At 40.6% G+C, this 104,650-nt stretch overlaps 3 protein-coding genes across 4 annotated transcripts; 2 read left to right on the top strand and 1 right to left on the bottom strand.

Annotated features, from left to right (window-relative positions):
* The first annotated feature begins 10,596 nt into the window (after nt 1-10,596).
* On the top strand, nt 10,597-70,505 carry itga1 (integrin, alpha 1). Its single transcript, XM_030743187.1, has 30 exons — nt 10,597-11,031; nt 35,559-35,679; nt 40,856-40,965; nt 46,648-46,736; nt 49,102-49,213; nt 50,935-51,062; nt 52,324-52,472; nt 52,862-53,012; nt 53,100-53,274; nt 54,418-54,491; nt 55,980-56,127; nt 57,551-57,696; nt 58,360-58,503; nt 58,643-58,894; nt 59,137-59,267; nt 59,987-60,162; nt 60,266-60,417; nt 62,441-62,551; nt 63,464-63,540; nt 64,386-64,509; nt 64,596-64,673; nt 64,788-64,864; nt 64,990-65,088; nt 65,808-65,910; nt 66,036-66,152; nt 66,232-66,333; nt 66,417-66,524; nt 66,716-66,814; nt 66,939-67,052; nt 68,584-70,505. Exons 1-30 carry the CDS (start codon nt 10,992-10,994, stop codon nt 68,638-68,640), a joined length of 3,564 nt encoding a protein of 1,187 aa, XP_030599047.1. The 5' UTR covers nt 10,597-10,991; the 3' UTR covers nt 68,641-70,505.
* A 3,579-nt stretch (nt 70,506-74,084) lies between these two features.
* Nucleotides 74,085-81,731, top strand: kcmf1 (potassium channel modulatory factor 1). 2 transcript variants are annotated; one of them, XM_030743426.1, is made up of 7 exons: nt 74,086-74,296; nt 75,856-76,023; nt 76,221-76,360; nt 76,713-76,814; nt 76,955-77,138; nt 78,986-79,280; nt 80,106-81,729. In XM_030743426.1, exons 1-7 carry the CDS (start codon nt 74,281-74,283, stop codon nt 80,368-80,370), a joined length of 1,170 nt encoding a protein of 389 aa, XP_030599286.1. In that variant the 5' UTR covers nt 74,086-74,280; the 3' UTR covers nt 80,371-81,729. The 2 variants fall into 2 exon arrangements, with proteins under 2 accessions (XP_030599287.1, XP_030599286.1); XM_030743427.1 differs by lacking the exon at nt 75,856-76,023 and having other exon boundaries at nt 74,085-74,296; nt 80,106-81,731.
* Nucleotides 81,732-83,687: 1,956 nt separating this feature from the next.
* Nucleotides 83,688-101,750, bottom strand: ntrk2b (neurotrophic tyrosine kinase, receptor, type 2b). The gene is made up of 17 exons (XM_030743073.1): nt 101,128-101,750; nt 98,633-98,707; nt 98,312-98,380; nt 98,065-98,216; nt 97,762-97,898; nt 96,587-96,719; nt 95,885-96,190; nt 95,759-95,773; nt 95,620-95,622; nt 95,449-95,483; nt 95,167-95,266; nt 92,735-92,923; nt 92,091-92,221; nt 91,787-91,959; nt 90,669-90,909; nt 88,080-88,238; nt 83,688-86,670 (listed from the first exon to the last, which is right to left on the bottom strand). Exons 1-17 carry the CDS (start codon nt 101,322-101,324, stop codon nt 86,485-86,487), a joined length of 2,301 nt encoding a protein of 766 aa, XP_030598933.1. The 5' UTR covers nt 101,325-101,750; the 3' UTR covers nt 83,688-86,484.
* Nucleotides 101,751-104,650: the final 2,900 nt, after the last annotated feature.

Raw genomic sequence — 104,650 nt, 5'->3', positions numbered from 1 at the left:
CTCATCCTGTATGCTCGCAGATGAAATGACTTTCATGTTTGTATACGAAAATATTTACACGGGGAAATTGAGAAAGATCATCGTGGTTCAGTTACAGAAGGAACTGATAGAAGTGTAAAAGCGTGCACACTCAGGTCTCATAATTGTTTGGAAATTGACACCGTTTCTGTCTCTCTGTACAACACCAGGGTGGATTTTCAAACAATCAACGTGTGACTGAAGAGCAGATGTTCAGCTTTAAGTCAAAGATTTTAGGTCTCAGCAGACACTTTCTTGAATGGAAATACAGAGAGTTTACCACAAGCTGCAAACCACTGGTTACACTCAAGAACAAGAAGGCCAGACTGGACTTGGCTGCACAGTTCTGAAAACAATCTTTGGACACATGGAACCAAGATGAACCTGTATGAGAATGATGGCAGAGACAAACATGGAGAACGACAGAAATACCTCGATCTGAAGCATGCCACATCATCTGTCAAACATGGTGGAGGCAGTTTTGTGGGGGCTGAAGGTTCATAATCAGCAAGATGCTGCAGAACTGATGAGACAGCACTTCACAGTTCAAATCTATAATGGCACAGAGCATACTGCAAAAACAGTCCAAGACTTTCTCAAGACAAAGAATTCTTCAAGTTAGTCATCTGATCTCAACCCCCCAAAAAAACACGCAACATGAAACTGAATGTAGAAACAAGCAAGCAGTAGCTGAAGGTGGCTGCAGTAAAAGCCTGGCAGAGCATCTCAGGGGAGGAAACACAGCATCAGGTGATGTCCATGCAGTGGCGGATCTAGGATTTTTCTGGAATTTTTCAGGAATCAAGGGGCCGCAGTATTCATAGAGGGGCCAAGTATTTGTGGTAGATGTGGTGATATACAGACCAATAAAAATTAAAGCCATTACATTAAGGTTGTGGTAAATCTTATCACCATTTCATAAATAACAATATCAGACATTTCATACATTACAGCATTAACTGTTGTTGCTCTCCCTAAATGATTTCTGACCTGATGAAAAGGGACTGGAGGTGCCCTGCTCTTGACCAGCCTCTGCTCTACTGTGTTCTGCTGCTCTCTCCCTCCTCTCACCCTGCTCATTTTCAGCTGGCAGACTCACTCTTTTGCTCAAAAACTATTGAATTCCCACCTGAGACTGACCCTTTCTTTTCATATTCTTCTCTATCACTGTCAAACATTATAGTTAATGTTAACACACAAATGCAAATTACACAGAAGTACATGAATTAGTATTACATGAATTAGTGAAACGCTCACATTCATGTCCAAACACAAGTAGGGCCTCAGTTAACATTACTCTTAACTAACTTTGCTTCTTAATTTAATGTTTGTCAGCCTGCACACCAACATCATTTACTGGAGCTCACAATAGAAAGTTGTGATTCTTCTCCCCATGCAGAGCCATTACAGCTGATCTTAGGGTTCCTCCACCTTCTGAATCCCACTGTAACCCCTGAGTATCTTCATGTTTGTGTTTAGGTGGAGTCACCCTCTACTATGGAGGACACAGAGAATAGAGCTGTGTTTAAATTACCTTCCACAGTTTGTGTCCTACATAACAGATTCAAGCTGAGAGCATTCATTAGAATTAAAATTTAGATTGGAATAACGTTTGTATATTCTCAGTCATCCAGGTCATAGTAGTCTCTGGAGCTTGAAAAAGGGTCCTGATCACCCCATGTTTGTGTTCCAGAGGGTGGTGGGAGTCAAAGAGGAGATACTGGTCCGTGTGTGCCGGCTTCCGGTAAACTTCAGTGTTGAGGCTTCCATCTTCCTCGATAAGCACTGCACAGTCCGGGAATGTAACGTGTTATTTCTGGTGTCCTCCCTGGTAAAACGTATGTATTTGTCCACTGAGTTGATGTGACGAGTGAAGGCTTCTACTTCTTGGGTTTTGATTTTGACCCACATATCTGTACCAGTGGCTACGTGCCACCCCTTTGAAAGAACCAAAAGCTTTACTTTCCTCTTCCTCCATGTAAAGGTTGGCTACAATGGGAGACACTGGGGAGCCCGTGGCACATCCATGTTTCTGTCTGTAGAATCCATCATTGTATTTGAAATATGTTGTGGTAAGGCAGAGGTCTAAAAGTGCATAAATCTGATCTGGGGTGAAGCTGGTTCTGTTCTGTAAGGAGTCGTCTTCCTGTAGTCATCTTCTGATGGTCTCCACTGCCTCAGTTGTGGGTATGCAAGTGAAAAGTGAAACCACATCAAAGGACACCATGGTTTCATCTGGATTCAGTACAAGATTATGGACCTTGTTTGTAAAATCTGTGGAGTTTTCAGTGTGGTGGGGTGTGTTGCCAACAAGCTGTGATAAGCTGGTGGCTAGGTGTATGGAAATGTTGTAGTTGACCGAGTTTATACTGCTGATAATGGGTCGGAGTGGGACTCCTTCTTTGTGGAGTCCATAAATGCATGGAGTAGTTTCTCCAGGGTACAGGCGGTAGTAAGCGGGGCGGTCAACGGCGTTTTCCTTTTCAAGTTGTTGCAGGCAGCAAATGACTTTTTTCTTGTAGTTAAGTATTCTCATGTAGTTTGTATTCTCATGTATTATTTTATATTATTACAATAATATATAATGAGGTTCAGTTAGCTTTACACAAAAATAGCTGATAGAAACGTCCTCCAAAGAGCTACTTTTACTTTCTTACTTTGAGTAAATTTCAGAGCCTGTACTTTTTAAATTTTACTTAAGTAAAGAAGTTGAACCAGTACTTCGACTTTTACCAAAGTATTTTTTAACACAAGTACTTGTACTTCTACTTAAGTACAGAATGTCAGTACTTTTGCCACCTCTGCAGGGGAGTGACAACAGATGGGATCACAAGTGGACATAATGACGCTGACGAGACAAGGGGAAGCAAAATTAAACACAAGCACACAGGACAAAATAAAAACAGGAAATAACCAAACCTAGTATACGCAGACTTGACACACAGAGGGAACTGGCACACAGACAGAACCTACACATGACCAGAACAGAAACCTAAACACATAGGGACAACACCAGGATGCCAAACTAAACACAAGACATGTGACAAGGGACTAAAACATGAGAACAAAATATACACAAACGCAACGACAGAACGGGACAACATGGAAAGCAAAAACACAAAGCAGACGTGACACCAGAGGGATACAGAAACCAAACACAAATGACTAAACAGAAAACCATGATAACCCAAATCCTAACACAGAAAAGATAAGTCCAATACAGGATGTGGCAGTATTGACGACTCTTAATGAGCCTGCCATTCTTAGCCACTCAGTGCTGAGTGACTGTATATAAATAGCGCCTCTACCTGTCTCCTCCTCACTCCCAGCTGATTGTCATTTCCAGGCTTCCGGTCCCAGTCTCCAGCAGAATAGCTGAGCGGTATCCTCTTGGTACCTGTATAGGCTGCGTTAAGCAGATGCCCTGCTCCGGTGAGTGCTTTCTCTCTTTCCGCGTAACGAATGTGTTTCTGAGGCTATAACGCTATTATGGTCACAGGTGAACGTCAGCTAGCTGTTTAAGTCGCGTTTCTCTCAGTGGATGCGTGAGCCTGTTTGGAAGTAGGCAGGTGGGTTGTCAAATTGTCATCTCAAGCATATTATAGTTGGCTGCCATGTAATTTCTATTAAATGCAGCATCCTCCGGCTGCCTTACCTGGGGCGATGATGTTCTCAGCTCCCAGCTGACTGGAGCCGCTGCTGTCCTGTCCTGTCCTGTCCTGTCCTGTCCTATCCTGTCCTGTCCTATCCTGTCCTATCCTGTCCTATCCTGTCCTGTCCTGTCCTGTCCTGTACGGCCTTGTTTCATTCTGTGCGATCCTGTTTTCGCTGTTGCCCCGTCAGTGAGAGTTTGGCTTTTGCTGCTGTGTCTCATCATCGCCGCGTTCTGGTCCTGGGTCCCGCTGCTGCGTGGTTTGTGGCCGCGGCTCGTTTGCCGGCAGACAGTATCAGCTGCGGCGCTCCGCTTTGTGCCTGCAGCTTATGCCATCTTTCTCAGGCTTAGTTTTAATGTGGGTTCATACCCATTGTTTGTGCGTGTGTGTGTGTGTGTGTGTGTGTGTGTGTGTGTGTGTGTGTGTGTGTGTGTGTGGCGTTCACTGCCTCTAGTTTTGTTCATTTGTTTATTTTCTGTTAATTGTTTTTATCTTTCATTGATTGTGTTTGATTTCATTTCAGTTGCTGGAGGCCGTAGTGGTGGCTTGGGTGGCAGTTTCCCCCTACCCCTTGTCTTGTTTGCTGTGTTTTCCTGGGATTGAATTTTTCACTCAAGAGTGTGGTCCTCACGTGTCTGGGTGATTTAGTTTGCTTTAGGGGTTTTTGTTTGTTTGTTTGTTTTTAGGATTCCATCCCCTGTCGCACTGGTCCCTGTCCCCCATAGGGCCCCAGCTACTGGTAATATTTTTGTTTTTTTGTTTCATGGCTTTTTGCATTTTAATAAGTTAAAATAAAATTGTATTGTTTTTAATATTGAACCTTGTCTCTTGCCTCCTTAATGGGCGAACTTGTGTGCTTTCAGTTAAATTCTGAAATTCCCAGGGTGTTGTCTGGCAATCCATTTACCAAATTATTCTGGTTCTTTTATTTACTTACCTCCACACTACACCAACAATTATACCATCCAATCCCACCCTCATCGGCCACAAAAACAAAACATAAACCAAAAACGCTGGGTCAAAAGGACCCAGGACATGACAGCCACACTGTAAAAAAAAGAAAAGTTGAGTAAACTTAAAAAAGTAAAGCAACCAGCTGCAAAGCTTTTTTGAGTTTACTCAACTAAGGGCTAATGAGTTGTGTCAACTTAAGTTGAGAAGTTCACTCAACTTGACTGAACTTCTCAACTCAAGTTGACTGAACTTCTCAACTCAAGTTGACTGAACCTCTCAACTTAAGTTGACACAACTCAAAAAAGCTTTGCAGCTGGTTGCTTTACTTTTTTAAGTTGACTGAACTTAAAAACTGGAGTTCAGTCATTGTGTTATCTTGCGTTTTTCAAACTTAAGATTGCTATTCAGAGCTACTCATGTACTTAAATCAAATATATTTAAATTTCTACATTTGACCAAACTGCAAACTTCATTTAAATTGAAAACATATAGTGACAGCAGTGCATATTTTTAGTTGAGAGTTATTTCCTTTTAACTTAAAATGTTTAGTTAGTTCAACTTAACTGTTCATTAGTTGAGTATACTCAAAAATACTTAGCCATCCAATCCAGCATCATTCACTAAGGTTCTGCTATATAAAGTGAATAGGAAAAAAAAGTAACTTCTTTCATAGCATATGAAAAGGTAAGACACTATGTAGTAGTAATAAAAGGTAGAATAAAAAAAAATTATAATACATCACAAGTGCAGGATCAGCACTAGATAATTCAGCTGTATTTTAATCAAGCAATGAGGTTAAAAAAAATTATAATAACTGAAACTTTTCAAATTACTTCGTAAGTACATCAATGACTTAATGCAAAATTTGGTCACTAAAGAAAATCAGGTTAATTGGCGATTCTCAGCTTCCCACAGGTGTGAATGTGAATGGTTGTCGTTCTCTCTGTCAGCCCTGTGACATATTGGTGTCCTGTACCCTGCCTCTTGCCCTATAACAGCTGGGATAAGCCCCCCCCCCCCCTTTAATTACTTTAAAAGTGTACCTTAAGTCCTTTGGATAGTCCAGTTTAAGTGCACAAAATGAGTCCAAACAGGAGGGCAAGTGAAGACATCATCCAGGACAACTTGCTCTTCAATAACCAGGGCAATGCTTCTTATAGCTGGACTTGAACAGATGGGCTCAACATCATCAACTGGGCATCCTGAGGTCAATGCCCTTGATGCATATTTCTTCAGGTTCCATATCCTAGAGAAAACATACAGAGACTATAATAAATATTTACTCTGTATTTGAGGTTCTTTTTTTCTTCCCATTATGTAATAAAATACAATTTCAAAGTTAAATAACACAATTTTTTTTGGTCAGCAGTTTTTGTCCAGAAAGCCAAAAGATAAAATGTGTAACTTGCATACCAGATTGATCACTCTGCTTCATATTAGTATTACAACATGTGAGCATTTTTAATCTTCAGGCTTTGGGTATGTTGTAAACTAATACTGTGAGAGCTTTTAAAATGTTGTTTTCTTGAAAAGATCTCTTTACCAAAAATCAACCATTTTGAATAGATTTTCACAATTTAAAACTAACTTCAAAAAGAAAAAAATGTATATGCATGATTTGTATGGGGGTCTAATTATTTGTGAATACACTGTGTATGAAGTCTCAACACTATCACTGAATAATGACCAATACAGTCCAATTCAACTTTTTATGTTCAGTCATTCTGAAGAATTCATGTAGAAAAATCCATAATATCCATGGTATGTATGTGTGTGTGTGTGTGTGTGTGTGTGTGTGTGTGTGTGTGTGTGTGTGTATATACACACACACACATATAGTCGAAATATTTGAGTTACTCGAGGAATCATTGAAGAAGAAGAAGAAGAAGAAAGAGCTTTATTTGTCACATACATTTACATGCAGTGAAATTCATTCTCTGCATTTAACCCATCACACACATGGAGTATGTAGTACACACAGCACAGCATGGAGCAGGGGGCAGCCAAAGGGCGCCCGGGGAGCAACCTGGGGGGGTGGGCTTGCTCAGGGACCCACAGTGATGCCAGCCCGAGGATTTGAACCAGGGTCCTCTCAGTGATGAACAGCCCTAATGCAAAGTATAAATAAGTAGCAGGTTTTGTAATGAAACTAACTTGCCAAAAATAGAATTTGAAAGCAGATTTCAGTGATTATCACACACACCTCAAGGTTTTTACCTTAACTAAGGTAAGGCATGAACGTGTTTTTAATGGTAAGACACAAAATTGAAGAATTACCTCAATGCAACCCACTCCACCTATGCAAAAAAACCAAATAAAACCAAACACTGCGCATTACTTTTGGGTTAAATCATTATGGAATTAAAAACATAGGTGCATGATGTACAAAACAGACTGTTGCTTTATGTTTTTTCATTACCTGCAAAGTAACCTATTACATCACTGAATCCAAGGTTCCCCACCACTATGGTGGAGAAAAGTGTAGCAACATGCTAACTAGCTGGCTAACCAAAACAGACCAACCCTGGTAGACTAAAGTTGTACCCTTGTACGGAAAGTATTAGCTTTAAAGCAGACATTATATATGTGCAAATTACTTTCACCACACAAAACATTTTACATAAATGCAAACTTGAAAAAGGCGGGATTTGTGGTCGATCATTTTACCGAACTGCCATTCCTGTAAATAAAGCGATCATTTTCGATAGCTATCAGCTGAAATTCTCAGCCGAAATGCAGCGCCAGGCGATCAACCACTGACTAAAACCCTTAGCTTAACATAACATAAAAAACTAGAAGGAAAAATAACATAAAGTCTTACCTGGTTTGTTTGTCGTTGAAGTAACGTACAGGTCATACTGCTTCCCTAAGGTGGTGTCAAATGCACATGCGCAGTAGTGCACAGCATGACGCATGCCCATGTTTGTTACTACAGCAGATCCCCAAATCACTATCTGAAGTTTGTTCAAACTAAAACTTTAAGTAGGTTGCACTACTTAGAGGTAAACTTGAAATTTTCAGTTGGCCCAACTTTTTAAACAGTGTATTTGTTCTCTCAGCTTTTAAAAATAAGTTAGAGTAACAAATATGAAGTTGGGCTTTTCAGAGTGCAGTTTTTGAAGCAATTCTGATGTTTGCTAAATTACCCTTCGATGATTGGCTGCTGATGAACAGCTACTCGGGTGTTAGTAGCAGTTGAAAGGTCAACAATGGTGGTTTATAAGGTGTAACAAATCGTAGAATGGCATGAAATTGTAGAACAAAATTGTTAGGATTTGGTCTGAAGATTGTCCGTGGATGGGGAATGGGTATTATTTCAGAATTATGGAAAAATAAAACTGAAAATACTGCTGAAGGTGTCTAAAAGTGGTCTGCCTGCTCTGAAAGATACTGCATTGAACAGAAGTTTTTTGCATTATATGGTAACAGTACACCTGCATAGTTGGTTGTGCTATAATCTCCGTGTTATAATAATCCTTCTATGACTCTGTCCTCTGTCCAGCTGTTGACTGCTGGAATTGAAACCACTTTTAGACTGTGTGACGCCATTGTTGTAACAAAATCAGTAACAATCAGCAGGCCTGATTGGTGATTAGATTTGGTTCCTGTAATGAACAATCCAAAAAGAGGGGTGTGTGTGTGGGTTATTTTTTTTTTTTTTCTTTATCAGCTCAAGTATGAACTCACAATCTGAGCAAACAGTGTGCAGTGTTTTTGTTTGTCATCTTAGCTGTTCCCAGGACTGCGCTCTTCTGGACAGATCTCAGATGTCGTTCCTGGAATCTGCTGGATCCTCTCTCCCAGTCTGGGGGTCACTGCCCCGAGTGTTCCAGTTACCACAGGGACCACTGTTACGTTACCTTCACCTTCCACATCCTCTCGAGCTCCTCTCTCAGTCCGTGGTATTTATCGAGCTTCTCGTGTTCCTCCTTCCCGATTTTGCCATCACTTGGTATCGAGTTGTGTTAATTTTTTTTTTTTTTTTTTTCATAACTTGTTTCGTGTAACACACCCTAACGCATCACCGCATTTATAGTCTAAGCTAATTTGCAATGCATGTCCCTATTTGGGCCTTTGCACAATATTTAACATAATACCTACACAAAAACAATACAACAATTTCACAAAATATATGAATATATGACAGAAAATGCTGTTTGGCCCAATTGGGGCATATTTTTATATTAGTTTTTATATTTTTATGCCTTTAGTGTATGTTTTTTTTTTTTTTTTTTTTTTTTTATTTTATGCATTTAAATGAAACGGTTGCAGCTGTAACAACAGAAATTTCCCTCTGGGATCAATAAAGTATTCTGATTCTGATTCTGATTAAATATCCAATTGATGCTCTGCGTGTTACTGAGCCCAGAGCTCTAAGAGGAGTCTTAAGGTCACAGAGCACCCAGGGAACCCAATTGTGTAAACATTTATTTATTACAATGGCGTACGTATATAGGCTCTTTATCTAATATTTTTATTGCTCGATTATAAAGAAATAAAGGGGTCTAAGTGTTGTAGCATGAAGATGTCCAATAATTTAAATGCATAAAGGCATCTGCTGCATGATATGGTAAACTGTTTCTAATGAGTTTTAAATGTATATAAGCTTATTTTTACAGCCTCGGTCACCTTTTTAATGTGGTTCTCAAATTTTGGATGGTGCACAAAAATAAGACGAGATATTTTACCTCTGGAACCTGTTCTGTAATTTGCCCATTAATCTTTAAGTTTAAGAGCTTTTAAAAGAATGAACCCCTGGAGGATAAACAAACTGAACAAACTTGTTACATCTATCACCACCAAGCACGGTTTGAGTGTTGCCTAATGAATGTGCAATAACCTCAATGTTCATGTTTCCATTTTTACTTGAATCAAAGGTTTTAGTTTCAAACATTTAGAGCAGTGTAAGTTCACGCAGTGACAAAGAATCCAACTTGACTTTCTGAATGACAGTTCAACAGGATACCACACCATGGCATCAGTGAACACCTGTTTATTCCCCTTCATAAATCATTCAACTTAGTTTTGAATCTGGAGTGGCTCTATACCCCACCCACGGGTCTGACAACCCCCGATTTAGAGAAACAAGCGGAACTTTGTTTCCATGTACAGACTGGCACAGCTTCATTTTTGCCTGTTAAATACTTACGATTCTTTTCACATTTGTAAAGACATTTGAGTGAGACTGCAGTACACTCATGGTCCAATTTTAATTTGACTTTTGTGTTAAACAGCTCCAGTGAAGGACCAGCTCCCACAGACTGAATCCTGTATGTTAAACTGAGTCTATTTTTGTCTTACTGTTTGGTTGTAGTCTCCAGACATCACTGTGCTGCTGGGAGCACTAAGATTTTCCCATGAACGCACATAGGTCATAAAGTCCAGTGCATGAGCGAACCCCCACGCCCACTTTCAGAGGCAGACTTAAACAGTAATTTAGGAATTTGACTTCATCCCCAGTAACTTGGGCTACCCCTGTGCGTTATTTAGGGTTTTAATAACATTGTCTCAAGTGGAATAGAAAATTTTGGCACTTTTTGGAGGGTTTGTTTTTTTGAACATGAATTACACTCAAACTAAGAGTGCAGGGCGGTGGAGGTACTACAAAAGCTGTAGTACCTCCACCGTAGTACCTCCACCAATCGCAAAACAATTAGTCTAAACTTTATTTTAAAAGACGATGAAGTAGGGAAGGAGCTTAAACCTTCATTATGTGCAAGAATCAAACGGAAGAACTTCAAACACATATTCACTTAAAATGGACATAAGTTAGGCATACAGAACAAGTAGGCTAAACAGGGTATGCGTGTGTTTTATCTCTGTTTGTGACCGACCTGCTACCTGGTTGGCATCTTTCTCCCCTCCTTTAACCTGTCCGTTATTCTTGTCTAGTGCGTTACAGACGGAGGGAGGGGTAGAGAGGGAGTGAGCGGCGCACAGTTCCGCTGCATGTCAGGAGCGCACCCATGGGCCATGGAGAGCATACACGCTATACGCCGGGTTGACAGACTTGCGCCTGACGCGCGGAATTTGGTTGCTCACCATCCCGTCATAATATCGCTGCTCAGGTTTAACGGCCTCCGACCTCAGGAACCCTCAGCTCCCGACTTTCAGTCCGCTACTGCCCACTTCTCCTCCCCGTTCAGTCCCGCCCAAACTTAGACTGTACTCAGTTTGAAAAGGGCACTTCACACTTTTAGGCTGTTGATGCGCAGGAAATCCCTCGAGGACTTGTTAATTTGTGGAGGTTTTGTTTTTTTTTTGTTTTTTGTTTCTCTGAGGATCTTTTGAAGATTAAGCGTGAAAAGTCCGCGCACTGAGACTGAGTGAAGCTTCCAGATCAGTTTCACAATAACGGCGTTCGGGATGAGGCAACATTTCATTTTTACAGCAGTGTCAGTTTTTGGTAAGTAATGATAGCAGAAGTAAGACATTTTTCAATGATTACTGGATAAAATAACACGACGCTGCACTTCTTCTACCGCGCCGAGCTCCCCGGCGCATCCTTCCGCAAAAACCAGGCGGCTGCTTGGATTCTCGCAGTGCGCTTAACCACTAAAAAGCATCCATTAGATGTGTCACTCACCTCGTCCGCATGCACATTAAAGGTTGGTGGCGGCACCACGGTGTCCCGGAATTATGTGAACTTTCCGTATATGCCCAGATGTGATTTATTCTTAAGGAACAAGCACATACCTCGTAATTGTTTCTGACATTCATGCATTACGTTCATTATCTTGTATAACAGAGACAGTCAGTCAGAGGACTGCATGGAGCTCTAATTAGATGTTACCTATACCAGAGTTTAGGCTGTCGAGTAAAAGTAGGTTTCTGCAGTGCCATGTGGTTCTCGTCTTTCTGCAGAAACACGGTGCAAAACCTTGTGAAATAATAAACAACCTTTTGGATTAAAACCCATAAGCAATAATTAAGTCTTTAAGTTTTTGGTGTGCTGAAGTGAAATGAATGTTGGCTTAATAACTAAGAGGCAGTGGGGCTCCGTGTCAGTAACGGAGATCGGTCTTGCTGGTGGGAGTCCCTCTGGTGATGCTGCGCTCTCAAGTTCAACTCCAGAGCCGCAGTAAAAAATTAACTTCTAGGTCGAGTCCAAGAAGTTCAAGCATGACGGGAAAGTACCGGTGTTGTATCAGCGTTTGGAGAGGGTAAATGGGTGGGGGGTAAACAGTGCATGTCTGTGATTAATTCTCAGATTTCTACAAGTACATGTGATACTGGCGTGTGATGGTCATTATAAAATCGAGTTAGAGGTGGAGAAAAATGTGTGGCTGTGTGAGTGTCAAAGGGGCGGTTGAAGCTCATACAGCCGATTTTAACAATCCCGTCATCAGGACTGAAATCAGTTATTTTTGTTTTCATTTCGTCCTCTCTGTTTAGTTTCTTTAATCAGATTCTGGCAGTTTATTAAACAGCACTTTTCATTCTATCCCTGCAAATTTAGGATTACTGTGAATGAGGCTGGCTGCTGTTACTCATGTTCCATCATGCTCAGCCCTACTGGTCCAGTAATGCAGTCTTGAGCGGCTGGAGTATGACCTCAGCTGGTTTACACATGTTTGAGTCCACCCTCAGAAATCCCATGTTGGGCTGTGGGAGCTACCTCTGCCTGCTTCAGAGGCCCACATGTAGTTATTGTACTGGCAGCATTTAATCTCTGTGAATTCCTAACGGAGATGGAGCTGCAGGTGGTTTGAGTTTGGAAGTGCAGAGAAGCGGGGCATCTGGCTTCCATCAGTATGTGTCGACTGGAGTGACCATCTGACTGTGGACGCGAACAGCAGGAGCACTTGGTTACCTACTAGGCTGCAACTAATTATCATTATGGTTGTTGATTATATTTTTTGTAATAAATCATTTAGTCTTTAACACATTAAAAACATGGAAATGGGCTGGTATTTTTAGAACTCAAACTCATTCACACAACACTTTAGGTGCTCTACTTCACATCCACCAATTTAAAATCCACAGTTAACCCAACCTGCATGCCTTTGGACTGAGGGCTTTATAGTGTCACAGAGTCAAATGGGATTTCTTCATATTCCTAAGGATACCTTTTTCCCCACAACTTTCCCCATAGAAGTGCTAACAGCCACACCACCGTGCTACCCGCTTTTATCAAACTCTTTGTTTGATAAATGAGAGAATTAACTGATTATGAAAAGTGGCTTTTCTTATGCAGCAACAGCTTTGTTACTTTATTAATCTGTGAATAAGTAAACAAATTAATCATTAACTCTTTTCTCTATAAAATGCTTTTTATGTAATGCCCAAAACCTCAGTGTGAGATTATCATATTACTTTGTTTGTCTGACCTTCTTCATGCAGCCCAAAAATGAATAAATAAATTACTTTAATGAACAGTTACCATATAAATTGCTCTAGGTTTTGCAAAAAGATTCATGGCCTAAACACTTGACCTGTGCTTGAGGCTTCCTGCCTTTTCTTTCTTTTTCTCTCTGTTGAACTTGTGACTTAAACCTTTTTTTTTTTTTTTCTGTGAACTGCTCCTTTAATGCAGCGACTGCGGCAGCATCACGGAGTTCACACATGATAAGTTTGTGAGCTGCAAGAAATGGCCAGAGGGTGTTTTGGAGTTCATGTGCTTGTTAAAGAAAAGTTGCCTTTTATGGCCCGTTACTTGATTACAAAGTAGTAAATTAAATGAAAGCCTCTGTTTCACTGTGCTGCAGAGATTTCAAGGAGCTCTCTGTACCAGTTTATCACATTTTAATGTCAGTATGTTTATTGCAGAGATGCACAGAAGAGCTGAAGGATGAGCCGAACACAAACTGTTTCAGATTCTTCACTATTCCTTCAAGAATTTTGCCTTTTCTCTACATTTTCCTGAGCACACGGAGTGCCGCAGTGGACCAAAGAGGGCAGTTAATTCATTGAAAGCTGGAAGGTCAGAGGATTTGCTGTAAGTCTTAGGACATTACAGCTCTGAAGTAAATTGATTAGCTTGGCAAGACATAGCGGTGAACCCGTCCATCTCTGTCATTAGCAATATGTCTCTACCTCCTCCTCCTCCTCCTCCTCCTCCTCCTCCTCCTCCTCCTCCTCCTCCTCCTCCTCCTCCTCCTCCTCCTCTACTGACTGTAATATTTGAATTAGTGTGTTTCCTGGAGCCTGCAGCAATCAGTACTAATCTGACAAACTGTCTGCTGGCACGGTTTTTAGATTCCCTGGAGTGGTGAGTAATTATGTTAGATTATCCTCTACTTTTGTCTTCTTAGACACAGTTTCAGCATCCTTATTTTTTTTAAGACACACACACACGTATATGTTGACTATAGGAATGCCTCTGCTGAACACTCTGCAGGTGTGACAGGAAATGACAGTTTGCTTTGACTTCCTGGTTTTATTACCAGGCTATCATGGTAAAATCTTATCCTGCAGTGAGAAACCAGAGCCTGAAACTGCAGTCTTGTGAACTTGGCCAAAAAAAAAAAAAAGCTCATAACAACAATCCAAATTCTCAGTGCTAGTGTTCTCTTGCATATAAACACCAAAACATCCTTTATTATTTGACACTATAAATTTAGATTACGACTATGGGATTTCATAATTTCAAAGCACCCTATGCATTTATGGCTTTTAATTTAATTTATTTCACATTTTCAATTATGCTAACAGTGCCTGTATAAGGTCAGTGTGTTTGATTTTAACTGCTGCATTTTGACCACAGACTACCCATAAAAGATGGAAAAAGCCAGTGCAGAAGTGCTTTAAACTTGCATTTTTCCCAATGGCCAGGAGGGGGCGAAACCTCTGGTTTAATCTTTCCTAAAATGGACCAACTGCTCATTTATTTCTTATTTTACCTCAGTAAACACGTTTCCTGATGAGCTCATGGTCTCAGTTGCTAGCTTCAAGTCTTATTGAATACAACATATTTATTTGGTAAATTTTGGGACCACTCCGAGCCAAAAAGGACGATAAACCAGGGTATGCTCATCATCAGAGCTGCCCACCTTGTGGTGGACAAATTTCTAGTATATAAGCATGCAGTATCCCACGGTATCTTCATGACATCTACCCTGTGTTACTTTTGGGGTTTTAAAAAAAAAGTTTAAAACCAACAGGGTAACAAATTTAGTTTCCGAAACTGGATTTCACACACCAAGCCAAATGTGATGAACCATGTGAGGAAGCAGTGCTAACCACAGAGCCAAGGTATTGGCCTTGTTTGTGTTTAGTGCTAACCAGCAAATGTTAACATGCAAGCAAACCAAAAGCTGGTGTAACCCTGGCTGCAGTCAGTTTGGTTTTTCAGGAGGCTTCAACTGCTCCTCATAGAAAGATTTCATTCATTATGTGACATTTCAAGGACATTAAGAGCCCTACGTTTAAAAACAAAACAAACCATCAGAAAGAGAAAAATCCTTATATGGGAGCTGCTAGTGACTGGATCATTCTGTTTCTATATTTAATATTAAAAAGGATATGCATGGCTTTTTGATTTACCTTCTAGCTCTAAATGGTAGAATAGCCACAACTGTGCTGTGTTGTTACAGATGACATCGAATTCATCTAAACAGTAATGTTCGGCTTTTTTTTTTTTTTAATGTAGGTGCATCACAACAGAATCAAGCAAGAAAAAAAAAAATTATTTTTTTTTTTTACAGTTTTTTAGAATAATTGTTTTGCTTTATGTTGAACGAGTAGATTGTCAAGCCCATCCAAGTCTCTACTATAATCTAGTATATCCTTCGTGGATGCCAAAAATGAGTTTGATCAGTGTAGCAGAAGAAGATGCAGTCATATCAGTCCGAGGTCATATCTCAAAGTTCATGAGCTTTCTTGCATGACGACAGCAGCATCCTTTCTAGTTACAGAAAAACTTGTTATACTTACTGAAGCATAAAAAGAGAAGTCTTTGAGATATGGTCTTCCTGACAGCATGTTCTTTCCCACAGGTGTTTTCTTGATAGGTTGTGGTTACAATGCTATATATCGTATTTGGTATATTTCATGGTTTTCACACAAGCTGCACAAACTAACACCTACGTCATGGTTTCCATCTGTTGTTCAGTGTTCTCTAAGCACTATGCTCTCAGCTTGTTTAGAAGAGTAAGAGTTGTTGTTGTGGTATTTGGTGACATATACATATGACATATGCATTTATTAGAAAGATCCGACTGCCTCTGCACGGTGACTTACAGTAAACCCACAGCCAGCATAAAAGAGGAGCATAAATACTGACATCATTTTGGAATACGGTTTGATCAAGGTTTATGAAAGACTTGAGTAAGCCTGAAATCAGTAAGCAAGTCCATAAATGGCAGCGGTCATGACAGAAAGCCATTTTTCCATAGACTTCTGCAGGACTGGAAGTCTTTTTGCAACCACAGCTGTCGCCATCTGGTGGCCTTCAGATTGAATGCAGTTTTTTTTTTTTCTGTGCTTATATCTGTGACAAAACGCTCTCATAATTGTGTGACAAAATGGCCTCAAATCAGTGTTGACTTCCTGGTTATCGTCCAGTGCTTTCGGCTGCATTTCACAGCCTCCATCAGTGTATGTACTTCTTGTTTGCCAGGCTGTCTTACCGACTCTTAGTTGATAATTTTGACCTTTGTGATGAAACCTTGACACATCGGCCTTCATTCTCTGTTCTGCACAAACAAATCTCATGTCAAATAAGGGGAAGCCTCAGAGTCATTTCTTAATGACACAAAGCGGCTTGTTCCGTATTATAATGCCAACACTCATTTGTAAACCCTGGGGGGAAAAAACCCCAAAAAAAAAACAGCTTTCATGCTTGATTTACAGACAGGCACACAATTTTTTCTGTAAAAGGTTATTACAGCGAACATAGGTGTGACCAAACAGCCGGAGCTGAAGTTGTGTTTATTCCTTAAATACCTGCAGCTTCATAGGATGCAGCTGTGTGTCTCCAAAGCCGGATTATTGTGTGTATTTATACACCTGCCATAACAGCAGTGAAGTCATTAATGCTTTTTGATAGTTTCTAAGTTTAGTGGTTAAATAAAGTGGTTGTACAGTAAAAATAATGCCTCTTTGATGGCATATGACAGCCTATGTTGCGTGCCATATTTCCTGCCTTGGTTCCTGAACAAAGGCGCTCATTTTCTCAGGACTACAATACAAATCTTACACAACTAGGCTGAATATGAACCGGTTTCCCTCAGAGCTACAGGGTGCAACAGTGCGTGCGGTCAGCTGAAACGTTTTTGTGCAACTTGGAGTGAAATTATTATTCTCATGAGATATGCTGAAATGTCTGTGCAAGCCTTCACGCAGTATTAAGAGCCCGACACACGCCGCGACTGTGCAGAGTGTAAACCTCCAACTAGCTGATCTGCTTATTCAGTGGCTGTCAAAACCTCACAAGGTGGAACCACGCTGGACAAAACTGACACAAGTGTGTGTGTGTGTGTGTGTGTGTGTGTGTGTGTGTGTGTGTGTGTGTGTGTGTGTGTGTGTGTGTGTGTGTGTGTGTGTGTGTGTGTGTGTGTGCAGATTTTACTGCTGTATGATTCTTTGATCTTTCTTGTCATCCTGTTTTGCAGCCTCACAATTCTGCTCAGAATCAGCACAGACAGTATGAAACAGCTACTTAGATGTTTCCTTCTGTGTAGTTGAGAGAAACAAGAACCTTTTCCACTGTTGCAGCAATCACCAAAAAGAAGCTACAAAAATGTGGCCTTTCAAAGATGTTTCAAACTCCAAACAGAAGAACAAATCTTTCGGATGGGGCACCGTGACAAAATAAAGGCATTCAGTAAGGAGAAGAAATGGCAGGATTTCATGTTAGGGAACTGTTTGTGATTTAATATTCACAAGTTATATTCATGTGAGACACAAACACTTGTGTTACCTTTTGAGGACGAATACGCTGGGGTCTAATAGCGACCCCAAAGCTCACCACAGCCCTTCATAGAAGAAGTGAAAACGCGTGGTTTGCCAGCAGAAAATGTGTGTGGTGGCTTCAGCTCAGTTGCTGCATGCAGTCAGCTCTGGTAGCGGTCAGATTGACAGTGTGAATGCTGATTTGCGAGTCGAAAACAGATATGACAATGATGTGTATGGAACAACATTACAATATATAGGCAAGTGGAAATTGTTAGTCGTAGGTGGCATTTAGCCACAAGTATTGTTGCAACTATGAGGTAGTATTTCATGTATTTACTGCACACATTTAGAAAGAAAAGGTGTAATTGTTGCTGCTTGTTTTAACCAAGTTCTCCTTCATTTGCACAGCTTTCAGTTCATCTTTATACATATTTACTCTTGTTGAAAGTGGCAGGACATGTAATGCTAAACCCAGCATGCAGCAGGTGAAAGATCGATCATATGGATCTTTTAGAAGGATGCACTGATCCAGCTTCTTATCTGATTCTGATCTACGTCCAGATGCCAAATTCTTGGCTATTCCATGCTACAGAGTACTGATCTGATGTGGTACTTTTGGGCATTAATCCTTTTCTTATCAAGGAACATATACCCACAGAACTAATGGTATCTCAGCTACTCCTCCAAATACATAAAACAGTGGATACTGGATAATCAATTGTGTTGTTATAATCTAAAGTAATGTCTAAGCCAACAATTTATTAATTGCCTGTGTACTTTTTTTTTTTTTTAATAGTGTTTATGTGCCTTTGTCTTTGCTTATGAGCTTTTTAAGTGCTGTGTAAGATTAGTTTAATATCTTATCTTGTTATATCTTTGTGTTATTATTTATGTGTTCTGGCCTTTTATGGATGCTATCAACTTGTCAGGGACTGCAGATGAAAATAAGCCTGAATGGCTAAATCTGTCGCATTCAGATTATGGGCCTGAGTAAATAAAACAAATAAAATAATAGACTAAATAAAATAAAAATGAAATATATTAAATAAACAACCAAGACTAAATATCTGCTGAATTGGTATTTATAGTAAAATAATAAAGAAAAACAGTACAAAATGAAATGACACTGTGTTTTTGAGGTATTTACCTTATTTGCACCACTCTCTCTGGCCGCTGGCCTTTCACTGTTAGCTTTCTCCACGCCATGTTAGCTCTCCAGCTAACAACTGGTGCTCCACTGCTGCTGACGTGCGGCGTTGCACACTTAGAACAACACACAAATGAATTTAACAGATGGGGTCGCTGTCACCGATAGCAGTCTCGCTTTAAGAGCAGGGACTGGAATATTCCTTCCTCCTTATACTGGATTGGTGCATCTCTCAGCTACAGGGTGCAGCGTGCTGAATAACCACGTCTGAACCCAAATGGGCCAGGCATGCAGCACATCCTTATGACTGCATTACCTCTTCATCTCCCACATAATATAGATCTCTTGCAGGACATTGTATGATTCATACATTAATTCTACAAACAGCCTTTGACACAGATGTTCCTCTCAGGCATTCAGTGTTATGCTTAGTTCTTCAAAAATGTAATGGAAGTAATCATACAGAGAATGGGGGGGGGGGGGTTTAAGGCCTTCTAGCATCTCGCTGTGGCATTTGTTTCTCAGAGGTATGCGATCTATGTGTGTTGGGCCTGAAGGAAGAGGCAAATATGTGCCAACATCAGCTGTTTTTCATATGAGCTTCCACATCAAAGATCAGATGAATCAACACTCGCTTGGATCAGTAATGTCATGCATACGTTATCTGTTTCCTGGTGCTCTTCTCTTCCATTTGCCTGACTTCTTGCAGCAAAGCCAGTTGCAGTGATGGGATTTGTGCTTTGCTTGGACAGTTTACCTTTTTGGCTGGAGCATAAGAGGCTAAAAATGGAAGAAAAAAGTTTTAGAACTTAGAAAACTGTTGACTGACAATTTTGGTAATGATTACTGTAGTTTTTGTTCAAACAAATGGATCAGCTGCTCAGAACTGAGGATTATTCACGTTTTAAGCTAAATCTTTGGGTTGTCCCTGCACAAAATAATCAATTTGATAGGATCTCCCTTGTATTAGCCCCTATTTTCTGACATTGCAATGCAGCTACTGAAGCCACGCCAGAGGTGTTTCAGCATTTCATCATTAAAACCAAGAAAGATGACCTTTTGCTGAGTAACTGCAGTTTTCAGAGTAATCTATAACTGATTAAGGGCCATCATTTAATTCAAAAGACTTCTGTTACCATTTAGTGTCATTGAGTCTATCACAGTATCACATGAAGTTAATTTAGATCATGACAAACTCGTGCATCTGGGGTGCACGTTAAGTTTACTGATGTCACAAAAAATGCAAAGCTGGCAGGAAGTAGAATTCATCAGATAAACAAGGCAAAGAAGCACATTTCTTGAAGGACTATGAAGTCAAAGAAAAGTTCAAAGATGCTGCCCCGAGCCTGTGAAACCACAAAGCCCACCCACGTCTTAGTTTCATATACTGATGATGCCTGAAACTGCTACAGATGTGTAACAGTTTTTCCTGGTACTGACTCTGCTGCCTTTGCAGCATATGGCAACCGTGTAAGCAAGGAGGTGGAGGTGGAGGTGGAAGTTGCACCCAGTCAGGTAAAGCTGACTTCTTTAAGCAGTAACACCTTTACTGACAGTCCTAATCAAAGATAGAAGCAGTGAAAGAGAATTTAAAAAAACAGCTCATTTTTCTGTTGCTTACATTGAAGAGGGGGACAGTAATACTACAGTAATGAAGTATTTGTTACCTCCCACCTGTGCTCTTAGATCATTTGTGCAAGATTTTATTGTAAACTGTAGTGGCCAAACGCACACACAGATACATATATAACATTTGAATTAGCGGTAGTTGAGACATTAGAAATCCACAAGCTAATATATCTCTTATTAGCCAAGAAGTCAAAGATTTGCTTACATGTTTATATCCATCAGCTCCATCTCCCTGTCCTCTGAAGTGTAACACGAGCTTGTCAGCTCACGCTTAGACGCGTGCTGTGGGCACATTGTGGAGAAGGAGCCGGTCATTTACAGGGCTGACATGTACAGACATAAAATATAAATAGTGAAAGTGAAGAAATCTTTTTTTTTTTTTTTTTAAAAAGGGCCGTTTTTACCTTCAGTGACTCACAGTAAACTAGTAACGGTTCATTTCCATTAACAAACACAGTCTGACCACCTTGAAGACACTTTCTGCTCCACACAAAAAAGGACATTCACACCGAGGTGGGCGTGTTTAAAGTTGGTCCAGTTTTTGCCAAAATTTTACCATTTGACCAAAATGTGTAATAACTAAATATTTGTACTACTTTGGGGCAACAGAAGCAGGCTGTGAACGCAGCACTGACATGGTGCTAGTTTTAACATTAATATAAATAAGCACTGAAACCTGATGATTCATTTAAGTCGTGTTTCTGGCTGTCTGGTAAATGTAGGTCTGCCATTCATGCTCATTTTAGCAACCAACATTTATGTAAAATATTAGGCTCTAAAATGCTCCACTGTCTTTACCAGCTAGTTGCTCACTCTAGCCTATCTGGTGTGTGGTTCTGAGCAGGTAGTATCCAGTAGGACTTTAATGCTTTTTTCACTGCAGGAACCTCCCTGCTGTGGCCAAGAACAGCACTCTGAGAGCAGTGAGAGTGAACCAATACAGGTGATGATTTGAAACTCGTAATAAAGTTGAAGGAAGCAGCAAACTGGATATAAAAGGATCTCACCGTCTTCACATTGTCATTTGATGTCATCTTGGCGATGGTTGGTCAGTCGACCCCTTTGGTCCAGACTGAAATCACCATCAGGTTGTTAGTTCATCTGGCTGAAGGACCAGATGAACTAATGCCATCACAAGGTTGACTGTTCCTCCAAGAGTACAGGTCAGATTTTAGTGAAACATATACACAATGATCACCCCCCAGTGGGTCTTCACCCAAACTACGATCAAGGTCAGGGTCACTCTTGTCATTCATGCACACTAACAGATTCACCAAATCATTGATTATTATTGACGGATGTACTGAATGATACTCAGTTCAAGCCATTTAGTGAAGTCCTATTCTTTGCCTGACGTGGTGCATACCACTTGTTTCCCGTTAGAGGCTGATCATCATGATCTTACTGATCATAATCATGGAGGGAGTCATCCTATTGGCTGACTCTCAAATTAGGAAAGCATTCTTTCTTATCACCACTACCATGAGCAATATTATCATTGTGTTGATATGCTGATGCATTCATATATTTTCACAGTAAAAGCATCTTTTTACAGCATAAGCATTACTTCACACCGTGACACTCGACACACTTCATTCCTGCTGATTTGCAAAGCTTTTGTCTAACTTGTAAGCATTTTATTTTATGTCTTTGTCACTGGCATATTGGACAGCTACAGCAGATTTCACATCTGATATTAACAATACCACATTTTCCCTCTTTTATATGGGTCCAGATCAAGCACCGATTGCTGTCACTGTGCATGGCTTCATGAAAATCTTCTTGGAGTTCAAATATATACAAGTACAGTGCAGTGTAGAAGTGTGGAAGCACCCTAAAGTTTAATCCCTGTTACGTGTGTGTGAATGGTGGCTGTCAGTAGTGCACACCAGGGCTGGCTTCTACCATAGAAATGAGTCATTTGTGTTTGAAGTGCTGTGTCTGCCAGAGCTGCAGACGGAGAAGTGAAGGGAAAATTATAGGAAGCTTGGTGTCGCCATTGGCATTGCTTGTGCCAAACCTTTTCTGTCGCATGAAGTCATCTCCAGAAGTCTTATGGCAAATAAATTGGTTTTTCCTGTCTCGCTCTTGAAGGCCTGGGTACATATTGTGAGTGTCTGTGTTTAATGTTTTCACTTTATAGTTAATGTTTTCTGTCAGATGACTGAAAGACAAAGACTGATTGTATTTGGATTGCAGGGGTGATCTCTGTGATGTGTTTGAAAGGCTTACTTATATTCCGATGAGCTCAGAGATAAGAATTGAATAATCTCCAAAGGCAAACACACACACACACACACACACACACACACACACACACACACACACACACACACACACACACACACACACACACACACACACACACACACACTTTGGTTTCATAAATGAACAAGACACCCATGAAGGTGCTACATCACAAATCGTGTCAGTTTACAAAGGTCTTAACCCCTGCAGAAGGTCATGCCGCACACATGCATCAACACAGTGAACACATGAAAGCATTCTGCGTGTTTTCACACTTCATCATCTGTCCACACTTTTCCTCAGGCTGTTATAATTTTAGCATTTCCAGGACCTTCCTCCTAACCCCTTCACAAGGGGTGGGGGTCAATATTATTGAATGCACGGCAACTTCTGGCCACCATTTATCAGTTGTTCCCGGGAATTTATGCCTATCTCTCAGACAGCTTTGTGTACGCTGAGGTATTTTTCAGTCAGTTGACCTTTGGCAGCACACAGTTGTTGTGAGGCATCAGGAGCAAAGTGGAGGGAGGCAAAGGCAGCGGGGCAGACAGGGAGGCAAAGGGGAAAGCTGATGGCGAGACAATGCGCAGTCAAAGGGGAGGCTCATCATGTGTGGAAGGAGGACATTGCCTTATCGTCAGTTTGAGTGAAACCAACCAGACAAGCCAGAAAGCTGTGAGGCAGAAACCAGGAAATGTATGTTATTTGGAAATTGTAGAAAAGATGGTGGAGTAAAAATGTTGAGTAATGTTGACATAGAGCAGCTCTTTCTGGGTGGGACAATAGCTAACAAATCTGCTGGAAACCTCACATAAAACATATACAAACTAAACTGTGAAAGAGCATCTCTGCACCGAGTAAAGCAAAATCACTCTATGTGGACGTCTGGGGCAACACATACAAAACTTCCCTTCAACCATTGTGTAAACTTCAAAAATGAGCAATCAGAACCATAAATCAAGCAGGATTCAGAGACCACAGCAAGATTCTGCTTTTGAAGTCAAAAACTTTGAAGTTCATGGACCTCATAAAATATAAAACTGTTATGTATGAAGCCAGATATAATATGTTGACAGGAAATGTACAGAGGATGTTTTTGTCACAGCGCAGGGGACCACAACCTGAGGGGAAAGTTAAACTTGAAGACTCTTAACAGTTAAAACCTTTTGTATTTCTATCTGTGGAGTCAAATTGTGGAACAGTCCTCCAGTGGGCCTATAGCTTCATATTTAATGCAGTATCGGGTTTCTCATCTAATATTCAGCATTTCAGCAGCTCCACTGAATGCACTGTTAAGTGTGGACATCTACACTACTTAAAGGAAACAGTCATTGCTGTTATAAGTATGACGTTGATGCCGACTTTTGCTAAAATGACCAAATCAAGTCTCACCATCAATTCAACGTCTTCCTTCTTTTGCCAGAGAGAATACAGCGATGAGTTTATCTACAAAATGTAACCATGCATTGTTTGGTGGATAAAAATAATCTAAAAAGAGGAACTAACCTGTTGCAGGCCTAAATTTATGCAAAAGATTTCTTAGAAGTGAGCATTTCAAAGGGTGCATTTTTTTTTCTCATGTGTTATATTCAAGTCACATAGGAAGTAATTTCTGCCTGTACAGTGTGTTATTAAGTCTAAGTGGCTGTGATTTAGAAATAGCATCATTATGACATTAATTTTAGTCAAGAGGCGCCTACAGATAATGTGAGACAGTTGTTGTGGCTTCTTCCTCTATCGGCATTATCTTCAGATGCCAGTGAGCACTTGAGTCATGGTTACAGATGAGTTAGTGATTCAGTTCAAAAACACAGAATATCTCCTTCTTTCTTTCTCTTTCTTGTTTTTCTGCATATGTTGTGCCACAAATTGTGACCCTCTTACACTCTGACTCTGTTACAGGAACTATCAGTTATCAAATTTCAAGCTCTGTTACAAAAATGACTCTTAATTTGGTTGTCGTACATATACGTACATTTTCCCACTAGATCTGAATTCTTTTCCTAGAGAGTTCCCTAATGGTGCCAACCTGTCAGCTGCTCATCAAACTTCTTATTCCCACTGCTGATGATCTTTTGAAAAGTTGTTTTGGGTGTAGTTTTTGATATAGGGTTGTTTTTGTTTTTTTTGTTAAACAGGATTTAGGTCTGCTTGGAGTCATTTCCTTGTTTTTGCCAGTGTGAATTAATCAGGGGCCCATAGTGTCTTGCCAGAAGAAACACATGAGGAGTACCTGCACACCCACCCACCCACCCACACAAACATAGTTGTAGTCCACTCGGGTTCTTAGTACGTGCTAAGTGCTGATAGCCTCAGATGTTGGATATATGCATTTCTGTGAGTGTGTGTGTGTGCTGCATCTGTGCACCAGGCCAGTTCAGCTCTTCAGCCCCTTGTGTCTCTGCCAGCAGCAGGTTAGAGCTATCAATCAAACTGGCATCATACAGGGAGCAGTGGATAAATGGCATCTGCTTGGAGCAGTGTTTCATCTTAACCTTTGCAATAAGAGGCCAAACCAAGTGGTCATGCTGATGATGATCGTCACACACAAATGTTTCATGGGATCTTACCAATCACTCCTGACCTATGATACGTTCAAGCCAGGCCAAAAACTTGGCATATCTCAGCATGATGTGCAGTGAGTCCTTAAAAAATTTGAGGACACAGGACAAGTGGGAGGACAAAAGAAAAAATGGCAGGCTTAAGAACTATCTCCATCAGATGAAGAGTATCTGAATGTCATGCCCTTAAGAAATAGAAAAAACTCCTACAAACACCTGACACAGAACCTGAGAGATGCATCTGGCCCTTCAGGTGATCCATCTACTGTTCACTGAAGTCTTGTCAGTAATGGTGTCATTGAAAGGGTGGCAGTCATGAAGGCTGAGGTGGCTGAAGTATGCCAGATTACACAAGAACTGCACTGAAGGTCAGTGGCAACAGATCTGATGGAGTGATTAATCAATTTTTGTCACAATGTATGGAGGAGGTCAGGAGCGAGGCACAACAGTGAGAGTCTACAGCCATCTGTAAAACATGGTGGAGGCTCTGTGATGTTTGGGGCTGCATTTCAGTCAGTTTTGTTGGAATTTTTGTCCAAATTGATGGAATTATGGACACAGAAAAATATCAGACTTTGATCCACCATTCAACACCATCGTATCTGGTTGGCAACAGCTTTAAGTTTTAGCAGGACAATGATCCCAAACACATTACAGTAAAAGCATACCTGGAGAAAGAGAAGATCAATGCTTCCACACATTTGACCAATCAGTGTTAAATGGGTATATATCAATATTAATTAAATACATTAGAATAAAGCTCCTGCTTCCATAATTCCTCTCCTCTTCCCTTTCTTATCTTATCTAACAGCAGCCCCCATTCCATCTCTGCACAGTCTCCATCGAGGTTATCAACATCACAGCAAAACAGTGTTTCACACTATTCCTGTCAGTCAACACAACTTTCAACTGCACACTAAAAACAAAACAAAAAATGTCTTCTGAGTGAAGACATGAATCAACAAACACAAACCTTTCAACAACCTAAAGTGGAGCTGGTTTGCTAAACTTTTTTTTTTTTAACTTGGCATCAAGTTGTCTGCTTTGGGGCATTTCCCTAAAGTATTTTGTGCATTCCTCAGAAAGCAGCAGCCACTAAAAGATTCATATCAAAAAGCCAACATTCCACAAACTTCTTGGTACAGATATGGTCTTTCATTTTTAATTTCTTTTTTTGGCAGCTTCACACCACAGCTGTGCAGAGGTTGCTCTTATGACTCAGAATTTTCATGTATGTAGTGGATAAAAAAAAAAAAAGAGATCATTCTGGTTATTGCTTTTGAGTGAGAAGTCTGTAGTTTTCAGCAGGGCAGAGGAAATTAGTTAGCAAGGCAGGCTGTAGTAAATTTGATAAAGTCTTCAATGGGTGATCTTTCATGTGTCCTTGTTTGACTTTGTGTTTTTATGTGTGCTGTGTTTTTTTTTAGTTTTGCCAGTTTATGACTCATATATTAGTACTCACAGTTTGTGTGTATGTCTTTTGTGGTATTTGTCTTTGCTGTTATTGAGTAACCCTGACAGTGGAGAAAGAAAACAGCAAGGGGAGCTGTGTGACCCTCCATAAACACATCTGTGTGTGTCACGGGGCAGGGGGGGTGTTGATACGAGTGGGATGCACCCCGACCGAGGCCACGGCAACACCGGGCAGATAATTAGAAATAACCCTTTTCCAAATCATCTTGCTTTGAGAATCCCACATGCAAAATTATATGTTAATGGTTTAAGAAAATCATACTGCTTTGGTGCCTGTGCATTAAATACGGGGCCAGAGCAGGGCGTGTATTAGCTTAGTCCAATCTGAAAATAGTTTGCGACATTTTGCAGCCTTTTTCAGCATCATGTTTCAGCAGTGCATTTAAAAAAAAAAAAGAAAACTGTGTACACAGTGGATCAGCTGATACAGTAATTTTGTTGTTGCTGGACGCGACAGCAGGAGACTTTTGGGAACAATGACACAGACATCCACCTTCACTTCCTACTTGAGTCTTTTCCGTCACTACTTCCTTTCCTTCCCAGAAACAAAGTACTGACTGTTTCATTGCAAATAAGTGACTGTAGGCCAGAGTGGCAGTCTGTTTTCCCCAGGGGCCACATGAGAAACTGGGAATGCTGTGGGGGGGCCGTGCCAATAAGCTGAACTCAATTCTGCTCAGTATTAATTTTATCTCTTTGTAAACTGCTACTGGTAAGAGTAAATGTTACAATTTGGCAGGGTTAAATAGGCAAGATTGCCAACATTTTATTACCAGTTAATTCAACAATCCACCAAAAAACTGAACAAAATGTGCATGTTTTTGCAAACGAAGGACAGTGGACAGGTGATCGTCACTGACTGAGGATTTGTATCTGGTTTTATTTGTTTACATATGAGGGCGGCACCAGAGAGAAGCAACATTTTAACTGTTGTCATGTGAGTAACAATGTTTCCTTCTAGTAGGCTTGAAAAACTCCAACTTTGTCATGTCACCATGTTGCAAATAGGCCCTTGTGGTGCAGTTTAGTTCATTCATTAGTGCAGTCACATCAACGGCAAACGCAAGATCTGTGTTCCATCTGAGAGCTCTGGAACGTCCTTGCCTTTTTTGTCCCAGAACTCTCACATTTCTGCTCTCAGGTCCCAGACTTTGTCAGGCTGAGCCACCTGACAGCTGTGTGGTAGCCTATGTCACCATGTTCAGTCTAAAAGTGCAACAAACTGTCTGTGATTCAGCGCTCTTGCCCTGATGAAGTTAAATGTTTTAGTTACGACATCAACTACACATCCAGCTGATCCGAGCAAAGTTGAACAAGCGAGGGAAATCTGTTTATGTGCTGTGTGTCTCCTTCCTCGAACAACACACAAACCCATTCCCCAAGGGAACTTATTTTCTGAAAGCTTCAAACTACCACCAAATGGATTCATGCCAGTTTCACCTGTAAATGAACTGCATCAACCCACCGAAGTAGCAAAGAGAGAGCTAAGAGCACTTGATATATTCCTGTACTGCTAATGAAAAATTAAACATCATGAGTGGCTATTGTGTTGGTGAGTGGGTAAGTGGGAGCATTAGTATTAATATATTAAAAACACACCAATTATAGTACAAACAAAGAGCACTGCAAAATTATAATTACAGCTCTTTGTCGTTTAAAATACCGTGCATGATATTTAAAGTTATTATTATGCAAGAATACTTGCATAAACTCAGAGCACTTTACAGGTAATTGGTCTCAGTTTTACTGCCATAAGTGACACTCCTTTTTCCCCACTGTTTCATTTGTTTTTACTGACTTTGCCAAATAAACCTGCTGTGATGTTGTAACAGTGGGTGATATGGCGCCGATCGCCAAGCTTAGTGGGGTTTATTATTTTCTCTCACGGTTTCCATCATAACATGCATGATTATTTTTTCATGTCTCTAATTGATTCTGGAGAGAGGTCGTTCCTTGACCCCTGGGTGTGTGTATTTTTAGTTTGATGTAGCCCAGGAGCATTCTCCTTCCAGATGCTTCCTGTACATGAAAACTGTTGTGATCAGCAGATTTAGCAGACATTGTATGCTTATGCGGTTGGAGGGCAGGGTATATGGTTAGGAGAGTGTCAACCACCCCTGCATTACTGAGAGAGAAATTTGGGGAGGGGATGAAAGCTTTGACAGCCGTCGGGGGGGATGTCATGTGTGGGTCTCAACTTGTAAGCCTGGATGTTTTCTGCACCAGTGAAAAAAATAGAGCTCCTGGGAGTACATCTGGAAGTCCTACAAAGTGGAAGCTGACACCGCTGAGCATTGAGTGCACAGGTTCACTCAGTGAATGAAGAGGTGTAAGCAGAGAGATGCTTGGATGGGAAACGGGAGGGGCAGACAGAGATAAATGGAAGGGAGAAATAGTAGATGGATGGATGATCTTGAGGGACAAAAGAGCAGTAGAATGAATGAACAGAGGGAGCGGAGGAAGCAGATTAAATGGCAAGCAGAGTTGAGGGAGGTGCTGTAGCCACGAGTGGCTCGAGGAATGACATATGGTTTGTCACTTTGGTCCAGACTGGAATATTTCAACAACTATTGGTTGGATTATCATAATATTGTACAAGGAAGATGAATCCTCATGACTTCATTGAGGCCACAACTGTCACTTCTTCCACCATGAGGTTGCATTTGTGGTTTGAGTGATATGAATTTTAAAATCTTTGGTGATTTCTTCATTTTTGTTATTTTGACTGAGGGCAAAGGCAAGCTAAAGGCTTCCCTTTGCCCTCAGCTTTAATTTGGATTCAGAGCAAATTTTGAAATATTGGCATGGTAACACCTTAAATGTCAGGAACCCAATTCACAATTTTGCAGTGTTCCAGCAGTGTAAGTTGTGTTAACTTTGGCATATTAACTTATCAAAGGAAACACCTGACCTTGCATGTTAGGACTAGGAAATAAACCATTTGTTTAGCGAAAACTATCACTATGTGAAGATTATGTTTTCATATAATCTGTATGTGGCTAGAGACCGGCCACATATGTAGTACACCAAAGACGAAGGAGAAGCAAACCCGTAAACCTGCCGTCGAGGCAAATTTTAATTTGTGTCTGCACATTGCTCTGTTTTATCACCTGATTTTTTTTTTTTTTTTTGGGCATAGACTTTGGTACCAAATGGCAGGTTTTCATGACATCCATAATATGTTTTTCATTTCTCTTTTATCTGTGTGACACAACACTTCAGGGGCATCCACATAGGATGCAATTAGCAGCAGCGTGGCGAAACTTTTATAAACTTTGGGCAAGTAATTGAAGCATCAACCAGTGACAGTGAAGAATGCTGTTGACTGACATATGGCGGGGTGGTAAATGCATTAGAGGTTTACCGCTACAGGAACCGTCTCCAGCAAAGCAATCCATGACGAGCAAATCACTTCCTGTGTAGATGGTTTTATTCTCCTGTTTTAATTATCCATCAGTGGTGTGGATTTTGTGTTTTTTAAGTGTCAAGTCCATTTTTTTTTATTGACATAATACTAAGCATGTCCAGTATGCTTCCTAAAAGCCCGCCTGTGTAAACACACAGGGCACCTGAGCTGCTGCTGCTCTGTTTACGTGCTGCTCACGCTACCCCTTCCCTTTGGTCTTCCACAGGTGCTGGACATATCTGCAGATTATTCTTGTGTCTGCTTTAGCTTGTGGTATTTATCCCGTCCGCCCCTGCCTACAGACATGATCACTAAAACTCAAAGGAAAGCAGCCCCTTGTGTTCTCTTCTGCATATAAAGACACAAACGCCCCTACATTCATAACCTTTGCGTCCACTGCACACCAAGACGCTGCACATTTGCCAAGAATAAAGCAGTGACTGAGCAGGCAGTTAAATGAGGAAATTTTTCTCGAAGTAAGCAGAGGTAAAAAGCTGCCAGAAGTTCAACTCGTGATCACCATTCCTAGAGTGATTAGAGAGGGAGGTGTGTGTACTTCTGGAGTGGCAAAGAAGATGAAAATTGTAGAAAAATGGAAGGTCAAAATTGATGGGAAAAAGATGAGAAAGAAGAGCAGAGGAGAAGAAAAAATGGATAAAGATAAAAGAACAGTGGAGGAAATCTGGAAATATTTCAGTTTTATAACTTTTTCATGGCTCTAGGCTAGCCACAGGCATGCCAGAATTTTAAGCTTTTCTGCCAACATTGTCTCTTGTTTAATGCCAGCATGTGGTTTTAGAAAAGGTCTGCATCCCACCAAAAGCCCCTTTTGACATTATTTCTTTAAAGGGACAACACCATAAATGATAAATATACTAATTCAGACTGTCTTCAGCATGACATGAACCTCATCCAGTCCCTGCAGATGTTTGCTTACTTTCTTTTTAGGAGATTTGCTTTGACTGTCTGTCTTGGATCAACTTTACAACTGATTTCTCACCACATCTAATTAAGGTCAAATACCATGATTTTGTTTCCCACAGCTGGTGATTTGCATTAAGCTTTAAAGCTCTTTATAGGTGTTTAAATGCGTTACAGATGAGCAGGAGCCAGTTGCACGCAGGTTTTTAACTGTGGCTGAGCCAGGCTTTGAAGCATACAGGTGCTAAGTTGAGTGACGTTTAATAGCAGGTTTGACGTCTCACAGGTCAACAGGTGCTGATCTGCGCTGCTTTCCGCCCTCGCTGTGCTAACAAACGCTGAAACGGAGTCTTTTGGTTTTGATAACTGTGGCCGAGAGGGCAGTAGGGTTTCACTGTGTGGTCGAAAGGCTGCCAGGATCAATCAGGACCACATGGTGCATGACTGAAAACAGAGCCATTGTAATATTACTTCTGCAATAATCAAACCAGTTTAGATTAGACATTTCTGGTGAGCAAGATTTTCATTTTGATAAATAGTGACATGCATATTTTGTTGCGCAGCACATTAGCAGAGCACCAGCTCTGTAACCATACAAGATGTATTCAGACACACTGTGGGCCTCTACTGTTTTTGTAGTATGGAGAGCCCAACAGCCAGAATGATTATCAACCCAAAACAGAGAAAAAGTAGACCTGAAGTTAAAATATACTGTGAGTTTTGTTTACACAAATACAGCATGAGTGAGGCGTGAGCTGTTATGCAAACTGCGCGGACAGCTGGATTGATGTACACTTTGTGAGACTGTAAGCTCAATACTAATGTCAGCACCACATCTGTATGTCTATATAAAAGATGGATGTAACCTGAAGGCACAGAGCAAGGGAGCCCAGAGCCATTTTCCCATAGACTTCTATATATACACAGAAGTCAATTTGCAACCAGAGGAGTCACGCTAATCGCCATTAAAAGGAAGGAAGGGTTAAGGCTTTACTTCTTAGACCTCGAGGCTGCATCAGTCTGCTGTCTGTCCGTATTATAGCAGTTAGAAAATTTCATCCTGAAGGGGGCATAAATTAATAATTTTTGACACATTTCACTTAAAGCACAATTATCATTCTGACGCTTAAGGAAAAGTCACAGCTTGACCGTAGTGTGTATTGATTTCCCCCTGGGGATCATGAGTGTCTGTACAAAATTTCATGGAAGTCTATCTGGGTGTTGTTGAGACATTTCAGTCAGGATTAATCCACACAGGGGCTTCTTCAATGTGTAATTGGGCACATTATGAACCTTCCAGCACTGATGGTCAACTACATATACACCAGTACCTCAGGGATTCATAAAGCCATTTTCATCCACAGAGGGAGAAGCCTGCTTATTGGTTTTCCAGGCAGATGTTAGCCCACCTCATGAAAATAGCTCACATAACTCACTGGTTTTGATTTGAGCAGAGCAGAGCCAGGAGACACCCAATACAGCAAAATGAGATTGGTATACACAAAGTATCTGCCTGCCAGCGGACAAATGATGTTTCTAAATCATTTAAAGCTCAGGCCAGTTTGACTCTGAACTGTACTTGAGCTCAGTGTGTGATGAATGAAAGGGTCTGGTTGGCCCGAAGCCATCTTAAATCAGCTAAATTAGCTGTGTGTCTGTGTGTGTGTACCTTTGGATTTGTGGGGATGTATATAATCAGGTTAATAGGAAAAGGAAATGGAGCTTCTCTGAGAAATGGAAAGGGGGGTCACAGAGGAAGTACAGAAATGACCGAGGGAGAAACAGAAGGGATAATACTTCTTGGCTGGGATTCCTGTATATGACTCAGCAGGCCTCCTTCTTGGTCTCTGGGAATCTAAAAAGTGTAATCTTATATGAAATCTAAATGATCAACATTTAACCATGACTGGCAGCAGTATGTTTTTATAACTGCTCTGTTTACAGAGAGGGAGATAATTACACATAATTCATGCCTCTAGGCCTCCTTGAATTGCAGACTACATGCTTACATGCGCTAATCCCTGCTTATATTGCACTCTATGGCTTTCTTGTCTTCTTAATATGCACAAGAGACTACTCCAGTTTTTTTCAGCAGTTTGTGATTTTAGTAAGTCAATAAGCACGTCTGATTGTATGAAGCCAAGTGGCAACCTCGGTGGGCTGAAAGATGAAGCCAACGTTGAAGTGCCAAAAAAGTGAAGTTCCTTGTATGGCCACTAGAGGCTTGCTCCAAAAGTTGTGTCAGTTCCACCAGCGCAGTAGATAAAACTCTCAACTTTACAGCAGAATTAAAGATGCTTCTACTTTGACCCAACTGTACGTTGAGTGATTGTTATATACCAGACGTTTTAAAATTGTATTTAGGCTCACAGTTCTACATTAGCCCTGTTCACCTTAAATGACAGGCAGGAGCTGATCTATCAATGTCTTTAATAAGCTGCCCACAGTTTGTATGTAGTCTGTTTTTTCATTAGTCATAATGTAATTATGGCTTCACTTTGCTAATCAATTGTAACAAATTTACAGTTACAAATTAACAAAATAGCAGGGCAAAATGGCCAACTTGTGAGTGGCTATTTCCATCTTTTCTGTACAGTCTATATATGGAGCCTGGAGTACTGGCTTTTTTAATAATTGGTGTTTCAGTGTAATACGACAGAGATCAATAGATTTCAAAATGTGTTTTGAGTAAATTAATTCAAATTGAATACATCAATTTAACAAAAAATAGCTTTTATAGACTGGCCTGCTCCCAACAGTTGGCCGGTAAAATGGATTACAACTAAAAGTTATTGACTTAAATCTGTGTAATACTGACGAGCGTTATTGTAGATTGTGCTAGTTAGGACTTAATCCAAGGTATAGCTGAGACTGAAGAATTTTAAAAGTATTGCTGCTATAGAAAAATTATGGATTGGTTATTGCTGTTCATTCTAAGAGCGTATTGCAAGTTAACGATGGTACAAATAGACAAAAACTGAACAGGGAAACAGCCTCTTCTCTTAAAAACATAGTTGGTGCAGCTTAGGTGTGTAAAATTGCATCTGAACAAACCCCAGGATGTCTCGAACAATGTCCTTTGGACAGACAAGACCAAAGTGAAGTTGTCTGGTCATAATGCACAATGCTACGTTTATCAAAAACCAAACTCAGCATATCAGCACAAACACCTTGTACCAACTGTCAAGCACGGTGGTGGAGGCATGATGATTTGGGCCTGTTTTGCAGCCACAGGACCCGGGTACCTCAGACCCTTGTTTCAGTGATGTCCTCCTCTTTATTACTAAAGTATTCTAGGGTCAAATTAGAGGCCATCTGTCCGACTGTTTGTTGTTTAGCCAAAGTTGGATCATGCCACAGGATAACGACCCCAAGCACAGCATCAAATCTTCAGAATGGCTGAAGAACAAAAGAATCAAGGTGTTGCAACAGTTCAGTCAAAGTCCAGACCTCAGTCTGATTGAAATGCTGTGTTGGGACCTTAAGAGTTGTGCATAAAAGAAAGGCTGCAAACCTCAATGAACTGAAGCAACATTGTAAACAAGAGTGGGCCAAATTTCCTCCACAATGATGTGAGAGACTGATGAAGTCATACAGAAAACAATTACTTCAAGTTATGGCTGCTAAATGTGGCTCTACAAGCTATTGAATCATGGGGTGTGTTTTTCACAGGACTGCAAAGGGTCCTGTGAAAAACACATGAGTGGAGGCATTTTAATAAAGCACCCTCAGAAGAATTCATTTTGTAGACATGGGGACATTTTATTGACTAAGCAAGAACTTTAACATACTTGGATTCATTTTCTGGGGCTCATGAATGTCCGAATATAAAAGCAGTCTAGCGAAAATATCTCAGTGTGGACCACAGTGGTGGATCAACTGACCAAAAAACCAGCATCATCATTTCTTAAGCTTCAATGTGAGTGTTGCTAAAAGATCTAAACTTGCTTCAGTCTGGAGCTCTTAATGCAGTTCTCAGACATGTTAGCTACAAAGCATTATCATCAAAGAATAAAAAGCTGCTTTATGTTTGTGTCTCTGTGTATGTGCTCTGTTTGCATGTTCTGCTTTTAATCCCACTGTTCTTCTACTCCTCTACACTCCCTCAAAGGTCTGGGAATTGAATAAATTATATTGGGGGAATTTTCTGGCACAGTAGATATAAAGAGCATCATTGTGGTGCAGGCACAATGGGACATGGATGGATTTATGTAGAGCGTCTGTGATATGCTCATCTCAGTGACAGACCGCCCCAGACTGGGCAGAGTGCAGAGAAGAAGCCATTGTCCTGCAGGTCAGACTGAACCCTGACCAAAATGGCTCACACTGATGTTCGAAATTCCTCTAACATCCTCCAGAATGGCTCTGTGTGTGTATATATGTGCCCGTGGTTCACAAAGTTTGTCCCTCATCCGGGTATATCATTTTTGTGCACTAATAAATATTATTAACATGAATAGAATTGTCTATATTTGTTGTGGCTAAAATACTTTTATTTATTATATTCAGATTCAGTATTTTAGTAGATCTGTTTATTTTTCATTCCCAAGTAGCAGCTTGAGTGTTTTGGAAATATTTACTGGGAATGTTTACGGCTTCTGCAGTGAGAAAATGCATACGCACATCTTTTGTTTCAGTATTTGCTCATCAGTTTATGTAAACTCACGGCAGTCTTATTATGTTTAACCTTTTCTCTCCTGTTGTCTTTACAGTGCCGCTGGCCTGTGTGTTGTCCTTCAACGTGGATCAGAAGAATGGCTTGTCCTTTAGCGGTCCGCTAGAGGACCTGTTTGGCTACACTGTCCAGCAGTTTGAGAACAGCGAGGGAAAATGGTGAGTGCCATTAACAGCGCATTTTGAGGAGCTGAAGTCATCAGGAGGCCGAATGCATGTAATCTGTCTCCACTGTCAGAATTCACGCGGCATCTCGCAGCTGCTTGTTGAAACACAAGCCCATTTCAGCATGAACCTTGTTACACAAAATAATGATGATCTCAGGTGTCAATATTTTACCTAAAAGTCACAGGAGGCCTCTTATCTGGAACATTTTCATAACACTTTAGATTTGGTGCACGTACGCAGCAGCATGCAGTCAAATTAATGAAAAGGCTGCAGCAGCACAAGGTTAAATACACAGAGAAAAAAACTCCTCTCATGCAGTAGCTTTGTCACAGTTATGGCATGACTTAGTTCAGTATATTCCATCCATCCATGCATCAATTCATTTTCTTAACTGCTTATCCACATCAAGGTTGCAGGGGGACTGTAGCCTATCCCATCTCTCACTGTGCTAGGGCTGGTGGGGTACACCCTGGGCAGGTCTATCACAAGGCTAGGTAAACTACAAAATAAGGAAATTGTAATCTTTATATATTGGGTCAGTATATAAGGAAATAAACCTGGCAGTGAAGGGAAAAGAAGATAAAAACACACATACACACTGTGGACATGCTCCACACAAAATAGCAGGGAGACAATTAGGGCAGAAAACAGAGCTAAAAGAGAGAAAATGTGGATTTACCCTACTCCAAATGAACTGCTGTTTGTGTAAGTAGTCACTTGCTGCACAGGTGACAACATAGACAAAAAAAAAAAAAAAAAATGAAAGGAACACTTTGAAAATACATCAGGGCATGCTGCTAAATGAGCCAACAAATGGTGTCCTGGGGGATCTCCTCCCAGATCCGGACCAGGACATCACTGAACTCCTGGACAGTCTGAGGTGCATTTGGCAGCATCAGATAGATCAAACCATAATGTGCCAGAGGCGTTCTGTTTGATTTAGATCAGACGAGTGTGGGGGCCAGTCAGTGATATCAATTCCATTATTCTCCTGCCTGCATGCTCTCGCCACATTGTCGTGCACCAGGAGGAACTCAGGACCCACTCCGCTAGTGTGAGATCTGACAATGGGCCCAAGGATTTCATCCTGATACCTAATGGCAGTCAGGGTGCCGTTGCCTACCCTGCCTATCTGTGTGTCCCCGCATGGATATAGCTCCCCAGATCATCACTGATCCACCACCTAACATGGACTAATATACCAACAGTGTCATGGACTGCTGTGTGTCTGAAAGGTTGCAGACCAAAACTCAGGAAGTTACAAAAATTAATAGAGATCAAAGCCCGAGAATGTCAGGAATCACCTAGAATACTTCAGAAAGCACAGAAACCAGAGCTAGGGAACACACAGCTACGTGGGCAACGCAACAAATGACCAAAGAAGACTGAGACAATAGATACACAAGAGGTAACGAGGGAAGAGGAAACAGGTGGGGATCCAAACACAGCTGAAGAGAATCAGGTAATCAGTTAGAGGAGGGAGCGAAAGAAATGCTACTCATGAGAGCTGCACTAGAAAGCAGATAGACAAGAAGACAGACTGAACATCAGACATGGAGACAGATGTGAAGAAACACTGAAAGGCAAACAGAGATGAAACAGAAGGATGGAAACACAAAACTAAACACAACCCTAAAGTCAATAACTAAAGGCACAAAAAACATCTAGAAAATAAACAATAAAGAACTCATGCAAAGCATCAGAAAATAAATAAAACTCGTAAACACAAAGGAATTAACAATAACTGTGTGAATAGAAAAGGAAATACTAACTAAACAGAAATCTAATCCAGACAACCTAGAATTCAAAATTGGAAAGAATCCCAAACTCAGAACCGTGGGTCCAGGACAGAGTGGGAGAAGCTTTTCCAATCAAAGTTTTTTAATATTTATATTTGTCATTGAGTTATTTAAGCTCAGCAACTTTATTAGGCACCACTATGGCCACTATATTAGGCACACCAGTGGCCAGTTTGTTAGGTACACATGTGAATGGCCAGCTATTTTATTAAGTACACCCGTGGCTAAACATTTTATTAGCTACATCTGTGTACCCATGCACCTGTGTACACTTTTGTACATACTGTATGTTTACCAAATTTTAAACCCCATTGAGACAATGCAATAGGCAATGTCTGGGAGTAGCAACAGTCCTACACTTTCGTCAGACATTGTATCTTTGCACCGGTTTTCCTCTTAATTATTTCCTTTCTTTATCTGGTCAAATATGTTCTCCGTATCAAGACAAGTGCTCCTTCACTTGAATTCAACTCAAGAAAATGAAAAAAATGGACAAACACGGATTCACTTGTAAGATTAACCTGAGGGGTGCACACCAACTGCTGCCGTAATGAGGGTCTTTGTTTTTACTACTAGTTGTAAACCTTAAACTGCCCACCAGAGTATCAACATACCCAGCCTGTAAATACAATGAAACCAAGCATCCATGGCTCCTTGCTAAAATAGTTCGGGAACATGTTTTTAAATCCTCATTAAAGGTTTTGGAGTGTGGATAATGGCTCTTTGGTTCCTCTGCTTTCTACATATCTCCTTTACTTACTCTAAAGTCAGATCTGTTGCAGTGTAATCTCTGATTCCTTCCTGCATGGCTATACCTGGCGCTGCTTTGCACTAATACACTTATCAAGATCACATGAGATCAGTTGCAGTAATTCACTCACTGCTAATCAGTGGAACTGAACCACCTCAGTGTTCTGTGAAAACACACGGGCTGCATATTATCTCCAAAAAGCTCTATTTTGTTCTTTATCAGACTAGCCAAAGAGGCCCGTATGATAAGAGCAAAGCAGTCTGCGAGGAGAGGGAGGGCATGACATACGCTGAGCAATGTGTAATTTAGTGGGATAAAATTAGAGACAACTTGGAGCTCTCAGTGTTAGGCTTGGGAAAATGTTTTAATAAGAAAATTTAGCAATCACATGGTGATGTGACACACAGGTTACCATAAGTGGGAGGTGACTGATTAGTTGCAGATGTCTCCTGTGAGCCTCAACCCTCAGAGAGGGCGTGCAGAGAAAATGCATTACATGTGGTACAGACGGTTCAGCTTTTCACTATAGCCTCTTGTAACCTTGTAGCCCAGGACTTTCAGACCTGAGAAGTTTTTACAGAAAAATGAAACTTTTTCTTTAAATCATCTGAAAATTATTTGATGTTATGTCAGAAATTTTAAGATTTAAGAATTTTTTGCTGAAAAATATCCATATAATAATATCCATCCATTCATGCATTTTTTTGCCACTTATCTGGGTCTGGGTCATGGCGGCAGCATTGTAAGCAGAGATGCCCAGACCTCCCTCTCCCCAGCCATCTCCTCCAGCTTATCTGGAGGCACTCCCAGCCGAGAGAAATAATCTTCCCAGCGTGTCCTGAGTCTGCCCTGGGGTCTATTCCCAATGGGACGTGTCCAAAACACGTCACCTAGGAGGCATCCAGGAGTCCTCCTAATAAGATGCCAGAACCACCACAGCTGATTCATTTTGATGTGGAAGCGTAGAAGCTCTACTTTGAGCCCTTGCCCGAGGTCGATGCCCTATCTCTAAAGCAGAGCCCAGACACGCTTTGGAGGAAGCTCGTTTCTGAAAAAGAGTAATTATTAAATAAACCAGGACTTAGAGTTGTAAGCCAAGCTCGCAGCTCTATTTTCAGTCGTTAAATTCTAACACCAACATGCTAACCTGTTCACATTTACCATGCAACATGCCGATGCTAATCAGGAAAATGATAATCATGTTTACTGACGTATTTTAACATGTTACCTTACTAACAACAAACCAATGAGAATCTTAATAGGAGTTTGTTTTTTTGCAAGTGTTTTTCCTTTAACTAAAAATGACTTAGATGTTGAGCTGATTTGGGGGTAGATGTAAATCCCACCAAGTATAGAATCAGTCTTTTGTTCATGCAATCTGAAAAGACAGACGTAAGTGGCTTTCAGCTGAAGAGTAGAGTCTGGACACATTTTCAATTTTTCCTCTCAGTTGCTGCTTATTTCCACTTTTTACTTTGCTTTGGTTTTGTCTGGGAACCAAAATTACTTGGTTAGTATTGGGGAAAAGATCATGGTTTGGATTCAAATATACCATGTAGCAGAAAGTTCTGACTCATCTAAAGCTGATGACACCAGCGCACGTTTTACATACAGTTATTCACACGGCTGTTTTAGGCCACATTTAAACTTAACTATAGGTCATAATAACAGCCTGCACAAGCGACTTACGGGTTTTCTGGTTTGAAACCCCAGTGGATCAGCTAAGTCATTCATCGTCTGGGCAACAGGAATATCTGCACTAAATTGTACACCAATTCTTTGAACCGCTGTTGAGATATTTAAGTGGACTTTCAATCCTTCCCTTGTTAAAACTGCCCTTTTTTGCAGTGACACAAACAAGCAGAACACTTAACTTATCATGAATTTATCATTAATGAAGTAATTATGAAGTGTTTATTTTTCATTTCGGAGTAAAAAGAGTGCCCATTGAGTGTGAGCAAATAATTATAATGTGATGTTTCTCACAGGCAGCTGACAGCAGATTGAGCCGAGTGTGTTGTTGTTCCTCTCTGGGTCTTGCTCTAAATGTCCGAGGCCCATTAGAGCTGAGGAATGTTAATAAGCTTGAGCGTTCAGAGGAAGGCAGATGATCAAGCTTTTTTTTTAGCATCATTGCCCTGATGGAGTGACACAATGCAGTAAAACCCACACAAGACGCATGAACAGTACAGACTTCCATGTAACGCTAAACTGCCATTAAAAACAGCTGGGAGTTATCTTCCATTATTGTGTGGTGGGGTGAGAGTTAAATGAGATTAAATGTTTTTTTCCTTTCCAGCTACTTCTTTGTTATTGTGTCAGAGTGATTATATAATAAAACTAGAGCCACAGACTGATAAGCCAATCATAATAAACTATAACATCTTCACCAGGCAGCTTGAATTGTGGTTTACCTTCAATTTAACTCTATAAGTATAATTAAGCCATGTCTAAATTGTTGTAGACCTCAGAAATGGATGTCAGAGTCACTGTTTCTAATCTCTGCAATAATATCTGAATTGTGCTTGTTATCACAGTTGTAAAGCGCTTATTGCTGTAGTGTGGATGTTGGCTGGATTTCCAAGTAACCATTCCCAACTGTTCTTTATTTTTTCAGGGTTCTGATTGGATCGCCGCTGTCAGGACAGCCAGCTAAAAGAACCGGAGATGTCTATAAATGTCCTGTGGGGAACAGGGACAACACATGCATCAAACTGGAGCTGCCCAGTAAGAAAACTCTGTGTGTGTCTGTGTGTTTGTGCATGTGTGTATGTATGTGAAAGCTTTATTCAGGTTTTAGCTTCACTGGCTGAAGGATCAGTGAATTCCTCCATGGTGAGACCTCCATCCATCTGTCTATCCGTCCACAGTTAACAAGAATCGCCATTCCTCGTGCAGTACTGGTCAGCTTTTAATCAAACTACACACAGTGATTACTTAATGGGTCTTCACTCGAACTGTGCTCAAGGTCAAGATAATACTTTGTTGCTTTATGGGCAGTTTTCCGTTTTCACAGCATGACCTTCATGCATACTACTTATAATTGCATCAAATTCTTGCTCTTAATGTACTGAACAATATTCAATACAAACCATTTAGCGAAGTCGATAACCTGAGATTCTCCATGTTGATACGTTTTGTGTGCACAAAATGAAAAATCACCTTGTTAGACATGGAACATACCACCTTATTTCCTGCTAGATGGTGATGATGGTGCGATCGTCGTATTGGTCGTGATCATGGAGGATCTGGTCCTGTTGGTTGACTCCCAAATTAGGAAGGCGTGTTTCGGGCTTTCCTATCAACATTATCATCAGTAATATGGTCAATGCTATGACATGCTGATGCCCTCACATATTTTCATGCCTTTAATGGCCATGATTACTACTGATCATGTAGTCATAATACTCCTGAACTCAAACACTTTCATTTGGTGGTGAACAAGACTAATCTGTCCTGGATATGACTATTATATTAGTAGAAAACAAAAAACGTTAAAGCACTAAGGATTTTGTCTCGGCCCTCTTACATTTTTTGCTGTTGTGTTTAGTCATGAAGTGGCAGATCATGCCAAGTTACAGAGCGGGGTCAAAGTCGTCCATGTTCTGCTGACTCAGTAATTCATGAGTTCCACACCTCCTCTGCCACTAACATCAGCACACAAACTGTGTGCTGGGAGCTTCATGGCATGACTTTCCATGACTAAGCAGCTCCTGTAGGTATAATATGCAGGCGACCCAGTACTTTTGCCTGCATAATGTATGTAATATGTTATATGCAAGTTTGAATCACTTCAGTGTGTGCCCACTGATGCTTATAGCGCCTTATTTCCAGATCTAACTCCATAATAGATTTAAAGCTTTCCAGCACAGGCGAGTGAGGCTAAACCATAATGATTTGGTGGTTGTTGTGTCGTAATTTTTAATCACACTTCTAGTAAAATTAAGAGGTGGTTATGCCATGACCATAATGAAATACTGGCAAGAAAGTTTAACACTCACAATTGTTCCTGCCTTCAACACACATGATCTGATATTGTCACTCCCACAGCCTCATAATGTTGCTCCAGCTCCATCACTGCTTCAGGGCTTTCTAACACGTGGTTGAAGTTGCAAAAAGGTCTGGTTTAATGAAAAACCAAACAGTTATTCCTGGACCTAACAATGTTTCTAAACCGAAACCACAACAACCTCTTCTCTAAACACACTTTGTCACTCGATAGTGTCATTGTAACAGATAGTCCATGTTATTCACTTCACTTTTCAGTTGTTTTAATTTGTGGCCAATTAGTTTATATGTACGCATTAACATGTACATGAGGGGAGCCTTACCTGCTGGTGTGAAGATCTGGAGAAGATCTCCATGAACTTTATGCACAAATACTGTAAATCCAAGTGCTGTTGGGTGTGTGTGTCCTGATGTGTATTTAAGTTAACTTTATATCTGACTGGGTCTTCTGGGGAGGAAGCTGGGCCCATCTGAACAGGAAGACAGTAAATAAACAAGGTTTTAATGTTTCATCCTTCCAATTTATCTAGATTAAATAGATAAACACAACTTAGCTGCCGGTCAGTAGTCTGCAAAGCCTCTATTAGTGCTTGCCTGTGTGTATACAATAACTGAGGGCTTGTGTGTACAGCGGATCTGCAGTTTTTAGAGACTGATACGTTATACTGCCAAAAGTATTCGCTCGTCTGCCTTCACATGCATATGAACTTGAATGACATCCCATTCTTAATCCATAGGGTTTAATATGATGTTGGCCCACCCTGTGCAGCTAGAACAGCTTCAACTCATCTGGGAAGGCTTTCTACAAGGTTTAGGAGAGTGTTTATGGGAATTTTTGACCATTCTTCCATAATTGTGAGGTCAGTCACTGATGTTGGATGAGAAGGCCTGACTCACCAGTGCAGTCATGTTGGAATAGGAATGGGGCATTCCCAAACTGTTCCCACAAAGTTGTGAGCTTGAAATGATCCAAAATGCCTTGGTATTCTGAATCAATAAGAGTTCCTTTCACTGGAACTAAGGGGCTGAGCTCAGTTCTTGAAAAACAACCCCACACCATAATCCCCCCTCCTCCAAACTTTACACTTTGCACAATGCAGTGAGATAAGTACCGTTCTCCTGGCAACCACCAAACCCAGACTCGTCCATTGGATTGCCAGATGGAGAAGCGTGATTCGTCACTCCAGAGAACAAGTCTCCATTGCTCTAGGGTCCAGTGGCAGTGTGCTTTACACCACTGCATCTGATGCTTTGCATTGCACTTGATGATGTAAGGCTTAGAAAACCCATTCCATGAAGCTCTCTACCACTGTTCTTGAGCTAATCTGAAGGCCACATGAAGTTTGGAGGTCTATAGTGATTGACTCTGCAAAAAGTTGGTGACCTTTGCACACTATGTGCCTCAACATCTGCTGACCCCACTCTGTGATTTTATGTGGCCTACCACTTTGTGGCTGAGTTGCTGTCATTCCCAATTGCTTCCAATTTGTTAAAATTCCACTAAAACAATTGACTGTGGAATATTTAGTAGTGAGGAAATTTCATGACTGAACTTGTTGCACAGGTAGCATCCTATCATGGTACCACGCTGGAATTCACTGAGCTCCTGAGAGTGACCCATTCTTTCACAAATGTTTATATAAGCAGTCTGCATGCCTTTGATACACCTGTGGTCATGGAAGTCATTGGAACACCCGAATCCATTGATTTGGATGGGTGAGTGAATACTTTTGGCAATATAGTGTACTTAAGTACTTTAGCACAGCACTTTTGAACACCTTAAAATGCCTAAATAAGCACAGTATCATTTTGCTTTTGGTAAATGATTGGCTTTAAGTACTCATCAGTTAGAATTACCCACTCAGCAGTGGAGAGTGCTGTAGTTGCTTTCTCTCAGATGAATTAGAAAAAAAGCTTAAATCTCACAGACTCAAGTTTTGTCTGGAAAACATCCAGTGGGAATCTGGAGCCAGACCACTTGGCAACAAACGAGGAGGAGTTTAAATGATGACAACTGTGCTGTTTTATTTCATTTTTTTAAGTGAAATTAGACACAACATGACCTGCTTGTTTCTTTTAGTATCAGTTGATGGATATTTAAAGGATTCTTGACTATTTCTGATCAGTAGAAAAACCTCGTGCAGCTCAGCAGAATGTGTTCATGTTAGTGTTTTGATGAATGACAGGGCTTGTCAGTCATCTGTAACTATTAACCACTTCACTCTATGCCCACTCACGACGCCTTACTGTCTCTCATTGCCACATCTGTCTCCGTAATGAATTTACGCTTTCCCAGCGCAGACGAGCGAGGCCAAACCATAATGAGCAAAGTTAGCGGTTGCTCTGTTGTAATTTTTAATCACTCTTCCATCTGACCAGTAAAACTGGGAGGTGGTTATGCCATGGCCATTATGAAATACTGACGATAAAGTACAGCACCCACAATTTTTGGGTTTGCTACTAAACAGTTCTGCAGTATATTTACGATCTGTTTAGAAAACTGAAACCAAATGACAAACATAATGTGTCTGTTGTATAAATGCAAAGTCAACCTGCAGTCTTATAAGGTGGAGATGTGGAATTTTTTTTTTTAAGGTAATATATACTAATCCTAAAAAGGAACATGAGTTTGGGTTGCTGTAATATATATATATATACATACTGAAGACATTTAAGATGATACAAGCAGTCACCCATCTGTGATTGGACTACATGAGTGTCCGGATCTGTTGTTGAGGAATTGCTCTCCGTTCCTGGATGAGTGCAGCCTGCAGCTGTGCAGTGGTCAGTGGTTGTGTCTGCCTCTGATGAACACGTTGACTCAGCACGTGCCAGGCGTGGTCAATAGGAGACATATTGAGACTAAATGCTGGCCAAGGAAGTGTCTGGATATGCCTCTAATCCAGAAAGGCCTGCGCTACTCTGGCAGTGTGGAGGCGGGCATTGTCCTGCTGAAACAGCTGCAGGGTGGGGTGCTGCTGCAAGAGTGGCACAAGTACAGGTTGGAGCACCTCATCTTGGTACCCCTGTCACCAAGGTTTCCACCAACAGCAATCAGATCAGAAGTGCTGTTCTCATGCAGGGCTGCAGCAACAGCTCGGCCACATGTGCCAGCATCCAGCCTAGCCTCGACCAACTTCAGTCAGTCACGGCAGTCTTTGCACCAATGGGAATGCTGCGCATAAACCTTTATTTATGTGTGACATCTGGCTCGAAAATGCAGCAAATTAAACCAATTTGGAGGTGTTTAAATGAGTTCAAAAATAAAATTACCAGTCCTGCCACTGAGTAAAGCAATCAGCAAAAACTGAAAACTACTCACATAATATGTTTGATTTTTCTAAGAGATGTAGAAGTATGTACTGAGAAATGGATTTAAAGCAACAATTGATTATGTGGCTGATTTGCTATACTAATCATTAGTATACTGTTTTAAGTACTATGAAAATTGTCTGTGATTTACAATATAGTCACCATCTAGGACATCACAGGTATATAGTTTGGAAGAAGCCAACTGGCATTTAACCTATATTTTCTTTTAAATTTCCAAGAGGTCAAACCAGAGCAGGAGGGACTCTGTGACAAGTCAGATTTGTTCTGATAGTTATCAAGCATTACTGAGGACAAAGCTTGTATTTTTGTCTGCAGCTCCTTCCAGTCCCGCATGGGCATCATGAGGTGCAGTGTCCTGATCGGTGTCACTGGAGATCAGAAATACGGAAAGGTCGCTTCACAGATTAATTAATTACCACTTCACTGCCATTAAATACAAGTTCCTTTATGTAAGAGAATGATTCTTTTTAAAATCCTGAGTTCAGCAGGGAGTCTTGAACAGCCCAAATATGCTGTTTTTATTAGCTTACTTCAGTGACTGTGTGGGAAGGAAATAGAGGGAGAAAAACCCACACAGAAAGGAAGGATAGGGCAAAATGTAACTTACTAACTGCTAACAGATCTGTGGCACATGTGCTAATGGCAATCAAAAATTGTTTCACATAAAATTCCCCTCTTGGGGAGCTCGATTCAAAATTAAAAAGGCATGTTTCAGGGAACATGTTGATTCTCAGCAGGAAAAAAATTCCTATCCAATGTTGAGACTGCTTAATCATTCCCCTATTTTTTCTCCTTAACTACAAATGGGCTGTTTACCAACAACATATTTTTTATTGTGCTCTAATTCTTTAATAACCACAAGCCGTGTGTAGCTTATGGTAAAGCAAAGAAGCAAACTATATTTAGTCTCATGTCATTTTTTTGGGGCGTGCACCACTCGTCTTGTGGGAAAATGAAAGAGAGAAATTTACCCAGCTGCTCTTCCTCTGTGCTGGTCTCTGTTTGTCTCAGTCTGTTATTCATGTTATTCATCTATTTTCTTTCTTTCTTTTTTTTTTTTTTTTTAAGAAAACACAACCATTCCCAACTTGCGTGAAGTCAAGGAAAACATGACCATGGGAAGCACACTGGTGACGAATCCCAAAGGAGGATTTCTGGTAAGCAGGAAGTGCTCTACATTTTCTATACCAAACAGAAGAGAAAGGACTGATCTTTGCATATTTGCTGCAAGAAAAATTTAGCAGCAAATTTACAGTATGTTCACTAAACCTTTGACCTCTATGGAAAAGTTAGTCTTCATGTCCTGGGAATATAACAGGATACCGTGAATCAGTTGTGCTAATGCAGAAGTGTGTAAACAGGCAGGGTTGTGCTTAAGAACTCATAAAACTTTATTTCAACCTGAGGATGAGATTACTAAGGTGTCAAAATTACACGGCCAGTAAAGTGTGATTATGCAACTTCTGAAGTGGTCCAAGAAAGAAAATCAAATGTAGAAATGTGAGATGGAGATCCTGTACAGCTGTAACTGAAGCCTGAACCCTTAATGTGATTTACACGACACATTAACATAACTTCAACAGCACGTCTGCATTTATAAGGTGGAATTGAACACCCGTCAGAGTTAAGAGTTCTCTGCCAGAGAAACATACAAGATGGTAATGAGCAAATGAGTTTAGCAACAATTTTCAACACAATTTAATTGTGTTTGTTTGTTTACTGAACATTCACAATGCAAATTTTTAGCTGTGCCACTCATTATGCCCATCTTTTGAGCCACTACAGTGCACTGATTTCCTCAGCCAATATTACACGGACTGATATGGAACCTTATGCAAACTTGAATTGTCCCCAAAGGATAAATCCCAACAAGTACAGCTTTCCAGCTACACTCACAATTACGTGTATAAAGTATTTATTATCACAAGGCAAAAGAAAAAACAAAAAAATAATGGAGGCACACGGCTTTCTTCAGCATTTCTAATGCACATGTTGAGGCAGCAATCCATAAACTCTGCCATGACCTAATCCCTAGTAGGCACAGGTGTGAACAATCAACAATTCATCAACATGCAAAACTGACGGTATGCTCCAACCACATACGTAGATCATCGAAACATCTGTGTAGAAAACCTCACACACGATTAACACTAACTGGAACACATTTACGGACAAAAAAGTAACCAACTGTGTATCACGCATAATACACAACTCAAACGTGGAGGTAAAACTTCACTGACCACCAAATCATTACATAAAGTAGAAACACATAAATCAATTATATACCTCTTTGCAATACCCATGAACCTTAGACCATAAATGCCATGTCTAGCATACTGACATTTAGCTCAAATTAGCTCAAAGCATTGTTGTGCCTAAACACGACTGAAGAGCCTGACTGATTTAGCAGTGGGAGGATATTAGCTATAAATCGGAACTGGTATTTATAACAGCTGATGTATGCAAATTTAAAAAGTGAAGAAGAGCCGGGAGAAATATTTTTCAACCCTGTAAGGAGTGTTGATGTTGAATAGTTTGTCCACCAGAGGGTACTTTTCTGCACTATACACGTTTAGTGCACCACAAACATTACAACGAGCTGATCCGAGCACTTGGGCAAAGAAACAACTCTTGGACTTTTAATCCTGATGATCCTGTATTAGTCAGGCTTTAACTGTAGATTACTTGAACAGCTCTCCCCCAATACAATGATAAATTGGCAGGTGGGGAAATGCTAAGATAGATGAAGCGGTGCAAAGCAGGGAAATGACTTGTGATCAGCTAGCCTGTGTTACTGCTGCTGACTCAGAGGTTTACTGCTCCTCCTGGATTTAGCCAAATGCATTCGGCAAGATATAAGCAGAAGTTACACGACTACTATCATGGCTGCTTGCTGTTTATGCTTATTTCCCTTCTGCAGTACTTGCTAGATGCTAACATACTGCAGTAACAATTTTATGGACATTCATTTCAATTAAACTTTATTTATGTAGCACCAATTCACACTAACAACCACTACAAGGAACTTTATATTGCAAGCTGATAACCCTAACAGTCAGGTCTGCATACATGAATGTGTGACAGGGATGAGAAGGAAAAAATTAAATGTTGAGCGTGTAAGTGAGACCACGTACTTCATGATTTGTTTAACAAACTTCTCTGTGACATCAGCTGGAAGCAAGGCAAAACTCACCGGATGATATTATGTATTCAGTTACCAAATACATCTAATTACTCATTAATTGAAGGTGTCAGGACATCATTCCAGATTATTTCAACCTACTTTAACTTCTCCCCTTAATATACATAAAGCCCTGCTGCTCCCTCACAGTTCTGTTTACTTTTCTCTGTTAAGAGGAACAGTCTGTGTCATCCTCAGTTTGAGTAGTTTTTTCCTCTTGGTTTCCGTCGTCAGTAGCTCTGAACCTCCTCTCATCCATGACCTCATAGTAGTGAAAAGCTAACCACTCACAGCCTTTGAGTCTAAGTTTGTTTGCATGCATGTGTGTCCTGTTTCCACAGGCGTGTGGTCCTCAGTATGGCTACATGTGCGGCGAGCAGCAGTTCATCTCAGGAGTTTGTGCCAATGTCAGCTCTTCCTTCCAGGTCCTCAACTCTTTTTCAAGATATCAAGGTACGGTACAGCAAATCTGCTCAGGACAAGACAGCATCTGTACAAATTGTCTGTCTGCGGTGAGAGATTGTAATCTATTCGTCATACTAGTACCACCCAAGACCCCGACTTTAAACTCACACTCCGTCAGCCAAGAGAGAGATTAGAGCATTCTTCTTAATGTAAACTTATCTGTGACCCCCCCCCCCCCCCCCCCCCCCCCCCTTCCCCAATCCCCTCTCATGTCCAGACCAGCCCAGCCCATCTGCTGCTTTGTATGCCCAAGTTAGGAGACAGTTTACTGGCCTGCACAGCGTTTCCCTGGAAGGAAACAGCTTTGAGAGAGCTGTAGAGTAAACGGTCTACAGTCATTTTCTCTGTTTTTCTGAATCACCATTACTTTACCAGAAGCAAGCATATACACAGACTTACTGTACAGTGCTCACGCTCATATAATCCATTAAAACTACTTAGCACATTAAAATATCCAACATCTTAATCATGTACTGTTTTTTATATCAATAATGAATAGGAGTAAAAAAAATAAAATGATTAACAGATTATAACAAAGCAGTTCCTACATAGTGATTCTGCAGTGAATTTGAAGGCTCAAAATTTACGTTGAATATTTGAAACCAGATTTCATGACACTTCAGCTCTAGTTCCTCCTAAGGTAAATACTGAACTCTGGATGACTGTCTACCACTGCATTTACAGAAGATTTTTTTGTACCTTTTCCTTTGTATTATTATCTGCTGCAGTACATAGATGGTTGCAAGCCCCCCGGTAACTATAAAACAATACTTACTTGTGAACTGGTTACAAAAGTTCCTTTAAAGCAAAAATGATTTTTAGTTCATTCAGGTGAAGGGCTGATGAGTTCATACCATGGCGATGCGTCCATCTGTCCGTTCACAATTCACTCCTACTCCTCCTGCAGTATTGGTTAGAATTTAATCAAACCTGCACACAGTGATCACCTAATGGTTCTTCACCTAAATATGGACACATTTTCACAAATGAAAATAACATAGCACTATGTACTGTAGCAAGTCATTGGGTAATACGTATGCTTCATACCAAGCAGACTTCATGGTGAATGAGATTACTTTGTCCTGGATATGACTGACTGACTTTAAAATAACATGTTAATTGTGATGACTCAAGAGTCAGATGAGCTACTGGTGCTCTGGTAGATTTTGTGTTTTTTGTATAATTTTCAAAATGGCTAAAATTACTGAAATGCGAGTAATAATCTAGTAAAGACAACAGTAAAAAGCCTTAAAATAAAAAATTTAAAAATCCGTATTTTTATGAAAAAAATGTTGATTTTTCTTCTCCCCTCTTCTTTTAATAATTTGAAATGTGAAACCGTGCAACCCTGCCTAACCTCCCACCATCCCCACCTACATGACACACACACACACACACACACACACACACACACACACACACACACACACACACACACACACACACACACAGATCTACATTATTACATTTTGATTTGGAGCTTGTATGTTTACCGTAAACAGGAAGAAGACTGGATATGTTACATAATCTGATGTCTTATTTAGGAGAAAAATCAGCAATTAAATGTGCTTGTGTAGACTAGCCGAAATTAAAAGATGCAAAAAAAAGCAGTCCAGTCTCAGCTTTCAGCATGCCAGTTAGTGCTTACAGAGAGAAACTGAGAACTAAACTTACCCTTTAATTGAATGTCATTTCTGACTTTGTTCTAGAGTGCGGGAAGGAGATGGACGTTGTGATTGTTCTGGATGGATCTAACAGTATCTACCCCTGGTCGGGTATCCAGGAGTTTCTGCATAACTTCACTGGGAGACTTGAAATTGGACCTAAACTCACACAAGTCAGTTGCACTATTTAAAGAACACATTAAAAAGAAATTCTCGTTGGGTATACAGTACTTTGTAAAAGTCTTTAACCAGAGTCATCTGCCATTTCTTCATATTTTGCTAGGAAAATGGGAGATATGTTTTTCTATGGTGGATCAAAATCTGACTGCACTTTTTTACATTCTAATTCTATCAATTCTGGGAAGATCCCCAAACCATAACAGTTGTATCTCCGCAGTTATATCTCCTCCTGGCCTCGTCTGTACATATTAACAATGATTTGAACCACAAGATTCAAATTTGGATTCCTCACTCCATAAGACCCCTTGCCACTGATTTTCAGTCCACTTCCTGTGTAATTTGGCATACCTCAGCCGTTTCTCCCTGTTTCCCTTCCTGATTAATGGCTTCTTAACAGCCACCGTTTCTGATGAGACTTCGACAAACAGATCGATCAACTGCATCCCTCTAGTCCTGTTTCAGGTCTTTGCTGCTTTTTTATGCTTTGATGATTCACGGGTCAGTGTTAAGTGGCTTAACAAACAAAAAAAACATTCCTTTGAAAATGGTCAAGTACAAGGACCAGACTGGAAATGAGAACTATTACTCAAGACCACTTTAAAAAAAATACAAGAAAGTCTGGCTGCTTGGCAGCAAAATATAAAGAACTGAGGGATGGCTCAAAACTTTTGCACAGTGCTGTATGGGTGCAGTGCAGACTGTAGACTCAAACATGAATGAATAAATGGAATAGTTACATAACATCAGATATAGAAAAGGGATGAATGAAGGATTATATTAGTTAGTAATTATCTTTAATGACTTTAGTGTGCTCCATTATGGAATTTTCCACATGTGTAAGATGCCCTTTATAAGCAGAGTTCATAAACTGAAGCCCTTACAGTCTTTAAAGTAATTTTAACCTCTCTCTCACTAAGTTATAACCTGAGTGTATTTCTGTCCACTTGTCTTGGATCGCTTTATGAATGGGTTTTTCTTATGGTTACATTGATCTGGCCCACAGCTTGTGGACTTTTCCACAGGGAAGCACTGGAAACTCTCCCTACTGTGGAGCCTAGTGGTTGGAAGTCAAATCTTCCATGGCTGCTGAAGTCCTCTTCCTTCTGTATAAAGAACATTGTGTCATATAAACCCCACCAGACCTCAGCCACATCCTCTGCAGACTGTCTGGGAGGGGAGGCCGAAGAACACAGAAGCAAACTTAATGTAGGAGAACATTTACATGCAAAATGTGTGAATATGTGTGTTTTCCAGGTGGGCATTGTGTCTTATGGCCAGAATGTGACTCACAACGTCAACCTGAGTCAGTTTGACAACACGCCTGCTTTGCAGAAATTTGTCAAAGTCCTTCCTCAGCACACTGGCACCAAGACGATGACTTTCCTGGGGATTGATACTGCCAGGTACCTAACATTAGCTGTCTTATTTTGGCAAGCTTGGCAACAGTGGACCACAATTTATGATTGAGTCTTCGTGGTTTGGCATGATTTAATGGAAATTTTAATAGGAAAGTGTCATTTCAAGTCTGCTTGACAATACATGCAGAAACACAAATTTTTCACAGGGTTGTCATGGGCAGATTTCTTTTTCCTAACTGCTAGTCAGTTAGAAAAAAAAAATAGCACGAGACCTCTAATTGCCTTAGATATACACTGTCAGACATGTTGGAACAGAAATCCTGTGGGGAATTAAAAAAAATAGTGTTTCAATTAATTTGTCATTTCATTTATATAAACAAGAAATAACTAGCACAAGTAAGGCATGATTACCATTTAAACTGTCTACCATTCAGGAAAGAAGCCTTCAGGCCAGAGCGAGGTGCACGATCTGGGGTTAAGAAGGTCATGGTGATTGTGACTGATGGAGAGTCACATGACTACTATAATCTGAAAAAGGTCATCGACGCTTGTGACGATGACAACATCGAGAGATTTGGCATTGCTGTGGGTACAAGATATTTTGTGACATTTCAGTTTTTTGTCATAATTCATCCCTTGATGATAAAATGTCAAGTTCTTTCTTCTTTCCAGGTTTTGGGGGACTATGGTCGCCAGAACAAACCTGCAGCAGAGGTGCAGAAGTTCATCAAAGAGATCCAGAACATCTCCAGCGATCCTGTCCAAGACCACTTCTTCAACGTGGCTGATGAGTTGGCTTTATTGAGCATTGTGGAAACACTGGGAAGCAGGATTTTGGCCTTGGAAGGTAAACATGTAAAGATTTGTGTGGCAGCTCCCAAAAGCCAGCCAAGTTCATCCATCAGTCCTAAAGCAGCAATTTAACAATTTCACTTTAATCAGAGAGATGGATGATGAAATAGTTAGCTTAACACAAAGCGGAAAGGCGCTAGCCTAAAAGATCTCATAGGTATGAATTGGAACAATATGCTGAACACATTTGACCAATACTCCTGTTGGTGCATAAAATGTAAAATTACTGTGTAAAAATTTCAGCTTAGCTTAGCATGAACATTAGAAATAGGAAGAAGCAATGTGATCATTTGAGAACATAACATGCTGGTAGATTAAGTCAGGCTAAAGTCTGGGTCTGATAAGTGAAGCTAATATGGAAATGCTTTAAACTTAGATCCTTTTTAATAGCTGCTGGGAGGCGATACCTGTGGAGCTTTAAAAGTTTATGGGAAAGCGGTCCTTGGGTTGACCACAGACAGCATAAAAGGCGGGCATTGTTACCATGACATTCCTCATTGGTTTCTGATTGTAATGAAGGCTAACAGCTTATGATTGACAAGTCATTAGACAATGACTTTGGGTTTGACAATGAAGTACCAGAGAGACTCCTCCACCGTCATCAGTAAGGGCATCCAGCGTAAAAACCTGCCAAATCAAACGTGGAGCCATAAGGGAGCCGCAAGAAATGCCTTCTTCTTCTTCTGAATCGAAATGAGTGACTGAGAGTGACTGAGATCCAGACGGGCTCAGTTGGTATTTTTAGGTCATGTTGAAGAAAATATTGTTTCTTTGGTACATTTTGGTTTTTCTAAGATTCAAAAGGAGAATTATCAGACTTGTGATTGATGCCAGTCAGATCCACCCCATGCTCATCATATTAATATTCAAAACACCAAAATGGCACACATGGAAACACTTATCACCTATATTATATTGTCTCTGCTGTCAGTTTTAAGCTAAGATTTCACCTCACGTGTCAAAGACAAATATTTCCTAAAATTTCAAACTAGACCCACAGTCAAGTTCTTGACCCATATTCTTTTTATTCAACTATTTATTATTCTTTTTTTTTTCAAAGTAATGAAAACCAGATTTCCCAGCATGTGTTTGTGTTATTTATGTACATGTAGCTAACCTGAACCTTTCATTTCTTCAGCTACAGGTGGGAATTCCACCTCCCCCATTGAGATGGAGATGTCCCAAACTGGGTTTAGTGCTCACACATCACATGTAAGTCTCAATCCAACTATCAATGAGTAATAAACACATACTTTGTTTAAAAAAAAATAGTTGGATCCTGTTAAACCACCAAATCAGACTGGACCAAATGACTGATGGGTGAATCATATTTTTAGATCCCAATCTGCGGGTTCAAAATGAACCGTTTGCACAAACATGGATGCATCAGCATGGAAATTAACGCTGTTATCTCCGGCACATCTACAGACGTTTGGAGATTCAGCTCTATCAGTACAAGCTTCCGGAAACAGACTCCCTCACTGTGACAGCCTGGTGCTGATTGCATGAGAGTCTGAAAGAGACTGAAAGGCAAACATGAGGCGTATACTGCAGAAAAGTCTGTAAGGGATGTTGAGTCAGAAGGCTGCTTGAGTTAATTCAGTGCCTATTTCCTGCATATGTTTAAGATTAAAAAAAAAAAAAAAAACTTTTGATGCTTCTTTTCCTGCTCCTGACTCACATTTATCTCCTCTAGTTCTCTCTTACTCTGAGGTGGCTCCAAAGCTGAGTTGTAAACATGTGACGCCACGCTTTAGCAGTCATGAGTGGGAAAGAGCCACTTGACACAGTTTGTTGTGACTAGTGAAATATGTCATGTCCTGTTATAACCGCTCCCATTCCTATTAGCTAACTGCGCTTCCTCTGGACAAAAAAAGACTGATGTTTACATTCTTCCTAATATACTTTATTCATTTTATTTTGTTTATTTGTTAGTTTTATTTTATTATATGATCAATATCTGTACTTTTAAGCAGTACTTGATGTGCACTTAGAGAGCACAGTTCTGTGCCATAAGTCAGTGCTGTATCATAAATTTTAAAAGAAAGTGATCTGGATTCGTGCCATAATTTGATGTTTTATCCTCAGCCCTGCTGTGTTTTTAATGACTTTGGTGTAATATTGCTCACAAACAAACTGAAACAGAGCACAAATGAGCAGATTAACAGAAGGTTGTGAAAAGCGCCCGTCAAAGACCCACTTTTATTTAACAAGATCTATAAATAAATAATTTGTTTTTCCTTCTGTCTTTACTTAATTACTTTAAGCAGTGATTTTCAGAACACACTCTGGCCTGATTTGTGTTCTGTGCAACTTTGCTTGTTTGGGATCACGAAGGCCATTAATGAAGGACGTTTGCACAAGTGTGGCACTTTATTAAAACTTTGTGGTGCTGGTACTCTACCACCACTGACCCCCACTAAGTAGTGAATATGACTTCATATTTATATTTTCATGCCATGACCCCCCCCCCCCCCCCCCCCCCCCCAAAAAAAAACAAAAACAAAAAAAAACTACTTTTAGCCCAAAGCAGGTATCTCTGCCTGATGGATTTGGCAGATTTTTACATTTTATTTATTTTGGGGGGGTGTTTTGCTCGGTAGGCGCATGTGTAAACCACTACACTATGGAGACACTCTTTCGCTTAAATAAAGGATTGGGATATGTTTTCCACCACATTTTTTTTTCTGTCTCCCTCAGGAAAGTGTGTTACTGGGAGCAGTGGGAGCTTATGAATGGAACGGGACAGTGGTTATGTATACTCCTGGAGGAGACGTGGTTCCGGGGAAAGATGACTTTTATGACCCGAAGAAAGAGGCCCAGAATGAAAGACTGGCCGGGTACCTCGGTGAGTGGAAATTTAATAAATATATACTAGTTTCTTTAAATGTCACATGCATGTAAATCTAAAATCTGACTTTTAATTAAGCACCTTAACACTACGTCTCCTCCCCCTCTAGTTAATTACTTACATCACTGATAATGTGATGTAAGTAATGTGTGTGAAAATGAATTGTCCCTGGTCCCTATGCAGAGACAAAACATCTGAGAATAGCAACACTTACTATGAAAAGAGCCATTTTAAAGGTTTTTGTGAACAAACATTTTTATATATTATACATACTTAAGACTTATGATGAAGGAATCACAGCCTATTGAGCATAAAATCAACATTACTAATACAGTAAGTGTAAAAAAAATTAGATTAGCATTTTCATATGTATTTATGTAAATTTTGTAACCAGAAAAACAAAATTTTAGGTTGCCCGTGTAGCTCAGTGGCGACCACATACATAAAAAAACCCAACATTTTAATGTTTATATACTTTTATTACCAGGAAAACTGAGCAATTCTGGAGTGGCAGGAATAATGATTTAAATATCTGTATTCAGGCCTATTTTCCTATAAAGCTCTACGGGCCACTTTAAATCCTAGCTGTGTTTGTTGAAATGAATCACATTAAAAGTAGTCGACTTTGACAATAAATATAATGCATGCTGGCCTAATAGTAAAATTAAAAACTGTCAAGTTTTCTGTTTTCCTCCAAGACTTAGTTTTTAGATTTTGAATCGTGTGTAGGCTACACGTTTTTTACAACTGGTGAGTGTAAAGAAACACACAAAGTCGTGATGAATAAAAATATTAATGTAGTTTCTTGTCAAAGCCACAGAAGATGGGCAAAAAAGTTTGAGATGCGTAGTTTAAAAAGACCTATGAAACACTGGAGACTTGATCTGAGAGAATGAGAATGAACTTATTTAAATTCAAGCTAATAGATAGTTTTTTTGTTTTTTTTAGCCTCTTATAAAGGATTTCTCTGACGTCAGAAGCAGATTCTTCTCTCTCTTTGTGTCATAAATAATAACACACAGACTCTCCTCTTCGTGCTGCTGCCTTTTATGGCTTGTAAAGCAGCCGTGGTATCTTAATATCACGTTATTTAATCAACATGTCATTAGATGGAGCACTGGTAGCTCGCATACTGTAAACTCAGCTGTTGGCATATGCACGTACCAAATGGTCAGACTGCAGCATGTGTGCTTTTGTGTGCTTTTCTAAGTGGATGTGTGTTCCTTTCCAATGGTGTTTTACTGTTTCCTTCTCACACTCAGAAGTGCAGTAAACAGCTGCCAGAGGAGGCATTAAAAATATCTCATAAACAGAACGAGCGTGCATTTCTTTACTAGAGACATCGTAAATCGCAGATACCTTTGTGACACATATTGGATGGACTGATATAATGACGTGCTTGTAAATGCATTCTCCGCAGGCTACGATGTTCAGTCAGCATCCACGAGTAAGGGAGAGCTGTACATCACAGGTGCACCGCGGTACAACCACACCGGCCGCGTGGTTGTCTACAGACTCGATGAAAATAACAACATTGTCATCTCGCAGATACTGAAAGGAGAACAGGTGGGTCTGTGTCAGGCTTGGCTCGCCTCAGTTCCTCAGTGCACTTTTGCACAGGAGACTTTTTTTCTTAAAAGCTTGCTTTCTTATTACAGTTATGTGTTGTACTGTTTGCTTGTTTTTTTTTCATTCCCCCTGTTGTGTTTTACACCTCAGGGCCACAGTAAAAAAGCCCATAATTTATATAAAGTATTATTTATATAAACAATAGCTTCAGTTACGTCTGCGGTGCATGCAGGAGAGGAAAACGTCTGAAAAGGTCAAAAATCCAGCAACACATCCGCATGGATTACAACCAATGAGAGATCTCAAAGGGCTGGTTGGGCAGATGGTCAGTGAATGGCTCCAGGACATTCAATGTCCGTGGCAAAAGGAAGTGCCCAATAACAAAGGCAACATTATGTTTGGTCCAAAGTGCGCTATTCCACAGCAGTGCTTAAAATATGGCTTCAAAATATGCCTGTAGGATGCCATATACCTGCTTTAAAGCAGGCATATGGCATCTTAATGTAAGGATTGCATTTCAATTTATAATGCACAAAAAACAACATGTTCAGCATGTGTAGTATAGACACACTCAACTAGATTCATTGTTTATTGTATATAATGCACAAATACAGAGCTCAGTGGAGTAAACATTGAAAGCTGGTTTGGCACTTTGTGCAGATTGGTTCCTACTTCGGCAGTGTCCTGCAGACTGTGGACGTGGATAACGATTCCTACACAGACCTGCTTTTGGTTGGAGCGCCAATGTACATGGGCTCAGAAAAAGATGAGCAGGGACGGGTTTATGTCTACAAACTCAGTAAGGTACAGAAAACAAGATCAGCCTGATATCTTTTTGTCAGATTTCTGCAGAAATTTACAGTATGAGAGTTGTTATGACTTAAGCCCCTGATCCTCATAGTGCTGATGATCTAATCTTGTTTTTTTATTTGCTCCATTACAGAATGACATGTTCAAACATGAGTTTACTTTAAAGCCTATGAATCAGTCGTGTTGTACCCCACAATCAGCCGGCTGCACCAATAAGAACGAGCCGTGCGGTGCCCGGTTTGGTACAGCCATTGCAGCAGTGACAGATCTGAACCTTGATGGGTATCATGATGTGGCGATTGGTGCACCATTCGAGAATGACCACAGAGGGGCTGTCTACATCTATCATGGAGACAAAAAGTCACTGAAAGAGAAATATGTACAGGTGAGAACACTGAACAGCTAATACTGAAAGCTCTGTTGTTGTTGTTTATTTATTACAGTATATTTTAGCCAAGAGTTTTCCCAGTGAACATGTAAAAGCATAACTCGACAAACTACGGCTTGAGATGCTTCCTCTCTGTGCAGATATTGTATACCTAAGTTAATATAGCCACAGTGGCTATACTCAATTGAAATGAACTGAAATTGTGCCTTAATATCACTGCTTTGCTGGCCTGTCCTCAGCATATCCCTGCAGGTGGCGATGGAGAAAAGATGAAATTCTTCGGTCAGTCCATACATGGAGTCATGGATCTAAATGGAGATGGAATCACTGATGTCACCATAGGAGGTCTGGGAGGGGCTTCTCTGTTCTGGTGAGACGTGGCCCATCAGATATAAACATTCAGTCCACAAACTGTGCGTTCCCCTTCAGTCGGTAACAGCAGCAGTGCTGCAGCATCATACATGTCTGCTTTGCATTGTATTAATCGGGGTTTAGACAGCTGTGCACATCCCACTGGGTTTTATTGGCTGGTGACCATCAACCTCTCTTTTAAAAACCCCCGCTACATCCTTCACTGTTGGAGACCAGCATACAGTCCTCAGCCCACAAAGTTCTAAAGCCAAAAACATGATTTAACTTCCAGGGCAGATTTTCTCCCACAGCTTCTACTGACAGAGGCTCAACTAGGGTGTGTGAAAACTCCATTTCCCAAGTGACTTAGAGTTTAAATAGGATTTGGCAGCAGGCGGCTGTTCTTCCTGGACTGTTGGCTGTGTTTTAGAAAGCTTAACAGTTGGATGCCGAGAACTGAAACCAAGTCTTTATCCTCAAGATGCATTAGTTCCTTCCTTTGAGAAGCGGATGCATTTAGTAAAAGTATTTATTTTACTCTGACAACATGATGCATCAGTGTCATCAGTTATTTAGTATGTTGGTGCAGCTAATTAGTCTGGAGCAAGTTTGTCTTCATGAAAACTTTGGTAGTTAGTTGCAGTACTATGTACTCTTTGTGCAGTACTTGCACTGTCCTTGTACTATTCCTGTGTGCTATAGTTTTTAGAAGTTGGTGTATTTAATTCATGTTTTCAGGTCTAGAGACGTTGCACAGCTGCATGTCAACATGACTTTCGACCCTGCTAAAATCAACCTGCAGCAGTCCGAGCACCAGTGTGAACATGGCGGACGCAAATCTGTTTGCGTGAAGACCACTGTGTGCTTTAACTACAATGTCAAATCCGACAAGCAGATCGTAAAAGAGATGGCAGGTGAGCCATGTGACTATCCCACATTATCACATCATTTACCTCACGTTTTTTGTTTATACTTCTGTTTATAACCACATCATAAAAATTTTGTTATGTCCTGCAGACATCCGCTATACTATAACTCTGGACGGGCTGCGTGCCAAAGCCAGGGCTTCATTTAATGGCACAGATGATAAAATTGATCGTAAGACTACAAAGACCTTCACCATCGAACACGGAATAAGCAGATGCATGGAGGAAACCTTCATGATGTCGGCAAGTCTTCTGATCTTAACCGTGTGGGATCAGTTAGGGTTTCTTACCTCTACAAAGTCCAGCTTTATTTTCATCGTGCATCCTCAGCGTTCCTTAAATCTCTCTGCTGCTTATTAATGAAAGTTCTGGGCTTCATGGAAATGTTAATGGTGTTTTAGGGCTGTTAGCCAGGGAGGAGGCAGGACAAAGTTGTTCTATGCAGAGCAGAAAGACATGAAACAGACCCATCGTGATCAAAGCATGCTCCATTCAGCCCCCGCACTGCTCTGACTGATAAATTATCTGGAGACACTTGGAGAGAGGCAGAGGATGAAGTAGTGAATATAGTGAAGTAGAAGGTGAATTAGGTAGTGATCCATTGAGTACTTATTACCACTAAAAGCATTTAAACTTTACTGCGCCACCTACTGTAAACCCAAGCAGTCTGCTTAGGCACTTTCTCTTTCCGGGCATTCATGCCAGCCGTGGATTTCTCTGACTGGCAAATCCTTTGTGAAAGAAAGAGGAACTAATCAGTGGAAACAGCTGCTGTGATCATGTGTGCAGAGGATGAATACCTGCTCTGTTCAAGTGGACAAGTCAATGCAGAAACTTCACACTTGTTCCAGGGCAGAGGTCTTACGGGGTTGAGAATTTGTCCAGCATGGAAGAAACACCACATCTATATCCCCTGAATCCGAGATGGACCCAAATCTGACAGAAACTGCATGAGACAAAAGGAAATGAGTGTGTCCACAAAAAGAGATTAGTGTGCTAAAGCAATCTCCTATTCTGCTTTGGTACAATGGCACTGATTAAAATGAAAAATAAAGTTAATATCACAGCATGAAGATGCTTAAATACTGAAAAAAAAAAAAAAAAAAAACCTGATCAAAATAGCAGCAAGTTATAAATAGTATGATTTATAATTTTTTAAGCAGCAGGCACAGTCTGGATGGACCAAGCTGCACCAGTGGGCCTGATTACAGATGCAGTAAAGATGTTAGGGTCTCAAGAAAGAGCCATATTTATCCCTCACGGTGACTTTGCGATACACCGTGCCTGAGTGCAAAGCATCTCAAATTGGATCTCAGTGTTTCAGTCGTATGAAGGCCTTGCACACTCACGCAGTTTTTCTCCATTTCTTTTTAGATCACTGTTTTTAGCAGTAGCAGCTGTGACTTGGGGAGACTGATTAACAACTACCTGCTGTTTGTTGTGACACTCAGAGCACCAGTGAATGTTAGATTTTTGGTGGTTTTCAGTGAGAAAGCCTTGATTAATGACTGCTGCCACCAGAGTCACATGCTTGTGATTGTGCTTTCTTTTAAGCAGCAAAAACACCTCAACATCTGCTTAATGGATCAGAGGAAACGTTTTCACTAACTCTCATAATTCCTGGAGGATGAATTCAAATGTCTGATGTTCTCTGACCTTTGCTCTACCATCAGGTTGATTTTTTTTTGTTTTGTTTTGGGTTTTTTTTGCCAGTGAAGTGTTGCAGTTAGGCTCAGCAAGCACTTTATTAGGAACAGCACAGCAACAGAGGGTCGGGACTTCATTTGCTCTCAAAAACACCCTCAATTCTTCCAGTGACACAAAACAGTTTTGCTTTGGGACCCGGTGCATTATACTGCTGGAAGTAGCCATTAGAAGAAGGTAAATAGTGGCTGAAAGGAGTGACAAAGGTCAGGGGCAGTACTCAGATATGCTGCGATATTCAAGCTATGATTGATTTGAGGGGAGTGAACTGTGCCAAGAAAATATTCCCCACGTCGTCACACAAGGCAGTGTTCAGCTGGCCTTTTTATTTTTCCCTGCGGGAGTAGGAGGTATCCTGACAATTTTTTTTTTTTAAAAATCAGTTATTCTTAATTATATAATAAGATGCAGCATAGCTTCAGAGTCAGAAAGCTTCCAGTCTGTTACTGTGATCCACAGGTTCGTAAGACCTTTAAGTCCTTCGTTGTGTTTTTTTTTTAACTCTTTTCTCCCTCTGTCTTTTAATTTCCTCCAAACTTTGCCTCATCCTCCTCTATCCCAGACCCGGCTAGACTTCCGAGACCCTCTCATGGTGTCTTTGGACTTTGGAAAAGTTAATGAGGACCAAGGCCCCGTGCTGGATGAAAGTCTTCCCAAATCCATCAATAAGACAGTAAGACCACTTATGCTTCTTTTAGTAAAATAACTGACAGATTGCTGTAAGCAGAGCATTTAAAGTGGCAGACAGGAAGAATTTGACCCTCATCTCTCTTTATAATCCCATGGTGAGGAGAAGGGTCTTCTTTTCTGGCACCAAGCATGCTGCTGAAACAGTACATTAGCATCTGCAACAGCTGACTACCATCCTTCAGTTTTTCCTCCAGCCTGCGTTAGTGTTTCAGCACCAGCAGCCAGCACGTTCTTCCCACACCCCCACATGCATATTTGCTCTAACAAGAGGGTTCCCAGATAATCGCGGCAGTGAGTGATGTCGAACTATTACAGGAGAATTTGGCTTCAACGTGTACCAAAACAAAAACCGCATCTAAAGCCTATTTGAATGAGTAGCATCGCTGTATTCACTCGCACCTAAACAAAAGACCAGAGGTGCTGTGTTTAAAAGCCTCGACACATCCTGATTCCCACTCAGCTATGAGGACCTCTCCTGTTATTGTTATTGACAGGAAGAGAAGGGGACAAAGAGGAAGTCGTCAAGCGGAAGTGTTTTTCTTTTGATATTGCACAGCAAATGATATTCTAATCTCATCCTTTTTGGGAGAGAAGACACTGTTGATCTTATCGGTCCAGTGGGAGACTATCGGGAATGGGAACAAATGTGACTGTGATCCTCAAACACTCAGGGGGAAAGAGGCAAAGGAAATTAAGGTCATCTAAAGGAACACTTCTTCTCAGGGGTACAAACAAACATGCAGCAGTTTATTTTGATTCTCATTGCTAATTTCTGAAGCTTAGATGTGGTGGTTTTACTCCAGGATTTCAAATTTCTTCTTCTTCTGCGAGGCCAAGTAAAATGCACTTTTAAGATGTAATTTAGTGTTTTCTTGAAAATCTCTCTGTCTTGTAGATTCCTTTAGTGGACTGTGGAACTGATGGGAAGTGCATTGCTGACCTCTCCTTGAAAGCTGAGCCTAGCGTAAGAAGGTTAGTGGCTTTATCATTAAATGATATTTTCATGTTTTTTCAAGTCTGTCTTAAGATAATACAAGCACAAAATACAGTGTGTGCCCTGAGAGAGGTGCTGGTTATTGTGATTTTTCCTTTGTCATTTTGCAGCACGCTGCTAATAAGTGTATGACAATACAATTTAAAATTGGTTCTTTGCTAAGTTGTGCGTTATGTGTGGACACAACACTGGTTCATCCCTTGAGGTTGATCTTTTATACTTGAATGATTCATAAGTCAGTGTGAAGTGGCTTAAAAAAATAAAATGCATTCCTTTGAAAATGGTCAAGTGCAAGGACAGCACTGAAAAAGCAGACAGGCCCAAAGAAAAACTTTGAAAGACCTTCAGAAAGGCTGGAGAACCAAAGCTCAAAACTGCTTAAAAAAATTACAAGAAAGTTTGGCTGCTTGAGAGCAAAATATGAAGAAATAAGGGTGGCTCAAGACTTTTGCACAGTACTTTACTTTAAATGATGTAATGTGCTATAGCTGATGAAACCCCTAAATTCTTAGCAGTTTCATACTGACAAATGTTATCTGTAAATTGTTCTGCAGTGTTTTACAGAGGGATGAACCCATCCCCACCTTCACTTCTGAAACACTGCCTTTTTACCCACTCATGTTCCTGACCTGCTGCTAACAAACCAACAAGGCACTGCACAGCTTCTCCAGTCTTTTGTTCCTCCTGTCCCAACGTTTTAATTAAGTGTTGCTTAGAGTTGTTTCTTGCTGCAGATCATTCCAGAGTAGGACTGCACCCTTGTGTTGAAGTGTATGTATTGCATCCGGGCTTTCTGACCATTTATAAAAATATACTTTTGCAGCATGGTGATCAAAGGAAAGGAAAATATTTATGTGAACATCAGCGTCAAAAACCTCAAAGACAGGGCTTATAACACCAAAGTTAATATGAGCTTCACACCAAACATCAACTTTGTGAACGTAGAGGTGAGAACGCTTTCCCTCCTCTCTCTGCATTTTATTCGTCGTGCGGACTGAACAATGTTTGTGATGATGCGATTATGATTTTTCAGCCAGAGAAGACGTCCTCTGTGAATCACACTAAAGTGGATTTTGAAGTGGGATACCCTTTCTTGGGAAACAATGCCGAGGTTAGTTTGAGCCGCCCTGTGCAGGATCCATACCACATATGGATACCTAAACAGTATATTTTCTTTGTCTTTACTGCTGCTCACTGAACCCACAGTGTGATGTAAAATCCACAGGAAAAATTAAAGGTGAAATTTGAGGTGAATCTCGAACACGTTGGAGAGGAAATTCAAATCAGTGTTACGGCTACAAGGTGAGAGAAGCGGTCCGTTTTTCTGCATGTCATCTGAAGCTAATAATTCTGTTTCTTTCTGTGATTAAGTGCCCAAAATCATGAATCATTCATGTTCATTTTACACATGAATTGTATTTTTTTAGTGACAGTGAAGAGCTTCCCTCTACCCTGAGTGACAACAATGTGCAGATCTCCATCCCTGTGAAGTATGAAGTTGGACTCACGTTCAAAGTAGATGTGAAGTGAGTAGCTGTGGAAATACCCGTGCATCTTTGCATTAACAATACAGCTTTGTGTGGACTTTCTGGCTAATCATGGCACAAAACAAAGGGGTAACAACAACACAAATGTCCACTAATGTTGATGAGGATGATAAGAAGAAGAAAAAGATTATTTTCATTTCCTTTTATTGGAATAAAACATCTTAGTGTCACAGCAGAATCAGACATCGTGGAGGGTCCTGTGTTGTGTTTGGGAGCTTATGATAAAGTCAGTATATTAAAACGCTTGTAATTGTCCTGTAATCTGCACAAAAAAACAAAAAAAAAAACACACTTACACACATCGACCTTAAATTAGTTAATTGGAGCCAGCTGGGACTTTTCACAGATAGTTTGACCCTTGACCTTTTGGTTTCTTGCAGTCCCATAACTCTCTTCTAATAAACATTTACATCATAACACCTAGAATGCAACTTTTATTTTTAAGGCAATATTATGTCAGTATTTTGTTTGCATCTTTGTGCTGCCAGCAAGTGACCTAAACATGTTATTACAGTTGAGGTTAATGCATGTTGCACAGAGCACATGGATCGATGACTTATTCAGCATTATTGAAGCTGTACTGACCCTGTAATGAATTGGGAAGTGCATGAACACCAAGACTGGCTATTTATTCAATAGTAGCAAGAGTTCTGGTTGTGTTTCCTAAGCTCGGATTGAAAAAAACATGCCTCTTTCAGGTCGCCTTTGAATAACCACATTGAAGTAAAACAGGATGAAAAGTATCCCTTAAAATTCAGTGAGACCAGTATGATTGGAGAAGAGGTCAACATCAGCTACACGGTAACATCTGCACACAGTGATCATATCTGATGGTTTACTAATATAAGCACGGAGCTTAAAGCTGCATGCAGGATGTCAAGTAATATGAAGGTCACATCTAACCTTTATCTCTCACATATCCTCAGGTGGAAAGGTTAGGTGAAGTGGTAACTCCGACCCTTGACCTTGAAGTGAAATATCCTTTTGAGTCTCCTATGAAGAACACATTACTCTACCTGACGCACGTCACCACCAGCTCAAAGGTATCTATACATACATGGATATGCAAGTGTATGTGAAGAAAGAGACCCACCTTCATGTCCTTTTCTTCCTACTCTGCAGACAATGTGTAGCGCAGAACATCAGATCAATCCTTTCAAAATTAACCGAGAGGGTTTTAAGGTTACTAAACCAAAAAAAGAAACCCTCAGTAACTACCTGCTGGTGAGTCATGACATTCATTTTCTATAAACTGCTCAAAGCTTCCTGCTCCCATCTTAAGTGTTTTTTTGTAATTTACTCTACAGCAAGATGGCAACACAAAATTTGAATCATTTAGATGCACGATCTCTGGAGGAATCAAGACTGCTCAGGTCAACGTGACCTTCAGACTGTGGAAACCTACGTTTATCGAGGTGCGTTTGAGACGGTGACACGGATGCTTACTTTTGGCTTATCTGGCCCTCTCAGCCCAGTTCTTTCACAAGGGTTGGGATAAATCACAGATATAACACAGTATTGGGGAAAAAAAAAACACATAGACTGACAGCTGTCTGACTGATGGACAGAAAGGAAAGCAAACATTTAAAGGAGGTTTGTCTTACAGAGCGAGTTTTCCGGTCTATACTTGATGGTGAACGCCACTCTGAACATCAAAGAGATGGAAGGCATATTTCAAGTGAGCAGCAAAGACAGGACCAGAAGTGTAAGTCATAAAGTTCTGATGTAGTAAGCATGTACTGTCATATTAGCATTAAATACTAGTGTGTGTTTTTATATATATATATATATATATATTGTGTACATGGATGTCTTTGTCCACGAAACAGATCAAGATCCAGGTTTCCAAAGACACTGTCAAAGGAATTCCTTTTTGGATCATTATCGTCAGCATCCTGATAGGACTGCTCATCTTAGCACTTGTTATCTTCATTCTGTGGAAGGTAATATTTCCTGAATTATTCTGCAGACTATTTCAGATTATTGTGACCATCTGTGACATGTATGCAGAGCATACTCAAAAATATATATAGATACTTTTGTATCTACTTAAAGGTTTCACCCAACTGTGTTAAGTAACTCCTAAACTGACTGAATTTCAGTCTGAAATGTTGAATTGACTTAATGAAAAGCCACTGAGTTCACTTTAACATTTTAGAGTAAAAGGCAACTGATTTCTCAGGAGTTATTCAGCACAGTTGGGTAAAACCACTGGGCCTAACTTTTTAAGTAAATCCAACTCCCCCCTTTTTTTAGTGCATAGTAATTTGTTGAAATAACACAAATGACTCAAGTAAACTTCCATCCATCCGTCCATCCATCTATCCCCCCCTCCATCCACCCATCCATTTTTTTCCGCTTATCCAATTCAGGGTCATGGGGGGGCTCTAGCCACTTCCAGCTGTCATAGGGCGAGAGGCCGGGTACACCCTGGACAGGTCACCAGTCTGTCGCAGGGCTAACACACTCACATTCACACCTATGGGCAATTTAGAATCACCAATTAACCTTACCCCACTAACTGCATGCCTTTGGACTGTGGGAGGAAGCCAGAGCACGCAGAGAGAACCTACGCAGACACGGGAAGGACGTGCAAACTCCACACAGAAAGGCCCCGGGCGGATAGTGGACTCAAACCCCAGACCTTCTTGCTGTGAGGCGACAGTGCTAACCGCCGTGCTGCCCTCAAGTAAACTTAAAAAAGAAACAATTTTTTCAGTAAATCCAACTAAAGACGATTCTTAAAACCAACAATAATAAGATTTCATGTTTTTTTTATGCAAACAGGATTATTATGGCAAGTGTGCTCGCTTCCTTTCTTGCTATTAAATATAAAGCCATTACCAAAACATCTCAAATTTCAGATGGTTCATGTTTATTTTTTACATCTCTACTGTATCATAATTGGTCATTTTTTGGACTTTCCTCTAATGATCCCCACTTACAGCAAATATCCCACTTTATGACAAATGTACAGAGATGGAGGGTGAATATTTGCATGTGAATTTGTTTATGACAAAAAAATGCTTTATTTATTCCATTTTTGGGAAATTCTTTTTTGTTACAGCAGTTGAAATAGTGGTGCAATTTTGGATGCAGTTATTTAACTGCAGTTATTTAACAATTAATATGACTTTCTGTGCTGTTAACTACTAGCTGCCCATCAAAAAGTCTGTGCTCTAGTTTCAGTGAGTGAAACTATTATTTTATTAGCATTAATACGCAGGGATCTGTATTTGGGCTTTCTGGTGTTAGCTGATAAACTCAAGACTTCAAAATGCAAATCCACAAACTAGCAGGGAAAAACATGGAAGCTACGGGATCTTACGTGTAAAGTCAATGCTTTGATCCTAATTTTAAGACAGATGATGACAGAAACTCTCAGCATAAAAGCAAATAAATATATGTCAGAAGATGTAGAACTGTCCTGTTTTGTTTTGAGTAGTTGTGTGACTCCGTTTTCTGCTCCTCCAGTTGGGCTTCTTCAAGAGAAAATCCAGGGACTACCCAAAGGAGGAACTGGCAGAATGAGCTGTTCAGACAGCCACCATCAGGACCTGCAAAGTGACAGACAGACAAGAAACCCCATAAGACCCACTGACATCAGTGCCTTGACACACTGACTGCCTGGAAAAACGCCTTTACATTCACTATTTCCTGCACTGGTATTTATCAGGTAATGTTTGCAAATACTTCATAACTCTTTGCCTTTTCAAGCACTAGGCCTGAATGAAATGGTCTCATATGCAAAGACGAACACACCGACTATGCAGAAGGATTTGCACGTGCTATTCATCGGCAACAAGCAGTAACATTAAGCATCAAGTCACGTCAAGCACTTCAAGAAGAGGAGCCAGAGGCAGGATCGAGGAAACCATCAGTTCCAAGGCACCAGATGGAAAAGTAGCATCTAACTCTTTACATACAGCAGAAATCCAAAGGCTTTCAGAGCTCCTGCAGCTGCACTCCAGCTTTAGAGGCAAAAAAAAAAAAAAAGTACTCAGGTTTTTCACTATGAGGATTCAAAGCTGCCGAAGCTACTTTACACACACTTCTGAGACGATATGTGAACTTTACTTGTGTCTTTATGGTCTGTCTGAAAGCTTACACTCTTGTGTGAAACTCTTTTGCTTGATTAGGTTTATGAAACACTGTATTAAGTATTTTATGGCTTTTTTTTTTTTTATTGCTGAATTTAAACAATATAAAATGGCACATGTTTAATGTCAGAATGTTTTAAGGACTGTAACCTGAATGCAACATTTTTTTTAAAAAAAGAAAAATTGCAGCCTGTAATTAACCTGCCATCACCTTGGTTACAGAGAGATGCAGACTGCTGCGTCGTCAAAATCCAAAATGTTGATTGTACTGTAAATACAGCTGATGCCAAATTGTAAAGCTTAACATGTACAGAATTGTGTTTGGATTTAATTTAATGTTTTTGTGATCGCTGATCAGAGAAATAGTTTTGCTCAGGTGCTACAGATATCACGAACACATTAACAAGTTACACTCAAGAAAAATTATATGGCTTTTGTCACATTTTCAGAGCTTATGCACATATGTAAATATTGTCATATTTTGATGAAAATTGAAAGTATAATTTTCTCTGTAGTTAAATATATATAAAGAGGAGGGTTTGTATCCACTGCTTTGGTTTTATTTGATTGAAAATTATATTTCATACCTGTTGAATGGCTGCGTTCTGAGTGCTGATGCTAAGAGATCGCCACAGAACATTTTTGATTTCCTTTTAATTTGTAAAATCGGGGCCAATAATTATCCAGTTTAGAAATATATGTCTCACCATTCACTAGTTTCTTCTATGTAGTAAAGGGATTCCCTGGTAGCTGCAGTATGTATGCAAAACATTAGCACACTCTAAGCTCTCTGTCGCTTTCAAAGAACCTTATTCATTCTGGTTTTCTGCCTTTTTCTTTCCAATCTTTGCACAACTGTGCAGGATTTTAGAAAAGATTCTAATCTGGATTGAGGAGAAACATATTCCAGCTTCTTTTGTGATGTAATTATGCCATAAGGCTGAGAGAAATAAGCAAGAAGAATAAGCGGAAGGTCTTTAGTATTCTCAGCGCTAAGTCAGCTCTCACTGTTGACATGAAGCACATGTATGGACAGAATGTATAACTATTAGTCATTTTGTGTGGACACATTGGGTTCATGCACAAGGGTGGAGTTGCCTCACTTTGTTCAGTCAGATCTTACTTTGTGATCACTTCTGAGAAACTGCAGGAAACCAGCTCCAGCCCAGCCTTCTACACTGCTGTGAAGTCTTCACTGTAATGCACTGGTTTGTCAGAGTGTATGTGTCCTCATCAGCACCAATATGAACTGAAACTGATGTATAAAAAAAATAAAGATTTTTTTTTTATAAAGAACATCATCAGTTATTTTGCTTTTGTTCAGACAAAAATGAACATACAACAAAACTAAAAAGCAGTATATTAAACTCTGTTTAATATACTGCTTTTTCTTGAACACTGGTATTAAACTCTGTTTAATATACTGCTTTTAGCTCTCATGAAAACACTCACAGGCAGATCATTAGGTACACCTTGCTCATATCAGGTTGGACCCCCTTCTTCATCCCAAAGGTGCTCTATTGGATTGAGATCTGGTGACTGTGGAGGCCATTTGACTACAGTGACCTCACAAGAAAGCAGTCTGAGATGTTGACACGGTGCATATCTTGTTGGAAGCAGGCATCAGAAGATGGGTACACTGTGGTCATAAAGGAATGAACATGGTCAACAGCAATACTCAGGTAGGCTGTGGTGTTAAACCACTATTAGGTGGTACTAAGGGTCCCGAAGTGTGCCCCCACATCCCCCACAGCATTACACCATCAGCAGCCTCAGCCATCGATAGAAGGCAGAATAGATCCATGCTTTCTGACCCTACCATCCAAATGTCACAGCAGAAATTTTTTTTTTTTCAGGCTTCTCTTGTCAAACTTTGATGAGCCTGTGCAAATTGTATAATCAGTTTGCTGTAGCTCACATGTTTTGCATTCAGAGATGCTCTTCTACATGCCTTGGATGTAACCAGTGGTTATTTGAGATACTGTTGTCTTCCTATCAGCTCCAAGCAATTGGGCCATTCTTCTCTGACCTCTTGCAAGAAGGCATTGTCGCCCAGAGAACTGCTGCTCATTGGGTATTTTCTCTTTTTTAGAACATTCTCTGTAAACCCTAGAGATGGTTGTGCGGGGGAAATCCCAGTAGATCAGGAGATTCTAAAATACTCAGACCAACACCAACAACCACAACAACCATGAACTTCATCTGGCTGTCCTAACCATGTCTAAATGCACCAGTTTGCTGCCATGTGATTGGATGATTAGATATTTGTATTTATGAGTAATTGTACAGCGACTGTATCTAACAAAGTGGCCGATCGCGGTCGCGGTGGGGGGCTTGAGTTAGAATACCATCTGGAAGGCCTGGGTTCGATTCCACCTTGGCCCAGGCCCCTCCCTCTCTCTCTGTGTGGAGTTTGCATGTTCTCCCCGTGTCTGCGTGGGTTTTCTCTGGGTACTCCGGTTTCCTCCCACAGTCCAAAGACATGCACTTACTGGGGTTAGGTTAACTGGCCACTCTAAATTGCCCATAGGTATGAATGTGAGTGTGGATGTTGTCTGTCTCTCTGTGTTGGCCCTGCGACAGGCTGGCGACCTGTCCAGGGTGTACCCTGCCTCTCGCCCTATGTCAGCTGGGAAGTGGCCGATCATTAGACATATTATTATTTTAGTATGTCATTAATGAGTAAACTATTCAAAAATATATTAAATATTCACTGGTTCCACCAGCTAAAATAAAGAAACTGTATTACTGTACGCATTACTGTATTTTTTGAATTGTTTTCTTTTATAATGACAAAATAAGTATTCTGGCTTAAAGTAGTTAATTGAAAAAGTAGTGCGTAAAGCAGCTGGCAGTGCAAGCTATCAAAATGTGTTAATTTCTCAGTCATTTATCATGTACAGAAGGTTTTATCTGGACATTAAAACTGAAAAAATGAACTTGTTTCAGCCAAATAGCTTATGTTATATCAGAATCAGAATCGGAATCAGAATACTTTATTGATCCCAAAAGGAAATTACTATTGTTACAGCTGCAACCGTTTCATTTAAACGAGTAAACCTAAAACACAATAACATACACTAAAGTCATAAAGTATAAAGACTAAAGAGATATTTTGACTATATACACATCTAAATCTATACACATATAAAAATTGTGAGTGCAAAAATTTTTTAAAAGGTGTCATTATATATATATGCACAGTCCTTTTTTGTACAATGTATATAGTGTATGTACAATGTATATGGAAATTTAAACAATTTTATGTACAATTGAATACTGATAAGTGAATGACACTGATGAACCACAATGTCACCTATTAAGGGAGGAGTTATAGAGTCTGATGGCCACAGGTAGAAATGACCTCCTGTGGCGCTCTGTGGTGCATTTTGGTGGGATGAGTCTTGCACTGAATGTGCTCCTGTGTCCCATCACTGTGTTGTAGAGTGGGTGGGAGCCATTGTTCATAATGGCCTGCAGCTTAGACAGCATCCTCCTCTCTGACACTGCCATAAGCGAATCCAGCTCCACTCCCACCACATCACTGGCTTTGTGGATCAGTTTATTGAGTCTGTTGGCGTCTGCTGCCCTCAGTCTGCTGCCCCAGCATGCAACAGCATAGAGGATGGCACTCGCCACCACAGACTCATAGAAGATCCTGAGCATAGTCCGGCAGATGTTGAAGGACCTCAGGCGTCTCAGAAAATAGAGGCGACTTTGGCCCTTCCTGTATAGGGCATCAGTGTTCTTAGCCCAGTCCAGTTTGTTGTCAATGTGTACTCCCAGATATTTGTAGTCCTCAACGGTGTCCACACTGACCCCTCCGATGGACATAGGGGCCACCGGTGCCTTGTCTTTCCTCAAGTCCACCACCAGTTCCTTTGTCTTTGTCACGTTGAGCTCTAGATGGTTCCGCTTGCACCATGTGACAAAGTCCTTCACTGTCCTCCTGTACTCATCCTCATCACCCCTGCTGATACATCCAACTATTGCAGAGTCATCAGAAAACTTTTGAAGATGGCAGGTCTCTGAGCAGTAGCTGAAGTCTGTGGTGTAGAGGGTGAAGAGGAAGGGAGAGAGGACAGTCCCTTGTGGGGCTCCAGTGTTGCTAACTACTCTGTCAGACACACAGTGCTGCAGGCGTACATACTGTGGTCTGCCAGTCAGGTAGTCAACAATCCAGGACACAAGGGGAGCATCTACCTGCATCGCTGTCAACTTATCACCCAGAAGAGCAGGCTGAATGGTGTTGAATGCACTTGAGAAGTCAAAGAACATGACCCTCACAGTGCTGGCCGGCTTATCCAGGTGAGCGTAGACTCGGTTTAGCAGGTAGATAATGGCATCCTCAACTCCCAGGCGGGGCTGGTAGGCGAACTGGAGGGGGTCCAGAAATGACGGGACCATGGGCCGGAGCTGATCCAGGACGAGCCTCTCCATGGTCTTCATTATGTGGGAAGTCAGTGCCACTGGCCTGTAATCCTTGACGTCACTGGGTCGCTATATGACTATAGTTTTTAAAAGAAATGTAAAAGCAGGAAAAAAATGTTAGGTTTGTAAAAGTAAGTGCAAACAAGAGAAAAAAATAATGTGCAATTGGGAATTTTGTTTTTATATGCAAACTAAACCCAAATTTTCCTGTTAAGAAACAGAAATATGACACCAACTCGTCTTTTTTTTTTGCTGTAAACCCTGCAACCTTTCCTCAATTAAATATTTATAAAATGCTTGTTTATTAATTTTTAATTGTTTTTATTAAATTATTAACATTTTAAACAAATTGTTTAAGACAATAGTGTTTAAAAAAAAAAAAAACAGGCGTCAGAGCAGCACAGTCAGGGCAGAGTGATTTCATAGCAGATAGCGCCTCCTAGTGTCCGCCGACAGCACTCGGCCATAAGTGACACTCTGGGAGGGGAAGCGGTATAAACTGTAAGCTGCTGGGGGATCCATCTTGCCTGAAAAACAGACCGGAGTGAAGGATTTCTTAGTTTAGTGGCTCAGAAACTGTACCGTTCCCCATTAGACGCGCTGGGGAGCCCGAGGAGGGGGCTGTGTCGCTGTTTGTAGGATGTCCCGACATGAGGGTGAGTTGATAAACAGGTCCACGGCGCCCTGGTTGTAGGCTACATTACCTGAGCAGCTAGCTTCTGGGGCTAGCTTTGCTAACTGCTTACTCAAGTCTGAGAGGGTTGTTACGCTTTCCGCAGTGTGTTACTAGGCTTGTTCCCTGATATGTGTGTTTGCTGTCAGCAACTCCGCTCTGCATATCTGTCTTGTATTTCCTAAATCGAGGCTTAATTCAGTCTGTTCGCAATGATACGGCAGCGCAGCAGCAGTTAGCCGTTGCTAGGTACTGCGTTACCTTATGTTAGCCGGGCTAGCGAGTAAGCTAATATATGCTAATTCAAAGAGTCGGTGTAGCTGTGAGTTTCTGTCACTTATCGTGGCGCTCATTAGCAGTACAGTAACTTATCCTGATATAGCCGTCATAACCTTTTGCTTACATTCTGAGTACTTGTTCATTAAGAGCTCTTAGCTATTGAATTAGCGCCATACTGTCCCGTCTGGTCACATACTGTTGTTAGCTAATGCACTGTCATCAAGAAGACTGAAAGTCTGAGGCCTCTGACTCTATAACCACTAACTAAGTTGGCTAACTGGCAGCCTGCTCGTAAGCGAGGTTTTAGTTACCGTATGCTTAACTGAAAACTTCAATTTTGGCCCTTTTCATTCACATATTTCAAGACCTGTCAGGTGGCTGTCCCATCTAATCACCTCGGAAGTTTAAAAAGAAGTGCCACCATGATGCAGACATGTTCACTGTAGGATAGTTGGCCCCTTCAGGACCAAGGGGAAATTAGCTGAGATTATATGTACAAGGTATAGCAAAGGTGTCTAATCATCTGTTTAATTGTCATCTACTGGGCCAGTTAGTTTTTGAGCTGACACTAGAATTATCCAGGTGGTTAAAATTCCTTGTAAGCAAGGCATCCGGGTATTTGTACTATTGAACTTGCTTCTGAATAACCAAACCTTTAATTAGCTACATGTTGCTGGCAGAATTGTTTTTGCATGTCAGCATCTGTTTAATAACAGATACCTTTGTGTGTGTGTGTGTGTGTGTGTGTGTGTGTGTGTGTGTGTATATGTATATATTGCATATTATGAAGGTCTCTGTTGTTAGATGTAATATGAGTCAGAGAAAATTCCCTTTATACAGAATAAGGCCATCTTTATTGACAAAGGAAATGTCAGTGTGATGTCTCATAGAAAACACCCCCCTCTTCTGCCTGTGCTTAGTTTTTTCTCTTGACCAATTTAGTCCTTGTTGGTCTGGGGGAAGAAAAAAAAAACAAGCAGCAGTATGCTGCCTGAAAATGGGTGGACTGTATTATAAGTGAGTAATGAAAGCAGCTTTCAGATAACTCTGAGTTGGTTGTGAAGTCTGCTGGAATGCCAATGTTCTTCATTGTTGGCACTTGTTTGTTGGTGCCACTCCAAAACACATGCTTGTGTAAGTGAGAGTGGCCTGCAAAAAGAGTTTGCTTTCTCACAGTCAGCCTCTTAGACGCCTTTATAAGGAATTTGTGAAACTATTGTCAGGTCCACGTTTTATTTCCTATTCTCTGTTTCTGTTTTGCAGGTGTGAGCTGTGATGCATGTTTAAAAGGCAACTTTAGAGGGAGACGGTTCAAGTGTTTAATTTGCTACGACTACGATCTGTGCGCGTCGTGCTACGAGAGCGGAGCCACAACAACAAGGCACACCACAGAGCACCCCATGCAGTGTATATTAACCAGGGTAGATTATGGTAAAGACCTGACTGTGCGGGTTTCTGATCCTACACAGATTGTTGTACAGGACAATTTTACTACTAATGGCTTTACTGTGTGATTACAAATCATTCATCACAATCTCATCTATAAATATTGTCATTTGTTGAGCGTAATCATTAAACTATTGATGGACTTCCAGTAAGAGCGGCTGTCTTTTACTGTTTCCTTTCAGATTTGTATTATGGAGGAGACACCTTTTCAGTAGAGCAGCCACAGTCGTTCACATGTCCTTACTGTGGCAAGATGGGCTTCACAGAGACATCCCTACAGGAGCATGTCACCTCAGAGCATTCAGAGACTTCCACAGAGGTGGTGAGTATGCTGACTGCACAAATTAAATGCACAGTAGACTTTTGTGTACTATTTAAAGCCTACAAATGTCCTAATTTCTGTAAGCAGCCCCAGCATTTCAGTTTACTTCTGCTATCTGGTCAGTTTCCAGCTCACTGACCATGACTGGTTAAAAAAGGTTAATGGCAACAGTAGGTTAATAATAATTAACCTGCTGTCTCTTATTTAACCCAACAGTTGGAGCTTATAGGCAGAATAGTTGCTGCCGACAGACATACCAGTGTGTATGATAATGAAAGTCAGACAAAGTAAAGCTTGACTGTAAAACATCCTTCCTTTATGTATCAACAGAAATCTCTCCCTCTCATTTCAGATCTGTCCAATATGTGCTGCCTTGCCAGGAGGGGATCCCAACCATGTCACAGATGACTTCACAGCTCACCTCACTCTCGAACACAGAGCGCCAAGAGATTTAATATCCTTTCAATTTCTCCACACATTAGAGTCAAAAAATGGAAATATGTATACATTTTTTTACGTGAATAATTTTAAATGGCAAGATTATCTTGGTATTATACAGTGTGACTGAATTTAACCTTAACAGCCCTCCTTTACGATGAGTCCAGCAGTGTGCGGCATGTACGCAGGATGTTCCACCCTGGACGAGGACTGGGCGGCCCCAGAGCACGACGGACAAATATGCACTTTACTAGCGGCTCCACAGGAGGACTTTCATCCTCCTCATCACAGAGCTCCACGTACACCCCCAGTAACAGAGAAGCAATGGACCCGATTGCAGGTGAGAGTCAGGACATTACTCATCAACCCCCTGCATAATATTCCACAAACGGGCAATAACATATTAATTATACAGCATCAAAACCCATCCACTGTACAGTCTACTTCCAGTGTTAAAGGTAAACAGGAGCTTTTTCATCCCTTCTTAGTCTTGGTAAGAATTTGCATCTAGGGCTGCAATGATTCCTCGAGTAACTCAAATAATTTGATTATTAAAAAAAAATCCTCATCACAAATTTGTTGCTTCAATGCTTCGTTTAAACTCTGCAGCGCTCCGTGCACACGGAGCATTTCACCCACATTAGCATCATTAAAGTTCTCCGTCACTGTGATGGATTTCCGTCATTTGGAAAAAACAATCCTTTAACATAGAATGGATCATCGCTGACACATTTTTTTCATGCCTCCACATTATCAATAATCAATAGAATACTCGATTACTAAAATAATCGATAGTTGCAGCCCTATTTGCATCCAAATTTGGTTAAATCTTTAACTCTTTCAAATAACTTTTACTTTTGTGTAGCTATCTAGAGCATATTTCACAGTGGCCCTGAAGCACTGTAACACACCAAAAAAGCTTCAGGAAACGGGCTCCAAAATCCAAAAAGATATTCTGTTAAACACGTGCCAGGCCTGTGGCGCCTTTTCAGAATCTTCATTCTGTATTTAGTGTTGACTTGAACAAATTTTGGTGACTGTGAAGTTACATACAGGTACAGCAAGGGACGGGGGAGGAAAAAAAACAGGGGGAAAAAAAAATGCACTTTTGCAAGATCCCACAAATATTTTGCGAGATCCCGAAAAAGCTTTTAATTTCAGGCCGTGCAGTTCCGCATTAATCTTGATACGGCAGCGTCCATCAGGACATTGACAGGATCGGCAAGAGACTGCGAGGAAAAGTCATCTTTAATTCATAATTTAGCGGTTCCTGTTGGCCGTAACCACGCCAAAACTGTACAAGCATGAAGGAAGCTGACTGACTGTCCCGCTCTCACTGCTTCACTCGATCATCACAAACACACACAGCACTGTCCCCCTTCTCCTCCCAGCGACTCCCCTCATAAACAACCACAGTGATGGAGGACACATACCTGTGGTAGAGATTCGTATTCATATATATTCATAAAATAAAAGCTCAAGCTGTGTTTGTGTTTGTGGCGATGGCATGGCCTTAAATTAAGTTTTTGCGGGATCTCACAAAAGCATTTATTTATTTTTTTTTCCCCCTCCCATGTCCCTTGCGTGGTTCCATATACAGGCAACGCACGTTGAATGTGACACGTGAAAGAGACACAAACAAGAATGTAACATCGTATTCACAGGGCGGTATGATAAAATCAAAAAATTGGGGATTTCTGATCAATCTTTTTTAATAAATTGCTGTATGTGTGACGAGTTTCATTCAGATTGGCACCCGTTGAGGAGAGAGGGCACAAACGGACATAAGCTACAATCATTATAGTAAAGATCACAGTATTTATCAAAAAAAGACAATTTTTTTCACAGAGACATTAGTGAGAAAAAGAAAAGGCTGTGTCTAATTTATAGGTGGTCATAGGGATATTTTGAAGTAACATTTTATTCCCCTTTCTTTAGAAAACAAAAGAAAATACAAAGCTGAACCTATAATGGCTGATCCGACTTTTTCAGGATTTTTCCTAAGTCATGCCGGTTGTGTGCAAATGGATGCACATGACCGTATCTTTATTCTGTTGTTTTGTCTTCATCTTCTTGCAGATATCTACACTGTCTTTTAAAATTCTGTTTTTATTTAGAAACAAACAGCACTGATGTCTGAAGACTGAAGTATTTTTGTGTTTTTGTGCGTGTGTGTGTCTCCTGTAGAGTTGTTGTCTCAGCTGTCAGGTGTGCGGCGTGCTGCAGGGGGGCAAATCAACTCATCGGGGCCTTCAGCCTCTCAGCTTCAGCAACTCCAGATGCAACTGCAGTTGGAGCGGCAGCAAGCTCAGGCGGCACGACAGCAAGTGGAATCGGGCCGCCACGCAACACGTCGCGGCAACAACCCGGGCAACACTGGCACTGCCGTCCCCCAACCTAGCACAGCAACTGCCAACACCACCACTGTGGGTGAAAGCAATCCGTCGTCCTCATCCCACAGCTCCCAGTTCCTATTAGCACGGTGAGTGGAGTAGGAAGTGGGCTTTAGAGTTTGGTTATAAATATGCGCACAGCTTCTAGTAACAGGACAAAACACAAACTGTTCTTCATCACATCACATTACTGCTATGTGCAGTGTTATTTTGACCATGAAGGATAAGTTTAGTGGGAAGTAAGTAATTACTCTACAGCCACATTTATTTTGTAGTTTATTCAGTTACAGTGAGTGAGACAAAATGTGTAACTGAGTGAATTGAACTATAACTATAAAGGGTTACAGCTGGATGAATTATTTTGGCCTATTTCCAGACAAAGCAGGTCAGCAAAGCTCTTGACAGGAAGGGTCCACGAGGGCTGGATGGCTAGACAGGCTGCTTTCATGTCACAGTATCTTCCTCAGATTTTATATCTTAGTGCTCCATGTCAACCCCGAGGACACAGCTGCAGCCAGTTTAATGCAGCCACACTCACTCATATATTCCTCATGCCTCACTGTGATATTTATAGCTTTAAGACTTCATGTATCTGTGGATATATTTTTTGTAGGACTTTACATCTTTATTGCCCAGTTTAAAATATTTGTAAGGAAGGTATGCAAAATAGTAACAATATCTGAAAAGTAACCGTCGTGTTGTTCTCTGTTGTAATAAACAAACCAAAATGAATTCTAATAGAAAATAGCTCCCTGACTTGGTGCACAAGGCAGCATTTACATTCTGACCCAGTGCAACAGTGCAGCTGGTGGTTTTCGAACCGAGTCACCAGCTGCCATATTAACAGAATATTGTAACAGCGGTATCTGCATTTATTACCTGTATGAGTATAAATGAATATAACCTTTCTTCAGGTTGAATGAACCTAAGATGTCCGAAGCAGAGCGGCAGTTCCTAGAAGGCGAGCGAGCCGACCGCAGCCTGTTTGTCCAGGAGCTGGTTTTGGCTACGCTGATGCAAGAAGAGAGCTCCTCCTCTGACGAGGACGACCGCCGAGACTTCGGCGACTTCGGAGCGATGGGCTGCGTGGATATCATGCCTTTAGATGTGGCGTTGGAGAACCTCCAGCTTAAAGAGAGCAGCTCTATGGGGAAGGAGCCTCCGCCGCCTCCTCTTTGATGTCCGAGCATCAAGCAGACTGTGTCCTCTGTGCTGCATCTGTCAGTGATGGGCAGCAAACAGCAGCAGCAGCAGTCCTCCCTGGCCTCGCCCTTTTCTCCCCCTCCCCGGTTTTCTGAGTTTGTTTTTGGTGATTGTAATTTCAGGCCCGTCACCACATTTGTTATATTGTAAACAAAAAAAATAAATAAATAAACGAGAGCAAGTGGGATAAATGTGAGAGAGCGCGACGTGAGCGAGAGAAGAGAAATATATAAATATATATAAAATATATAAAGTTGATAATCAATCCACATTACTTTTCTTTTATCAGGTAAATGTTACAGGCAGCTGTGGCCGACCTTTGCTTCCTGTGACATTCAAATGGCTCTCCGTATAAATACTCCACATTCAAAAAGTGAAGAGGGCACAGGCTCCTCTGATGAAGCTGCTGTGTGTGTGTTTATGACTATTAATAAATAAAGTGCTTGGATGGGTGACCATTAACTACTGCATGCAGTTATTTGCAGCGTGCATGACTTAATGACCCTGTCATTAAAACCTTTTTAAAAATCCCAAAGCTCACAATTGTTAAATGATTATTTCTAGGGATGCACTGATTGTTCGGTTTGTTTTTTTGCTTTCGAGCTACAGAAATGAGGAAGAGTAACGTCACCTAACAGATGAACATCAGCCACTGCCATCTTATTAAGGGATAGCAGGCAGAAGTGCAGACACATCAGCGCATCCCTAGTTATTTCAAACGTGGTTAAGTATTAAAAGTGTAAGTTTGCAAACTGACAAAGAAATTGAAATCTGAGAGTATATGTTGAGAGGTTTTCTTTGAAGAAGTGTTTCTAAAAAAGGGGAGAAGTGATTCTGCTGCAGCGTTTCGCAGCCCCAGTCTTGCCTTTTTGGTGCGTCTAGAAGCATCAAATGAAAATTAAGGACAGAAGAAAGGCACTCCCCTCTGATTTTTTTTTTCTAGATATTAATGTTTAGTTATAAACTTAAGCCACAGTATACTTTTCAATTTATAGACGAGTACAGACGCCCGACTGGCTCCGTTGTCCCTGCACAGGGTTCACACCAGTCCACCTGCTTCTGATCAATATTTTTGCTAAATATCAGGACCTGGAGACTTTTCACAATGCAGTTTTTTTTTTTTTCCTCAAAGTTTTAATTTAACACACTTTCTGCTAAAAGTAGCACCTTTTATTTATTCATGTTTGTTTTCTGATTCTTCAGAGCCTTGATGTGGATCATGCCACCTTCATGCCTATACTTTCACCCTCTCTGTAAAATGCAATGAGATGTATATTAAATTTGTTGGTTAACTTTCATAACGGTTCTAAGACATGGGCAGAATTTTTTTTTTCTAAGATGTAAATTTAGAATACAATAAATATCTGCACACAGCTTTTAATGAAAGCTAGAGACACTATGCTTTTTGCACCTTGTCTTATTTCTTAAAAATCCTTAAACTTAAGGTCCCACGATGGGAACATTAGCAGCCCTCCAGCCACTTTTTTACTAATGAAACATCCCCCTGACTGAGCTTATAAAAATAGTAAATAGCCACTGATTTAATGTAACACAGAGGGGGCTGTGTATAATTTATAAAATACAGTTTGTTGCTCTGCAATACTGAACACTCGTTCTGACCAAAATTATGTTTATTAATAGTATAAGGCTTCTAAAAAGGGTTTAGCATTAATATACAGTATAAAAACGCAATAAAGCTAAAGCAGAGCATGTCTGTCATTCATCAGGCCCACAAGTTGTAGTAAAGGATTAATCAGCTGATTAGTATTCATTTGGTTATTGAGGAATAGGTGGATTTTTATATACTTCCTTGAGGAAGGCATCCTTGGATTTGATGGATGCAGGGACCTAAAATTGTGGACCACATCAACAGTGCGCCACGGCAGGCTTCTAACACCACCACACGGCTTTATAAACCAACCTGTGATGCTCTCACGCCACAGAAACCTGTGCTGTCCTTGTGTGTGTGTGTGAGGTCATTCAAGGCCAGCTGTCCTCGTCACTCCTCAGCAGTTATTGTTAGAAACAAATGGTGCCTACGGATCCTTTTCACGACACATGTTGTGCTGCTGCTTCTTTTTAAAGTAGCACACCACCGAAAGCACCAGAGGTTAAATGTCAGTCACACTTCAGCAGGCAATCAGCCTGCCTGCCGTTTGTCCTGATGGGTCAATAATTAAGGAATTTACCTGGAATTTGAAGTTGTAACTGACTGGGAAGGCGCCTGGAAGTACATAATAAATCTTTTTAAAGTCAGCCCTTTAGTTGGATGTTCTGCCAAGCAGTACTGTGGGAGTTACATAAGTGCAGTATCAGTCCAAAGGAGTCTCCACTCATCTACAGAAATGTAGAAAAACCTGACATCTAAACTATTATCCAGCGTATCTGAACATATCTGCTTCACAAAAAAAGTGTGATATTTTCATCATATTTTTGATTTCATCCTTTTGCATGCACTTTACTCTCTTAGCCAGGTGGTAACCTTATAGCTCTCGCATATGCTCTGCACTTGTTGGCTGCTTTTCCTTCACTCGGCACCCCAAACCATCTGAGCTGGGTTTAGGTCATGTGATGCAGCTCTCCATCACTCCCCGTCTTGATCAAAGAGCCCTCACAGAGCCTGGAGGTTTGCAGTTTTCTCAGCTGCTCTGGCACATTTCTTGCAACAGTTTTGAAGTTATTACGGCTGGAGATGCATTTCCCAAAGCAGCTCATGCATGCAGCAAAACACTGCAATAACCTGCAAAAGGCCGTAACTCACCCAAAGCCTTCAATTCGCGTATCAAAATGAAGCATCCGAATCAATGAATGAATCATTTACAATACAATGAGAAGTTCTTTTGCCATTGTGTAAACAAAGGTGGTCTAAAAATGTCCTAATTTTCCCTTGGCTGGTCTCACATGTTTTCACCAACAGTAAGAGCTTACTGGCGACTAGTTTCTGATGCTCAGTTTGAACTTTAGCAGGTCTAAATGCATTATTTTACTGCCATGTGATTGGCTGATTAGATTAGATAGATAAACTTTAGCCAAACTTTAGTTAAATGTGAGTATCCACAAAGGAAAGTAAAGGGCCAAATTTACTCACTTCTAACCACTGGAAGATGAGCTAGCTGGGTGTTGGCTTCTGTTTCACAAGTAGCACAGATGTGATTTTGTTTCCCAACAAACATATTAATGTGTAATTGTGTGTATCCATAGTTGCTAAAAAGAACTCCAAGACTTTGAAAACACAAAGAACCCCAAAGGGCAGAAACTGTACTGTAAGACATACCACCTTTATTAAATGCACAGTATCACAAGGAACATTTCCATTAATTGTGGATAAGCTACTCACATGATGCACAAAGCATTGAATTGATTCATAGAACTGTCAGATTAAAGCAGGATTAAATCTGCTAGGAGAGTCGACACACACGCCCTCAGATTCGTACACACTCAGATACACGCACACCCGCACAGGCACGCATCTTCTAGCAATCTGATGTATGTGCAAATACGCACACACACAAATACATATACACTCTCTTAGTATTCACACAGTAAGTAAAATTCTGTTATCTGCACAGGAATGAAAACTGTCATCTGTTTTTTTTTTTCTTCTTTTACTGTATATTTACAAAAAAATCATCAACACCCCCCCTCGATATAGATTACATTCAAAAAAGGTCCCCACCCTTCTAGATTACATTCAAAATAATATACTATTCATGATGCAAAGTCACAGTTATTCATCTGAAAGAGGATCAAAATAGGCTACAGTCAGTCAGAGGGAGAGTGGTGGGGTTGGCCAGGAGGTAACTCTGACCTCCTCGCCACTGGCCACACATCTGCTGGGACACCTGTCGGGCCAGGAGTGTTCCTGATGTTTAGAGTCTGTGGTCCTCCTGCGAGACAGGCAGCATCTCAGACAGCCTCTGTGTGAGCTCCCCATCACAGTGGAGAGGAAAGCGGAGATCGTCTTCCTTTTTTTTCTTCTTCAGAGAAAACCTTTTTTTTTTTTTTTTTAATTAAAGTCCTCTGTAGATCAAAAATTGCCAAAAAAAAAAGAAAAGAAAAAGAAAAAAGAAAGAAAAGAGAAGATTGTATTCTCACCGGTATTATGAACAAGCACAAGGAAATTATACAATGTAGCACAAATCAAATTGTATTTACATATAGTATGTATTGCCAGTGGCCCATAACACATTGTCTTCAATAGATGTTGCACAGTTTTGACATGATACCTGCTTAAAACGGATTATACTATTAAACATAGCCTACTATTCATATAGACAAATATCAGAACTGTACAGAATGGAGAGCTGCTTATGTACAGCAGACAGGTGACTATAATACACAACGCTGTGATTAAAAACATAGAGAGACACACACACACACACACACACACACACACACACACACACACACACACACACACACACACTGGTGTTTTCATCATTCATAGCCAGCACAGCGAGGATGATTATCTTTTCTTTTTAGATACAGCTGAGTTTGCGATGGAGGGAGCTCAGTGCTAAAGGTTGTGCATTTGAGTGTTTAAGTAATGCTACAAATTGCACTTAACAAATATAACTTATTGTCTCACTGCCTTATGCCTCCACATGAATAATTCCTGCTGGGTTTTATAATTTTTTTTACTTTTTTTTTTGGTTTTATTTGCAAAGATTAGCACGAACCCCATATTGGACATTGCACCATGGTTGACATTTTATTTTTTACATTTTTATTTTATTTCTTTTTTTAAATATCAGGAAAACAAAACAATTGAAGGTAATACAAGAGTGCATTCTGAAACCATCTGCTGCCTGCACAAATCACCACTGCCCCGCATGAGGACCTGGATCAGTCCCCACCTGGCTGACCGGGGGCCACAAGAAGAGATGAAAGCACGCCTGGGACATTTTAAGGGCAATCAGGCTCTTAATTAATGCTTTTACTGCAGTCTCATAGCCCATTATGCTATGAACTGAAAATGAGATCTACAAAGTGCACTCTTGTAATGTAAATAAATAAAACAGGTAGCTGCTTTAATGCATAAAAAGCCCAATATATAAACTAAAAGAGCACCCGCAACATCTGAAAACCTCCCAAGATGGAAACAAAAACCACGTCACATATGACACATATGAGCCACCGTACAACAGAGACTTTAGAAATGACATTGCTTGTGGATGATAAAGCAAACGTGAACCAAAAAAAAAAACAAAAAACAGTGCCGCCGGGTCCCCATCCTCGGTGCTTTAAATAAATAAATGAAAGGAAGATTTTGAAACGAGAGCCGCATCATTTCAAACATCCGTGAATACACATGACCTTGTGTAAACAGGAAAAAGATATTTACAGAAAAGACGTGACATCGGGAAGTGCCTCAGAGGACCAGGAGTAAGTTACACGTTTCTGCAAGATGACCCAAAAGCCACAGATTTCAATCGGCTAGTATGAAGCAGAGTCAGCGTTTACAAATTCTCGACATATTAAAATAGTCTTGTGACATATAAAAGGAAAAAAAAAAAAAAAAAAAAAGCTGTAAACTAACAAGTTATTTTATGTTATACCGGAGCAGGTGTGACACTGCTGAGAGAGGAAACTGCTCTATCTACAGACATGTATCCATAAACTGTCAGTCGCAAAGAGACACGCTGTTTTCTCTTTGTTCATTTCCAGCATATGGAATACAGGAGGGAAAGGATTTGATGTGGTGAGTGTAGACAGAGCAAGCTGTCTGTTTGCTTCTTTTTATGCCTTATAACATACACTATGCTGCATGTTTGGAGCGTTAATGGTATGCAGTTCTCTCTGCATTTTGGTTTCCCCTTTGTGAAGCATGCCTTAGTAACATCTGCAAATTCAAAAGAAAAGCAAAAGCAAAAACCACTCAAAAAAAACGTAAGGCTTTTTCTCCATGTAATGAGGACGCGGACGGGAGCATTTACAGTCACATTTACAGCCAGGTTCTGTACACAGATGCACTCGCACAGCCTCCGCATCCTCCTCTCCTCCTCGTTTTCATCGTGTGCAAACACACAAACACTTGTCCACATATGAAGCACACATGCATACGCAGTACATTACACGGACACTGGCGCGTCAGCCCAGTATGTCCAGGTAGACGGGCGAGGCTTTGGCCAGGCTCTGGAGCGTGCTGTGGATCTCCTTGATGTTCAGCCTCATGTACGGCTCCCTCTGCCAGCAGCCCAGCATCAGGTCGTATACCTCTTTAGGACAGGTACGGGGCCGCTGCAGCACCCGGCCCTGGGTGATGCACTCGATTACCTGAAGCAAAACATTGTTTGGGGTTTGGTTAAGATGCTCAAAAGAAGCAGATTTATCTATTCTCACATAATAATGTGGTCTGACAGCAAAATCTCTGTCCCCTGGCAGTGCACAGGAATCAAACTGCACAGTCATTTTCTTTCTTTAAATCCCAGACGCTTGGATTTGAGAGGAGCTCCTACAATATGCACCAGAAAAGGAGGATGCTTAAAAATGGTCTTTCATCTCAAGGGCAAGTTGCATAAAGAGCATCAATTTTTTCATCAGAGCTTTTTTAACACAATATTAATCTCCACCCCACCCCACCCCCCATCTGTAAAGATACAAAACTCAAACAGTGACTGCAACAGTGCATCGTATCTTAAGCATCTTTGTTCTGTGCTTCCATGAAGTTCTGAGACTTGTAAAAGCAAAATGGTCAAGAGTGAGCGATCAGATTTATTCCCCACTGTCTGTCAACCTTCAGTAAGATTGGATACAACGTTTCCCATAATGTAGCCAGCTGTGTCATGTCATATTCTGATACAAGCACTAGTTGTTTTGGGGTTCCGGCTTCAAAAAGCGTTCACGTCAACATCTGAGCCACGGACTTTGTTTCCATTTCTTTAGTTGAAGCTACAAAACCCCCAACGATAACACAGTATGAGAGGCATAAGAAAATACTTTTGCACCACCAAGGTGATTCCCAAAGAACTAGTAGTAGAAAATCTGGCATATCTCGGCATGGTGTGCAGTGTGTCCTTAAAAAAATAAAAACTGAGGAAACTGAACAGGCCTAAAAACCTATCTACAACTGAGTGTCTACAGCCATCTGTAAAACATGCTGGAGGCTCTGTCAGGGTTTGAGCCAGTGGTGTTGGAGATCTTGCCAAAATTGATGGAATTATGAACACAGAAAAGTGCCATCAGATTTTAAACCATCATGTGACACCATCGTTTATTTGTCAACAGCTTAATTTTTTAGCATAACAATGATCCCAAACACACTGCCACTGCAGTGAAAGCATACATGGACAGAAAAACTCACAGTGTAACACTATTATTCATGAACTCACCTCCAAAGAGCCCGGACCTCAACAGCATTGAGACTGTGTGGGAACCACTGCTTAGTCCCCCCAGAGATAGAATGGGGAATAAGGGCAACACTACAGCATGCATTTATTACTATTTATTACTACACTACAGTGTTAATCTAACATGTGTAGGTCAGGAATCTCATGCCTCTCTTGTGTTGTTAAAGAAGCTTTCTGGCAGCTTACTGTTTAATAAATATTGTACTAGGATAGTGATAATAAATATGGTTACACTAACATTTTTTTATATAATCTGACTTTTTCAGTTGTAGCTTTTATATGCAGACAAATGTGTGTGAAGTATAGGGTTAGGGTGAGACCTCGTGTGACTCTGACCTCATTGTTGGAGAGCTGGTACCAGGGCTGCTTGCCGTAGGTGAAGATCTCCCACAGCACCACGCCGAGGCTCCATACGTCGCTCTCTGTGGTGAACCGCCGGTACATGATGCTCTCTGGGGGCATCCAGCGGATGGGCAGCATCGTATGACCGCCCACCTGCAGAGAAAGCGACACAGCAGCATTGATGAGAAATCAACACTGCAAGACCTGCTGAAGGGTTTAAACATGTCATTCATCCACCCATTTTCTGCTGCTTATCCAGGTCCAGCCTGCTCAAGTGAGTCATGAGTGAAATGATCAGGATTTGCAGTTAAGATCATTTTCACGATCAAACAGCAAACTGTCAGAAGCTGGAAACCTCAAATGTTTGGCATCTGTGCATGAATAACAAATAAACAATAATTAAATGAAGTGCAAGTCAGCGTCATTAAAATGGAAGAAATCTAGATGGGAAACAAAAGATTATTGAACAGTTCTTTAGCTGAATGCCTTTGTAGCTCCAAGACTTCCAAATGCTGCAGTTTATATACTGAAAGTGTCAGAAAGTGTGGGGCAGAGTTTGTTAGCTCTACTGTGCTGACCTTTATTTAAGAAAGTCCAGGCCTGGTAGCTTCTTACTGTTAATGATTGATAAGAAAGTTGTGTGGAAGGGGGCGGGGGTGCTGTCAAATTTGTTTTGTTGGTATTTGTTGGTTTGCGCATGAAAGATTTTTGAGAACAACCAGATTAAAATGTGCAAAATGTGTTGCATGTTCATCATTCAGTGTTGCATATTAGTGTGAACACACTTCACTTGCTGATTAGCACTAAACACAGGAAGTAATAATAAAAGTAGTAATCGAAATAATACTAAACAAAGGGCTGGGCAGTAGAGATCCACACATTTTATATTAAAATCGTGGTAATTTTTTTTATAAACTACTAGATTGTCTGACTAATCCTTCCACCTTAAATTGGTTTGTAAAAAAATTATTGTTTTTTTTTCATTTATATCGTTTTTCCATTGATAACTTTTTGGTTATTTTTGAGGAACCTTGTTTAACATTAAATATATACTTGCTGGCTTTATTAAGTATACCTGTTCATTAACTAAAATATCCAACCAGCCAATTACATGGCAGCAACTCAGTGCATGTATACATGGTCAAGATAAATGGCTGAAGTTCAAACTGTGCATAAGAATCGGGGGGAAAAAGGTGATTTAAGTAACTTTGAACATGGCATGGCTGTTGGTACCAGATGAGGTGGTCTGAACATTTCAGAAACTGCTGATCTGCTGGGATTTTCCTGCACAGAACTGTCTTAAAAACAAAAAAATATCCAGTGAGCAACAGTTCAGTGGTCAATGGAAAATGGCCAGATAGCTTCAAGCTGCTAGGCCATAGTAACTCAATTAACTGCTTGTTACAACCAAGGTATGCAGAAGAGCAATTCTCTGAATGTGCAACACATCAAACCTTGAAGCAACTACAGCAGCAGAGGACCACACCAGGTACAGTTCCTTTTTCACGGCGTCACCAAAATTAGACACCAGAAGATTGGAAAAATATTGCCTGGTCTGATGAGTCTTGATTTCTTCTGTGACATTTGGGTGGTAGGGCTGCAATTTGGTGTGTCCACCCTGTCTTTCATTAATGGTTCAGGCCTCTTAGTACCAAATGAGCATCATTTAAATGGGACAGTCCACCTGAGCCGACTGCATCCATCCTTTTATGACCACAGTGTACCCATCTTCTGATGGCTGCTTCCAGCAGGATAACGTGCCATGTCACAACTCATTGCATTGTGCAGTGGGGTGTTTATTTAGTCTGCACTTGTCAATATTCATGTAGTGGGCAAAACAATAGACAGCCACAAGAGTACTTGAAGCTGTCCGCGTGAGTATTTATAATGCAGTGCATCAACCACCAATCCAACAGTGGTGCACAAATATAAAATTCTAGTCAACTGTCAAAGGTTTCACTCTTGTCTAAATGTGAAAATAATTCAGTTTGATTTAATTTAATATTTGCTCTAAGTGCATGTGAAACAGGACCGACTTCCAGAATTAGAGCAGCATTATAGCAGGTGAAAGAGGAGCCTGGTATCATGAGCTTTGTTAATGCGCTCAGTAACAGGAGTTGGTGACAGGCCCTCTGTAAGGTTATCTTATTAGATGCAGGCAAATGCATCTTGGAAACGATTTACAGTTAGTGTGTTCACATTTCTGATGCCACTTTGGGCAGCAGAGGGCACTGTGGGATTCATGCTGGCATGTGAGCCACAATGAAGGAATAAAATACATCTGTCAGCTCAGTATGGTTAAGGTGATTGTTTTGTTACCTCATTTTTATACAGATTAGAGAATTTGCATTTAAACTGTAGTAAAAATAGATAAAATGCCTCTGGGTAAAATTGTCATTCTTGCAGCTGCAGTTATTTTAGACCAAACCAGGAGTGAAATTCTAATTACACATTTGATCATTTCCATATTTTTGTGTATATTTCAGAAAGGTTGCATGTATGCATGCAAGTGCAGCTGTATAAGGACTCAAATGGGGCAAGATGAAGTAAGGTAAAGAAGGGGAAATTATCCAAAGTACTCACTCTGTAGTAGTCTGAGCTGTAAACATCTCTGGACATGCCAAAGTCTCCTATCTTGACCAGCAGGTTTTCTCCTACCAGGCAGTTCCTTGTTGCCAAGTCTCTGTGGACAAAGTGCTGGGAGGCCAGGTAGACCATGCCAGCAGCAATCTGTTGGGCAATGTGCAGCATCTGGGACTGAGTGAGCTCCACCAGGATGCTGTGTTGACCGTCTGCCATGAGCACTGCATCGGGACCGTGGGACCTGCACCCAGAAACCATTGCACAGTTTAGTAATGCATGGAACCACTGCACCAGGTCATTACGCTTAATATTTTATTTTATTTTATTTTATTTTAACAGGAAAAACTCATTGAGTTTAAAATCTCTTATGTGAATGTGATATTAATAACAAAAAATTTACCTGAAATTATTTTAAAACATTTTTTCTTTTAAGTGAGGACGACTAAAGATTTGTTGAAGAAGATCCCCCTGGGTGCCACTTTTGTCAAGTGAGAACAGGAAACTGAGGCTACAATTTGCACAGGCTCACCAAAATTGGACAATAGAAGACTGGAAATATGTTGCCTGGTCTGATCGATCTCTGTTCCAAATCGTAGGATCAGAATATGTCATAAATAATATGAAAGGATGGATTCATTCTGCCTTTTACCAACAATTGAAGCCACTGGCGCAATGGTGTGGGGAATTTTTTCTTGCCACACACACGAGCACCTTTTTCTATACCTAAGCACCTTGTCTAACATTTGCACATTTCAATGCATCAGGGGTGACTTGGGCTTCAGTATCTTGCCCAAGGATACTTTGACATGCAGACTGGAGTAGCTGGGGATTGAACCACTCTAGCTCCTGAGCGACAGTGAGAAGCAGTGGAAAGAGGGTCCAATCCAGTATTAGCAAGGTGTATTGTATGAATTTGCTTTTAGTGTTCTTGTTTTATACAATTTTTTGTTATAAAAAGACGCTTTAGTTTTCATTATTTCCTTTTAATACATTTGTTCTGTCTTATTATCAGCTTGTTGGTCCTTACACACACACATTGATCTCCGTGAAAGGTGAACAAGTCAAGTTTCATTGGTCGATTGGTAACAGATACCAGTACAAAGTCTAAAGACGCTTACCTGAGGAACTTGTTTAGGTCCCCGTGTTTCATATATTCAAACACCATGATGAGTGGGTCGCTCTCTACGCACACCCCATAGAAGGTGACGATGTGCTCATGCTGCAGGTTAGTGAGGAGCTCGGCCTCTCTGTAGAAGTCGGCTCTGCCACTCTCGCTGGCTTCTTTCAGTGTCTGAAATAAAGCAGAGACAAAGTCAAGAGACAAACGGTGAGAAGCATTATCTGCTTTATCTGCAGGAATGTACATCTGATCACTAGGATTTACTGACTGACTGTGAAGCTTATTGATCATTTGATCTGTACCTTGACTGCCACGTGGATCTTCTCCTGGTCTGGTGTCAGGTTGTAGCATTCAGCTAGAAAGACCTTCCCAAAGGCTCCTTCTCCCAGCTCGCGCTTCAGCACAATGTTGTGTCTCTTGATGTGCTGGACAACTTTAATGCAAAAGAAGTCAAATCACCCTCACGGTTATGTGTACACTGGGAATATTTAGTTTGATATTTTTTGATGTGTGTTTTGTCTTCACTAATCTCACAATGCACAAGGATGTGGCTTCAGATTGCGTGATTGATCTGATCAAAATTCCCAAATTGAAAGAGGTTTCATTTAATATCACAGAAAACACATATATTTAGCAAATCGCATATTCAAAAGACTAGACTCAATTAATAGTTGGCATTTTTGCTTGACAAAAAGGACTTGAACAGTCAGTCATCTAAATAATTCATAACATATAAAAAAAAATGCTGAGTTAAGCCTTTTGTGCGAGCTTGTGTTTCTGCACATCTTCTGTGGTCCAACTATCCAGCTGGCCTAAGGAGCAGGAGTCACTATCACAGTGCAGCAGGATGCCAAAAATAAATATGGCGCCTAGCAGTGATCCCTGCATGGATTTATCAGAAAAGGCCCAGGTTACCTGGCGTTTGTCGAGCGAGGCGATAACTCACACGTGTTGGATTTCAGCATGCTGCCGGAGTTACGGAAGTACTGGGGGTTCTCAATGACAGGAATCTTTGTCATTCCAATGATCACTGCGTCTGGACCCATCTCTGAGGATGACGGGGTGTTGTTGCCATTGGAGACGTGATGAAGAGGGCTGGCAGAATCATCGTCATTACTGATAACTGAGGAGGAGCCTTGGGAGCCACAGAGGAGGTGGAGGAGGAGGAGGAGGAGGAGAAAGAGAGAGCAAAGAAGAAGAAGAAGTGTAAAGCTCCTAGTCATAAAGGAAGAGGAGTAAAAGTAGGGTCGCAGAGTGAAAAGAGATTGACAGAGAGAATACAGGTTGCATAAAATATGTCAGATTATAGATTACAGGCAGCTTTCATACAGCACAATGTGAAAGGATGCACTCAGCAAAAAAGCAGAGCTCACTATTTCCTCTAGTAATTTTCACATGAACACAGTAGGAACTGCAGCGCCAACACTGATGCCTACTTTTAAACACCTGACATAGAATTTATAAATAGCACATAAGAACTTAATTAATATTTTATGATATAAGTGTAGGTAGATATTAGGACATCCTAGCCTTTCATTAATGATTAGGATAGTGCTGCTAATCATATGATGTGTTTTTTTAAATGTCTTACATTGTACCATTATTTCAGGGGTGATAAATACAAAAGTAACCAAAAAAAAAAAACACTCAACAAGAACAAATAAAGCTCAGTACATGGACTCAAACAAACACACGATATATGATAAATTATTCAAATCTGGAATCTGGTATATCAAATCTGTTTGAGTACAATGAGAGAAAAGTGAATAAGTAAAAGATTATTATTATGAGATGATAGCTGATCGCAGCTAATGGTCGTAAAAAAAATTGTTTAAGTAAATACACAAATGAAAAAAGAGTTTACAGGCATGCTGTCAGGGTTAGGATGATAACAGTTATGATACATGCACCTGAAAGGGGGGGGGCACTGATGTCACTGGCAGTAGTTGAACAGATTGAATGAAAATGTTTTTCTTGCATGCATAATTATTTATTTGGTTATATAGTTAGGTTTATAAGTTTTTGGACAATGACACAGTTTTGCGATCATGCCTCTGAACACAACCACAGGTGATCAATATGTGATTGAAGTGCAGACTGTCGGCCTAAATTCAAGCATTGCTTTAACTGTTTAGGAATTGCAGCCATTTTTACACACAGTCCACACCCCTCCATTTTTAGATGCTCAAAAGTCATTGGACAATTGACTGATGAGCAGTTTCATAGCCAGCTGAAGCTTGTTCCCTTGCTATTCCATGATAAATGAAGCAGATAAAACATCTGGAGTTGATGCATTTAGTAGCTGTTCACTGGAACTCTAAATATGAGGTCCCAAGAGATGTCAGTTCATGTGAAGGAGGCCATCATTAGTCAAATCAACAATCTGGTACATTCTTAAAAGGAATTCACTGGCCAGCTCAGTAACACCCAAAAGACCTGAATAACCACAGAAAACAACTCTCTCAAAATTATTTCCTTGGTTAAAAACACTCTTTCACAACATCTAACCAAGTCTAACCCTCTGCTTATGTTCAGCCAAATGCTGCTAAACCGATAAGACAGAGCTTCCCAGTGCAAACGGATAATGACCCAAAGCATATTGCAAAAGCAACCCAAGAGTTTTCTCAAGGCAAAGAAATTGGATATCTTTAATGGCCAGGTCAGTCATCTGATCCCAACCCAATACAGCATGCATTCTACTTACTGAGCATAAAACTAAATGCAGAGAGACTCACAAACAAGAGCAACTGAAGGCAGCTCCAGTAAAGCTCAGGCAGAGCGTCTCAAGGCAGGAAACAGCATTTTGGTGATGTCCATGGGTTCTAGACTTTAGTCTGCAAAGGACTTTCAACCAAGTACTAATAGCATTATGTCATTTTGCACTTCAATCACAAATTGATTTAAAATCCGCTGCAGTGGTGTACAGAGCCAAAATTACAAAAATTGTGCCATTGTTCAAATACTTATGGACCTAACTGTGCTACACAGGAAGGCAGGTGGTGTTAAAATGTGTTGTAGCATCTATTTTAAAAAAAATCAATGTTTTTGTTTTAAGGCACCATTTGTCTTTCTGTACAGATGTATTCAGATAATTGATGGTGCCAGTGTTTCCGGCTTTCTAGTTTAGGATTGTTTTTTTTTTCAACAAACGTTAGGGTGACCAATACAGGGTTACTCCTGAGGCAGTTCAACTGACGCAAAATCTCCAAGCAGACTGCAAAGCCACGACCTCAAGCTGAGGATAGTGTTTGTGCGACGTTTATTCAGAGTGATGGGCCGGGGTCTGCAGAATAAACTGCTGCTTCTAACAGACACATGTAATATCGTCCAGCTCGGGGTGAGGAAGAACAGTTCAGTCACTTCTGAAAATCTTTGCACCTTTAATGCCAAACTTGGAGTTTCTTCCGTATTTCAGTATGATCACCATCAGCACACAGCCGATCAGGGCAACTCCAGCAATTCCCACAACTACATACACCTGGGAAGGAAAAAACTAAGATGGAGTCATGAGGTGATAACAGGAACTGCTTTTTTTTTTTTTTTTTTTTTAAATGATTGAAATAAACAGGAAAATATATATTGTATATTTTAAGGGGTTACAACAAGTCAAGAGGTAGGTACCACTGCTTTAGATGGCGCGGACTGATTAGAATCACTTACAGCAACGCTGTCATTCAGTGGAGGGAGTGGAGTATCTGAAAGAAATATACATACCAAAAACATTCGTCTGAACATTTTTATGCAATAGCATTTAGTGAGTGAAAACATGCTGATTGTTAGGCTTCATGCTAAACAGTTTAATGTGAGTGTTATAAGAGTTCAAATACCCACAGTCTGGGCAGAAGATGCAGGCGCAGGGAAAGGCAGGAAAGAGAGGTGGACATTATCAGAGGTCATTTTACATTTGTACACAGTTATTATCATGTGAACAAGCATAAAGATTGTTGGTATAAGAAAATTTAATCCTTACAAAACTCTTCTTCCTCTGGGAAAAAAAAGAAAAAGAAAAATATGTCGTTAGTCAAATTCATAAAGAAAAACCAGGTTCAGAAATGAGCTGACTTCAATAAATGAGCGTCTGTGAAAAGACACTGACCTGTGCGGTTGTCAGGCGGGTGGAGAAACTGGGCGGAGATATTCTTCTCATCTCTACCGTACTTATTCTCTGCCACCAGCTTGTACACGCCGTTGTGAATGTGGGTGGGGTTGACCAGCTGTAAGCAGCCGTGTTGCTCGTTCTCCGTGGTCACGTGGATCATGGTCCGGATGTAGTCCTGTTCCTGGAGAGGACTGTTATTGTGGTACCACTTAAGCTCCGGCTTGGGGTTCCCCGTTACGGTGAAGGGGATGCACCAGTGGTGGTCCCGCTGTGGAGTGTCGAGATGCTGGATGGTGGGGGCAACTGACACAGAGGCAACAGTAGAGGAAGAGTAATTGCAGGATGTTAGGAAATAAACACAAGGAGGGAAGCCAATAGGTAAAACTGATCACACAACATTTGAATACTGACAGCAGGGAAACATGGAGAAAGAGGAGGAGGGTGGAACTAAACAAGCAGAGGTGTAATGTAAGGCACGAGGAGCTTCACATGAGGAAGAGCTTTGGACAGGAAACATGGAGAGTCAATAAGGTTTGCCAAGAGACACTAATGATAACAAAATGAGGAGCCTTCTGCTTCCACTGGAAAAACAGCGTCTAGAAGAAGGCATTTAAAAGTTCATCACATTAAATTAGAGAAATGAAACTTAGCAATGCAAATATAATTTCTAGAGATGTATGCCATGGTTAAAGTCCTTACAGAGAATATTGAGCTGAAGGCTGGCCTCGGTCAGACCGACCATGTTCTCGGCACTGCATATGATCGCCCTGCCATTATCATCAGGAGACAGGCCTGACAAGGTGAGGATGCTCTCCATATCAGTAAGTTCAATCTGTAAGAACATTATTGGTTTGCATTATATTTCCTGTATAAAGAAAATTGGCTTGATCTTATGTAACCGATATTAGCTGACTGGACAATACAGCCTCAGTCAGCTGTAACACACTGATGCCACAGATTGAGACACCAGAGTAGTCAGTCTTTTACCCAAAGGAAATGAAGAACTCGCCTGTATACTGGACCAAGGTAAATTCTATCTAAAAATATTATCGAATAGTATTTAGCACACTAAAATCAATGTAAGAGATAATAATTGAACCAGTAGCTAGAAGTGACTAACAGCTAAGACATTGAAATAGTTCAAAGAAATGCATAAAAGCAAGTAAAAGTAACAAATCCGCATTTAAATAGAGGAAGGTAGGGATAGAGTTTAAACAAAGTAAGGGATAAACAGTGGAAACTATAATATAAAGCTGATTTAAAATAGTAAAAATAATTAGTAAAAAGCATCAGCTAAGATAGTTACAAGTTCTCAAATAAAAATAGTTCTTGCACTGCTTTCAGTCGAGAGTTTCAAATCAGAAACTAGTCTCAGAGCAGTCAAATACAACTGAAGTCTCCAGCTCCTCATATTCGTTTAACAATTGTTAAAAATCACGCTGGCTCTGCAAACCCTGCTGGAACTACTGTTCACATGTGGATAAAAATGAATGAAACCTACTGTACATATTTGAAAACAGCAGGTTGTACTAATCAAAAAATATGTTGCATGTTTTGAAAGCTGTCAAAAAAGTAAAACTCTGAAGGACAGAAATTATCATTCTGTCTGGTTACACAGACGTTTAAGCAAGATAAATTTGGCATTCGATTTAGGTACGTTCATGGGATAATAATAGTAATAAGAAATAAGAATAAGAAATTCTTTATTTATCCCAAATTTGGAAAATTCTGTTATTACACCAACTGAAGCCATTAGTAAAATGAAATGTGAAAAAACTAGAATATCACCAAAGTAAATCTATAGCTCAGGAGCCCAGGGAGGGAGACCAGTACTAAAGGTTTCAAATGAGAACAGTGGGGTAGATCACCCTCACCTCATTGTGGGTCGAGAGCTCATCAAGGTTCCACCCAATCTCAGGCGCAGGGGAGCCTGAGGCACTGCAAACAGCTTTGACATTACTCCCCTCCATCTGAGTCACATTTCTCGGGGTGACCTCTACTGTGGGAACCACTGTGAGAAAACATGCAAACAATAAGACTAAACACTCGATCAGACTGATTTCCTTTGAGCTTTCTTTCTGTCTTTGGTTCGGTCTCTAATGTATGTCCACTCCGCCAACCATTTGATATCAATCAGTCTAGTCAGCTTTGTCTTTTATGGCATGGTTTCACTTTACCACAGTCTGGTGGCAAGAGGGTAGCAAAGTCCTGCACCACTCCTCTCTCATCTGTGCATGTCAGCTCTGGACTATCTGTTTCTTCCAGGAGTCTTAGTTTGATCCACAGGTTTTCACAAACACAATCCAGAGGATTCCCAGACAGAAGTAGCCTAGAAACAAACAAAAAGAAATTTACACACTACATGAGACAATATATAGACAAGAGGTGGATGTGTTATTAGTTTGGTGTGCATGTGTCGCTTACGGATATGTAATGTTAAAGTTCTGAAATGTTCTCCATGACAGTGTTGACAAGTTATTGTCTCGGAGATTTCTGAAAGGCAAGAAAAGCTGTAAATATCCAACTAAACCATCTTCTGTGTGTATCAATGAAGTAACTGAAGAGGATCTTTGAAACTCTTCTTACACATATTGAAGTCTCGTATTGTTAAAAAACGCATCCGGTGACACGGCCGTCAATCTTGTCTTTGTAACCGTTCTGTTGGAAGTTAAACTGTTCTTACTTTACCTTCCTTTAATTCCATGTTGAACAATAAAAAAAAAAAATGCTGAGTGTTATACTTACAGGTTCCTCAGGTTTATGTAGTGCCGCAGACTGCTGTCGCTTATGTCAAACAGCCTGTTTTGATTAGCAATATATCTGTGGGAAAAAAATACAAAAGGGGAAACTTAGCATGGTGCACGTTTTGAGTCAAATTATTCACACAAATAATGCAAAATAAAGCAAAATATGGAATCAAATGTGACATTAAGATATAGGTTCTAGGTTTATAGATGAACTAATTAATTAATTCGAGTGTGGAATAAGAAATGTGTGTATTTTACAAAATTAATCTTTTTTTACCAAACAAATTTTTATTTGATGCTTTGAAGCATTAAAATAAAAATTGGCTCAATTAGAATTGGAATTATCACCAAAATAATAATAATAATAATAATTTGTAGGAAAATTACCTTGATCAGAGTTAATTAATTGGAATAATTAATCATAACCAGCTAAAACACTGTTCAGGGACAGGTTCTAACACCGGCCTAATCTGGGTGCTGAGCTGTGGTCAGTTCATGGGTGTGTCAGCATCTTGCTGGAGGTTGATAGCAGGAGGAGACCTTATCATATTTGCTTACTCACAGACTGATGGGGCTTTTGTGTGTGAAGTTTTGGAGGCGTGAAATTCAAGTTTGCGCTTCAACAAAAGTTTTTTAAAGATGTCCTCTTTCTTTTGTCCAGTCTTTGGTGATCCAAAGCTTTATCCGGGCTGTTAGATTGATTATCATGCCAGAGCATGGCCTTGGGGTTCAGTTTAGCTGAGAGGTTTCAGGTTAGGTGAGAAGGTGCTTTTAGGCATCGGTATCTTTGGAGCACGATGCTGAACAATCTTTAATACTTGTTAAACTAAGTTCTATGCATGTTGGGAACACAAGGGCCTTGTGGTGAAATTGTGAACTTGGGACAGATGAGGCTTTACCCCATTCGCTGTGCTGAAATCAAATTCTGGTAGATTACGTTCCATCTCTCGTCTCCCTAAGGTCATAAAATGCATATCATTGTATCTTGTGGGTTTTGTGCTTCAGCACCGTAATTCAGGGAGGCTGAGAAAGTGTTGGCCACTTTAAAAAATACGAAGAACATCTCACTTCAAGATGTATTTTTATTTTTTAGATTTTCTTCAGGGCTCCGCCAGCACATTCCTACACATCACCAAAGCTGGAATTTAAAATATCTAACAAGCAAGAGACTTTTTGAAGAACACAGTCAAAATTTGAAATTGGTTTTTGGAACGTGTAACAAGTAACCACACATCTGATAGTTTTTAAAGCTTTGATAGTACAAAGGAGAAAAATGTATGAATTATTTTAAGGGGAAATGACTGTACTGTTTTAACTGGTTTAAGACCTTAAATTATAAATCAAGATATTTCATTAAACCTTCCAAATGATCTGGAAAAAAAGAAGAAGAACAACAACAACAACAACTTGGGAGGATTCCCCTGTCTAAGCACTAATGGGTTTGACAGTGCTTTAAGTGTTTACAAGAGGATTTGAGACTGCCTTAAAACTACAGAATGTATCTAAAGAGGCAGTGCTGCTTTAGAAGTGTTGCCTTAAAGTATGGCAAACAGAATTTTTTTTATTTATAGCTGATTTTCAGAAGGTAGGGCTGACTGCCCCGGTGTCCTTCACTGATGTTGTGCACATTGCCTTAAAGAAACGTGCAGCAACTGCACTCTTTACAAAGTGAAGAACATTTAAAAAAAAATTAAAAAAAATTACGGGCTGCTGAAAGACTTTTATTTTTATTTGCAAAAATGAAAATAAACACGTTGACCCCTAGTAAACTACATTCATGATGGACTGATGTGCCGCCTAGTCTGCCTGACTCAGAAAACTCACCCAGTCTCCCCAATGCTCCACTGGGTGCCACGCACTTGTGCAGGGTTGTAGCAAGTACACTTCGACACAGACCTACACACTGACGCAAATGAGGCTACACAACTGTGGGTAGCCTATTGGCAGCTGTATACAACTGATGCGATCTCATGTGTAAGGTGCCAAACAACGTGAAGTATCGAGGCTGCTTCACACCGCCGCCCAAAAACCGACTGAGCACCTCGGAGGCTGCGTCAGGCCTGAAGATTTACTCCATCACTACCACTGGTGCTGTTTTGTAAAGGAAAACACCGACTAATCCAAATAAGCCTGACGCACAACCTCGCCACCATAACGCGCTCGCGCACGCGCAACAACTGCCTCTGCCACGCACACACACATATACGAGGCTACATGATCTGACATTGGTTATAAGGATAAAATAAATTCTATGTCGGGAAAAGCGCGAAACACGGATCTCTGCTGATGTTTAATCCACAAGGAGATTCCAGACCTCCATTAATATTGACGTTGACGTTATTCTCACCCTTATTATTATTATAATTATTGTTATTATTATTTCAACCCGAACTATTTGATATTCCTGCGACCTACAGATTCCAGGGGAGCTCTTTACGCATTGCTTCCTAATGAGTTAATAAGCTGTTAGTGCGATCATTTTCATGTACTTACATCTCAGTGATGTTTTCCATGTCATCTAACGTGAGGACGGGAAAATCCTCGATCCCTGGTACAGAATCAATACAAACAATTCTTGAGATGCTGCAAGTGCAGGATACAGGGCAAGCATCGCTAAATCTCCACAGCCCCATCAAAACCAAAAACAATCCGACACGAGCCATGCCATATTCCCCCGCGCTGGAGTCCATCGCAGGTCCAATGGTATCCCACGAATCCCCCAAACAGAATCAGCTCAAATTGAATTATTAAGATTTCCTCCCTCGCCTTTTTTTTTTCTTTTTTTTTTCTCCTTTTGGCCAAGTTAATCCTTTCGACTCCGCAGGGGGAAAAAAAACACTACGCTGTCGGCGAGGAATGCGCAGAGCTCACGGTTTTAATATCAAGATGCCATGGACTGGCCTTCCCGTCTCCGCAGAGCTGGTATCACACTACTGCATATCGATGCCGTGAAGCAAGGTGTCAAGTGGTCCGTCCTGGTGCTGCTGCCGCTGCTTGCCTCACTCCCCTATCGGGGGGTCACAGACTGCTCGCCACTGCCTTGTAAAGCAACTATGAGGTGTTCCAGATGTTTAGAGATCAATAGGCAGGGCCCCCACGAGCGGTTTGTCGTGTGTGTGAGGTGATGTGGGGGGGAGGGGTGGGGGGTGGGGGGGGAGAGAGAGAAAGGAGAGACTGCACAGTGGAGTAAGGATGCGTGGTGAAGCTGCGTGTGTAGGGAGGAAGGCTACCTGCATCCGTCTATCGATTATCGCCGAGGACGAGCGCAGCTCACCCTGCCATAACTGGGACAGGGCTTACAGGGGGGGACGTGGTTGCGATTATGAGTGGAAATTTTTATTTCAGACTTTTATTTTTCATAGAATGGTGAGAAATTTGTATTTAAACCGTACAACAAAAATCCTAAACATCAGCATCTGCAGATTTGTGTCAAGTGACCAGCTGCGGGTCAAATGCCCTGTCTGCGATGGGCACAACAACAATATGGATGTAAACTCTTGTGTTGTGGTTACTCTGAAGCCATGCATTGGATGAAAGCTTTTTTTTTTTTTTTTTTTTTTCTTCCTTCACACCAACACTGTTGTAGGCTACGGTTGGCCATTAGGCCTGGTGTGACGTACGGTTGACGCACAAGACGGGGTGCATCTATGAAAAATAATTACCTATACTATGTTGGCAAGCTTCAAATAGGTATCACTCCAATCACTGATCAGTGAACGATATAGGCGACATAGGCCGGTAAAGAGCTTTTTTTTTTTTTTTTTTTTTTTTTAACTTTATCTGAGAAAAAAAATGCAGCGAACTTTAAACAGACTGTTGCATGTTTTAGTTCGAGTATGTTCAGGATTAACATGTTAAATACATTTCTGGTGGGTGTGTGTTAAGGTATTTGTCAACCGCATGACATTTATGCAAGCCTGTGTTATAATAATAATTAAAAAAAAAAAACAAAAAAACATTATTGCAACATGTTGCTTTTTTTTAGCCTTAAATGTCCCAAAGTGCGCCCATTAAATTCTCAGATGTGGTGTCTGTTTTTACTTATTTATTTTTCCAGTTCTTTGGTCATTACAGTGCAGTGCCAAACATCATGCTGATCATATGTTTCAAAACTGAACAAATAGATCCTGTTTACCAGCGGATTCCTGTATTTCCACTCACGACGAGGAGGCAGCCGGGACACATGATCTGTGACACAGCCTGGATGGTTAGTGTCGCTATGGTGACTTGCTCTTTACAAATAGCGCGGACAATGTCAAGTGTCGCTATGGTTGCAGATGAAAATATGTACGCAGGCTTTTTTTTTTTTTTTTTTTTTTTTTTTTTTAAGAGAAACATCAAGAACGGAATTATATCTGTCTCCATGGCAACCTCAGAGTATAGGAGAGGGAAGAGAGAGCTCTTTATTTTGCAATAGATCCTTGCATTTATATATATACGTGTGTGTGTATGTGTGCGTGTGTGTGCAGAAGCATAACAAGACTTTGAGAAAGGGGATGTTTAATAGAGGAAATATGGGCATGATTCAGGCTTGCAACACATGGGGAGCCAGGTGGCAACTCTGGATTAATAAGTCTGATCGTGATTATGTCATTTTTGTTGGTTGGCGAGTTTCTGTTTCAGAGAATTAACATGCAGACCGTGGACTGTGCCACTTCTTTTATTTTGAAAATGGGGGTGATAGCTTTAAAAATTGACATAAGTTTTTTCCAACTTTGCTTGTTGGTGTCCTCAGTTGGAAGAAACCCTCCTTTGGGGATGTTTCTCCTCTGGAATAAGGGCACGAACAAGTAGAAAAAGTTAAGATCAACTGTGGTTGTTGTTCATAGAGTTTGGTGTCACTTCTGGACCATCCCAGTCTGTGATAAGGGCGAGTCTTGAAACTCTGCAGCCACTTTGAGACAACTCTGGGCACTTATTTGGGAGGTTATTGAGAAGCATTCTCTCAGCTGTCTTTCATTAAAATAGAAACCTGGACATAAAAATGCACATGTAGAATCATCAGTCAGAACCACTTAAAAAGTTTGTAAGTTGTCCTAAAATATAATTTAAAAAAAAGTATTTTTTCCCTCTTGATGTTTTTACTTCTACTATCAGTGTACCGTGTCTTCTTTCTTTTATAATGTCAAATCTATTCGAACCCTGGTGTGCCTCTGCAGCCGTGGCACTGCTGATCTAAATCCAGGAATATTCACGTGCTTTCAGTGGCTCTCACTCAAATAATTGTTCTGTTTCAAACATAACAAATGTGATTCCTTTCAGGTGATTTAAACCCATCACTGAAACAGTCACTGTGCAGTTGTTTAATTCTGTGCTTTACTGTACGTTTACACAGCACATATAAGTCTTTACATGGTGTATGCAGACAGGTCTGCAGCACATAACTACCGACCCAATGATAAAGTAACCTGTTATGCAAGTAATTAAGTATTTAGTCCAGCACAGTAGGCAAGACTGTTAAATATGCCCAGCAAGCAAATAGGACTTTTTTTTTCAAAAATAAATGAAGTGGGGAAGGAGGGGGGTATTGCAGCCTTTTTGTACAGGGCTGCAATAAACAACTGAGGAAACTTTAACCAGAAAATGTCTGGCAAATGTGGTAGAAATTCATAGAACTCCCTCTCACTTCATCCCTCTCACTGGCGCATTCCAAGTATTGTAACAATGTAATTAATTCTTCTGAATTTAGGATGCGATTTAACACATAGAATAAACATGTTTGACTGACTTTAACAACTGACCATGAAGTCACCTGTCTCTCCAGCTTCATCTCCACCTCTGCCTGCGTGACCCTCTTCATCAGCAGCTCCACATCCCTCACATCTCACTGCTCCCCTGGATGCGTCCTCGCTGCGCTCTCTGTCCTGTCGTTTCCCACAACACATTCCTGCAAGTGTTTCACAATAAAAGCATCGTCAAGGAATGAAGGGTTATTCTGTATGTCTATGAGCAGAAGGTTAGAGGAGGTTTTATTTTGAAACGGAAACAGAAAATTGTAAGTTTGCGTAAACAGCGT

Source organism: Archocentrus centrarchus, chromosome 12, assembly GCF_007364275.1.
Source record: "Archocentrus centrarchus isolate MPI-CPG fArcCen1 chromosome 12, fArcCen1, whole genome shotgun sequence".
NCBI lineage: Eukaryota > Metazoa > Chordata > Actinopteri > Cichliformes > Cichlidae > Archocentrus > Archocentrus centrarchus.
The sequence above is the reverse complement of the archived record's forward strand: the minus strand, read 5'-3'. Positions and strand labels throughout refer to the sequence as shown.

Bases quoted from the DNA above. Each gene is read 5' to 3' on its own strand.
- ntrk2b (XM_030743073.1), bottom strand. From the start codon at position 101,324: ATGGACTCCAGCGCGGGGGAATATGGCATGGCTCGTGTCGGATTGTTT. The intron at 92,924-95,166 runs GTGCAAAGATTT...GTGGCTCCCAAG, and splicing joins CTCCAAGTTTGGCATTAAAG to GCTCCTCCTCAGTTATCAGT. The intron at 86,671-88,079 runs GTCAGAGTCACA...GTTTTGCTTCAG, and splicing joins ACCAGCTCTCCAACAATGAG to GTAATCGAGTGCATCACCCA.
- kcmf1 (XM_030743426.1), top strand. The intron at 76,815-76,954 runs ATATCCTTTCAA...GCCCTCCTTTAC, and splicing joins ACAGAGCGCCAAGAGATTTA to GATGAGTCCAGCAGTGTGCG. The intron at 79,281-80,105 runs GTGAGTGGAGTA...ACCTTTCTTCAG, and splicing joins TCCCAGTTCCTATTAGCACG to GTTGAATGAACCTAAGATGT.
- itga1 (XM_030743187.1), top strand. From the start codon at position 10,992: ATGAGGCAACATTTCATTTTTACAGCAGTGTCAGTTTTTG. The intron at 52,473-52,861 runs GTACCTAACATT...TCTACCATTCAG, and splicing joins CTGGGGATTGATACTGCCAG to GAAAGAAGCCTTCAGGCCAG. The intron at 59,268-59,986 runs GTGAGACGTGGC...TCATGTTTTCAG, and splicing joins GGAGGGGCTTCTCTGTTCTG to GTCTAGAGACGTTGCACAGC.